Source organism: Hippoglossus stenolepis, chromosome 4 (assembly GCF_022539355.2).
Source record: "Hippoglossus stenolepis isolate QCI-W04-F060 chromosome 4, HSTE1.2, whole genome shotgun sequence".
Lineage (NCBI taxonomy): Eukaryota > Metazoa > Chordata > Actinopteri > Pleuronectiformes > Pleuronectidae > Hippoglossus > Hippoglossus stenolepis.
In genome coordinates, this window is record NC_061486.1 from 9,624,875 (window position 1) to 9,745,105 (window position 120,231).

At 42.7% G+C, this 120,231-nt stretch overlaps 4 protein-coding genes and 1 long non-coding RNA gene across 6 annotated transcripts; 2 read left to right on the forward strand and 3 right to left on the reverse strand.

Annotated features, from left to right (window-relative positions):
- The first annotated feature begins 12,974 nt into the window (after positions 1-12,974).
- On the forward strand, positions 12,975-24,410 carry LOC118105935 (probable G-protein coupled receptor 149). Its single transcript, XM_035153990.2, has 5 exons — positions 12,975-14,258; positions 15,708-15,888; positions 16,034-16,536; positions 22,376-22,519; positions 22,651-24,410. The coding sequence occupies exons 1-5, from the start codon at positions 13,290-13,292 to the stop codon at positions 23,161-23,163; spliced, it is 2,310 nt and encodes a 769-aa protein (XP_035009881.1). The 5' UTR covers positions 12,975-13,289; the 3' UTR covers positions 23,164-24,410.
- An 8,835-nt stretch (positions 24,411-33,245) lies between these two features.
- On the forward strand, positions 33,246-55,118 carry dhx36 (DEAH (Asp-Glu-Ala-His) box polypeptide 36). Its single transcript, XM_035153988.2, has 26 exons — positions 33,246-33,860; positions 35,067-35,224; positions 35,376-35,489; positions 35,608-35,824; positions 36,430-36,468; positions 36,591-36,761; positions 36,854-36,933; positions 39,454-39,528; positions 40,485-40,651; positions 40,739-40,820; positions 40,919-41,059; positions 42,013-42,118; positions 44,784-44,871; positions 45,525-45,580; positions 45,720-45,784; positions 46,407-46,550; positions 46,943-47,060; positions 48,116-48,214; positions 49,017-49,190; positions 50,146-50,232; positions 50,321-50,404; positions 50,542-50,641; positions 50,798-50,888; positions 52,309-52,429; positions 53,709-53,861; positions 54,517-55,118. Exons 1-26 carry the CDS (start codon positions 33,543-33,545, stop codon positions 54,748-54,750), a joined length of 3,282 nt encoding a protein of 1,093 aa, XP_035009879.1. The 5' UTR covers positions 33,246-33,542; the 3' UTR covers positions 54,751-55,118.
- Positions 55,119-55,433: 315 nt separating this feature from the next.
- LOC118105934 (rho guanine nucleotide exchange factor 26) lies at positions 55,434-84,439 on the reverse strand. The gene is made up of 15 exons (XM_035153989.2): positions 84,223-84,439; positions 82,214-83,764; positions 81,560-81,611; positions 81,296-81,438; positions 79,149-79,205; positions 78,686-78,846; positions 74,704-74,856; positions 74,441-74,570; positions 73,807-73,881; positions 73,166-73,255; positions 72,598-72,752; positions 66,375-66,584; positions 58,481-58,551; positions 58,149-58,253; positions 55,434-57,861 (listed from the first exon to the last, which is right to left on the reverse strand). Exons 2-15 carry the CDS (start codon positions 83,666-83,668, stop codon positions 57,719-57,721), a joined length of 3,000 nt encoding a protein of 999 aa, XP_035009880.2. The 5' UTR covers positions 83,669-83,764; positions 84,223-84,439; the 3' UTR covers positions 55,434-57,718.
- Positions 84,440-86,218: 1,779 nt separating this feature from the next.
- Positions 86,219-88,807, reverse strand: LOC118106321. 2 transcript variants are annotated; one of them, XR_004695194.2, is made up of 4 exons: positions 88,436-88,807; positions 88,273-88,342; positions 87,540-87,713; positions 86,219-87,421 (listed from the first exon to the last, which is right to left on the reverse strand). It is a non-coding gene; the product is annotated as an uncharacterized LOC118106321 (long non-coding RNA). The 2 variants fall into 2 exon arrangements; XR_007032619.1 differs by lacking the exon at positions 88,273-88,342.
- Positions 88,808-113,706: 24,899 nt separating this feature from the next.
- LOC118106178 (ras-related protein Rap-2b) lies at positions 113,707-116,360 on the reverse strand. Its single transcript, XM_035154512.2, has 2 exons — positions 115,433-116,360; positions 113,707-114,845 (listed from the first exon to the last, which is right to left on the reverse strand). The coding sequence occupies exon 1, from the start codon at positions 116,046-116,048 to the stop codon at positions 115,497-115,499; it is 552 nt and encodes a 183-aa protein (XP_035010403.1). The 5' UTR covers positions 116,049-116,360; the 3' UTR covers positions 113,707-114,845; positions 115,433-115,496.
- Positions 116,361-120,231: the final 3,871 nt, after the last annotated feature.

Here is a 120,231-nt window from a genome sequence, read left to right on the forward strand (position 1 = left end):
GTTCATCTGTGTGTATATCTTCAGAATCTCTGCAAAGATGAACCGACAGCAGTTTTCACAGTAGCTGCCCGTCGGTGCGTCCAAAAGATGTTCACATTCGCCGGCAGTGATCATATTTTCCATCATTTTGCTGCCGTGCTCTCGAAATAAAACCCCTCACCCCTTCTCCATTGGCCATTTGAGCTGTGTTCGCTGTCAGTAAACGCAGCGTGTTATAGACTCCTGGAGAGTATTGGATTTTAATTGCGCTGTGCCTGGGGTGACACAGGTATTAAACTGTCTTTTGCTGCAAAAAAAGGTGCACATTTAAACAAAGATACATAGACACATATTGCATTGCTCTAAAGGCCTTGTAGTACAACATTAAACATGCACACAAGCATGCATTGGTAGCATTTATTCGCAATCCATGTTTTTTCTGATTTGAAAGGTGTGGTCTTAATTGTACCTTAGTGGAATTTATTTCTTTGGAAAACCTTTGTGCCTTTGTATTCTCAGATCAGTTTGTTTCCGTGTAAGCTGTCCCTCTTCCAAGACATGAGTAATGTGTTCCTCAGAAGCAAACACCATGACTAAAACATTGTTCTGCATTTTATCCGCATATGATTGTGAATCACAGCGAGTCACTGCAGAACAACAAGATTGTTACCATTTCAAGAACCTGTGTTTTTTTCCCATCAGATGATAACAAATGTATTATTGTTTGCTTGGTGTCTTCGGACGAGGTGAGAAACTTTTGGTTTGGATCAAGGTCACTCAGGAGGGATGTTCTCCCAGCACCTCCCTTCACCAACTGTCAGGGGAGAAACTCTGCTATCAGCACCAGACCGGGTGCCAGTCCTCCTCCGCACAAAAACACGCACATTCACATACAATGCGGCACCAAAGTACAGAATTACACAAAGACTCACACATATGACACACAAAAATACCCCTGTTGCCCTCAGAGAGAGGTGCTTTCAGACTGATGCCGATCATGAGGCCTTAAGAAGAGGAACAGAAAAGTCATAAAAAGAAAAAAAATGGTTTAATGTGCAAACTTTCCAGACTGTCACAGACAGCTTGGGATTTTCTATATTTGCTTTTGTTATCTATGAGGAATGGGAAGGAGGGAAATAATATTTTGTGTGTGCCCCAAAAAACCCAAATTCCACTACGATAACAAAGGTATTTTGTTGTTTTTCACAACCCCATGGTACTGGTATAATTGCTATTTGCTGACGATTCATGTGACTCAGGATGAAAAAACACAAAGTGATAGAGGAAGGTAAGCGGTCGCAATATTGAGACTGGATGTTATTCACATAAAGTAAGTAAACTGCATTTGCTTACTTTAATGCTTTACCTTGTTGGGACCTACTTAATGTCTGAGTCCCCACATAGTGCCTGTGTCCCGTTTTGTCCTCACACTGGGATTCATTCAGTCCAAAACACAGACTCAGATTTTTCCAATCAAAATTTGTGCAGAAATGGGGTTTTTTTTATTATGCTCTCGAGAATTTTTTGATCTTTGAAATGCACGGTTATCATCCTCTTCATTTGCCCACTCGTTTTGCAGTAGTGGGCTTTTATCGATAGGAATCTGCTGATGTGAGATGGACTGACAAGTGACATAGATACTGCAGCCTCTTCAAAGGACTTTCCATGTGGATTAGATAAGATCCTGTTCTAATTTGAATGAAAGGGCTCCACTCCAATGAATGTGAGGGGTACGTTTTTTTATGCTAGCCTGGTTTGACTGTGGCCTAACAAGGTATTGTTCTATTGCCCCCAAGTGGTCAAAAAAACTATTAATGTAACTTTATAGCCAGAATTTCAAATTCTTTGTGTGGTGGCTTCCAATGGTAGCACCAAAATAAATGTTTTGGGGAACAGAAGCGTACGTCTCGATCCGTGAGGCCCAACATGGATCCAACCTGCTTTACTAGCACTTTTTCCAGTAGTGGAAACAAAAACTTATCCAACTACACTAAATGTAAAGATAAGGATGTAAAGAAATGACCTGTACATGTAGAGGCTAAACGTTTTGGTCTTTGTAAAATGAGAAACACCTTTTGGACATGACTTGTACAAACAAGGTGCAGATTCTCCACTAGGGGCGCTGTTTTGTCAGACCTGAGCTGATATTTTCAAACTGCTGCAGTTGTTACTTTTCTAACACAACTTTGACAGAAGGTCCAACGTTTACTCTCCTAAAATACTTCTGCCCCGTAATTGCATTATATTGAGCAGACAGGTGCTTCATCAACATCAGTCTGTGCACTTATTTTACTCCATCTCTCACTCTCACACACTTCCACAGACATGCACACACATTCTTACCCTCATACCCTTGTCCCTCCACAGACTCACATGCTGACAGCTGGAGGTCGAGAGGGTCAAGTTGAATGCTGCTACAAAACCTTTGATCTCAGGCTTAGTGTGATCGTTTGTCCTGGTTCAGACTGTACCAGGGAGCTGACTGCTCTGCTGTGAAGGATTTCCCCCGTCTCCAGTGCATTTATGCGTAATTGGTCCCGAAACTAACCCTGTCATACTTGTGGCGAAACCTTCCAAATAACTCTCTTTCTCTTAATTGTTTCCCACGGGACACTTTAATCAACTAAATATGAGTTATTTTCCAAATCAATGCTCATTTGCTGGAGTCTTCCTCAATGCATTTGCATCTCTTTGTGTCTGAATCGGTCTGAGCGAGACCCAGAAGAATTACCGCAGATGGAGCTCATCTGTCATGGCCACTTAGCGTGCCTTCTCCAGAGCCGGTTCCTTTACCCTGCGGCACCTCAGTGCCGGGCTCTCAGAGACTGATAAACTACTTTACTGTGTCCCACAACTGTACAATTTGTCTTAGTACACAAATGATCTGACAGAGGGACACTGGACCATGTGCTCGAGTGACTTTGCTCGCAGTGTGGGTGAAAATTCACCCCGAGCATTAGAGGATCGACGAGTAGATAATCAAGTGTAATTACTGTCTTCATTGACTTAATCAAAAGCAAGTTCGTTTGTGCAAAGTACTGCTCGAGGATATGTACTAAAGTCGCTGTAGCTCTTTTAATAAGTCACCATTTTTAAAGGGTTTTTACATTGTAACTAATGGTTTTTAATGGTGGCTAATAAGTAACTTACTCATCTTGTATAGAGATAAGTTAAATTAAGAACAAATGCTAAAAGTGTAAGTTTAAAAAAGCTGCGGAGAACCTGAAGTGTACGTCATGAATTAAAAACTTTGTTTATTATCCCCAACATTGATAATACTGCTCTTACCAAGCAGAACAGGGGGGAAACACAAGCCAAAGTTAATTATTAGCAACTTGGAAAACCAAAATGTAATATTGTATTAGTTTATGTCTTATTTTCTGTTAATGTTTGATGAATATTTAATAAGTTGCTAATTATAAAGTCTTTACAAAGGTTGCTTTAATAGAAAGTGTTTTCATTCCAGTCTTATATCCTGACTGTATTAATTAGGAATTCCCACCAGTGTCTTTACAATTCAGTGAAGCTGTCTAAACTGATAAATATGTTTTTCCTGTAAGATGCCTATTTGTCATTTTTGTATTGCAAGGAAAATGGGAGGGGTAAAGCTGACATGCATCAACTTCCCGTTCCAGCCACAAAAGCAGAATAGGTGGGTTGCACAACGATTCTCTTTCCTGGTATCACTGACGACTACGGTAATCTCAAAGTACTGAAAAACGTCACTGCGTTGAAGCAACCGCTGGTTTCAACACAGATTCTTGTCATCGCACGGCATGTTTCAGCAGGAATCTGGGCACGGCACAGTGTGGACAGAAAAACAATGCAGGTGCAACGGTGGGATTCATCCTAATCCGGATTCTGAGGATGGATTTGACTGAAAGCAGCCGTTGATCAAAATGTCAGGCATGTCTAGACCGATTCCTACAACAGCTCAGCTCAGTCCACGGTGAACCACCAGGATTCCTTGGGTTGGAGCTGTGGTGTGACAGTGGTTTAAACTGTGCTTTGTGACAAACATCCCCAGCCCTGGCGAATGTGGTCACCTCTGTGTGGCGCTCGGTTTTCTGCGAAACAGACATCTTACTGTTCGGAGCAGATATATACGTCCTAACACGCCGAGTTGATCTGTTAACCACAGCTGACATTCCTGCAATTCAATTAGGATTTATACTCCTCGCCTCCTCCCCCGTCTCTCCCATCCCATTCCCCTCTGCCCTAAATTCTCTGACAGGAAATGTTTCACTCTACTCGACTTTGAGCAGTCAGCAGACAAACTGTCCATCTCTTCTCTTGCTCTTTCACCCTCGACACACCAGAGGACCATTCCTTCCTTCTCGACTTTCCATCTTCCTCAAAGTTTCTGCAGCGAGTTAGCAGATGATGTGTGTGTGTGGGGGGGGGGGGACATTATGCAGCAATATGGTGAGCGCAGCGTGAGGGTGCAACACCCAGCAGGCTACAGAGAGAGACTTGGTAATACTAACCACTGCTGTCTGCCTCTCCCAAGTATTTCAAATGGCTCTGGCTCATCTGGAAGCTGCTTTCCGTAAAGCCACTGCCCTCTAATGTTCTGCAGCGACAGCACAGTGACATCCACATTTGGCTGTATAACCCCCCCCCGTGCTGAAACACGCTTGTTATTTTTAGTGATGTTCAAATGACAGATTTTTTTTTTCTTTCACGCCATGCGGCCAAAAATTTCCTGTCTCTGAGATGTGCGCTGGATTGGAAAGAGCGAGATTGAAAACACACTTCCCCAGATAAAAATCGGCTGCCAGTTGACTTGCTGGGGAGTTGCTGCGCTTCCGCAGTGTTTTGAAGAGCGCTCTAGTTTGATAGTACGCTTGTCTGAGAGGATTTGAAAAGTTTGCCCAGCCAGGCTTATCAGCGGCAGGGTGGATGATAGGCGAGCTGGTGCGCAGCTGTCAATCAAGGGGAGCTTTCTTACCAGAGGCTCAATCCCACATGATCTGTTTGTGTTGGGCTGACTCACTCATTTAGCTCCTTGTTTAAAAAGCCTAATGCAAACACATTTATTTAATATGAATTAAATTTCATAATTTGCCTCTCGCCGCTTTGCCTTTCTGCCAGAGCCCGGTTGACAGTCCAGCTCTAAAGAGCTGTTTTATTCTGAAGAATGGTGCCAGGTACCGTACAGTGCAGTTTACTGGATTCCCGTGACAGTGAGCCATGTCTGCTGCCGCTCTGCCTGCCTCTCTGTGGTTATTGCATCAGAGGAATGAACGAGAGCGCAACAGTGAGATGGGGCCCGGAGGGAAAGAGAGGTACTAATGGGCCCTTAATGAAAATCTCTAGTCTGCTCATTAATGTAGAAATATACACACATCATGCACATGGGCTGGGGACGGGGAGGCAACACACACATGTACACTCACACACACACACACACACAAACACAAACACACACACACACACACACACACACACACACACACACACACACACACACACACACACACACACACACACACACAAACACAAACACTCAGGTAAAAACAGATGGCTTTGTCACATCACTTACTTATAAAGCTCCACTTTCATCTCCTCTCCTCTCTGTCACGTAATGCTGTCTTTCACTCTAATAATAACGAAAAAGAAAAATGATGGATTCTCATTATTTTATCTGCATTAACGCTCAGACACTTTACATAGGTTTCCCTTTATGTTCTTCCCAGTGACCATCCAGTTAAATTACTGTGTGCTGGTTGTTTTCTTGACCTTTTGTTTCTTCTTCAAATAATTGATTCCATTAAAGCCGACATGCTGCAGGAATTCATTATGCTGATTAGTGTGGAGCAGGTTGTTGGGATGGAGGGTTGGAGATCACGGGGAAAGAAAGTGGCGGGGGGGGAACAAAAAAAACAGAGAACTAATTTGTCACATCTCTTCACAGTCAGACGCCTGGATGATTTGTGTCCCTGCAGGACTGTAACTGTGACCCACCTGAAGACACACGGGATCCTCTGCAGTCAGGACTTACAGATTCATAATGAGATGGGTTACAAACCTGCAGGATAATATACCATAATGCACTAGATAAAGATGTTGCCGTGTAATTGTGGTTGTGTTATTTTTACTAACTGGCTTTAGGGAATATGTTTGGACACCTGCTTCATCCTAAGTGACAAATAATGGTTGTGTTAGACTCACTCACACACAGATGCACACAGAGGTTTGCTTTCCCACAGTGCAATAGGTCCATCTGGTGGATAAATCAGAAACGCTGCTCTTAGTGATCCACAAAAAGATTCCCCTCCACATGTAAAGTCAGAAAGACAAACTCCATAGTCCTGATTCTGCGCAGAAATATGTTCCAAAATCTATCTAGAGTTAATCTGAGGCTTTAGAGTACAAAATTAATGATATATATAATTTACCCTGCACTGCAGTCCAGTGAGGAAACACAGACAGAATTATCAACCCATTTGATCAGATTAACTAATAAAAAGTTTATGAATATGTTTTAGTGGAATTTCTCCCCCAACATGAACAATTGAAATAGAGATGGATTTTTTCAAGGCAAGTCCGCACAAGAGGACTATAACGAGAAATAACTGTTGTTTCCCAGTTAGGAATAAGAAACACATTTCAAAAATAAATAGTCCTTTAATAATCAATACATTTAAATCAGGTGAACTATATGAACCCCATTAAATCCTCATTACAGTCTGTATTTTACATTTCTGTGTCATATTGTTTTATTAATTTGGCTGTAGGCCGAAGAACCCTTACCATTTTTGTTCCCCTCTGCTGGTGTGACCCTACATTACAAGTATACTATGGTTTTAATGGGAATGTACTTTTAGTTTAATAATGACACAAGACAACGAACGTTATTCCAAAAAAGTGATCATATTCCACACATTTTCACAGTGATATGCACCATGTCATGTGCATTTTTATCTAACAGCCATTAGCTCCTAGCTAACATATGATGCATATCCTAAATCATATTTTATTAATATGTATATATATTATTGTATATGTTAAATATACCAATAATTTATTTATTTAAAGTACATTTGTATAGGGCTATAAGAATTCAGCATGGACCAGTGCAACATACAATAGCATTTACAGCCTATTAGTGTGCACTGCCTGTTCCTAGATGAGCCTTTATACAAACACACAAAACACATTAAAAATATATAAAACAACACAATGATACAATCGAAATCCCTCTGAAAAAAGAACATGTTTGCCCAGAATAGAATTGTTAGAAAAAGAAAGATCTTAATTGTGTCTCTAAGGAGGGGCTATTTCAGTTTCTTTTTCAGGTCTTTTACATTATTCAACACATATATCAAGCTCACTTCTCCCTGAACAGGAACTGATGATGATGATGATGATGATGATGATGATGATGATGCTGCTGATGATGATGATGATGATGATGATGATGATGATGATGATGATGATGATGATGTAATACTCACGGCTTGTTTTGGGCAAAACTACTTTCCAAAACAAATCCTTATCTCTAGCAGTCCATTTATGGCTTAAAGGGAAAATAAAGATCTTTATCTACTCATCACTCGTCCACAAAGCACCTTTGGAGTTTACGCCATGTTTTTAGTCACCATGTTCGCTGTAATCCACGCGTGAACATGGCTCCAGAGGAGAATATCAGAGGACATTTAGGACACTTTGAAGACACCACAGGAGCAGTAAGGAGGCATTTTATGTTTGAAGAAGTGATTCCATTTACTTCAATTGTATTGGACTTGGCTGCAACGCTGTTTACCCCCGAAATTCAAAAAGTGTTCTGTGGACTCAAACACTTCACTCCATTGGCATAGTGATGAGCAGATAATGAGTGAATTTCCATTTTCCGGTGAACCAACCCTTTAAAGTGTCCATTTCTCCACACTACACCAAATTTACATTAACCACTGCCATCATGCTTGTCAGTGATGACAGCTACCCTGACCGTGACCTGACAGCCTTACTGACACTCGTGACCATCCTGGAGAACATGTAAGTCCATTATTTTGTTTCTTCAAACGCAAAAAAAAAATTTATTGCTCCCATGTTTATTTTTCCATATTTTTGAGATGCAATCATTTGTTCACGAATTGTCTGGCGGGCTGTAAACTTATACCTCAAACATTCTCAGAGAAAACCATTAGTCACCTTTTTCTGAGAAATATAAAATAAATGCTGTGTTTGACAGAAACAAGAGAGAGAGAGAGAGAGAGAGAGAGAAGAGACAGCGGAAGGCAAAAAGGTGTTTGTGTATGACCATACACTCCTGTCAGTGTTGCCATGGAAACAGGGGCTGTGAATTAAATGTGTTCTGTCAGGACTTTCTGACCATCAACTCGGGCGGACTTGAAATGGCGCACACACGCAAGCAAACAAAAAGAAACTAATTCTCCCACTCTGCACTTTCATCATCAATAAGAGATGGAAATACGCCTCATGTGTTATGGACGACTGCCCTTCACACATTCACACGCACACTTTCACAAACATCATCAGTTACTGAGCCTACAGGTGCGCACACACCCAAATTCAAATGTGCAGTGAAAGAGTTCCCAAACAAATCTAGTTCATGCTCTGAATTTGAATGATGCTTTATGAATATTTGTACACCTTTGCAAAATTGAATGTTTTGATATTTTTCTTTTGTATGAATTTTATCATGGATTTTATTTGATGCACGTCGACAGTCTTTCCCTCCCCCTGCCTTTCCTGCCTTTATCTCTTCTGCCTCTCCCAAATAAAGTACTCTAAAATACTAAGTAATAATCTTTAAAAAAGACGTTTCAATTTAACTACAAATAATTTAGACTTGTTCTAAGCATCAAGGTCGACATCCAAATATACAATTAATTTTTCATTGACATTTCAATCTTGAGCTGCCAGTTTGATGAAATAACTTTTTATTCATCATTTACACACACTGAAAAAAACGTCAACAGTTCATACCCTGATTTTTTCAAGGAATGATAAAATAATGAACTCGATCTATTTATTAATTATTATATTTCCCAGAGTAAAACACAATATGCTGGAAAGCCCAACATTGACAAGACAGACACACATGGTAGCAGCTTGATAATGCATGGAATCAATGTTTGGCCACTAGGGGGCAGGAAACAACAAAACAAGCTGCTAGACACCATATATGTGGTTTAAAGACTAAATATTTACTTAATTGATTTTAAATAGAATATATTTACATGGTTTTTGATCTGTTTTAGTCTCTACAACACTCTGGTGTTGAGCTGTTACTCAATGGATTTATTTGTGTTTATTATGAGGAGGAGTGATGAGACTCAACAATAGTAGTAATTAGAGTAGAAATAATAGATTCACGCAGGCTTCATATATCTGTTGCATGTGCTGGAATACATGTGTGTTGACTTGTATCTCCAGGAACTAACTTGCTCTTTGTGTCTGCTCACACATCAAGTGCATTTCGGCCCTCAAAGTAAATCAAACTGTTAACATCAGCAGTTAAACAACCCTAACATGTCTTTATTTTAAACGCTGGACCCCGCAGAGCGGCTCAGCACAGCTTTAAAGATGGAGTCATTATGGATTCATGACACGGTCTATTCATCCTCCTCTCCTCATTCAATTTCACTGCTCGCTTTTATGCAAACATAATCTTCCATTCTGTTTCCGTCTCTGTATCTCTGTGTCAAGTGCTGCTTCATTAATATTTTATTGACATAGCATAATCACGCACTTAGGGCTGTGTGTGTGTGTGTGTGTGTGTGTGTGTGTGTGTGTGTGTGTGTGTGTGTGTGTGTGTGTGTGTGTGTGTGTGTGTGTGTGTGCGTGTGTGTGTTTGTGTGCAGCAGGATTTGTGTTTGATGGGAGACACCAGCAGTTTTGACAATTTGTAGTTACAAACGTTGCTGTGCTGAATTAAGGACGCACCACCAGAGGCCAGTGAGCAACGTTACAGTGAGTAATGTTGCTTTCTGGTTGCTTTGGAACTATCTGCGTTTTTTTCTCTCTATATCTTTTAAAAAAAGCCTTTATTGCTTGATATCTATGACTTTTATGATCTGTATCTTTATTATTTACTTGTTTTACTCTGTGAATTTCACATCGTTTGTTGTAAAGCACTTTGTTACTTGTGTTGAAAAGTGCCGTACAGATAAAGTTATTATCATCATTATGATAATATAATGTGAGCTGTGTGATTTGTGCGAACATGAATCATGTATATGAGCCTGTATGCAACACAGTGCATTATTAATGAACGTGAAGGGTATATACACAACATGTTAGAGCCATCCATCATTGATTAGCTGCTTTCATTTCATGGTCCAGATGAATCTCAACAGAGACACAATGAGGTTTCACTCCTCAGCGTTCACATGGTTTTATTCTCATTTCCAAGCCGATATTGTGGATGAATGATTTATTAGACATTGTAAGATGGGTGTAATTCCCAAATCAAACCGTCGCTTCATTAGTTTAAATGTAATTTCATTTGACTTCATGAGAGTCCATTAAACGTTTATTGAGGCAGACACGTTGATGGAAGTGTAATGAAAATGTCAGGGTTTAGCCTGACACCTTTTTTTTTAGGTGTTAACACAAGAACAGTATCAGACGTAATAAGCCTCATTTCACAGATTCGCTATCAAAACTCTCGACAAACAGGAGGCAGCGGTGCAAAAAGACAGATAATTTCTGTTTGCACAGGGTAAACTCTGTTCAGGCAGGAAGATCCAGCTGTATAATCAGCCTGCAGACGGAAAGGTTTCTTTGATCGAATGTTATTCAGTAAAACAGGGATATTACAGCCGGGAAATAAGGTGCTGCAGTATTTCAGCTTGTGATTCGGCTGGTTTTTAAATAAGCATGTAACTGCGCTGAGGAGAGAAAAGGAATAGAACAAAACAAAATTCACAGTTTAGTCATTCATAATAGGTTCAGAATATGCTTTGTGTTTATACTGTAGCAGATACTGTATATTATTCAGTGGCCGTGGCACAGGAGCTGGAGCGGGTCGTCCACGAACAAGAGGGCCGGTGGATCGATCCCTGCATGGCTCCTCCATTCCATGTGACAAACTGTCCTTGGGGAAGATACTGGCCCTGATGCATGAGCCAGCAATATGTGAGTGATGTGTATTAGAGGAAGTACTGGACTTAGATGCACCATGTGAATGGGTGAAAGGCAAAAATGTCCAGTAAACCATTCTGACTGGTCATCAAGACTAAAATCATGCTATATAAATGTATATATGGAGATATTCTTGCATTGTATTTAGAGTTACAGGAGCTCCTTATGCATTCCTAATCTACGTATGTGCGTATCTGTATGGGCTTTATTTTAAAATGTTTAATAGGTGAAATGTTTGGTTTTGACAGTTTACATCTAAACTGACACTGCAGCATGCAACATCATTTTAATCACTTATTTACAACAACACATGCCTCATTTCCCATATTCTCGTATGGGGAATATCCTCAGTTAATATATGTCTCTTCTTCTTCTCCATCTCTAACAACCATGACGTGATATTTAGTTTCAGTCGTCCCTCTGTGACAGGATGACGAGATGTGTTTTGACAGAATGTTAGCGTTTCATATTTTCGAACGGATCCCGTTTCATTACACTTGCTCTGTTCCTCGCCGGTGCATTTGTCTCGCTGCACTTTCACCTTGTGCTTTTTCACATGAACAAACTATTGCATGCACCACGCAGCAACACACACACACACACACACACACACACACACACACACACACACACGCACACACAAAGTAGGTCACCTTGATGTGTGATGCTGAGCTCAGCTGGTGTATCTGTATGTGTGTGTGTGTGTGTGTGTGTTTGTGTTTATGCTCCCTGGTGGATTGGGTTTTGTCCTCTCATGTTCCTCTCTGTGTCCTCATGTCCCCAGAGAGAGTCTGGTCATAGGACTGGGCTGTGAGTCACTTAGCCCAAACCTCAATTCAATTACACGACCTGGAGTTAAATGCACTTAGAGTCATGTTTGCGTTCACGTCGATATCCGTGCTGCACAGGGCGAAAAGAACTCAGCATCCATAGAGTCGTAATGGTGGTATCATGATGAAGGAGTGTAAATACATAAACAAGCATGGGCTGTCATCGTTTAGATCCGTGTGTGCATTTGCAAAACTGGCTTGGGTCCAAAAATCTATCAGCAGTGATAAACCTAGCTCCACACAAGGAGTATTATTTCTATCTACAGCAAACCACTGGGATCCATCAACACCCATGAACAAACACACACACACAGAGGCCAAGCTTTCACACAAGCTGGTCGCACACACTCCCATCGCCAACATACATCTAATGAAACTATTTTAATTACAATCTATTCATTCCTTGAGTCATCATTTGAAACACGTCTCTGGTGACAAAGCAGATGAATATGTTGTCCGACATTTAAATGAGTCAGACGAGGATTCAAATCCCACGAATGAATCCTCTGCCCTCTTATCTCATGAGAACTGCTCCAGACTGGGATAAATAACACATGTGTTTAAACTTACACTGTTCTCAGTCATGGCTCAGAGAACATGAGGCCCACACGTGGTCACAAGATACCACTAAAATCTTATCTAATTTAGGTCCCCCCCCCGTTATTTTAACCCCTGGCATTTACTGTCCTGATTCCATTAAGGAAGGTTTTGAAATTCAAAAGGATAAAAGGTAATCTGTTGAAACTGGCTTCCAGGGACACAGGCTGTCTATGTAGATGGGCGTTCTTCTTAAATGGAATTAAGCACACGATGATGGGGCCCTTGCACACAAACACAAATCTGCATTGGCAGTGAAAACACGTGAGCTTATGTTTTTAAATCAGTATTTAAATGGCGGGGAAGGAAAGTGGGAGAAACAGTAAGGGATTTTTGCCAAGCCACAAATGAAAAGGCAGCCTGGTGTATCGGACCAGTTGCACACGGACACCCATAGTAGTAGTACGCTGCGTTTGGCCCAACCCCAGATAACATGCGTGAGGGGGAGCGGGGATGACGACAGCGCGTAAATCTGCAGCTGGAGACGAGAGGTGCTCCAGAGTTGCGCGCTTTGAACGGTGAGTCTTCCTGGCCCCGCACCCCGAGGCTCCACATCCAAGGGACCGTGGGACGCCTCCATTACGCGTGAGTTGTCATTTGGATGGAAGAGGAATGTTGTCTGATCATCTCCCTCTATCTGGTTTTCGTAAGGAGCGTGGCGCGTGTTGTGCCATCCTACGCGCATCTCAACTTTACGAGGTACTGAGGCAGATTTAGCCAATTAAAAAAAGTGCCAAAAGAGACGGAGAAGTTCATCCTCTGAAAAAAATGTCCACGACGCACCTGAGCTCCCCGGCGCCCAACCGGAGCAACCCCCCCACCGCCGGCTACGAGAGGACTGACGCCTCGGAGGTGGACAGGCAAATCCGCCTGCTGCTTTTCGGCTTGTGCGTAACCATCGCCGCCGCCACCTTCACCGGAGGCGCGTACTCGCTGCTGTCGCTCCTGCGGATGCGGAGGAAAACGTCCCTGTGTCTCATCGTGGCTTCCATGTCTGTGGACGACCTGCTCAGCGTGGTCCCCCTCTCCCTGTTCATCCTCCTCCAGTGGGAGACGGATGGAAGTAGAGGGTCGAGCAGCCTGTGCACTTTGTCCGGACTTCTGTACGTGTTCCAGGGTGTTTCTAGCAATATGAAGGCTTGCCTGATAGCAGCCTACACTTTTTATGTCACCAAGAGGTTCGGGGTGCTCCAGTCTGTGCGCCGGCCTGTGAGAGTGATGTGGGCTATCGCCGGCGTCTGGGCTGTCAGCCTGGCCGTCAGTGTGTTGCCTCTGTGCGGATGGGGCAGCTTTACTCCGGCTTCTCTTGGTTGCTTCCCTGAGAGCGACAGTTTTTACATCCTGCTCCTGTTCTCTTTATATTCCCTGTGTTTCTGCGGCTTGTTGTTCTTCTTCATCCCCCTCACCTACCAGCTGCTGTGCTCCAGAGAGCCCCAGAGGACTTTGCTGTACCCGAGCTATTTGGAGATGTCGAGGGGACTGAGTGGTTCTGTTCCCCTCTGTGACCTCCAGTCTTTTTCCCGGGAAAGCCTGGACAAAAGTTTCGGTGCCTACAACGAGCTGAGCCCCAGTTCGTGCGTAACAGAACTCAGGGAGAGGGAGGACAGCCTCATGTCCCCGGTGTCCCAAAACGGACAGAGGACACCAGCTGTCGGGGACACACCGGTGGTGTTCGCGCAAAAGCGCTTCTCCATGATCCTGGCGGTGGTCCGAGTTGTTTTGTGGATGCCAATGATGGTAAGCCAAAAGCAACAGTGGGCATATGTTAACGTTTAGCCATTACAAACAGTTTACTGTATCCAGAGGGTTTAATGTGTATCTGGAAACACTTGACATCTAATGTTTGCACTTATTTGCCAGACAAAGCATCTGGTGTAATTAACAATTGAATTCAGTAACAATTGAATGTCCCTTTTTGCACTAAGATTCTTCAGTAGAAATAACCTGAAAATTAACCACCTGTTTCCTCCTGTCAAACTCATAGTGTTTCTGTTATTTGAAACGTAACTGTTATACGTCAGCTTACTGTATAGGCCTCTATTCAAACCCAATGAGTCATATAGGTCAGACATATGGGCCCTTATACAGCACAAGATTACAAGACATTTTAATATCATATAACCCCAAATCAAAAGACCATTTTTGTTGTGAGCTGTCAGAGGTAATAATGTAGACAAATGTGACATTAGGTGGGATTTAAAGTCAGAATAGAAGTGTAATATTCTATTCAAATCTTTTCCTGTGATTAAAAAAAGAATATTAAATAATTTTCAACTTTTGGAGATCAACAAAACCCTGAATGTCCCTTGAGTCCACAATGGGAAACAAGACCCATTTTGGAAACCATTTAACATCACATGATTTGTGAAACACTGATTTAAAATGAAAACAATATTTGTTTTCAGCCCTGCCACTGTCCAATTAAATTCACATTCCTTGTAGCTGGCAGCAGTAGTTGGCAGGTTTTAGTCAACACCTAAAGGAAAGCTTTCATTATGTTGCCTTGTGAAGTACTTTGCAAGATTGCTACACAGTGAAAAACAAAAGCTAAAAAAAAAAGGAACTGAGGTGATGAAATTCATCATTGACAGACAAGCACAGGCAAACATAACTGGCATTCCAATGTTGTGACCCTGAGAATATGCAAAACCACTGGAGATGATTAATGCAGGAAAATGTCACACTGTTACTGATCAGAAATTCAATGAGCTCACAATGAGTTTTCTTTCTGTGGATGTGAATATTTTTAAGCAACATACTAAACAATTATGTCTTGAGAGAAAAACATTTTTAGATCTTCGTATCTGTTTATGCAATGACAAGTATTTCCTAGAAAGCTGTAGAGGTTAATGTCCACACTGTATATGCTGCACCTGTTGCTGGGCCTCAAAATGATATTCATAAAGGAGCCCATTTATTTTCTACTAAGAAAAACTATTTATGCATTCATTAATTTTCTATTTAGTAAAGCTATACACAGCACAACAGTCCAACAGTCTCGTCGTGTTGCATATCCACCCAAATGATATCGGCATATTTGAATACGAAACAAAAGAAAACGAAAAGCAAAAAAGGATCAGTGTGATTTCATTTTCATTCACGTGCCTCCCTTCCCCCAGTTTCCTAATGCATATTGAACCACGGACTCCCAGGTGAATTAATGTCCCCATTCCCTTTCATTCACAGACCTTGGTCCTGGTGCGCCACGCGCTGAATGCACACAACTCGTCCCTGGAGACTCTGAGCTTCTTTCTCACTCTGCTCGCCCCTGCGGTCACTCCGTTATTCATGCTGTCTGAGCGCTGGATCCACATGCCATGCGGTTGCTTCATTAACTGCCAGCGAGATCCAACACAGGAGGCCTCAGGTAGACCATGATGTAACAAATTCATCAGCATTGCGCCATGAAGTGTGTCTCTACATAAAAAGTTTTATACTACGATATAAAGAGCAAAGGCTCTTTTCGTGGCGTCAGGTTGCAATGAATGTGTCCTCTGTTTCTTTTATTTTAGTGATGAAAAGAAGATTTGAGTTCAATCTTTCCCTGCAGCAAGGCTACGGCGTGTACAAGTTGTCCCACGCCACCATGTCTCCTAACAGTCTTCCCATTGAGACGCCTGCCTATCACAGCCTCTTCAACTGTGACTTCCCCAGTACCCGCCTCGATGCACTCGAATGTGGCGGGCTCTCCAGCCTGGCGCCTGACTTTGATTTCAGCACCACATGCCCGGTGGACAGCTCCTCCAACACAGACCTTCTGTTGGAGGCGGTAGCTGGAGGAGGGGAGGCGCTGGCTGATTGTCCTCCACTTCCCTACCAGAGCCACGGGGATGACGAGGACTTCTGCTGCGTCCCTCTGGTGCCCTCTCATCACCGGGAGCAGGAGCGCAATCTCCCTGACACGTCGTCCGTGTTCGAGGGGACGGAGAGGAGGCTGTCGCACGAGGACTGTCGCAAAATCGAGCTGACAGACTGGGAGTGGTGCAGGAGTAAATCAGAGAGAACGCCCAGACAGGTAGACCACTTACCAGAGGAGTCGGTTTATTAGTCTCTTGTTGAACCATTACATTGTGTAGTTTATACTTGTCATTGTGGTATTTATGGCTGGAATTAATGGATTTTCTACCCAGTCTATTACTTTCTCGGTAAAACAACTGCTGCGTTATGGTGATTTACTTTCGAGGTGATCTTTTAGGAGTGATTAGTATCTTGGGAGCATTAAATAGTTGGATTTTCAGTCGCCATTTTTGGGTTTCCATTCAGCTCAAAAGGAAAGTGCATGTTTTCCCACTGCAGTGCATCTGCACAGAGATACAGAGACACACACCTGGTGGACTCAGATGCAGTCTCTGTATAGCCAGGCTTTAAAGATGTGTGTGTGTGTGTATTTGTGCTGTTTTGTCTGTCTCAATCCCTGTCTGGCTCTCTGCTTTTATGGTCTGGGTCTCTGTTGGTTGTTGTTATTTTACACATTTGTGAATATTCTTCTTTATCGTCAAGCTGACAGACTGGGAGCCGAGCATGTGATTTAGATAAAATGGTTAAAATCTCCTCTCTGGGTATCGTTGTCTGTGCCAAGCCTTAATTGATTCTGACTAATAGAGCAATTGATCAAGATACTATCAGCAACGTACCATTTTAGTATCAACTACCAGGCTGTCTTTCAAAGCCAAATATTCATTCATTACTGCTCCACAGATAAAATCAGACGCGCTCTCAAGGCTCGGCTCTATTTGTTAATTCTTTCTTACAGGTTCAAGATCAATGAGATTTATCCACTGAAGGTTAGCTCCCTTTTGAGGCTTGTGAAAGCATTCCTGCAGTTTGGTATACACATGGAATGAATGGACTCCATGAATGAGGAATGTAGCACAGTTTAGTCTGTTAAGCTCATGAAGTAATTATTTGCCCAGTCACTCACTAGTTGCTGCATCCAGTAGAAGCAAAGTCAGAGACTAAACACACTAAATAAGCAATGAAGCTCACGACAGTTTGCAACAGGAACATGCAACATTCTTTGTTTGTTGTTGACATCATGAGCTCTTGTAAAACCAGAAGCTTCATTCTCTCTGTGTTTTGTTGGCCTTTAACTGATAGTTAAACAAGGACATAACAGTAAAGGCTTGATGATTAATGTGTCCTGACAGTCGAGATGCCAGCCACTGATGAGAGAACGGCCTCATATTCCATCACTTCATTCTGCCCTCATATGAAAGACCTACAGTGATTAGTACCAACAGTGAAAGTAGCTTCGAAAATGGAAAATGGAATAAAAAGCTGTTTGTTGTTTACAACACCTCAGAAAAAAATACAAACTGTCAAATTTCAACTAAATATACTGACAAAAATAAATGAATTTTTTCCTCTGACAGCAGAGATATAAAAACTGTGAACAAAATAATAAATCAAGCACATTTCTACAAATCAACTTCAATGCATCAAAGACAAATAATCATAACAACAAGAAATTCTGCAGGGAATTATACACAGGCACCTGAAATCATAAAATGAAACTCACTTGCACAAATGTTTTATAGCCATCGATATTCCACTGAAAAATAAACCCAACCTAACAACTTTTTACTGATCTGACCAAGATCAAGCAGACTCTGAATTACACAATAGCTCTACGATGGACACTGGCCAAAATGAAAACAAAGCTCTCTCTTATGCTTTCCCATTTTCATTGAACCTCTTAATTTGCCATCCGACAAATAAAAGTAAGTTACACCGAAAGTAATCAAGAAAAATGTATTCATATGCCGACGATATCTTACTCTATCTTCAGGATTCACAAAACTCGCTGCAGGAAGTCTGTCTCAAAAACACCAAACTATTCAAAATATTCTTCCTATCTCTGTGAAGTCCTCTTATTCATTCACCTTTGGTAACATTAGATACCCTGGTACCTCACCTCCTAGCTGTCAGAGCTCTAATATCTAATATCTATCAAATATCTAATAACCTAATATCCGGCCACTATTCAAAATATCTGACAATAATCTAAAGTGATGGTCTAACCTTCCCATCTATTTAAGCTGACAATTAGCAACCATCTAGTTTTAAATTCAGCTACAGCGAAATGGTTCCAATCACTGAATTCTGTGATGACACACTTCTGCTGTAAAAAATGAAAGACCCAAAATCAATGTATCTAATTTGCAGAAAAAATAATTTAGAGGTGGCCTACCCTTACTATCTGGCAAATCCATATGGATATCTCTATTAAAAGCTCCACTCTACTCTGGTTCATATATGTTAAAGTAAATTATAACAAGCAGAGTGGATTGACAGAAAAATCAATGGTTTACCCTTCGCTGGATGAAACCTCATAATTGCACAAGTGCATTCATTTTCTCACCTCTGACAGGCTGCTGGAAAACACTGTCTGTCACTATGTATTTTTCCATTGCTCCCCCTCATATGCTGTATTACTTACTACACACACCACGTGTCTAGGTTCACTAAATCACTACCTCAGATACAAACACATCTATTATCCACATAACCCGTATTTAATCTAACCTAATCTGTATTGCGTGGCTCCCATCATATCACCTCGTACATAACTGCTTTATGTTATTGTCTTTTCACTAATGTATCTTCTATGGCATCAATTATCTTCAATTTCATCGACTATGTTTTTGCTTTATGTGTTCTGCCACACATTTCACCGATTTACAGCAGAGCAGCAGTGAATCGTGAGCTTTAACAAAATGGGTTTGTAGCTTAATTCATAAACACCAACAAGCTGATCAAAGTCATAAAACTAACGAGGACATGAACAGATGTGCAAACATGGACGTGTACATGGGCACACACACACACACACACACACACACACACACACACACACACACACACACACACACACACACACACACACACACACTATCTCTGGCTCTCTCCCACACTGTATCTGCTCTACTTATAAGTCTGAAACGTTTCGGTTTGGAAATCACCAGAGGATGAAAATCCATGGAGCATGCATCTACTGCCCGGCTTTGCCACTCACTTTGCATCATGTATAAGTCTGTGACTGCTGCCGGTGTGTGTGTGTGTGTGTGTGTGTGTGTGTGTGTGTGTGTGTGTGTGTGTGTGTGTGTGTGTGTGTGTGTGTGTGTGTGTGTGTGTGTGTGTGTGTGTGTGTGTGTGTGTGTGTGTGTGTGTGTGTGTGTGTGTGTGTGTGTGTGTGTGTGTGTACCATTTTGAGCCTAGACATCACAGGGTAAAGACATTTTGGGAAAGTGAGGATTTTTTTGCCCAGTTCTCGGATCCTGACCCACTTTCAAAGGGCTGTGTGAGGGTTGAGACTTGGTTTTACGGTTAGGGGAAGTATAAGGGCATTTAGGGAATGCATTATGCCAAACAGTGACCTCACTAGGATAGAAGTACATGGAGGGTGTGTGTGTGTGTGCATGCACAGCCAAACACCAAAGACAAAAGACAGACTGAAGCTGCACAGATCCAGCAACCCACTGTCTACAGTCACAAACGACATAAAGATCAAAATTAGCTCACACACACACACAGCGGTATTATTATACTGTGTATACACACAGAGGCAAACAAACGATGAACATCAGGCCTAAATACTCTGTGATCTATGGTGGTTCCTGGCTGTGTTTTGTTCCTCGTTAGCAGGCGAGATGTCATTACCCAGCTTCTCCCCTCCTTACTGCTAGCCCTCCTGGCCTTCAGCATCCACAGGGAGAGGTGGAATTAGAGCTTAAAGACATCTTTACCCTCCCTGTGACTTTATACTCTCTGTTAGCAAGAACAGAGCTGGGGGCGCGTTCACAAGTCGTCTCCCTCAGGGGTAAATGATGTGCATTCAGATGCGGGGAACTGGAACCTGTTTACCCTTCTGAGAACACATCAGAAACTGTAAATGAATGTTGTTCTCACCAACCAGGCTCTAAGGTGGAAATGAGAGGAAGTATTGATCGTCAGACAGAGAAATAACACAACCACAATCAATATACAGCAAACGTCAATATCAGATATTTTACAGTATTGTTGCTTATGTAGTCGCTTGAATTCATCTGATAAAAATAGGAACACATAGAGTCGACAGCCACAGCAGCTCTGTGAGAATCTTCTTATCCACAGCAGTACTTGGAGCTTAACGCTAAATTTAGCATGCTAGTAAGGTCATGACAACAATTTTAATATGCTGATGTTTTGTAGTTGGAGGTTATGTTTTCACCCCTGTCCGTTTTTTGGTGGTTTGCTGGTTTGTAGGCAAAATTCTAAAAGAAGGATTACCATAAATCTTGGTGGAAGGATTTGGTGTGAATCAAGGAAAAACCCATTCAATTTCAGTGTGGATCCAGATTAGGTTTAGGATTTTTTGGTTTCTCAGAAAGATTTTAATCAAGCAGGTTTTTATTTTCATTTTATGAATGTGTACAACGTTGTGTAGATCCAAATAAAAATCTTATCGAGTGGAATTAAATGTGGTTTCATGAGGGGACTGTTGGACCTTGGCGGAGGTATGCACTCTACTGAGTGTCACTCTAGTTTTCATCATTAAACAACAAGAATGGCACCGAGTACAGCACATCCCTCTCAACAAGTCCCAACAGTCCCCTCAAATTAAATCAAGCCACACCAAATTGCCCACACTGGTAGATTTTTGCTCTTTTTCCTGGATCCACACCAATTTGTAATAGGTTCTTTCTTCGCCCAGTTTCCAAATTTTTACATATTCCTGCTGACAAAAAAATGAACCAACCAACAGACAGACGGACGGGGGAGTAGAAAACAGGGCAGAGGTAATGGGCATCTCAGAAAGTGCAGGTGAGGGTGATGTGAATGTCATTAGCGTTGCTGATAGAATGAACGCTTGAACCAAATTCAATGTCAGTGCTCTTCAAAGTTGTTCAGACATTTCAGAGTTAACTTAAAATGTAAACTCATCTCATAGAAGTTGAGGTATTTGACTAAATAAGTGGCAACCTTTCTAACTGCCGAATGTGCTGGGTAGTAAATTTGACAACGTGTTTTCAGCTCAACATCGCGGACTCTGTCTCTCTCTCCCCCGCTCGTCTCTCGCTCATTTCACAATGATGCAAAGACAATGACAAGGAAAACAGATAGTCATAGAGAACAAGATAATGACATTCTCTTTGTTTCTGCTGTGCGTCATAGCCACAATCTAGTCATTACATCAAACTTAATGAGACCCTCCCCAGTCTCCCTGCTGTCGCACCACAAGACTCTTCTCCTTTCCCCTGCCGTCAATATGCATTTTCTCAAACACATCACGCTGACTGAGGCTCACTTTAATGCACAGTGTGGTGAAGTGATCTCCATGAAAGCAATACAAAAACATGACAAAACATGAAATTTGATAATGCCAGTGATAATAAATGAGCCATGTAATTGAAAAAAATATGGCAAGCTGAAACCCAGAGGAAATTAGTTGCATTATACAAAGCCTCTGGTTGCCTTTATATGCACAGAGACCAGACATCTCACTTTAGCTGCTGTTGACAGGACTCAGTACATATAAGCCTCAGTAACTCTTGGGATAGAAGTGATCAGTCATTCATCTCCCTGCTATTGACATGGACGCAATCTGTGCTCGCTTAGTCTGAACAAAGTGAATGAGACGCACCGAGACCTTGTAGGTGATGTTAAGATGGAATTGAATGGTATTGGAAAGTATTAAGACCTTGACATGAGCACTTTATGCCAAATTAAGCCATACAGCAAGTTTTCATCCGCAGTCCTAGGCAAGTGGTTGGCATCTTAAAAAAAACATTAGAAGAAAATACACAGTGAATAAATCTATTTTGGTCGATGTTAACTCAACATCTTCTGCCCTTTTCTTTGGTTTTTCTATGCAGCGGTCATCGGGTGGTCTGTCAGTCCCCTTGTGCGCCTTCCAGGGCACCGTCTCTCTGCAAGCACCCACGGGAAAGACCCTCTCTCTCTCCACCTATGAGGTCAGCAGTGATGGACTCAGAATATCCCCACACAACGCCAAGAAGGTAAAAGCTTCAAGTCTTGATTAGACTTGTAATATCATTAAAAAATATATAGATATCTTTTGATTGTTGAATTACATTGTGCTCCGTACTGTTTGTGTATAACTTGTACTGTAAATCTTTCTGCCTTGAAGGTGGAGGTGTATCGCTCCAAATCAGTTGGCCACGAGCCCAGTGCAGATGACCCAGCCGCAGGAAGCCAGACCAGGGACGTGAATGTCAGCAACGTGGAGATGGGCATGGAGATAGGAATGGGGATGGGGATCGGGGCAATGGTGGGGGACACAAATGTCAAGATCCACCTCGAGGTCCTGGAGATCTGTGACAACGAGGAGGCCATGGACAGTGTCTCCATCATCTCCAACATCAGCCAGTCCTCCACGCACGCTCGCTCGCCCTCGTTGCGCTACTCGCGACGGGAGAACCGCTTCGTCTCCTGCGACCTGGGCGAGACGGCTTCCTACTCGCTGCTCATCCCCAACAGCGGCAACCCCGAGACAGAGACCATCAACATCTCTATACCTGACACTGTAGAGGCGCACCGGCAGAACAGTCGGCGACAGACGCAGGAGAACTCTGGGTATCAAGAGGAGATTCAGCTGCTCAACGAGGGCTACAGAAAGCAATCTGGGGAGGAGGGCGAGTGACACACTATCAGGATAACAAGAGGGTGGCTCTCAGGAGGAGGTTGAAAGAGAAACACTGCCACCAAAGATCAGAGACAAATTTCCTAATCATTCCACGTTTACTTCCTTCTGATCACTCGATCCAATCTGACAGACGACCAAAATAGAGACTTAGATAAACACTGATGTAATCGTCTTCTCATGTACTTCCTCTTGAGATAGCAGCATGAGAGCACATGCATCACCTGTGTGTGGAGTGCATAGAGATAGATTAGCTTGTGAAAGAGCAGATAGTAGTGAGTAGGTGGGAGCGGGAGAGAAAGAGATAGAACCAAAGGAAGCGGCGGACAGGAGAGAGAAACAGTTTTCCAGCAGAACATCTGTATTCATGCCCAGACCTTCACCGTGTGGCCGCCTGTTGTCATAAAACAGATACATTAACAGAGAAACTCCCTTAGACGTGGAAGAGGAGGGGCCGCGGTCTGGTCACGTGTCTGATTTGAAGGTGACTCAGCTGTGAGGGGAGGGTCACCTGACCCATGAGTCTGACTCATCCCAGTGTGTGTTGTTGTGCATTTTGTGTGTGGGAAGTAGCCTTACCCATAAGGATGAGGGTTACCTCATGACAGTAATGGTTTGTGATGTCAACCACCAAACGTATTCCATGGTTCCTCTTATAAGAACGTGTTAATTCTGTGTATTTCTTTAACTTATTGCGTGTTTAACTTAATTGCACCCTAGCTCCTATACGTCCATCATGTGTAACACAATTAATGTTGCCACTATCAAATTCGAGAGACCACTATCCATGCTGAAAATCTGAAATAGGAGGAGAGGAAAAAGGAAAGGAGAGGAGTCAAGCTTTTAGAGGAGAGTACAAGTGATCATTGGAGAAGGGGTTGAGGGGATACTTATGCAGAGCTGTTTTCTGCCTCCTGCACATTCGGTGCAATTTACATGAGTGACAGTGTGCATATTTTTACTACAGTAGGCAGCATATGAATGTACATCCCCAGACCACTTTGCGGGGAATCGTCTCTCTGCCAGCTCAGTTCACTGCGCATCCAATCAGTGAGCCAAAGAGGCCTCTCACTTTCGGTTTTTAAATTCAGGACTGGAATAATTTGAGCATCCCGGTAAACAGAAGCATACAAATCTTTACTCTCTTTCACTGACAGTATCAGTATCATGACTTATATCTACATTTAAATGCACATGTGTGTGTACAATCAGCAGTAACGTAGGTATTAAAGACTTATTTAAGAATAGATGTGTATTCTAGTTTCTTTTTTGATGGTGTCTCTTATATATCAGCTGTTTGTTCGCTTGATCTTCAATACAGCGTCGGCACTTTGTGGACTTCATCTGCAGCCTTTTAAATTGTCCTCTTGTGAGCCCACTTCATCAGCGGCAATGTGTCACATGCTCCTGAAGAATGTGGTCATTAAAGATTCATACGGGAAAATTGCCTCCAACAAAGTTGCCATGCATTTCACTGTGTCGAGGGCTCCAGGGTGAAAAGAAAAAGGTAAAAGAAAAATAACGCACGGCCGTGTATGAATCATAATTAATGTGAAGTTTTGTATTCTATGTCGACGGCTGTTAATGGTGCCAAAGGTTTTCAGCTCAGCGGGGCTTCATCTCTGCAGCCTAACGTGGTGGAAGTAATTCGATCATCTGCTTATTCTCTCGTTTAAACAGGACTATGGTTCAGCTTCTGGTCGAATATTCGCAAAAAATAGGTTCACAAGTAAAACTGTCATTTGTCCCGTTGGTAAGAGGTTGAAACTGCACCTCAGCTGCACCAGTTTCGGTCTGTTCGCTCATTCCTGTCATCTGGACCGATAAGGTCATGCACAAGCTACTGAAACGGCATCCTTTATTACGCAATAAAAGCAAATAAAGCGTGATAAGTAACTACTTAAGAGACTGACCTACATAGAGTGGAACCATCATGGGTTGTTGTGCCCTGGGGATGAAATTAATGTGACTAATCCACAACAGCTGTATACAGATGTGGTATTATTTATTGTGCGCTTATCAGTGTTGAAATGAAAAACACAATTATTGCTAATTATTCATTATATTTTTGCATATCCGTGTGTATATGCAGACATTTTGGAGGAAAATGGTAGGAAAGGCACATGCAGGCAGCAAAAACAACAAGTAAGATAACATGAAAAGTAATTATCAAAGACCAGCAGCTATTCTTAATGTTTTCTCTCTGATCTCACAACCTCTCATTTTTATGCTGCAACAATAAGGTGCAGGTAAGTCTTCATCAATTGGAGCGGCTTGAAACCTCCATGTACCTTCAGTGAGCGCATGCATTATTTAGAATATAAGCCACAGCCAGAAGAGGAGAAGAAACCAACAATGTTAAATCCTGATGTGTTTCATCTGAGGGTTTTTTGATCTTGGTTAAATGATTCATTAGGGTCAGGGGTCATTTGTATTCATCACAGGCCGTCCACAGGGTGTGAAAACAAGGTGTGCAGAAGGGCGGTGCATCCACGACAGTGCCGACTGGATTAAAGTGGGAGGGGGCTACGAAACAGAGCTTTCTCCTTTAATATCCATTTGTTTTCACGTCCCCTCACTCAAAAGGTTCCATCACATGTCTCCCGCTCCATCTCGGCTTCATTCTCAGCAAAATGTTATACTCTTCTCCACTATTTCCCTTCATTGCTCCCTCTGACTCCTGCTCATTTTGAATCCCTCACCTGTTCCCCTTAGAGCAGCCAGCTGTGCACAGTATCTGTTTCACACTAATAACAAATACAAGTATTAGAAGCTGAGGCGAAAAACAATATGAGTCACTCCTAATTCAAATAAGCAAAGTTTAGCATATTGCAGTTGGTTTGTTTTTGTCTTTTTGGAGTCGTGCTCACAGAGAGGACTGAATATATTTCTGTCAAAGTCAAAAACAGAGACAGATACAGTGGAGATTTAATTAGAGAGAGAGCTGATGAAAACACAGTCTTCAACAAATAACTGAGAAATTCCCATAAATTTAGTTTATCTTTGTGACAAAAAATTATTTTCTAAGGACCGGAAATTATTTTCTTCTGCTGCTTCTGTCAGTGTGAGTGTGTGTGTGTGTGTGTGTGTGGGCAGCTGAATTTTCCTTAATGTGGACAAGCTGCATAAATTTTCATTTCACAGCTCACGAAATGAAAAGTATCATATCCTCGCCTGTATCTGTGCCACGGTGACAAGAGAACATGAGAGTGCAAAAGGAGGACGTTCATTTAGAAGTGGTGATGTGTGATATTTCGTGACAGCGACACAGAGCTTAAGGGTAGAATCTTCTCTGCTGCCTCCCATGAACATGATCCCGCAAAAATGATCGTGCACAAACCCCATGAATGACTCGCTCACGCCTCTCATCCCTCTCTTTCTATTCACATATATTGCTTCACGGATATAGCTGGGTGTATATTGCTTTGGCATTGTGTGAGTGAAAGATAGAAGGAGAGAGCAGGAGAAAGAATGAGAGGGAATAGGAAATAGAACATCTCTTCCATTTGAAACTCCAGCTAATTTAAAACAAGACAGTGTTGAATACAATGTATATAGATATTTGCTGAGAGGGTGTCGTTTCCAATCTCCCCAAAATGTCGAAATAAGAACAAACTTGAATCACAACAAACCTGCTGATCATATCTTGAATTGAAGGCAAACAATTAGAAACAATTTAAAACCAATAAAAGAAGATCACACAGCGAAACAGCATAGATAAAGATGAGAAATGAACTAAACTAGGAGAAAGCACAGCTATAAAAATGAGGATTTGGCCGACGAGGCTCCTCAGGGAAAAGCTGCAGACTTTCTTTTAAATCTGGGGTAAATGTTTTGAATCTGTTGATGGACAATATTCACCAACAATGTACAAACTCCAGCAGAGCCGGAGCCCTTAAGGTGATACTGTCCACAGCAGTCATGGTGGATCTGCTTCACTTGGCTGTAACCTTTACAGCCCAGACAACAGGTCATTACCTGACGTTCTGCTGAGCTGGGAGCAGAATCAGTCGGGTACAGGCGGTTACACTTACAGCACAAACTGTCTCTCTCAAATCCTAACAGTTAGAAATTGGCATAAGGAGGATTAGGTTCCAGGTCAGGATGATAAATAGCCTGGGGGTGGAGGTCCCTGAAGGAGAAAATTAAATATTTTGTACTGCATGCACAGGTTGGGATTTCAGTGTGTAGTTTACATGTTCTCCCAGTGTCTGCATGGGTTTTCTCCAGATACCCCAGCTTCCTCCCTGTCGGTCAAATATGCAGATATACATGCACATTGAGGTAAATTGACTGTAGGTGTGAACGTGAACATTAATGTTTTTTTTGGCACCGTGATACTGTCCAGGCTGTACCCAGTCGCCCAATTTCTACTGGGATGGACTTCAGCCCCCAGCGACCCTTAAAGAATAAGACGTACAGATAATAGATGGATGGATGGATGGATGGATGGATGGATAGATGGATACACAGGGAATGATACAATAGGCCTATAAAATGTTTTACAGTAATTCAATTCAACTGTTGGGGCTATTTGTATAAACATATTTTCGAATATAATACTGTAACACTCAGAAGATATTGAATCACAGCCCTGGACATAGAATACAGATGACGGCATGTGTTTGACAATAATAATGACAATCATCTTCTCAATGGAGTTGATTCATTTTGTGGGGAAAAAAAGAAATAACATATGATCAATGTGTAGTATAAAAGTTTAGTAGTAAAACAAATATACAAAAGTTTAGGGTTGGACAAGTATTGATTAGAGTTGGGAATGTAGGTGTTTGTGTGTGTGTATGTGTGTGTATGTGTGTGAGTCATAAACTGTATATATATAGGGATGAACCCGCTTCTTCTAACAGAGTGGGTTCATGTCAAAGATCGTCTATTGAGGATGAACCATAGACTGGATGAAGACGTAAAGAGAGTTTGTTGTGAGGATAGCCGACACCGGTGTCGATGGGGTGTCAACAAAACCATGTGATCGCTGCAGCGGAGTTATTACGTGATGTACAGCCTCTGTATATTTTGATGCAGAATAATAAGCAGAAAAACTAAGTAAACATACCTTAGTTAAGTAGATACATAGTCTGTCAGTGTCTTTCAAAATAATATAATTAAATCTAATAAAAGGATAGTGCTGCGGAGAATGTGTGTTTTCCAGCTAAAATACAAAGGAATCAAATCTCAATAGATATTTAGTTTTTTTTACATATAAATGTTTGTTTTTCATCATTTTGATTGTGGACCAAACATCAGCCACAGCGCTGGTTGTCTGTTTATTCAAAGTTTATTAAAAAAGAAATCACAACAGTCACAAAAACTGCTCTTCGATCGGCCTTTGAATAAACATGTGTGTAGCTGATAAGAAGAACAGTTCTTGAGATATACAAGTCGCATACTGACAGAGCTTTCTGGAATCACTAGACAGAGGAAAGGTCACTGTTATTGATAGATCGTTTTTATTTATTTTCTAACACATACAGGTAGATGGAGGGTGAGGAGGGGAGGGGGTTAAGGTGTAAGGTAGTGGGGGAGCTGGGATGAGGGGATGATTGACAGGGCAGAGGGAGAGAAAGGATGGGAGAGGAGATTAGGAGGGTTTGAAGTTGAAGGGAAAACAGGGGAACCTCCTCCTCGTCGTCCCCTCATTCTCCTCATTCTCCTCCTTCTCTCTCTTCTTCCTTTCTTTCTTTTTCATCTCCTCCTCCTTCTTCCTTTCTTTCTTTTTCATCTCCTCCTCCTTCTTCCTTTCTTTCTTTTTCATCTTCTCCTCCTTCTCGCTCTTCTTCCTTTCTTTCTTCTCCTCTTTCTCCTTCTTGACCCTCTCCTTGTAGCTGTCGGTCCTCAAGGCCTGTTCCTGAAAAGACAGAGACAACATAAGTTTCACTCTTTTCTTTTTCAAAGTCTGAATCGGAAACAAATCAACAATCCAATATTATTCAATCAGAATGAGTTGGTGTAACGTACCTGAAGCACAATGTTCTGCTGGATCAGGAGTTTGATGTCGTCCTCCAGCTTGATTTCCCTTTCTAGGGACTCCTTGTGCTCGGTGGACCACCTTTCATCCAAGGCTCTATTTTTTTTTTGCAGCTCCTCTATTTCCTCAGACCTGCCCTCATTTTTGAGGATGTATTGCTGCAGCTTGTCCTCCTGGAGCTTCAGGTCTGCATTTAGGGAGACGACCTCGACCTCTTTTACTTTAAACCTCAGGTTCATGTTCCTGAGCTCCTTCTCCAGCTCCTTCTCTTTGGCTTTTTCAGACTCCACGAGCTGAATCAAGCTGGTCACGTCGTCTTTGGACTTCAACAGAAGTGAGGCAGAAGACTCCAACTTCTCGACCATCTTCTTCCTCTCTTCTCCCCACCTTTCATCTAAGTCTCTATTTTTTTTTTGCAGCTCCTCTATTTCCTCGGACCTGCCCTCATTTTTGAGGATGTGTTGCTGCAGCTTGTCCTCCTGGAGCTTCAGGTCTGCATTCAGGGAGACGACCTCAACCTCTTTTACTTTAAACCTCAGGTTCATGTTCCTGAGCTCCTTCTCCAGCTCCTTCTCTTTGGCTTTTTCAGACTCCACGAGCTGAATCAAGCTGGTCACGTCGTCTTTGGACTTAAACAGAAGTGAGGCAGAAGACTCCAACTTCTCGACCATCTTCTTCCTCTCTTCTCCCCTGGAAATATCTTTCACGGTGATCTGCTTTTTGAGAGCAGCGTTTTCAGCCCTCAGCCTCTCCAGCCGTTTGTTTTGAGCCTCCAAGTCTTTCACCCGGGCATTTTCAGCCTTCAGCAAGGCATTTTCAGCCTTCAGCAAGGCATTTTCAGCCTCCAGTCGGCCGTTTACTACCTCCAGCTCTTTCAGCCAGGCGTTTTCAGCCTCTAGCTCCTCCAGACGGGTGCTTTCAGCCTTCAGCTCCTTCAGACGGGCGTTTTCAGCCCCCAGCTCCTGTAATTCCCTATGCAAGTCCTTGAGTTCTCGGCAGAGTATTTTGCTCAAGTTGCACTTGTGTGGCTCATCTCCTGAGCTGTTGATCCCCGCCATGTCGATTAACAGGGGCTGCAGTGTAGCAAGGTCACAGTCGTCGTGTCTGGTTCCACTGACAAATGTTTCTCTTAAATAGGTGAGCTAATTTGCTATGATCTGTGTCATTCTACACTAGTATGACTTTGAAGTTGATCAAAGGAGGATTCCTATCAAATGAGGATTCCTTTAATCACAGATGAAGACCATAGACTGTATAGATGGACGTAGGGTCCGTGACGTCACCCGTTGGTTTCTGAAGAGTGAAAATCATAGACTGTATATATAATGGACGTAGGGTCCGTGACGTCACCCGTTGGTTTCTGAAGAGTGAAAATGAGGCTAGTAGTCGGCGTTCACCCGGCGCCATCTTGCCGGTGCTGACTCCTCCTAGTTCCTGGCTAACCAATAAATGGGCAAAGAGGAGGAGCGCGAGTGAAGACTGACAGCTGAGCCACGCCCGCAGAGCTCAACGTTACCTGGTTAGCTCAGGCTAAGGAGCTAGGCTACATGCTACCTGCGGCCGCTAACCGGCTAGCGCTGCGGTGTTGTTGCTTCAGGATGGTCGCGATGTTTACAACGAACTCACTAGAGGTAAGTAACCTTGAAACTACACAACAACAAAACCTATTGCTTTATCTATTATCATAATCATATGCTTACATGCCTCAAGTGGTTTTTAATATGTAATTGTTATAAAAGTTACCGTTTATTTAACACGTGTAATGAACAGATTGAAGCTAATTAACTACACTACTACAGAGTCGTGTGTTTGGTTGTGACTTGATTTTAATTTTAATAAGTTAATATCAATACGCTACATGTGTAAGTTGCATGTGATAGTAACTATGTTTCACAAATGTGCTGATACAGGCTGGTATAACCACCATTACTATTGCCACCTTGTTTATTTATAGTTATGGAATTTACAGTGAATTAGACACACACCACTGTTGGTTCTCATATTTATTATATATTTAGGTAGAAAGACATTTTATGTATTTGTACAATTTTGTACAACTTTCAGTACATTACATTTCATTTAGCTGATGCTTTTATCCAAAATGACTTACAATATGTGCATTTAACCATGAGGGTACAAACCCAGAGCCCAGTACATCGGTTCTGTCTGAAATCGGTGGTGCTTCCACCTGCTGAACACAGAATAAACTGTAAGAACCAGTCTTTGCTGGAACATACACAACATAAAACATCCTTTTATAGTGAGTTTCTTCTTTTCATTAGATGAAGCACTGCAGCACCTGATGTCCTCAGCATCCACTGTGGCAGCAGCAACATGGTGGAGATCGGCAGCTTCAGGCTGGTCAACATGAGGACGACCTGCACCAGCTTCATCTGCACAACACTTCATGTTTTCCTCCCTTAACTAAAGATGGCCTGCAACTGTTTAGAGTCATTGCTAAGTGTCATGGATAATATAGTTAATTTCTATATTCATTATGGTTGGTTAAAAAAATGAACACTTATCAGAACAATGTTTATCTTTTACTTTCTGATTTGATACACTTTAGATAAAAACCCAGTGTTTTATTTTTCTTCTTTGCCATAAGAGACAGAACACGGTCAGCACAGCTGTGTCCTTCAGGCTCGTCCGTCCCTAATAAAACGACAGGAAACATAAAAGTATGGCATTATTGTAGAGGAAGTGTTACTTATGAACAAAGTTTGTATCCTTATTTTCTGTGGATATTCAACTATGTATTTGAATATGGTTTTGGATTAAACAGTGCACTACCAAGACAATGAATGTACAGTATGGAGTTCTTCCACATTAATAGTATTGCATATATAATTTAATACATTATGTATTATGTGCAATACTTTGCTTTGATTGTTTGTAAGTTATGAAAACAGGTCTGTACCTGGAGTCAGTGTTGAAGTGATGACTCTCAGTGTTCAGTCTGGTTGGATTCCAGTTGTGTCTCATGTTGGACATCCACAGGTGCAGGCTGTCTGAGTCACCTAGAGGAACATTCAACACAAATACACAGATATGTAAAGTCATACATGTGCCAGGTTAACTCCTTAACAGACTTTTACATGGTAAAAATAAAAGTGTATTACTTCAAAGTTCATCAGATCATAATCATTTCAGCTTAGGAAATAGGTGGTGGACATCAGCCTCAGGTTCTCTATGTGAATGTCTATTCTAGTAAAGTTACACTTCCTAAAATTTATTTATGTGAAAAAAATACATTATTCTGCATGTCCACTTATTTAACACAATGATTCAGTAAAGTCTGCCTAAGATTAACGATGTAAAAACTGAATGTAGCCAACAGGTTTAGTTTTCACTAACACGTTACAACACCAATACTCTGAATAAAGAGCTTTAGGAGACGTAATGCTACTTTAAACAGCTGCTCTTAAAATGCAGATGTGACTTTAAATACTCACGTTTCAGTTGATCACAGTAAATCTGTTTCTGCAGAATATTAATCTGTGTAACGTGGTCAAGTCAAATGGGTTGGCGAGTGAAACAACTTCACATAACATTAGATATCTTACGTGGTGGAGCTTATTCTCTAAACACACACAGTCTCCTCTCCACAGACTCAGGTCGTGTTCGGTGACGGGGGTTAGCTTGTTAGCCTGTTAGCTTGTTAGCTCAGGTGAAGCCGAGCAGGCAACAGGCTAGGAGCTGGAGTCGCGAGCTAACGGTGACGTCACCTGTCCGTCAAGTGATAATTATTCATAATTTCAAACCTCTATATAATTTAAACGAGTGAGTTAGAAAAAAAATCACCCCCCTCAGAGTTGTCATGAAGGAAGAACTTAGTGATTGAGACTAAAACCGTTTTTTGAACCAGGCTGTAAACAGGTTTAATTCTGCTCTAAAGTCGGGCTTTTTAACATGGGAGTCAATGGGAATTGACTCCTTCTTGGAGCCAGCCTCAAGTGGCCACCCAGTGAACTGCAGCTTTTTGCACTCCCGTATTGGCCTCATCGCTCAGCCCGGGATGTTGCCCCTTCGGTGTGAGTGTGTGATTTGGGAGAGTGGAGCGACGAATCATAGAGCTCTACGTCATTATCAGCCTGCAGACAGCTCTTACGTCACTTCTGTGCGACATGCCGGATGGAAAGGAGCGAGCCAGTATTTTCATTTTGACAACAGCGTCTCAGTGTTGCTGTTTTACGAGTATTTGCTGTGCCATGAATTAAACTACACACATATATATTAAGAAACTAAATTCCGGTAGCTCATGACTGGAGCGTCATGATTTAAATCTGAGTTTAACGTCCACAAAATCATCCGGCGCGGCTCGTTGCTTCGTGTTAGCAGTTAGCATCGTAGGAGCAGGTTCACGGTTATCTGCTGCTGCTCCTGCGGCGGGATGAGTTATGGATACGGTGGTGGTGGAGGTGGTGGTGGTGGAAGGAGAGGCCGAAGAGGAGGCCGAGGGCACCGGGACGGGAGCAGAGAAAGGTGGGACAGAGATGGAGGAGGAGGAGGAGGTTTCAGAGGATCCAGATCCGACTGTGACCAGGGGCGAGGAAGAGGAGGAAGAGGAGGAGGAGGAGGAGAAGGAGAAGAAGGAGGAGAAGGAGGTGGACACCGGGACCGTCCTCCTCCACATCTGAAGGGCCGTGAGATCGGGATGTGGTACGCGAGATACGGAGCCGTGAGGAGGAAACAGGCCGACAGGAGATCGGTAGGCATAGTGCTCAGTAGAGCATCCTCTTGCACACTGTGGCGAGCAGGCTGTGTAGCAGTGGTGAAAAGTAACAGAGTACATTTGAAAAAGATACGGGGAACTTTATTGATCCCACAGCCCGGGAACTACAGCATCAAACAAGTCAGATTGAGGTCGACAAGAGAATACCAATATAAAAGAAGTCAACAGAATATGTACATGATAATACACCTTTCACTTACTTTACTCAAACATATTGAGGTACTTGCACTGTGAGTACTGAGTATTGTACTGTATAGTCCTGTTCCACTACATTTCAGAGTTAAACATTGCACATTTCACTCCTCGTTATTGTTTTTTGTGTAAAACCCAATAGGATGAGTTAGTAAAATACCGCACAGCTTTGAGCATCATAGCAGTAATTCAAAAACTTTCTGGGTTGTGATCTCATGTTTACAGTGTCTGTGAGACTGTAAACTCTCGCGTGGTTTCATGAAAGTTAGCGATTCTTCCATATTAACAATGTTGAACACAACTAGAAGGGTGCCCTATCTTGCCATATTAAAGAAAGTGGAAAAACAAATCCCTGGAACCTGCTCTCTGTTTGGATCTGCTTGTGGGTTCTTCCTTGGTTCATGCACCACCCCTCTGCAAAATTTCATTAAAATCAGTTCAGTAGTTTTTGAGTAACCCTGCTGACAAACGGACAAACACAAATACAAACAAATACAGTAAATAGCAATGAAAAGATCAAATCCTTAGCAGTGTAATAATTTTGCTGTTCACCACAGATATGAGAGAGACACAGAGGTTCCAAAGAAGGTGACAGTTATTTACTCACTGAGTTATTAATGTCTGCCAGGTTGGATAGAATAGGTCCAGAGGTTGGGGCAGATTTTTTTGTAAATCCACCACATCCTGACTCATCTTGTCCCATGACAATTTCAGTGGGTCTCCTACGGCCAAAACAATGGACACCTTTTCTGAATTGTGATTTATTGTATAAAAACATTTCAAAACAGAGGTCACAAAGTTTTGAAGGAGCTGCCTGTCACTAAAATGCAAACAGTCAAGTAAATAATATTGTGCTATATTGGGATTTTTCCGTGGGATCAAAATGATATCTGGACATCATATTGCTTCAAACCAAGCCCTGGTATTACATTCAGTTACTTTATCTGCAAGATTGTCGCTGAACCTTCCCCTTTTCCTGACTGTGTGCAGCGAGCGGTGGTCCAGATGGATGAGGCCAGAGAGGAGCACATTACCAAGCTGCTAAATTCTGTCCAGAATGACCACCCTGGTCAGGAGAGAGGCAGCAGGGGAGCAAGAGCCTCTACGTCTGATAATTGGCAAACAGATGCCGACAGAAGTAGTCACTGGTGAGAACAGCTTGCAGAGATTTTTCATTTACGATGTGCACAGTGTAGTTTCTGTCTTGTGATAAAGCAGGAAAGGAAAAATGCCTGAACTGTTATTTTTCTGGCTGAGATTGTGTAGGTCTCTCAACATGTGTATGACCTGTGTGTGCAGTTACTTTGATGGAGAATTGCCCAAAGAGGTAAAACAGGAGATAGATTCCACATCTGAGGAGGAGGAAGAAGAGGTCAGTTCGGGCCAGAAGAAAGCGGCTAACAAGAAACATCGGTAAACAATTTAGATGCATGCTTAGAAAGATATGACTCGACCGAATTGCAGAATTGCAGAATAACAAATATTGTCGGCTGACCCACTATATCCACTCGTTCCACATGTTTTTGTTTAGTAACTTAACTCCAGCAGTCGCCAAAGATGAAACTCCAGACACATGGGATGATGACGAGCCCCAGGAAGAGGAGAAGGAGGAGAAAGAGAAACTGAGACACAGAGACAAGGATGTAGAATTCTTATTCCAAGAAAAAGTCCGAGATAGTTCACTGGACGATTTCTTACAGAGAGATCTGCAGAGCAAGAAATCAGATCCAAAGTACAAAGAAATGCTGGTGAGTAGAACAACTACTATCAAGTGCCAAAAGACTTTGATGTTTGACTGGAATGTCGAAGTTAATTGATTTTCTTTCTCACGAAAATATGATATGATCAAAGTTGCACTGTGATTTGTGTGGGGTTACGAAAGCAATGGAAAGTGGAGTGTGCAGTGGAACATATTGGAGATGATGAAGAGCAGAGAGCAGCCGTGTCTAAATGATTGATAACACATGCCAGTTGGTTTTGCAATCATTTGTTGCTGTGCTACTTTGGCTACTCTGAGATCTACAGGACGACAGATGCTTGCAGATCTAAATAGTTTAGTACAAGACCCTAATTTAGAATAAGGCTCTGTCTCATGAAAAAATAGTATCTCAGTCTTCATAATGTTCTGTAAAACCATGTTATGTCTTAAAAGTCTGTCACAGTATCAAAATATTGTCACATCTGAGGAATTATAGAACTGCTACTAGATATAATCTGTTTCATCTGTGTTTATTAGAATAGTGCAGACGTTTGCATATGTCCCATACCTTAGTTATAAAAGTAGAACATTTGCTCTTGATTTTACGGTTTTCCATAACTATTATTAAATGTATGCTTATTTTTCTGTTTGCAGAAATTCAGGGAAAAACTACCTTCTTACCGGAAAAAAGAGGTAAATTTTGTATCACATATATGGTTAAGACACTTTTTTGTCAGCTACTATCACCCCTTTCCTCCTCCTCGTGCCATTATCCCTCCACTTTCTCACATCTGCCTCCTTCCTTCCATCCACAGGAGCTGGTGGAGCTGATCAACTCTAGCCGTGTCCTGGTTGTGAGTGGGGAGACGGGCTGTGGAAAGACCACGCAAGTCACCCAATTCATCCTGGATGACTACATCAACAGAGGCGTGGGATCGATGTGCCGGGTCGTGTGCACGCAGCCTCGTCGCATCAGTGCCATCTCTGTATGTACTCTGCACGATTTTCAAGTCTGACTCTGTGGGACTAAATGTTTTTGTTGCTCTTACATTATTTGTGTGTTTGTGCTTTATCTTAGGTAGCAGAGCGTGTATCAGCAGAGAGGGCTGAAAGTGTAGGGAATGGAAATTCTTCTGGTTACCAAATCCGCCTACAGAGGTAAGGAAGTCTTAACAGACATATGTTGATGCATACATTTTAAGTTCTGTAAAGTCACCATTGTTTGGGTTATTGGGAAGATTGTTCGAGCACAAAAACTTTCTCTATGTCTTTCCTGGTTTAGTTCCAAACTTTGAATTAGTACCAACTTCTCAGATGTTTGTTTCTGATTTAAAACAATTAAAAGTGTTGCTTTCCTCTATCACTAGACATTACAAAGCCATTAATGAATATCAACAAGGTTACATTGAAGTGATGGCCTCCAGAATGATGATCAGACTGTGTCTTATTTTGTTTTCAAAGGCAGTTCTTGATGGAAGGGCGAAACAAAGATGAAAATAGAAATATATAGGATGAATGAATACCACAGGAAATTATTTTTTTTGAAGGAGATATGAGAATTAGATGGGAACGATGATCGCGTAGGAAGAGATGCACAAAGCCGAGGAGAAAGGCCCTTCAATGGCAAATAGACCACGCAAGTGGAGAGTTACCGGGATCTATAGGGCCAGGGGGCTGCAATCTAAAGTGAATTATATGCAATGAATAGAAGGCATGAGAGAGGATGAAATAGATGCGGGAAGGAGAGAGAGAAAGAACACAACTCATATGAAAGGAGACTGATACAAGAGAAGTGAAAGGATTGACAGAAGAATGAGCGGAGGCGTACAGCCACTGGGCGGTAATTCTACTTTGGAGTCTTTACATGTTCTATTATCTCAGGTAATTCCATCAAGTTACAGCATTTGTGATTAATATGTCACCTAGCAACCTAATATATAAAAGTACACAATTCTACAGTCTTTACTGTTCAGGTGTTGGACTCTTGGTGAGTAATTAGAACACATTTGATTTAGTATTTTGCCAGCTTCAGTCACATTTGCAGGGAACTCAGTCAGTGCAGACGCTCATTGCATTAAATGTGTATTCGCTGCAAACGAGCAAACGATGGCGGGTTAAAAATAACGATAAAGTAGAGAGCTGTAGAGTAAATATCAGATTCATAATGTTTTATCTCAGACATGGGATTTGTTCACAGTCATTAACATTTATTATTTTGATGAAACATCTTCTTGCACTGAGTCTTACGGTTTGTGCCTGAGGACGTGTCTCATGGGTCTTTGTGATAAAACTGATTCAAGTTTGTACTTGCTTTTTACAACAAATTCAATTAGTTTGTGATTAATTAACTAATGACTCAGCAAACCTTCTGGTGGGTAATGTTGTATTATACAAAATCATAAATTGCACAGACAGTGGGAAGAATGAGAAGTTGATCTAGCAGCTCTTCTTTCAGCAGATCCAGGCAGCGTTTGGCCACTGGCAAGCTTTTCCTTCAGTTTCTTTTCATTTGAAAGTTATTAACCATCCTTCCACCCACCCATCCATACATAACTATAATGGAACCATCTATCATAAACATGCTTGTTATAACCCTTGTTAGGATGGAACGCTGCTTTCACTCAATTTTACTATTATTTATTGTGTTTGTGTTCTTTTTATTATCTCTATCATTGCAAATGTAACATAATATTTTTCTCAGGACTAATTTGTCATATTTTTTGTTTCTTAGCTTTTCTTTAACTCTTTATGTTGTGTGTTGATACAGTGGAAATATATAAGGAAACGTCTTGCTTCAGCCATGTATCTCAATAAGCTTTTGCACTTTGTCTGGCAAAGTTTACACTCTGGTTTTTAGGTTTAATGCCTGTTTTTGTTTTTCATCTTTTATGCGTTATATCCTTTTAGTGTTTTTAGGGCAGGTGCAATATTCAGCTCACTTTTATTCAGCATTATTATTCTGTGTCTTACACGATATGTCCTTGTGTACCAGTTTTTGTTGTTTGTTGTAAAATGTACTGTTCTGCAGCTGCTATAGCACTTTGGCCCAAGAAAGATTTCCCCACGATAAAGTATATTTGATTTGATATACTGAAAAACCCTGTTTCGGAGGAGTTGCCTCATAAAAAAAATATTGTTGCTATACTTATTTCTCCAAGTGAAATTATTCCAAGTTCTGTTAAAATGTTTATCACTTTCGTTAATTATTCAACAAACGTTAATGTGATTCAGTTGTCAGTGTAATTAATTTTTTAGATGTGTCATATTTGGTTGACATTGAAGTAAATGAGACGTTACTTTATGAGCACTGTTCACTGGATAAACTTTTTGTGACCGACTATTATGTTATAAAGTTGGTGTGAACACAAAGTGCCTTGCATTACACATTACAGTGCATTCTCCACATCATTGAGATTTTATAGCAACATCTTTGTGTGCAGATATTGCTGCGATTAGATAATGTGTATAACAAACCTAAAACAGGAAAAAAGTGTGTTTGTAATTCAACAATGGAAGTGGAGGGTGAACATGAATAAAGTCTTTCATATTAACACCCACAAATGAAGGAAAAACAACAAAGAAAAATCATCCTGGCAACATCTGTTGTGCTTTACTTATGTCAATTTGTAAATTGTAAGTATTTTTCTGAAACTTTTTCTTCCTTCTTCTGTTTCTCAGCCGGTTACCACGGAAACAAGGTTCGATCCTGTACTGTACAACTGGCATCATTCTTCAGTGGCTTCACTCAGACCCGTGAGTCTCCCCCCCCAGCTTCATAATCGTCGTCACATCTCGTCCACAGCATTTCTTCTTCTCTGCATTTCCTCTGTGTCTCTATTCGAGGTGTCCTTCGTCCACTCTCTTATTCTGTGTCTGTCACTCCGTTTTATCCCTATTGATTTGTTGTTGACTCTACTCACTGTAGAAGAAGCATTAGTATGGGACACACACACACACACACACACACACGCACACGCACTCGCTCCGTTGACTCATCCCTGCACACGCATCCTTGCATTCTGAGTGTCTTCAGAAAAACCACAGAGACTAAGTGAGGGAGCCAGCTTCTCTTGTTGTGTTGCTTCGTGCTCTTTCAGAATTGGCACGACTCCAGCGAGTCCTTTTTAGGTACACAGTTGTCAGACAAAAAACACTGCAACTTTTTGGCATTGAAGTATATTTACATTGCAGATGGCTTACAAGCTGACAGTCCATATAGGCTGCAGCTATGTCTACACTCATCTGTTTTGTTGTGACTATGATGCAGTAAATCTTTCACTCCCACGGACACTTTTTACTTATCGCTGCAGACTAATGCTTCACATATAAGCACAGAACACAAAATTGGTTTCTTCAACTTCTAGTTCAGTTCCCAAAGTTATGGGATTTTTCGAAAAGTGACGAAAAACTGTCATTGGCAATTCTCTTGTCTGAAATGGGTGTAGATTTTAATCCAAATTCCCTGGTTCCATTGCTCAAGATATGACTTCAACCAAATGATGTAAAAATACAAGAAATGCTCCATGTTCAAACATTATACAGCAAAATGTGAACAAAGACAAATATTTTGAAAAATACACACCCACACCCCGGACACAGAATTGCCATTTTCAGGCCTATTAAGGACAAACAGCCTCTACGCCAATCAGATTTCCCGTTGATCCATTAGACTTAAACCTTTTACCTCTTTATTTTTCCCCTACTGTCAGCTTGTTGTCCAGCATCAGTCACCTGGTGCTTGACGAGATCCACGAGAGGAACCTGCAGTCGGACGTTTTGCTCATCATCGTGAAGGACCTGCTCGCCCTCCGGGATGATCTCAACGTCATCCTCATGAGTGCCACGCTCAACGCAGAGAAGTTTTCCAAATACTTTGGTACGCAAAGTGACATTACTATCCTTTATTCAGCTGTTGCAGTTTAATTGGTTTAGACTGTGTCTGACTGTGTCTAACTCCCTTTAGACAACTGTCCAATGGTTCACATCCCCGGTTCAACTTTCCCAGTGGAAGAGTTCCTACTTGAGGACATTTTAGAGATGACCAGGTGGGACAACATTACTCCCAAACACACCCATACAAATACAAAAGCAGCCACTATGTCCCTTTAGTTTTAAATGAACTGTTTGGTGCCTCCCTGCTCAGGTACCGCCCCCAGAATCAGGACCGTCGGCCCTCATGGAAGAGAGGCTTTTGGCAGGGGCAGAACTCCCGACCTGAGAAGGAGGAGAAAGAGGCAGAATACAAGGACAGTTGGCCTTGCTATGAACGCACACTGCAGAACAGGTGAGCACAATGTCATGACCCTACAGTGCAACAGCAGTCAGTGGGCAGAGCTCTAGGCAGAACTATAGATCACGTCCGACATTGTGTGCACCCACACACTGTCTTCCTACGCTCTACGCAGGTACGGTAAGACCTTGATGCCAAACTATAATTCAGCGGCAGTGTTAGGAAGGAGCCATTTACCACGGCTGTGACTCAAAGCTTTTGTGAACCTATCGTTTACACTATTATTTGAAAACCTAAAGACATATATATCATATATATAAATTGAAATTTTAGATTTAACTTTAAATATTTTTTAAATTGTTGTAAATGCTATGTGCTGTGCTTTTTATCTTGATGCTACATTTTATTTTATTATGAAAATGTTAAATACATTTTACTACATTCAACCCAGTATTTAACCAAATAGAAGATATGTTTGTGCTGTACACTTAAAAAAGACTTAATATAAATACTTCACATGCACAAAATAACAGAAATACATTTTGTTCATACTTGCGGGAATGGCCTTTGAATACAAATATTTGTTTTTCTTTATTGCATGAAAAGTTTATGTTGAAGATTGCAAGGACCGTGATATTCCTACATAAGCGATGACAAGTGTCCATTCTCTCAACTCTGATGAGCTCATTAATGACCTGTCAATCTCACATTAAAGGCAATACCCAGGGAAGAGTTTCCATATTCATGTCTCTGACAAAACAATAGTTCAAATCCAAACACTAGAGCCAGAATATAAAGATAATACATTTTAAAGATGTCAAGATTTCCAATACGATTAGTATGAGTCACCCATTATTACCAGCATTATTATTTTGTGCTCAAACGTAATTGACATGATTCAGGGTTCACCATAGATCCATTACAGAGCTTCAGTGGAGAAAAAGAAGTCTGTCTGCAAATGTATGATTCTCATGTTACTTATTCTTTGATTGTCTATATTTTCCCAGATACTCTGAAAACACGATTTCTACAGTAGAGATGTTGGACGGTAATGACAAGATTGACCTGGAGCTTATCTTGACACTGATCCGTCACATTGTGCTCAACGATGAGGTGAGTTTAATCTCGGATGTCTTTTTTCAGAAATCAGATTTTTGATTTAAGTATACTCTCATCCAGGGAGACTACGTCTGTGTGTGTCCGAGTGGTGTCTCGCTGAAACCCTGCTTTTGGATTTCTAAGATTTGTGTTTCATCGGCTTATAAATCTCCCAAAGTTTCCATCCTAGACGAGGCAGACAGAGCAGTGGTCCCAGTGGAGGATGATTTCAGATCCAATAAAAGTAAATAACAAAAGGAGAGAAGTTCAGTTTTACTCCTGGCTGTAGCAAATGAAAGAAACAAGAGGGACTGGCTTCCAATCACAGAGCAGCTCCATGAAATAACAGGTCCTGGCAGCAGATCTGTGATAACGAGTGATCAAACAGAACGTGCTCTCCCAACGCGCTTCAAGTTAGTTCTCCCTTTTTCTTTTTCTCTTCCCAGTTCTTGTTAATTTGTCTCATCTTTTCGTTGCTCAATTCAGAATAATGTGGACTGTAATGTCAACCACGTCAGATGTGCCTCGTGCTCTTTTTATGTATGTTTTGGGTTGTTCGAGCAAACACTATTTGGGTAGAATCCATCGACACAAAAAATACATAGTTACAGTTTCAGTAAATTCAAATATGTTTTTGCAGCAGCATCTTTCTCGTGTTATCCTCTTGCTGTTTCTAGTCATTCACACCAGTGGCAAACATGTGTGAGAACAGACCTGAACAATGGAGCAGACAAACATTCAGTGCTGGAGAATAAATGGGACAACTTTCTCTCACTTTTTCTGCTGTTTCCCAAATGAAGCGTGTGTTTGTGTATACGAGAGACACATCGGAACAAAGAGACGGGGCCAGAATGAGGACTGACTAACACAGATAGACAGAATAATTATCCCCTCTCATATAAAGCTGTATCTCTATCAGTCACGGCCGCCCTGAGCCAGTCAACCAGCTGATTTGCCGTGGCGTTGTCAAATGGTTTGACAGGGAAGCGGCCGATCCGCCGTGACTGCTCCTCTGAGACGAGGATGGGGGAGGCGGTCTGCTGGGCTTTCGAGTGTGATGATTGGTTAATTATGTTGCAGGGGCCTGTGATTAGACACCTAGGGGGCTGACACCGAGGCAATAATGAGCACCTACTAGGTGCAACGGCGTGTGTGGGTGTTTTTTGGTGTGTGGATGTGCTAAATAGTGGGCCAACACAACAGAGCCAACTGTACTGTTACTTGATTTTTAGTTGGAATTAATCAGAGCCTCTGTCTGTGCTGCATGTGTGTCTCCGTCAGGTTGTAAATAGGCTCTTCTCTGCTTCTCTGCTCCTCTGCTGCTCCGCCTCCCTCATTCACACACACACGTACACATGCACAATCATTAACACGCGCACATACAGTAACACATGGGTACCAGTGTTTGAGCTCTGGTAATAATAATTAGCTTTAATTAAAAGGCAGCGGTGCTCAGGGCCCTGAAGCTGCTTTTAATGTGTTCTCTCATCTCCTCTCAGGAAATGAATAGAATAGTCCTTCTTTTAAAGACAAGGTTATTTTATACGAGCTTGATATCATCCTGAGAATTATCTTTGTTTAAATATAGGTCTTTGATGTGGTGAAACAGAATCCTCACAAAGTTTTCCCCATTGATGATGATAGATAAATTGTATTTTGGTCAAGTTTCAGAAGTTTAGAACTTCTTAATCAATTATTAGCCTTTAGTTCAATATCTGTGCTGTGAAAATATTGTTGAAGACAAATATGCTTCAATATTTAATGTCTGAGCAAATTTTGTATTCAGCAAAATGCACACTGAGTTGTTTGTAGCTGCTCTGCTGTGAACAATCTCATCTGTATGTGTCGGTCATAAACTGCAACCTACATTTACATTGTCTGATAGAAGGCCACAGGTTGATGTGGGTCATCAAAGGGTTCAGGTCACGTGCATCACAAACATCATCACAGAGGAGCAATGCATCTGGTAGCGATCTGAATACAGATCAGAATTATGTTGAATGCTTCCAGTGGTTCCATCTTATTCTGCATTGTAATGTTTCTGCTGAGATGTGTTTCCTATCAGAAAATGTCAGATGAGGAGTTTGACTATTTTAAAGAAATTGAAAATAGTAGAGGATGTTTACACGACTTTATTGTGTTGTTGAGCTGGTTATTCTAAGATTGCCAGCATCCTACATGATTTAGTCCAATTTAGAGCATTGTTAATCTGGATTTGGACATTTGAAAAGTATATATCTGTATCATGTTGATCCATTTCAATGTTGATTGAGTTTTTTCCGGATCATGGGTAGCAAAACAAAGTTTTACTATTAATATTACCTTCTATCCAACATTATTCTTTTTAAACAACATGTTTTTAGGTTTTTTATTTTGTTAATTTTTTGCTGTTTTGAGATAAAGCAAGTGTGTCCCAGTGTTAATGTGAAGCAGGGGATGCCCTGGAGGGGGAAGGAGGTGTTGTCATAATGATGTTGGCAGTGAGTGTCGGGGACCATTGTTTGGCTGCATGTGGAGGTCGTCTCCATCTGCCTCCGCTCAGCTCCTCTCAGGACACGGGCACCTTGTTCACTTGGCTCAGTTTTTGTTGTTGGTTTCTGTTGGTTTCCTTATCTTCTATTGAAACCCTGCTGGTTTTGTGTGTTTCAACTTCTATGTGTTGTCACGTCTTTTTCGACAGGAAGGAGCGATCCTGGTTTTCCTCCCAGGCTGGGACAACATCAGCACTCTCAATGACCTGCTCATGGCTCAGCAGATGTTCAGATCAGGTACACACACATAGTAACACACCTATGTGATGTGCATACAGGTTTTTGTAGTATGTGACAGTAAGTTGTCACATATCTTATCTTCAGGCCTGTCTAATCATTGACTTTCAAAATCATATTTGACAGACTTATCAATAATGAAAATAATCATTTGCAGACCAAGATTAATTGATTAGTTAATCAAAAGAAAATGTAATTTTTTATATTAATTTGATTTCAGAACTATATTTTGTATTTATTTAAATAACTAGACAATATTCATATGTCATAATTCTGTAGTATCTAAAACAAATAATTATTATAGGTAATTATTTTGAGGTGAGCTCTGGCCTTTTACCACCCACAGAAACTTCAAGGTCTGCAATTTAGCATTTAATTCTTTCAATTTAATACATATGATTTTATCATCCACAATTAATTATATTCAGTCACATGTGCTTTGCCTGGAGAGATTGCTCTGGTCTATCACATCGTAAACATGGCTGACACTCGCATATTCATTTCAACAGAATAATTAATGTTGGTAACTTGATTTATTATCAATATTTACCAGGTTGTTCATGGTTATTTTTAGACGCACACACTAGCACTTGTGTCTATGTTTGCACCCTTTGCTGACGGAACTCTTTCTTTTGTGTCCTGTTGTGTTTCAGACCGGTTCGTTATCATCCCCCTGCACTCCCTCATGCCCACCGTAAATCAGACGCAGGTCAGCATTCTCCTGTCTCCCTCCCCGTCTGTCTCTCTGTGACTGTGTCAATCTCGGCGTCTGCTCATCTTCCTCCTGTATTCACTTTTTGTCAGTATCTGAAAAGTCTGATCTCATCTGTCTCCCTCGCTCTTCTCAGGTGTTCAAAAGGCCTCCTCCTGGAGTTAGAAAGATAGTGATTGCCACCAACATAGCAGAGACCAGGTGTGTGTGTGTGTGTGTGTGTGTGTGTGTGTGTGTGTGTGTGTGTGTGTGTGTGTGTGTGTGTGTGTGTGTGTGTGTGTGTGTGTGTGTGTGTGTGTGTGTGTGTCCTTGCTTCCTCCCTTTGAAATGTATTTTTGGCTGTTACTTTCTGTTTAGACAAGAAATGGAAAAAATAAGCCGTGAAACTGTCACATTCCCTGTTTGTGTGTAGTTGGTGTGTATGAGTGTAATGCTGTAGGTCCCAGTCATTCATGGAAACAGCGGATTTGGGGCTAATTAGCATACGTTTCTTGCATCGATAATGAATACTGTCATATTGGCTTGGATGGAACACACTGACTCTGACAGGCAATTTGTTTATGCATTCACAGAGCTACACACACACACACACACACACACACCAACTGAGCAAATTAAGAAGCTGTCTGCACTTTCATCACATCCCTCCTCTAAATATAGACTCTAAACCTACCAAAGAGCAACATCTTATTTTTACTTCTGAATGTTTGTGTGTCTGTGTGTGAGACCTAAGTGTTCTTGACAAAGTCCTTTGAAGTTTATATCTTTTCTGATGTCTGATTTCCTCTTTAATTCATCCCATTTTTCGCTCTCTTCCTCTCAGCATCACCATAGAGGATGTTGTATATGTGATTGATGGAGGAAAGATCAAGGAGACCAACTTTGACACCAACAACAACATCAGCACCATGACGGCCGAGTGGGTCAGCCTGGCCAACGCCAAACAGAGGAAAGGACGCGCCGGCAGGTGTGTCTGGGGGTTTTGGTGTTTTTATAAAGAGGGCATATTAGTGCCTCTGGGTATGCAATGCGAAATCTGCGAGGATTATTTTTCCCTCTATTTGTCACTTCAGCTCTGCAGCAGTGTTTCCCATCTTCCCACTCCTTCCTGCCCTCCCATCTGTAAACACAGAGAGAGGCTGGGTGTAGTCACTCCCAGGTTGTTTCCAGTCTGTGACTCGAGACGTCTGTTCTGTTGGCGAAGCTCTGACATCAAAGTGGAGCGAGGCCCAATTAGCAGGAGCTGCTTACTGTGTGCAGTTCCATCCCATTGCTTTTAAATTAAGCCCTTGCCAAAGCTACTCTTGCAATAACCTCTTCCCCCCCCTCCCAACTCTCCTCTTCTCTACTCATGTCCAGAGTGCGCCCGGGGAAGTGCTATCATCTGTACAACGGTCTCAGGGCCAGCCTGCTGGACGCCTATCAATTACCCGAAATTATGAGGACACCGCTGGAGGAGCTGTGCCTGCAGATTAAGGTTGTGCATGTGGAGAGAAATAGCGAGGCGTAATAACACAGGGGAAGAAAAAGGTGTTGCTCGAGGAGTTGAGACGAGGACACCATTGCTGTGAATGGGTTTTGTGAGGACAGAGCTGCTGCTTTTGGTCTCCTCTTGAATTACACCCTCTGCTGCCTAATGAGAACTCGGGATGAACATCCTGGGCTGACTCATGCCCCTTGCTCTCCAGCTCTTTCTCGCTCTTTTTGCAGACAACATAATCGCCCCTCTTCGGAGCCTCGTTCTGCTACGTGAACAGTTGCTCTTCTTCTTTGCTCGCTACAATATTTTCCCTTGCTGGTTTTTGCTTTCTCTTTTTACATCCTCACGCTCCACTCAGACACGTTTCAACCCGTGCTAATGGAACATTAAGCCAAAGTTCACTCAGATCTAATGTTCGCAATGATTGCTCTCACCACCGGCTTTATTGGAAATGCGTTCGAGTGTGTATCTTCCACTGGCGCTGTCGGATGTTTTTGAGTGTGTGTACACTTGATGTGTGTGATGTGTGTGATGTGTTTTTTTTTAAGCAAGTGGGTGAGAGGTGGATTAATGCATCAGGCTGTCCTTAAAGTGGGAGAAAAACTGTCAACGTGCTCACCCTGAGCAGACTCTCGAATGCATTAACACTCCAACACCGTCCTGTTAGTCAGACACAGAAGTGCGGTGGCTTCCTTACTCTTGAGTTTGCTGCACGTAGATGATTGGTGTGTTTAAAAATCACTTTTTGATGTTAAAATGAATACACTTTTAGAGAATGTGGACAGTCGGGTGTTTTGTGCTCAGCCGAGCACTTAGAGGAGCATTTCAATGTGGTTAACGCTGTTTTAAACAGAAATATAATTTAATCGCAGTAGACTTTCCTTTATCCATGTATTGCTCACAATTAAGTGTCTTCCACCACTTTGTGCTTATTCCCTTTTCCTTAGGGACTACTACTCCCCTTAGAAAGGAATGTAATTTTAGAATTTAGATGTGATTTTCTTTTTTTTTATCTGTATATAAAGAAATTTGATGTTTTGTGTCCTACCTAGATATTGAAGCTCGGGTCTATAGCTCGATTCCTGGAGAAAGCCCCCGACCCACCCACTGAGAGGGCCATCAGTCTGGCCATCAAGAACCTCGTGGACTTGGTAAGAATGAGAGATTATTCAAAAAACATGTGTTGTATTTCACATCGTCTTCTTTCAGCCAAATTTGCTTTATAATATAAAAGGACAAACCAGGACCTATAATTACCAACATTTTCATGATCGAATAGTAGCAATTATACTTTCTCATATAGTCATTTACTCTATGAAATGTCAGAAAGTTGCCAAAAAAGAAAAAATTCTTACAATTTCACAAAATCCAAATCACACACAAACTGTGTTGTCCAGTTTATAGTCCAAAATCATGAATTTAACACCTAAGATTAAAAACCCATACATTGTTACTGTTTTACCAAAATCTACAAAGCTGGCAGCAGGAGAACAATAGCCTTCTGGAAACTGTAGCATTTTAGGAAGCTTAGTGGAGGAAAGAGATGGAAAATAGAAACATTTAATTCATCTGTACTTATTACAAAGGGTAAGAAGATAAAACGTTTAGCTTTAATTCACACTAATAAGGTCTAAACACAATGGAAATCAGTTGAGGAAGCAGCACTTGGATCTGACAATTTAGAAACTGAGCATTGGACATTTTCAGAAGACTTAATTAACATGGAAACTCATCCTTCTACTCTGGCCTTCTGGGAGAACCGTGACTTCTTGAACCTGTTGCTCTGTTAAAATGGTTTTGATGTTTTCCACTTTAACAAAGCGGTGTGTTTTGACTTTTGGGATACCCACTCCTTTTCCTGTGGTTATTTTAGAAACACCTTGTTTAGAGCTGAAGATGACTAAACGTTTTGTTCTCTTTGTTTTGTTTTTTGTTGATGACATCGTGTGTTAGAATGCCCTGGACCACTCGGAGAACCTGACAGCGCTGGGTTTCCACCTGGCTCGTCTGCCCGTGGAGCCTCACATCGGCAAACTGATCCTGTTCGGAGCTCTGTTGGGCTGCCTCGACCCCGTGCTCACCATCGCCGCCTCGCTCAGCTTCAAAGACCCTTTCTTCATACCCCTGGTAGGGCACCGAGTTCACAGGCTTGAAAGCAGCGACACACAGGCGCACTTCAACACATCACTGCACTCAAACTTCTGACTGTTTTAATTGTGCAATAGGCCTTAAATTTTGTCCGCTTTTGAAAAGTAAAAAAAGTTAGGAACAGATATTTCAGTGCGATGAATATCAGACTGCACTTGAACGAGGCTTTTTCTTAAAACCAACTTTATTCACATAATATGGAAGTTAAGTACAGTGACAAACTCTTTTTAATTACAACTGTAATGTGCACCTACATTTCAATTTAGGTTTTTCTGTCCAAAACAAAATCAGTTCATGCAGATTTAACATTTAACCAACAGTTACAGAAGTAACTACAAAATAAATGCTGTTGAAAACAAAATTTGAGCCAGTAACATTTAAATAATAATGATCAGCAGGGATATAGAATATAAATTTGTTATGTAGAGACATTTTTATTTTGGTGCATTCCCCAATAGAGGGGATTTGGTGAAATCACATTTGTGATCATTGCGATAATTGTATTGTAACAAGAGACTCAGTGGTTGATCTTAAAGATTTTTTCCTAACTGCAGAAATTTGAAGAGAAGAAATCTATATTTATGGATTTTGGAGCTCGGTCAATCATGCAGGGGTTTCCATACGCTTCAGATCTTATTACAAGAGTAAAGCAGATCCTCTGCTCTGTTTCTACATTTACATTGTTCTGCCCTGGTGCAGCCACCCTCTTGCAGCCGCAAGGCATTGTGGGACAGTATTACCTGCTTTTCTTTTGTAAGGGATGGTCCATTGTATCCTGTGTGAAAGGAGATACAATAGAAAGCTTCAAGAGAATTAAACCAGCTCTCACCATGAATGCCGATGAAATATGTCTCAGTCATCTAGCTCAGTTAGAAACCGTCCTAACCAAAAACTACTTTTCACAGCATCAGTGTTTATTACGTCCCTCTCTCAGGGTAAAGAGAAGATGGCAGACATGAGGAGAAGGACCCTGTCCAGAAACTCAAAGAGTGACCACCTCACCATTGTCAACGCCTTCCAGGTAAAACCACCCACATCTCTCAACTCTCTATAGCATGTCTGCTGTATAAAAGGACCATGTCTGAATCTGTCATCCACTGATTGTCCAGGGCTGGGAGGAAGCCAAACGCCGCGGTGTCAGGTATGAGAAGGAGTTCTGCTGGGAAAACTTCCTGTCAGCCAACACTCTTCAGGTGAGCCAGGCTGAGCTGAAAGGCTTTGAAAATAAAACCAGGGGTTGTCCATGACTATATTTTGATTTTGACCTCTATCTGGGCAGTGGACGATATGAAGCCTCTTTTGAAAGTAATTCATCCTTTTTATTATTCAGATGCTGCACAACATGAAGGGTCAGTTTGCTGAGCATCTGATGCATGCAGGCTTTGTCAGCAGCAAGGACCCCAGAGACCCCAAATCTAATGTCAACTCGGGTAACTAACACAAGTATTTTTGGGTGCGATCCAGCTGTCGGAACACATTCATCCTCATGAATCTTAAAATCAGCCGTGGAGCAGTAATGAAAAATGCGACATCTGAATGTACCAGCGCTCATTTGTTCTTTTTTCATCCCCTTCTTCGTTCCTCAGACAATGAGAAGTTAATCAAAGCGGTGATTGCCGCAGGTCTGTACCCGAAGGTGGCCATGATCAAACCATCGCACAGCAAAAAGAGGCCGGGGTGAGTCTGCCGATTGATCCAAGGGGGAGGGGGTAGCACTCACAGACAGGGATGGCTGCACAGTACATGACACAGAAATGCATTGTTATTGATCTGTAGGCAAAAAGAAATTGCAATATCAGAGCTCTCAGGTAAGAGTTGTGTAAAGGGTCCTGTGGCAATTACCTGTTAGGCTGTGCAGAGACCATGTTGGGAAACCTGTCAACAACACAAGCACGATTGCAGCTGAAGATCAATGCAGTCATAATAGAAACACCCTGAGGCGTCTGTCATCGACAGCGGCTGTGACCTGTGTGCAAAGACAGACGCGCGCGAGAGGGAGACGGTTTCTCGCACAGCGCTGCTGTCAGTTTTCTTCGTCTGTCTCTGTGGCAGCTTTAAATCCATTTGCACCGTAAAATAACCAGGGTCATTCTCTCTGCACAAGTAATCCATAGCAGCTGTGATGCCAAGTTAGTTGCAAGTTTATGCCGTGTCTGCGTCGCAGCTCTGCAGTATTTAATGAATTCATTGCTCGGTGAGGCACTTTTTGTTTGTGTTTTTTCAGTCGACTGTCTGGTACAAGCAGTTTGTTCCCTGCAGTCAAGTAATCAGCCCTGTCTGGTTGACACGCAGGAGTTTGTAACACAGCTTTCATGTTAAGAGATGATTTGCAGACGGTAGCACGGTTTTCTCTTTTGTACCGTTTGTGCCAAAATGGCAGGAGGCATTCTTTGGGCATTGTCTTAACAAGCTAAAAGCATCTGAAAGTTTGTTTCTGGAATTACTTTGTGACTGAAATCAACAAAACGTACTCTGTGATGATGCGTTTTCACAGAGTACTACTGCAATTAAACATTACTGGACTTAAAGTTAAAAGACAGTTTAAATATATCAAATTTGAAGCAGCAGAAATAGAATGGTTTTATTCAATACTTCCTGCTCTATGACAAACCTCATCGCCCACATTGACTTATTTTACTGTACAGACTGACTTTAGATTCAGGTGCTGATGAAACCTTGTTTTTATTATCTCCACCAAGGTTGTGTGTTTTCATCTGGGTTTGTTAGAATAACTACTGTTACAGAAATTACTCAAAATATATCTACTGTCGTGTAAAGTAAACAACAAATGACTTCAAGGTTGCACCACATTGAAACAGGAATCGTGCATCGGATTTAGAAGAAATCGTAGATCCGCCACACAGAAAAAATCTGGCATGTTCAGGGAATGTTTATTTATGAGTGTTTGTAATTTGGTGCAGATCCAAATGAAAATGGGGTTCTTGAATTTAAATGTGGTTTCATATGGGGACTGTTGGGCCTTGTTGCCAGGATGCCCTCTACCGTGCGCCATTATAGTATTAAATATTAATATTAAGACTTTTACCATTACACCTAATCCCACCGTGCAGACACAGTAACATTTCTCCTTTCTCAGGGTTAAGGTCTACACCCAGGCTGATGGAAAGGTGAATATCCACCCGAAGTCGGTCAACGCCGAAGAGACAGAGTTCAACTACAAGTGGCTCGTCTACCACCTCAAGATGAGAACGAGCAGCGTGAGTATGCCACTGGTCACAGGAGCGCTTTATGCTGTATCTCAACACTGTGAATCAATGTTGTGCGCTTTTACTTTTGAGTGTGTGTTTGCATGTCCTTTTGATTTTGTGTGTGTCCCCCTGAAGCCCTCATGTGAGTGGAAAGAAAGGCCCGTGGTTAAAGGTTAGCAGTGGAGCCACGCCAGCTTTATTCAGAATTAATATTTGATTAAAACGCTGCCTTTCAACTCCTGCTCAAAGGCTCTTGTGCTTCAAAGCGTCCAGACATAATGTAAGATGTGGTGGTGGCGGGCGAAAACGGTCAATGCAGCTCCCCGACTACCACCCTCACTTCTGTCCTTCACACTCCCCTTTCCCCTCCCTCCCATCTATCGGTCTTTTGTTCTTTCTGTGCCGTCTCTCTTTGTGAATGTTACTATTCGGCAAAACAACACCTTTCATGTCCTCTCCGATTGCTGCCTCCGCGCCTTTGTCTGCCTTCGCTGCCTTCGTCTCCATTAAGAACAATATATTCTTCTGGATTTTCATCATTATTGCCACCATTTTTCTTCTTATTGTCTGTTTGTGCTTTTAGGCACAAGACGCTGAATTTGTGTCTTATGTTAGATTGTCACGGTCAGTTGCTTCCTGAAAGAAAAGTAGAAGACCTAAGCTGTTAGAAAGAAGGAAAGAAAGTGAGGGATGACATTAAACTTTACCTCCAGTGACACACTCGCCCCTCATGGTCCATTACATTACGCATTCATGGGGCAAAAAAACATTTGTTCATCTTCACCTTTCTTCTCTGTGACACTTATTTTTTAACCTTCTCCTGTGACAGGTTTCGTTTGACTTGAGCCCTGCTGCTTTGTCTCTGTAGCTTTTACCTTAAAGCAGTTTTTGAGTGCTCACAGATCAGCATTACACAGACTATCAATTCTATTGTCTGCCTGAAGCATGACAATATTAATTTACCTCGGCATCTGTTTAGAAAAATCTGTTATTTTTCATTTTGGATTTCACTAGTCAAACTATTCTACATACGCAGCTGTCAGTTTCGCACCGGGAGGAAATGGATGTTGAAAAGTGAAACACGTTAGCGAGATTCACAGACGGGGGCAAGATGACATTTCTCCTAAACCCCGGAGGCAACGAAACACATTTCAGACTCGCACAGCCTCTCCTCACTAATGGGACACTTTCAGCCCACACCACAGAATAGCTGTCGGGCATGGTGTGTCATAATGATGCCGCTCCCTGTCGCCGAGCATGTTTGTTGTAATACTCTGTGCGTCCCCAGATCTTCCTGTACGACTGCACCGAAGTGTCCCCGTTCTCGCTGCTGTTTTTCGGAGGCGACATCACAATCCAGAAGGACGAGGGCCAGGAGACCATCGCTGTGGACAAGTGGATCGTCTTCAGTTCCCCGGCACGAATCGCTCACCTTGTCAAGGTAAGCCAAGTGCATTACTCACATGAACCCATCTCAGTTGTGAGATTAAAGCTGTTTACAGACATGCATTGAAGTCCAGATAACCTCTGTATGTGAGAAAACAAATGACCCAGTCAGACCCCCCCGGACTTTCTCCTGCCAGCCCCCAAGTAAAAACTAATTTCAGAATGAGCCCATGTGAAAATACAGCAGGAGATCCTCCGGAGGATTTTCCCTCGAGCGAGTGGGCATGTTGAAGGTGTTTTTAACACATGGACTCAAAAATGAATAAAGAAAAAGAATACAAATATCTCAGCATGAAAAAAGGTGTCATACATGTAGAGGACGCTGACAACTTGGAAAGACAAAGAGATTCAAGATTTTTTCGTGGTACGAGCCATTCTGGAGTCAATGCGCTATAAACAAAAAAGAATTATATCTGCAGCAGACTTAAACATCATGTCCTGCCTCTACCTGCTGCGCCACCCCTCGCCTCAACGCTCTGGAGATTTCTGTGCTGTTGTGAACGCGTCTAACCGGAGAATTTCCTGTTGCATTCATCATATGTTAAAGGCAAACTCTGGAGAAAGTCCGGACCCAATTGTGCAGATATCCTCCAGGGTTCATGTCTGAAAACAGCTTCATTTGACCAGCCTCTTCCCTCTCTTTTCCACAGAGTTTAAAGAAGGAGTTGGATTCTCTACTGGAGGAGAAGATCCGTAACCCTGCGCCTGTGGACTGGCAGAACCGTCAGTCCAAAGACTGCGCTGTCATCTCGGCCATCATAGATCTCATCACCACCCAAGAGAAGCCTATAGGCGGCACTAAGAGCTATAGCAGACCGTGGGCGTCGGCCCCTAGAGGGCCACATATTCACTTCAATGACGATGACGACGACGACGATGATTAGAAGTGGACAGCTTTCTGGCTGGCTTTAGAAAAGAGGAGGAATGACTGACTGCATCCTTGGACCCAGAGGTTAGTTGAGATATTTATGATAACCAGCTGGCCTCCTTGACGGCGCCGCTTGGTTGGAGTTAGTGCTCTCTGGACGCTGGAGCACTGGAAGGTGGCGTGCACTTGATTGACTCCCGTTTGCTGTCGTCGTCTACTTGGTCGTTATTCTGCAAGGACCAATCCATGTTCAAATACTCTACCATAGCTGTTTTGTTTATTGTGTCATTCGTACATTTTTTGTTTTGGATAAATCACACTCTTGTTTTTCAGCAAATGTCCCTTAACAGACTGAGCAATAAAAAGAGATTGTATGATAAAAAACTCCTTGCATCGTTTTACTTGCCTTACTCATCCGAAATTTAGGAATTCAACAACTGAGAGATCAGCATCACCCTGAAATACGCACTCGGTTGCTCACCCCTTGGTTTAACAGCCGATACCTCGTAAATATCCGTGAAAGTGCTGCCGGTGAGGATTTATGCACATTTCTGATTAATGTGCCGCTGAATGTCCAGAAAGCTTACGGCTGATTTATTGCTCCAAAAGTTACTGGAAGAAGAGAAGTTAAGTCATTTTCAAGCAGCAGTACTCGAGAAAAAAAAAATGTGTCACATTGATCAATGAGGAAACATGACAGGCAATTAAGCTTTTTTATTAATAAGGTCGACTAGGATAGTTTCTGCAATATAAATCTGTATTTTGGAAAACATGTTACAATTCAGGCTGTTTTACATATTTACATGTACACAGTTGATTTACAATAGTTACAAGAAGAGGAAAGTGATTGAAGCAAAGACGAATTCATGTTGAGACGTGTGGTATCACAGAGCTACATTTTCCCTGAGTGCAAATACAAAGCTTTGTCTGCTCTGCCCACTTCTGTCATACCTCGCTTCACGTAGCTCGACGGTCGTGGTCGCTGTCGTTTGGTGCCGGGGCCAGAGCGGTGGGCCTGATGGACGGCGTTATCATCAGACTGACCGAAGCCATTCATTTCCTTTAGGTGGACACTAAAAAGATGACTCACTGTGGACAATCAAATTAAAAGCCGGGCCGGGGCTGGGGGCTGCTCCGTCTCTTCCCATCAGCACACGCAAATTAATTTCAGTTTGCCTCTGTAGCATCACGCATATAAATCCTGAAGGGGGATATTTATTTATACACCTCTGGCTGGCATCAAGTGTGTGTGTGTGTGTGCAATAATTCAGGCCGTACAAATCAGAGTGGATGGAGAGAATAATGGCAGTTGTGACACAAATCTTTGGAGTGGGAGTCATGAGGGGGACATTAACCGGTGACAAACAGCAGGGTGGAAAACAGATACTTGGCCCCTCTGCTTAACATGTACAAATGAAATCATCCCTCCAAGATGACTGTAATTCTCAATTATATCCAATTAATGACTATTTACACAAAGTGCCTCTGCCTCTTTAGACAAACAGTCCATTCCTTTCTTTTGCATCTCGACACACACCAACATGTCTGTTGTAAAAATCCCTGGAATACTTTCACTTGCCGTCAGGTGCCACTGAAACACTCCAGTAGCTGCATCCATACGACCATGTTTTAGTTACCACCGCCAGGGAGGTTATGTTTTCATCCCTGTCCGCTTGTTGGTTGGTTTGTTTTTAAGGACCATTACCATGAAACTTGGTGGAAGGACGTTGTATGAGTCAGGTAAGAACTTGTGTGAGGATCCAGATCATTTTGCTGATCCAGGAATTTTTTTTGAAATTTTCACTAATTTCCCGGGGAATAAATAATGGATCACGATAAAAGAAATCAGGCTTGTTTAGAGAACTAATATTTTATACAATTTTGTGCATATTGATTGAATTTAAGGGATCGTTGGGACTTCTAGTTTTATGCGTTTTAGCTCTGTATCATTAATTATGCTCGTCCATAATAACATCGCTGAAACGCAAATCATGTGACCATTCACGTACACTGGGCATGCGAGTGCCGGTTTAAACAGGAAGCAGATAGTCTACTCTGCAGTCGGTTGCTTACTTATAGAAAAATACTATGAATGAGAAACGAGAATGGTGGAAAGAAATACATTCTGGCTTCACTGGTGGTAGTGGAGTCTTGACTAATGTGAACCAATCAGTGAGTTGACTTGGTCGTTGTTTCAAACTTCTCCGTTCTGACCCTACACAGCCCCAGAGGTTTTCAAACCAAAATGGGACCAGTAGTGTTTCCAAACAGGTGCTCGAAAAAACTCCAGTGTGGGGTTGTGTTGGGGGCGTAAACACAGCAACAGAGATGTGTTGTCAAACTGAATCGTAGCGGTGTGGATGAAACTTAATCCACACACTGTAAAGAAGCTGCCAATCTCACCCTCCTGCATCAATATCACTTTCGCATAGTTACATTGTTACTGGCAGAGCTCCTGATTACATGTCCCGAGCCTCATTCCCAGACATCAGGCTGCTGTCGTCTTCATTCTATTTCTTCCACCTTATGTCCGATAGCAGTGGTGCTGTTGTCTAAATTATTACTTCACACATCACTTAAAAATATGTTTGGGAAAAAAACAATAAGGTTTAGAACTTCAGGGACTTTGGCCGTGGGTGTGACGTTTCCCAAACAACCAGGTAATTAGAGAATGTGACAGATCCCACCGTCAAACCCACCAGCCCCCCCCCCACACGAGGACCGAGCACCAGTTAAGGAAATCAGTCCTCCTTCTGCATTTGCTCTGAACTCAGACTTTGCGTTGAACCTCTGAATTACGGCTTCATCTTTGTCCCAGCAGCCCCGCAGCTCGCACGCATTGGTCCCAGCGGGCGGGTCTCTCGTGTTGTCCCTGAACTCATTTGTCCGGGGTTCACCACTTCATAAGGCAGCTCACTGTTGTGTCAAAGGGTCACGAACAGCTGCGGAAAAAAAGCCCTCTGTGGTCGAGGCAGCCGGCTCGCTCACACGTTCGTCTCCAGCCCCTGCAGGCGATCCATCCTCTGCATGTTGCGCTCGATGGTGACCTGACACGTGATGGGCTCGGCACACTCGGCGAGGAACCACCCCCGTTCTCCGTCGCGCAGCCGCTCACCTTCGCACCAGCCTGGGAGGGGAAAAAAATGGACATGACGACTTAAGCAATTGTTTGTTTTTCGATGCACAATCTGTACTATAACATGAAAGGCAGTTGCTATGGTCACTAAGAGGGAAAGGACCTCTGGCCCCTGCGTGTTTGTGTAGATTTTAAACCACATCCAACATGTGGAAAACATGAATAGTGAAAAGGAGAGTGTATAGAAGTGCATGATGAAAAGATGCGACTGAAACAGGGAACATTTGAGAAATACTTCAGAGTGACAGCTACAGAAAGAGCGAGAGGGGGGCACCCACCGTCTTCTACAGTCTGTGAGAGCAGCACCACGTCGGCCACCTGCAGCGACAACTCATCCGGCTGCTTGGCTGTGTACGTCCTGATCACCTCCATCTGCATGGCGTCTGGAGGCGCACACACACAAACATTAATCAGCAACGAGAAGAGAGTGTTTTATTTTAGTCCTCTGGTCTTATTTGAATATATTTTATCTGAATTAACAAGCACCTAAAGCAGGAGGGGGGGGGGGGACATTTCATTTAGCAGCCACAAGGTGGTGCAATAGCCTTAGGAGAAGTTAAGAGGCTCAGTGGATGCAGCACGTTAAAGTGTGTGTGTGTGTGTAACTCACTGATTCGGTCTTCACTCTTCTTGTTGTTGATGCTCTGGCCCAGACCGCTGATCCATCGAGCGCGCTCATTTCTGTAAGAACACAAAACAACACAAACACTTCATGAAACTTATCCGAGTTCTACACTTTCATGAGTTAAACTGCACAACTCCTGAAACATGACAGTGCTGTGGTGTTGACGACCCAAATTGTGTTTGAAAGAGTTGCTTGTTGTGTATTACACATGCAAAAGGTTTTTGTTCAGAGCATATACATACACAAGTAAACAGGCTTTGGCAGCTAATTGAATTTCATTTTCAAGCCGGTTTCGTCTTCCCTCCCCTCTGTCCTCTGTCTCAGAGAACAGAGGTGTGTTTTCACTCAGAGGAAAACGAGGAGAACAAGCACAAAGGCTGATTCTCAGGAGCCGCTTGTGCTTTCGCTCTCTCTTGCGTTTCATTGAAAAAAGAAAAAAAACTAAAACACTGGGTGGAGTCACACAGGTTGGATTCCACGAATCTCTCATTTCACCTGTTCTCATCTAACTGCAGAACGGAGAGCAGAGGAGGGGATTTAGTGAAGAACGGCAGAGGGAGAGATAAAAGGGGGGGGGTGGACTCAGGAAATGAACCAGAGGGGTTTTTATTGAGGCCCTCTGTGACTCAGCGGCATATGGCCGTGTCGTGCAGGGATGGGTACATCGCAGACTGAGTGGTATCTGTGTGGAACTTCTTCACAAAGGCCTAAATTGGACCTCAAACAAGCAAGTCCCATGAGTCAGAGCTGATTATTGTGTTTCCATTGTCCACATGTCGTTCTGATCCTTCTCAGGACACATAAGCTGTAAATTACTGGGTCACGTCATCACTCAACAACTACAAAATCACCATAAACCTCTTCTGTGAATACAATAATGAACTTAGAGGCCATCACGTGTACACACAGTGTAATATAATGACCGGAATAAACCTTTGGAGCTTTACAATTAGGTTTACAGTCTACGTACGCTGGTTCTGATGGTAACTTAACACCATGGGCTCAAAGTCCAAGTATAAATAATCCCCTACCTGTCAAGTGATGAAAATATAACATAAAAAAGTGGTAATTGTTTCCAACAAGCAATCTTTGAGGCTCACACGGTTATAATGTTTGCAATATTCACCATCTTAGTTTAACGAGTTGGAGTGCTGACATTTGCAATTAGCTGTAAACACAAAGCAAAGATAGTGCTGATGAGAATGTTGTTAGCTTTTGCAGATACATTTATACTTTGATCTTCCAGAAAAGCAAACTTGAAATAGCTTATTCAAGAGACCAAAAACCTTGACCTCTGACCATCAAAATCTAAACAGTGAATCTGAGTCCAAAACATTTGTGCCAAATTTGAATGAGTTCTGTTGAGGTGTTCTTAAGATAATAAGTTCACTATGCTAAAAAAGGGTTTTGCGAGGCCAGCTGGACATTTGACCACCAAATTCTAATCTTCACTTGTTTTCAATTGTTTTCAGAGGATTGCGTTCACAAGGCAAAATATGTGGTTTATAATGTCAAAGCGACCTTGAACTAACCAGTCTAACCTTGACCAATCTAACCAGTTCATCTTTGAGTCCAAGTGAACGTTTTTTAACAAACTTAAAGAAATTCCCAAAAGGGGTTCTTAAGATATTGTGTTCACAACAATGGGACGGACAGACAGTCATCCCGAGAAAAAACAACGCCGAAAAGAAGAATCTTTATATTCACAAATAGGGGCAGCAAATCTTGTACGTAGCTAATTATTGTCCACACATCGCAAAACATGCAACAGATACATTTAGAAGATTAAGTGGAAGAGGTAAATATGCACAATTTTCTATTTTTGTCAAACAGAAAGTCACTGATCAGGCTGTGATTGCTAATCAATCAAAGCTGAATATAATATTTAGGTGAATCCATATGACACATGTAAGAGAAACGGGCTTCAGCAGAGAGCCCCGGCTTTGTCTCTGCGGTGAATGTGACAGTCCAAACATCCGAGCCGCTCTGTGGGAAAGACAGCTGTCGGTCGCCGCTCCTGACAGATGGACACACATGCCGCCAGTCTGTGCACATACAGGACACACCAGCATGGCAGGTCTCCTTCTCACACTCAAACAGCTGAACTACTTTGTTCAAACTGCGAGTGTACACTTACTCAACGTATACGTGCACAGGCGTGAACAGAACGCCATGTGTTTCAGAGGCATTTAATGGGTTATCTGAGGAATGTGAGGCATGTACCCAAAGAGGTTTCAGGTAAAATAGAGCAGCCCGTGTGTTTACATGGAGGCATGTGAACACTGCATGTGCACAAACAGGTGCTTGGGCTCTTCCTCTGTGCATGACTGCAGGCCATTGAAGGATCAGTGTAGTCATTGGAGTAAAGATCCCTATGACTTTAAGCATTTATCCACATGGCAACAACAGGAGTCATCACACCAATGCCAGAGGAGCTTGTTTCAACGGTGAAAGGCAGAGAGGCCTCGCTGCTGGAAAACTTCTTTCACACAAGCAGAATATTGACAGATTGATGACAGCCTCTTTCTAACATTCCTTCCTCTGCCAACTTCAAATCACCACCAGGCCACTGGTTCTCATCTCAGTGTTATCACTCCCCTCTCCTCGTAACGCTCTCTCTGCAAACTCTCTCCGATTTGTTTACTCTCAACAAAATTCCTCCCTTGTTTCCACTGAACCACATTGTCAGCATTTGGAAACAATTCCTACTCCTCCGAAAAAACAAAACATCTCCATCCCGGCAGATGGAACAATTCCCATAATAGATGTCCTGATACCAGTTTTCCCCTCACCAATACCAATACCTGGACTTTGCTTATTGGCCAATATAGAGTACCAGTCCAATACCAGTGTATTAAAACATAATAATAACTTCTATTACATATTTTAACAGCTGTCTGCTACTCACTCTGCATAGAAGTGATGATTGCTATTATTGTTTATGGCCTGGCTCAGGTTGAATGAATGCCATAGAACTTCTTTTATTATCTTTAGTTTAACTGAAAATAAACACACATAAATAAATCTAGGAATACACAACAATTACTTCCTTTAAATAGCTGGAAGCTGAAGTCTTGCACACACGTACACATGGACTTTGCAGAGTGAAATATTGCCAAACAGCTCATTTTTTCAGTTAGCTTTGGCAAACGCTACTCTAACAGAACTCACTTCTTCACTGCTCGAAAAATAGAACTTGCCAGTGGCAGAACAGCACAACTACTGTTCTGGAGCGGCGAAGAAGAGGGGATAATCTAATCTATTTATCTGGGTGAAAGTCGAATAAATTATATTTTTGAGACGTGGTATCTGATCGTGACATAGATTCATGTATTATGCCGCGTTCCATAGAACCAAGATGGCCCCTCCGTATATCAACAGCAGTGAAAGATGTAGTTTTTACTATTTATTAGCACTTCTGTCATTAAATGTGTCGTACAAATTGCTGTATATCGTTGGTTATTTCTGTGTGATAGTCAAAAGGGGTCTTTTCCTAAATTTATTCTCGTTAAATTATGACTTTTTTACAAAAAGGTCCTAATATTCCGTCGTACTGAACATCTCCCATCAGCAAATTTCTTGTTGTCATCTAAACAAAAATGAAAAACAAGCATAAAAACAAAAGCATAAAAACTATTTTTAAAATGCTGAAGCATGCAGCAGAGTCTCCTCCTCCTCCTCCTCCTCCTCCTCCTCCTCCTCCTCCTCCTCCTCCTCCGGCTGTTACATAAGCGCTGCTGCTTTGTGTTACATGTGTATCTGACTAACAGAACTGTTGCTGCAGACTTCTGTAGCTGCTCTCTTCCACTAATAGAGAAGCACCATTTACTGACTCTGCAGAGGACAGAACATTAGGGTCATGGGGACGGCGCACTGACACGCACACACGGAACAAAAGGATGCACAGACAGGGACGAGGACACAGACAGAAGAGAAGGGGATGCACAAACGATGGTGGGGAGCCACACAGGCGTCCTTGTGCCGTCTCTAATCCAGCTGCCAGTCTGAATTCCTGATGTATTACGTTACTGCCTGGGTCAGAGATCAGTCTGTTGTGTGCTTGATTCCAAGACCTCACAGACTGACACTTAGGCTTGAGTGGACACAGGTAAGGCACCGGCTGAAAGGGTTCACAGGTAGAGAGCAAATGGAGCTGAAAGCAGAAACGCCCGCGCTGACCAACACAGAAAGGTTCAATTCTACAGTTTCATTTCCACCAAAACCAAAACAGACCCGCCTTCAGTCAGAATGTGTGGAATTTTACAGTGCAACCCAACTGGAGCTGCCGGGAAGTAAACCAAAAATATCTGCAACACAGACACTTCCTTCGGAGTACAGAGAACGTTTGATTCCCGAGAACCACTTCTGCATATACCTGCCACCGAGAAATCACACACACTGGGTCTGCATAGTCTTAGTCCTCCGATATTGCCTAAATTTCCCCCCGGGATCAATAAAGTATCTATCTATCTATCTATCTATCTATCCATCCATCTGTCCATCAATTTATCTATCTACAGTATATATCTATCCTTCTATCTATGTGAACGCAAAACCCACATCAGCTGACCACACCTAAACCATCCGATCAGCAACTTCCTTCCGAAGGGTTTCTTTGGAAATCAATTACATTCATTATATTTCAGTTTTACTTTCGTGTGACCAACACATTCTGTCTAAACAAAGGCGGGTGTCCAGTGTACTGTACCTACGTCACCTCTTCACCCCGATGAACTGGCTGCTCGAGTAAAACAGGGTTTTCTTCAGGTTTCAACAAGTTGAATTTAAGCCTTTTTATGACCTTAATTAATCCTGCTTGTAATATGTCAGGATTTGGGGCTTTACTTTGACGGTTTTCAAACATTTTATTGACAATTAAGTTTTAAATCAATTATTCATTGCAACCCTACAAAACTGGTGCTCCATCAAAAAAGGCTGAAGTTGTCACCCGGGTCTCAGAACTCACTTTTCTTTTGTTGCCCCGATTCTGTCCATCCTTACTACAATTTCCAAGAAAGCCCTGATACTCTGTCCTGTCCACTTCACTGAACTCTGACAGAAGACTAAAATAGGCCGGCTAATATAACACCACTTATGTGTGTCATGTCGGGTTAGACCACTACACTGGAATGAATGTCCGCAGGAAGAGGAAGTTATTCTCTGCTCATCAGAAACAAAGTGGAGAGACCGGCCGCTGTCTAAAAGATCAGACACGGGACTGTGAGGCAGGGTCGGGGGCAATGTAAAGTAAAAAGGCGGGAGGAGGGACGCTCGTGGGAAACCGCCCGTTTCACAATGGGCCGCTGCTACGCAACAGCTTAAACAATGCCTAGCAACCACTGTAACAATGGACGGTTGCCAGGGTCCCCCTCTCCTCAGCTCATTCGGTATTACAGTGAGAGGAGTGCCCCCCCTCCCCCTCACACACACACACACACACACTCACACTCTCAACATTAAATCTCAACCCCTAGCTATGAAAAGAGGGAGCCGAGGGGCTTTCCACAAGAACACACACTCTACAGAGGGGGCAGTTCGACAAGGAGACCCCCGCATGTCTACATGGGCCGTGTCCAAAGGCTCAGTGGGCCGCAATGGAAGCAAAGTCACGTCACAGTCACACTTAACGTTATTACTGCAGATGCTTTGTGTGGTATTTACAGCACTGAAGTTAAGAGATGTCCACACCGGAAAATAACTTATAATTTTGAGGAGCTTAGGAGGAACAGAGAAAGTTGCAGAGTGTATGTATTTCAATTGATTAGTATAGAATAATCCATTATCAAAATGATTGCTGACTAATTATTTGTAGATGTGATTAATTAAAGCTGCTTTCAGACATTTTCCGGAGGGGTTGAGTTTGAGAACGCAAATGTCCGGAACTTTATAGGCACGCTCCCAAATAAAATTTCTATGAAAGCCCATGTGAGAATACAGCAGGAACATTCACAGCGAACGAGTGAGCGTGTTGATGGCGTTTCGAACACGCGTCAGAAACACGTCTGACCGGAACAATCTCCTGCTGCATTCTTCATATGTGGAAAGGACATGAAGACAGAAGACATGAACTCCGGGAAATAGTTTCTAGAGTTCATGTCTGAAAAACGGCTTCACTGTGGCAGGTGTCACTTTGGCGCCTGAACCTTGTGCTGAGCTGATGCATTAAAATAACCATTACTACCTGAACCACGCCTCTCAGTTACATTGGGAATGTAAATCATTAACTGAATTCCTTCCATTACATTCAACAATTCACATTCGCCTACAATCTTTGAAGTAACAATCCGAAACTCAACCGTAGTTACAAAACAAAACAATGTGCACTTAAGGAACATTTGGGTGATTTAAGAAAAACACTAATAAAAGCCATTAGCTGAGTTAAGAGCCATTTAAAGAAGGAGTGTTTTTGTACAGTGGAGCCGCCGAGATCAGAATAGAGAGGAAGATTCTGTAACTGCACAGGAATGAGGAGGAACAGGCCCCGTGCATATGAAAACACTCCATTACAAAGCATTGAACCATAGCAAATAATTACAGTGACTGCAAGTGTGTGTGTGGGCTGCGATTCTTAATTCTAACCAGAACAAATACACCCTGTATGAAGCCCAATATGACAGATCCCCTTTGTTTGTGTTGGTTATATAATCTATCTAAACAACGTCGCTATTTGCTGTACAAAGGGAGCTGGAGCTGGAAAGGGGCTGTGTGTGTGTCTGTCTGTGTGTGTGTCGGGGTTTTACCCAAACAGCTACAGGCATGAACTTCAATGAAACTCCGAACCAGCTGGTTGCATTTCTAGGTCAGATGTGTGAGTCATCACTGCACATGCAACACATTTCAGCCACATTCAGATTTTAAAGAAAGGTCGTTGTTTTCCTCGAATAGACGGTCGGGTTTTGTGAGACGCTTCGTCAACAAAACAATTATCTGGTCCAGCCGGTCCGGATTACAATGCGAGCGAAGACAGTAGGACTGTAAAGCAGAATAATAAACTTCATTTCCTGGGTCACGTAAACAAGAGGCTCTGGCTGTGTTTTTGTGAACAGATGTAACTAAATATCCCTGCGACTTGTAAAGGTCCAAAAAGAAATAAGAGCTAAGGAGAGAGGGATTTTCTTACTTCAAGTTTAAAAGCACATTAGAGAACATAAAAGGTAAAGCTGAAGGAATCTGGTTCAGGAACAAGAGAGGGTTCTGAGCTGTGTTCAGTACGGGAAGAACAATTGAGGCCATACTGAAGAAGAAAAGAAAAAGAGACTTATTACCAGATAAAAAAAGTTGTATATTTTGAGAACGGAGTTGTAATTTTGGGATACGTGTCATTTTAGAGGGGAGATATCAGAATATCAGTCTGTACCCTGCTTTGAAAAGTGGAACGTTGAGCATCTTGTCAAGTTAAACTTCAGTATAGGTCGTATTGAGAAGATGTAATATTACGAGAATGAAGTTGTAACATTACAAGAATCTTAGAGTCTCAATTTAATGAGAAAAACGCTTAATATTACATGAATTAAGTCATAATTCAATTAGCAAAAAGTCATACTTCCAGAAAAAGGGAAAAAATATTGTGACTTCATCTCGTAATATTCCGACTTATTCTCAAATTACTACAACTTTATTCTTGTGATATTACCACTTTGATATTGTAATCTTCCTGTTTTTTTTCTCACTTTTAGTGGCCCCAATACTCCGTCATACACTCTGCAGTCTCGAGTGGAGAAACACATACTGTATCAAACCTTCTGTATTTTATATTGTACCTGAAGTCATGTCAGACGTGAACATGATTCACCGGATCTCGTAAATCTGCAACCGAGCACCAGTGAAACGAAAACAGCGCAATCAGGGAGGAGCAAAGGTCAGAAAGAAAAGCACTCACAGCAACTCCGTGCCCAGGATCATGGGCACCTTTTCCCCGGAGTGGTTGCTGCGGAAACGCAGCCGGAAGAGATGATTGGCGCCGGCTTGCCGGGAGCTGAGCATGCTGGAGGTGCTTCTGACCGGGGACAGGTGGACATCCTCAGGCTGGCAGGACCCCACCCAGATCTGGTCCCTCAGAGCGTAGTCGATCACGGTGTAGCTCTCCTCACTGACGGGGAGATAGAGAGGGAAAGGTTGAATTAAGTTTTACAGTTTGAAACTGGGTGGTCTTCCCTTAATTGAGATTAAATCAGATTATTTTGAAGTGTGACAGAGGTTTTTAAATGTGTGGATCTTTACTCGAGGAGATTCAGTTTCCTGTCATGCAAATACCAACAAAAAGCATTTGAACTTTGAAACGTGCACTGTGCACAGTAGGGGTGTGACGATTCTACAAATCCATGCTTTGGACCTCGTGTTTTCTTTTTCTTGTGGTTTTTCGTTGGACGACCGCTGAGCTGAATGTGCCCAGTGGGTCTGCAATTTCAGGGTTATTATCCCTCTAGAAAAGCTACGGGAAATTGAATTTGACAGTAAAATGAACTCACTTGAAAACACTACTCCTTGAACTTTATACCACCGATCAAAGCGGTGTGAAGAAACAAGTTACACACACACACACACACACACACACACACACACACACACACACACACACACACACACACACACACACACACACACACACACACACACACACACACACACACACACACACACACACACACACACACACACCTTCTCCAACAAACATTTAGACAAACGTTAGGGTCGTTTAACGAAAGGTTGTTTTTCTTTCAGACTTTCTGGAACGACCTCTTTGTCCGTTTCTGTTTCCAGATGGTGGTCCTCTGAAAGCACCAATCCACAACTGGTGTAACATGCCCCCAGTCTGCATTCCTGGACACGCTGCACCAGCCACCAAGTGGAGCTTTAATGAAAACATACTTCATTTCTTTGTTTTTCCAGGATCAAATAAACTTTAGAATAAAAGAAACTAATGTGCCATGCCACCTTTTTTTTGGTACAAACTTGTTAACTAATTTAAAGCAAATGAAATAATATCATAAAAATCTGTGAAATATTTGCACCCTGGTGAATAGAAAACGAAATCATGTTGCTACAATAATAAGAACTGAGGAGAAATTGACCCATGAAAAACATATTTGCCGATTAGAGCCGCCGCCCCCCCTCACACGTCAGATTTGAGCTCAGTAGAGATTTAGTTTCTCAGCCATTCAGCCCCAGAGACTGTGTGGTTCATCAAATTCACCTGAATTAATAAATCAGATGTCACATTATGTCTCTGAGTCCGTGTCAGTCAAAAGCCAAAAATATTCAGCCGTGTACGTCTTTACACCAAATCAGCAACCGATTTCTTCAGGTTTCCAACAAGTTTATCCAGTGTTGGTCATGTTTGTAGTGGTAGTAAAGTAATTTAGTACAATGGAAGTTGTGTTAAATGGACGTCAACATAATTAAGACCCTCCTAAACATATTTAGGGCCCAGTGCGAAACGATTTAAGGCATAAAATGTAGATTATTGAATTTCAAGGCCTTAGTAAAACCGGATTTTAAACTGTGATGAAAGTAATGGTAAATTAACTTTAACATAAGTAAGACTCATCTAAATGTATTCAAGATGTAATATTCAAACATATTTTAGACTTATTAAGGGCCTGAAATTCAGATAATTGACTTTTGAGAAGTTATTCGACTTTTAAAGACCCTGCGGAGTCTTTGTCAGCAAACATGTTCCACCTTTACCTGAGCATGACCCCGTACTTAGCTGTACGCTCAGTTAGTTCCAAACATCTGGAGCTGATTATGAGACATGCTACGTCTAATGCAGCGCTGAACCTGGGGGAAATGTTTTCATAGTGCACTGAAGAACAGGAGCTTAACTCGCCCACATGTGTTTCATCAACCTGAAACTAGAACTGCACTCAGGCTGGGGAGCTACTGGACAGGAACCCCGCTCCTTGTAGGCCAGTGTATCCAGTAGTGTACACACGCATTCCCACAAACACACACGCTAAAATCAGAGGATAGAGGTGGAGATTACACAAACAGTGAATCTGTCCACGTGTCACCGACTCACTGTTTCCCTCTCACACACAAAACCCTGGACCCCCGGGGTCATGACTGGTTGGAGAATCCGGTCACGGCTGGGAGACTCTCAACAAGGTTTAACTGTTACCACTCAACCCCCATTGTTCAGCAATCAATCAAGTTAAAGCCCGCTGACCACAACCGAGTAGACTTCTAAGAGGAGGAGGAGGAAAGTACAGGGAGAGATGGGTCAGATAGAAGCAGAGGGAGGGAAACAAGAGAGACAGAAAAGTCAAGAGAAACTACTATTTGAAATAAAACTGTCTGTACACGAGGATTGAACTGAAACTTAGAGAATAAGATGATTTGCTGAGAGTTAGATGATTGATACGACTCATAAAAAAAACATTAAACCATTAAGATTGAGAGATAATTATAAAAATCGATAAAATGTATTTGTATGATGCCAAATCAGGGCCCTTTACATAGTAATTCAGTGCATTCGTACCTTAAAAGCACCTTAACTTTCCTATTAGGGTAAAAATTCAGTGGTATGATTTTTATTGGTTTCTTTTGAGGGCTAAAAATTCCTTAAAAACCCATTAAACATTGCATGTAATTCATTCAAACACTTTAATGTATGACAATCAATTGCTTTGCATGTTTTGGGTGAACCCCTTAATTTGTAGCTGAGCTGAAGGTAATTTTTTACCCTTTAAAAAACCCTTTATACTACACATATAACCCCTTTAACAAAATTATAATAATCCACAATTATATAATAAAGTAATAATTATATAATATATAATAATCATGATATATCTGTTCATCAAGCCAAATTTGAGCGTTCATTTTCTGATGAAAACATGACGGACTGTTACGTGCGTTGGATTTATTTTGGGTTCCTCCCTGTGTGAGACAATCGTTTTGTGTACTTTTGGTTTTCAGCTGGAGGAAGCTCGCCCTTAGTTGTTTTTAAATGTTGCTAATAAACACGGTAAAACTTCCATCGTTTACTTTCTTCTTTAAAATATCTCTTCATCTTTGCGTTACTCCCCTTTCATCAACTGGATTCCATTTTTTTGTGGGACATGTGATCTCAAATCCTCATGATCCCACATGATTTTCTAAAATAAAAAAACATATTGAAGAAACCCTTAATAGTCCTCGTGGTAAAATAAGAATCCTTTGCTGGCTGGATTTCAGGGATGTCAGCAGCATCAGCTCCTGACAGCCCTCGAGGTAGAATGCCTGGAATGCCATTTACATGACACTGGGGAATGGGACGGGTGATGGAATCTGCATGTTTGTGGGGTGAGGTTTCTCTCGGGTGTGGGTGGGTGGGTTTACAGTCAGATGTTTGCCAAATACAGGAATGAAGGTGGGGAAGAGAGTTGAGAAATCTCACGTTGAAATGTGGATCAGAGGCGTTAAAAAAAGTGAAATAACGTTTGGCCTTCACACAAGTTACTTTACACAGACGCCTACACAGAACATGGCTGGTATGTAAATGACTTGTCTGTCAGAGACAACGCAGGATCTCTACCGCACGTCATCACAAACTGTGCCAGCTCCACCGAACCGGTTCTTAAACACTCGAGCACGAGGAACACACATCCTCCCAGATGTGGAGATAGGACGAGTCAAGCCGGAGTGCGTGCACACAACCACACATGGTGAAAGCGTAATGTCCTGGTGCAGAGTGTTGAGACTACGGCACAGTCGAACAAACAGAGGGAGGAGGGGAAAAAAAGAAGGAGAACAGAGCAGAAACTGTTGCGATTATACACTTGCATGCACGCACACACAAAGATAGGCGAGACTGAAACGGCACGAGGTCACAGCTACCAGAGTGGAAAAGGAAAAGGACGGAGAGAGAAAAACAAAACAAAGACAGACTTGGAAACCTCAACTTTAACAGTACTGAGTGTTTAGATGAGGGCGAGCATCACACAGGAAAAAGGGGGGGGAAGTATGGATGAGAGAGGAGCCAGCTGGTGTGGACTCAGTGTTATGTAAGTGTTCCCATGCAGCGGATCAACACTTTCACCCGCTGCGTGACACGGCCCCCGTCTGATGCCGAGGAGCTTGCTAACACTTTTCTTCTCGGATCGAGTTTGAGGGCTGATCAAATACACAGATCTGTTCAGCGTGAAGTCAAATAAATCTCTCCTGTCTTTCATCGCAGCTCCTTCCTACAATAAGCAAAGGGGAAGGAACAAAATCTGTTTTTCAATTTTTATCTCCAACAAGGACGGAGGTTATGATCAGAGGGTGGATCCAAGTTTTTTTTATACATGACTTTCTTTAACATTGCGAATTTGAGTTTTTCGAATTTCCCAGAGAATTCATGGATCTTTATCTGAGAAAGTTAGACATATCTACGGGACTGATATCTATGATCTATGGGTCTTGGCAGAGGTATGCGCTCTGAGTTCCAGTTAAATATCAAAATGTTTTTAGTTCGTAAATGCTTATTATACGGCTGTAAATCAAAAATTTGCTATGATTATGAAACATAATTTGATCAAATGTCATCATATATTCTCTGAATCAAACGTAGACATTATCAAATATTTTGTTTTGAGCTGATCGACAGTCCAAACCCCAAAAATAGATTTAATTTAGACAAATAGATAACAAAAACAAACGGGAAAACATCATGTCAAATCATCTCTTTGGAGAAACTAGAACTAGAGTTTTGTTTGTCATTTGAGCTTAAAAAAAACTTCAGCAATTCATTGATTAACAAAGTGGTATTAGTTGCTATTGAATTACTGACACACACTAAGAAATATAGGTGTAAAACATTCTGAGGTCATCGTTGAGTTTTCTCTGTGTGTAAGTGATGTTTCCCTTTTCACTCCTTCCTCGTGGTTTTCTAAGAAATGTGGGCTAAATGATTAAAGGACATAACACGGCTGCATTTGGCAAAAAGTGCAGTAAGCAGCTTTTACGCCCCCTACACACACACTCCAGGTCGTAATGACACGCGAAGGGGCTATTACACCATTATGTCTGGAAGGGTTTGTGACCTGGACCTGGCTGCCCTTGCGTACCCCTGCTCTGTTTTTGTTTTGCTTGCTGCAGACGGAGTGCAGTAGAGTAGCGTGCCGCAGCAGGGCTCAGTACAAACCAATATTATAACAGCTTCTCCCATTCAAACCTGCACACACACACACACCGACACACACACACACACCCACACACTGGAGAACTCCCTTTCCCAAATCCTCAAACACAGGTCTGACACCACACACTGCTGGAGTCCGCCGTCCTGGATCAGATTCCCAGAAAAATTTCATATGGAATGTTTCTTTTCTTTTTTTCCATTTTTTATGATTCTTAGGAACCCTGAGTCTGAGAGAGGGGAGGGGGTGGGGGAATCAGTTCCAGACGCAGAGGGAAAGGGGGAAAGGATTTTCTTGGCACAAATACACGCAGTTGCGCATGCACACACAAACGCCCAAATGAAAACCGCATCATTTCATAGTAGTTCTCTTCATGGTGTTGAATGTCGTAGAAACTGGGGGCAGAGTGTCCTACAGGCTTGACGACGAGCGGCTCGACCAGCTCGACATGATTCTCGACACCAGGACGTGTTGAGACCTCGACAATATTCAATAGAAAAACAAGCTCAGATTCACGAAGCCATGTCGCAGCAGGTTCAGTTAACTGCACCTGTTCCACTGAATTCACACACCCATTAGAGAGGGGGGGGGCGGCATGGGAAAACAGTGTGATTATATGGTGCGTCTGCAGGTGCCAATCCCTGTGCTGAAGATAATGACTTCACACTGCGGCGGTGACACAACTGTTGTCATTAAGTGTATTTGCGCCGTTTGGTTCTTTTCTTTTCAGCGTGGGACCTCATTGTTTTTCATCTTAAAAACAGGCTCGATTCCCAGGACGAGTAAAAAGCAAGAGAACAATGTCGCACACACCCTCTACTCAAGGTCTTAGTCATGCTGCAGTTGGTTCGTACACACAGTGAAAACCAAGAGCTTATGGTTCCACTTTCCCCCTCAACATGCCAGAACAGGTGAGTAATGAGCGAAGGCGGCACACCAAAGCTCCCACTCAAACCACAGAGTCAACACAGTCCCCCCGACACTTCCCCCCCAGCTCACCTCTTCTTCCTGGTGACGATGAGGACGTCGTTGAAGAGGAAGAAATAGACCTGCTGCCGCTGCGTCCGCTTGAGGAAGATGCCGTTGTCCTCCACGAAGGCCGTCAGCAGTCCTCTCTTCACCATCCACCTGGAGGATGAGACCAGGGGGAACGGCTGCAGGAGGAGAGGAGAGAAACGTGATGGACAAATAAATATCAGTGGTGTCAGGGAAATGCCGACTACGTTTGTGTGACCATGTGTGAACAGCTGAGTATGCAGATCGAGAATATGTTCGCGAGACATCTGTGAATCCCAAATGTGCCAACAGCTACTTCCCACACTACTTAGACACACAGGGGTCTGCCAAGCGTTGTGTGCATTGTGCGTATACATCCTCGCCAAGTGTGTAACAGTGGCGTGTCCTCTTTGAATTATCTTATCTGCATGTGTGTATGAATAATTTTCTTACATACTTGGATAAAACTCTGAGCACTGAATTTGAGGTTGTTCATTACAGTTGTTCTCCTGAATTATGTGATTTCAAAATAAATACCGTCCCGAAGTTCAAATGTATTTTATGTACGTACCTTAATCTTGAACTCCAGCTGAGAGTTGATGGTGTACATCATCTCTGTTCTTTCCATTGTGCGAGCTCCTTCATTACACTTTCTTACCACCTGCTCACACACACACAGACACACACACACAGACACACAGCATCTGTTAATAAAAATGACAGATGTGCTAAAAATGATAAAGTACAGGAGAGGCTGGAAAAAGGCTGTTTAATTTGGTTTCCGCAAAAATATAAAAAAAGAAAGTGACTTCATCCCAGCCTAATCCTAGTTTAATACGGCTACCGCAAGTCTCCTATAGCGCAACATCCCTACAGCACCTTGATGAGGCTTTAGAGAAATATTATGTAGACCAGAAGTACAGGAGTTCAATCCCTGGCACCGGAGTGCCCTTGGGCAAGATACTCAGGATACTGAACCCCCTGACAGCTGTGCCAACTGTGCAAGAATGGTGCGTGATAGAAAAAGCCCTGTGTATTGAAGCGCTGTTTGAATGTGTGTGAGAATAGATGAATGCTATTTGTACTGCAAAGTGCTTTGAGTGGTTAATAAGATGGAGAAGTGCAATTTAATTACAATCCATTAACAGCTCAGAGTGAAGGTGACAATTTGTGAAACTGTAAGAACACAAAACACTCCTCAAACCCACTGACCTTGCTGACTCCTTGTAACGCCTTCTTACAGTCTTCATACAGCGCACAGTCTTTAGGCGTCTTCTGACAAATTGTCTGCAACACAAGGGTTCAAGTCAGTCATTGTAATTAACACCATAAAAACACACACATTTAACACATTCATGCACAAATTCCCCCCCACAGCATTAAACTGCATGCATGGCACACTATAGTAGCAGAATCCTGATAAAAAACATCGATGCCTCAACACACTGTGGGAAGAGATGAATTCAAAACAAACTTTCTCAGGATCCAAAAGACTCTGAGTTTACAAGCATGAAACCCAGAGTCTCTTGGGAGACAGTGACGGAAGACTGGAGAGAGGAGGATGAAAGTCGAGCATGGGAGAGGAAGAGAGGGGGAAGCACTGGGGACAGAATAATGGCGGCATGAAAGTGAAGAAGAAGAAAAAACATTAAAAAGGAAGAGGAGGAGGATAAGTTGGATCAGTTTAGATTATAAGGAATGATATGAGGTCGCACTCTCATCTGGGAGGACAGCACACACCCTGTGTCGAATTAGCCGGGGCAGCATGAATAAACAAACTGTTGCGCAAGAGTCAGAGGCTTGTAATTCCAGAGCTTGTGCTACTGTACGTCTGCAGCCCACTCACATCCATGAGCAGGGGCAGGCGGGTGATCCTCTGCATGGGCAGGATGAGGAAGGAGATCATGGGGAGGTTCCTGCAGTCCGGGTGGCTCTCGATCCTGGTCAGCACCTCCTTAAAGCCCGGACTCTTGGACCTGCAAGAGGGACACAGGGTGTTCAGAAAGATTTTTTTTTTTTTAAAGAATGGGAGGAAGAATAAATTCCCGCTCATGCTGGATGGAATCCATGCGAGATAAGGTGAGAACATCTGTTCCCTCGGTCACTCACACCAGCCTCTGCAGGGTTCTCTGCTGGTAGACCTCATTGGAGCAGTATGTGATGTAGGGGTCAAAGTTGGACTGAGCGTGCCTGCAGACAATGTCGCTGATGTCGTCGATGACTATGTTCTGCTGGTGTCTTTCCTCCAATTCCTTAAAGAATCTGAGCACAGGATGGGGGGGAAAAAAGCATTAGTATGTCAGGGATTCAAACCGTACATGGCAACAGCTTCAGTTAGCAGTATCCCATCATGAGATCACATCCCACACCAGGGGACATATAGGATACAGAGGTGGATACAAAGTCAGGAAGGCAGGAAGCGGTGACAGCATCGTTCTCCTTAACCTGCTGGAAGATCACAAAAGAGGAAGTCCCCGCCTCTTAAAATAGACATAGCCAACCAATTAGCCATAACACAGAGGCTTTTCCTCTTCCTGAGCACCACCAGATGGCCGTTTTAACGACACGCCACATGTCCAGCTTCAACAGAACGAGTATTTTTAAGTGCGCCATCCATGGTGACAAACAGGAAACTCCTGCACGGACACAGGACGTTGACCTTGACTGGTTGGACCGAGTTTGAGCTCTTCTGCAAAAGCACCTCTTAAGTCCCTATGGTCCCAGTCGCCACCTGCTCCGCATACATTGGGCTTTTGCCATCTATGGGAAACAATGCATCTCGTGACCGTGTGGCCTCGTGTCCATGCTGGACGCTGCACCCTTTGAACTACGACCTCTCTAATACAGGATCACAGAAAACATGCACTGCCCTGTCCCCCTGCATGGTCCGTGTCCTGGAGGTGTATTGACAGCTTTTGCAGGTCAAGGCTGCCCAAGTTCAGGCTGGGCTCCCTCCTGGGGCTGAACCCACTCACCCTAATGACAGCATGTTGTCACGAGGGCAGAGGTCAAGGGATTGGGATTCAATCGGGGTGTTGAAAAAAGGAAAAATCCAAAATTAGACTGCTGACCAAGAACTATAAATACATATATACTAATGAATAAAAGAAAGAAATAATAAGAGCTCTTAGGAACATGTTCTCCGTCACAGTTTGTCTTTGTGTTAAAATTTCAGGAATGTTATGGTAACGTGTGAGGTGTGAGGTGTGTCATAACCTGTGAGTCAGTAACACACCTGCATGACAGCGCTCCCACACTCCATCACACACGGACTGCACACGAGTCTGCAGGTGGAGTTATAAGACTGCCATCTTCTTCGAGAGGCTCTAAACTCAAAGCCCGACTTTCTGCTCCCACCAAAACATCTTGTTTAACCAGTGCTACAGAGCATTTACCTCTTTGAATGTCTGCTGTCCCTACGTCTCTCTGCCCTCCACCCTCCGCCCTGGAGCTACACAGGTCCCAAGTATGTAGTTGGGGAGGATAAAGTATCACATTTAAGCATGTGGCCTGTGTATAGGAATGAGATGGGCTGAAGCACGTCTGAATGCTGGGAGGAATTTACAGCCCCCCTATTCATGCAAATTGGGAATGAGGTGTAAATAATAGAGATGCTCTGATACGATACCAGGATCTGAAATGCATTAGACACAGCCGAAAACGCCGGGTTGGGAATCGGCTAGCAAATCTATGTACCAGTCCAGTGCCATGTCTTTGAACTGTATTCATTTCACCCAGATACAACTGCAATATTCTTTTGCCAGATATCAATACTCTTTTGCTGGTCCAAAACAGCAACTAAGCTGTACTGCCTCTGGCAAGTAATGTTGTTGCTGAAGTGCTGAAGAAGTTGTGTGTAACATAAGCCAGAGTTAAAATGTCAGCAATGTGGTAATATTTCCCGCTGGAAAGTTGTGTAACGTATGTACGACTTCAGTTTTGAGCTACTCTAGATTTAAGCTCTTTTCACATGTTATTTTTTTTAAATACACTGATAATGGATCAATATTGGGAAGGGAAAAATGATTTTGAAAAATAGTAAATAAATGTACAAATAGTGTCCATATCAATATAATTAACTTGCAGAATGTGAGGGATGTTATTTGTAATAGTTTATTTTCCTGATAATGGGGATAAGTCAAATGTACATGGACTATGTGATAGGGAAGGAGTCTTTCCATCTGAGGTGGGGGCTGCAAACCGGACCTGGAATCCTTGAGCAAATGTAGGGAGACACACACACACACACACACACACACTGAGACAACCATGACAACCTCAATCCCAGTAAACGGTCTTAAACAGCCTTTTCACACTTACATTTTTCAGGCCTGGGTGAATTTACACCCGTGGCAACAGAGAAAAAAGGCGAGCACATTTCACGCTTGGATTTATAAGCCCAGAAATTCCAGCAGCACCTGGTAGGAGGTCGCACTGTAAAATTTGCATTTAACTTTGCTTCTCTGTAGCAGGTTTCAATAATCTGACCAGGTTGATGACATGTTCAGCTATTCTGGTTTTTGCTGTGTAGGTTTTATGGAGTAACCTTAAACCTGCTGTTGCAAAGAGGGGTTTTGTCAGCTCAAAATTACCAAAACTCTGAGCCTTGGAGTAAATCTGGTCTCAACCGAGGCCAAAGTGTAGTCAACAGTCCTGAAACCAGGTTTGTAGATTCAAACCAGTTTAAACTATGATATAAAGAACACGTGAGAGCCTCAACATTCACTTCCACGCAAGAGCTGACGTTATCATAGTTGATACTGACCTGATAACCTTCACCAAGATTATAGTCCAATTTAGGCCACTGCCATAATAAAGAAGGACAACACAGGTGAAGTGACACATTAAAATAAACATTGAAAATGACCTCGCAGAACAACCTGAGAACATACTGGGCCAGCAACACCTCTGTCAATCATTAGTAGAGATAATGGTGCCTGGTGGAGCGGAGTAATGCTGAGTCAGCGCAGTCCATGGGTTCATGGCCTCTTTTAATTACGTGCAAAATAAATAAGAGCTGTGCCCGAATAAGGATTTTATCAGTCTAATCAGATTTGGTTTCAGATTCAGTTTGTTTCTTCAATTTCACTGCCTCTGCCTCACTCACACTCACTGCCACAGTCTTCACCCATCTGTTTCATAAGTAATCACCATCCGTAACCACACACATAGCACATGATCATTCACCTACACTCGGCATGTTGGTTTTAACAGGAAGCAGATTGTCGATTTGCATGTCGGTTACTTAGTTGCAGAGACCACTTATGAACAAGGAGCAACAATAACAAAAAATAAAAGCTAAAATTTCTTTTAAAAAATGAAAAGGAGGTAGAACTGTCCCCTGAAAGTGTTGGCAACGTTTTGCATTCACTGCCACCAGTCAAGTCACAACTTATAACAACCGATCAGGAAACAAATGCAGCGTCATCGTTTGCAAACATCTCTAAAATCTAAATTTTCAAAATAGTGCTTGACAATCTGTACCATTGTGCAACATCCTGTCCTAAACCATCGACTCGGGTGAGGGAAAAACTCACCAAACTTCTCAGTTTCAAGCCCTCGTAAACAGCAGAGTTCTGTGGACAGCAGCCTAAAATTGAGGTTGAAACAGTGATGCCTTTTTAAAACTAAAACATGTGGCAGAGGCCTTGGTTTGCTCCTCACGTCCAGGCTCTCTCTCCTGTCATCATGTGATCTACACAGACAACAGCTCATTGCTACCGACCCACAGTTCTTCAAATACTGAAAACAACCCTGACTTAAGGTAGAAAGAATTGTATGAACGAGTAGTAAGTAGTGTTTACAGAAACACCTCACATGGAATAAATGTGGTCTACCAACTGTTAAGTGCGTTTAAATAAGGAAATGATCCAGCTCATTACAGCCAAAACCAAAAACCACAGACACAGACACACTGACATAGTAAGTCAAGCCTAGAAATACCAACCAGCAGCAGAAAAACAACATTTACTCTGCGTCCACAATAGCAAAAAGTTCTATAAACACACACACAGAAAATAACACATGGAGATGCATAACAATGTACATCTGATAGTAATTCTGCCTGCAAAAGCTACAACCCTGCACTTACTTCTTGCTAGCCTCACAGACGTCGCTGATGTTGGAGAAGAGGTGGTGGCGCTCGGTCTTGGTCATGGCCTCGCTGAGCTCCACAGAGTTCTTGAACATGCGGATCAGGATCTCCAGACTGTGGAGGTAGGAGTGCTCCGACGAGATCACCTCGAAAATGGCCTAAGAAGGAGCAAGGGAGAGGAACAGGGAGGAGAAGGTGACTGTTTAGTTGACCGCGTGCACTTTTTGCTTCAGTTACCCCTCGAGGTCCTGACTAGAAAACATTGGAGACACCTGTATCGTGTTTGTAACGTTAACAGCAATCCGTAAATAAATTAATCAGTCTCACCCTTTTTAACAATCATCAGAATATGTTTCTGAATGACCAGCGATACTCTGCCAGTGCATGGCTAGTCTCAAATGTGTTGCTGCACGTGAAGCCCAAACTTTGACCACAATGAAGTGTAAAATATGACTCCTACCTCTTGTATTTTGCGTTCCTCCAGACTCATCCGGTCGGACAAACCATTTTTCTTTACCTAAACAGAAAATATACACAGATTTTAAAAGTCAAATACAAAGTCACACATGTGTGATTAATCTTTTCAGGTCAACTTGGGCCTTTTCAAGTGTGTGTGCCACTGTTGTGTCCACGCACAAAGGAAGGAACACTTTGCATACCGCACTGAATAGGGAGTCAATGAAGTGGTTGTAGGAAATAAATGGAAAACAAATCATTGAATTAAGACTCACAGGAATGCAGGAATTTGTTGTATCCACAAAACACTAAAAGGTAACATGGGGGCGGGTCATGTGATCATTTTAAAAGTGAAATTTGGCCGAAAGCCAGACAGTTTGAGGTGAAGTCTGTGTGCGTGTTAATATGTTGATGGTAAGATTACAAGCAATCTTTTGGAGTGGATAGGGTGGAGAGAGCTATTGAATTAATCAGCCTGTGGTTTTTAAGACTGAAAGTGCAGCTGAATGAGAAAACAAGCCTCCGTCTAATGTTTCACCGAATAGAACCTATAATCTGACCTGGGGCACATTTACATTATATTTGACCAGATCACAGATGCAGCCAGAAAACCAGAGAGGCCGCCTTCCCTTACTTCCATTACCTTCTCATGCTGTTTTGGTATAAAAGGCCCGAGGAAGTGATACTGCGTCCTGGAGGAGCTAGTATCTGCCCCGATGCCCTCGGCCAACACTGAGAACAAGCAAACCTCCACTGTGCCTCTTCCTTTCTATTCCTCTCACAAATACATCTGTTTCATTATTTATCATTCTTCCTTTCTCTTTTGCTAAAACTCCAATGCCCAAAAACAGCAAAGACAACTATCACCTCATAGTTCAAAGTTTTCGATGCACCCTTGAACCAACTGAACTTTATCCTGCTCGGCAGTTTCACTGGGTGTGGCTGGAACACCATCAATTAGGTGTCATTATTCAGGCAAATTCATTATTCATTTGAAGCTTGAATGTAGGTTTCCTTGTTTGATGTTAAGTAGTAGCTCCGAGACGGCTCCACCTCCTGAAACTCCTGCAGCTAATTCCTGGATACATGACATTTCTGGGATGTGACATTTCATCATATGCTTAATGACAAGAGGGATTCCAGGGTCAGTTGAAGGAAGGAGGAGCAGGGTGAGAGGAGACATGCTGCAGAGGCAAACCACACAGGATGACAACTTGAATATCTGGTTGTCGGCATCCCTGACACTAAGCTTATTTCCTGTCACACTACGACAATGACTGCGTCATGACAGCATTTCCTGCAGAATTTGGAAGCTGAGGAAGAATCCCTCAGAATTACGAAAGGCAAAACTATTTCACACGAACTGATCCCCAGCTGTAAAGCAGCCACAGCTGTAAAGCAGCTGTGCTGGAGAAGAAAGCTTACTTTAGGAGAATCTGTGTAATTCGGACTGGGCTCAATTCATCTTATCTCGCTGACGGACATCTTGTGAACATTCTCTAGCTTCAATCCAATTTAACATTACTTTGTGTCAGTTTGTGTATTTTTCTCCGCCTGGCAATTTAAGAACTAGTCCTAAATGTCCCCATCTCACCGATCGCCTCTTTTCGCTCCCACACTTTCCCTTTTCAACAAGTAAACAAACAGATGGGAATGCCTAAGTCGAGCACTAAATTATCTCAATCGCTTCCTCTTGATTCCTCTATCATTCCATTCCCTGACTATATTATGTAATGCAGAGCCACCACACTTCTCTCCAGAGGCCACATCTTGAGCATATTTGCAGCCTGACAAATGTGAAGAGTTTGCCAACACATTGGCATAAGGCCAATCAGTGCTTCCGAGACTTCCTGTGGGTCTGCCTCCCGTCTGCCTCCCTGATCCTCCAACTCCTCAAAGAAACGCTCCTGTACTCCTTGATAAACAGAATCGGGGGAAGAGGGAGGCACAGAACGGTGGGAGGATGGGTATGGACTGTGGCTAAACTGGATCCGGCGGCATTCTTCGGAGCTCTAGAATTCCATAACTCCCCAGCCACAGCACCGAGTGTTCGTACCACTGTATGGTTTTCTGTTAACTGGATGTAGAGATAGAGAAGAAGCGGGAGAAGAGGAATGGAAGCTGTGTTTGTGTTTGTGTGTAATGTCTGACCACACTGAGCTGGCTCCAGGAGGTGCGTATGGGTCTGTACTGCACCACGATGCCACTATCAGAGCTGGGCTCCCTGGAATCAGCATCCTCATCTGAATCATTGTGCAAGGCCTTCTCCTGGTAGTTCTGATACAGCTCCTCTTCTGAAACAGGGGATTATTTTGACAGAGAGACCCATCAAGATATTGTTGTTTAAGAGAAGGAAAGGGAAACAGTAAAACAGAAGGAAACAGTGGGTGATGAAAACAGATGGCCATTTCTCACCCTCGCTGTCAAATGTCCGCTGATGGGTCAAAACTTTCTTCTTATTTGGATTCTAGAAGAGAAACAAAGCCCAAAAAAATTGTGATTTGAGCAAACCAGCCAGATTCACACACACTTAAAATGGAACAGGAGTGTGTACCTATGTCACCTGTCCATGACCTGTTCATGCCCTTTCTGGTGACATCCTTTGCTGACCCCCGTCTAATTACAGAGCCATTGTGCGTACGAGTGTGCATGTGCACGCATGGTGTCACATTACGTCATGTCTCCCAACAACCACATCAATTGTTTCCTTGTAAGGGCCTTGTCCCAACCTCTGCTGCTGCTGCTAAGTTTGCTGTACAATACTTAGTCTGTGTCGTAGTTTTACAATTTTGGACTTTATCACCCCCCCCCCCCAAATTTGAAAGTGTGTGTCGAAGCTATCTTTGAGCACATTCAAATATAAACCAATCAGATGCATTCTGATTGACTGAGTCAAGGAATCATAATCTGCTGCAGCCAAGGAAAAACATAAAAAATGCAATAAAAAGCAATGCAAAAACACCGGCTATTAAGAGGCTGCCTGTGTTCTTATATAGGGTCAGTTGGGATGTTAGTACACATTAAGGCCCACTACCCACAACCGTGTTTCAGGACAAACACCTTACCCACCTTATTTTTCCCAGCACTGGAAGACTTTTCTGTCCCAGGACTAGAAAGCTTTAAAAACCTGGGGCTGGGTAGTTTGGGTGTCCTAGGACTGGCAAGCTTGGTTGTCCTAGGGCTCCCAGGTTTGGCTGCTCCAGGGCTGGAGAGGCTTAAAGTGCCAGGACTTACTGGGCTGCTTGGTGACGCTGGATTATCCCCATCTAGCACTTGGAAAACAGGATGGGACAACCAGGGCACCTTAGGATCTACCCCAGGGTCTACTCCAGTCACAACAGCCTTCCTATAGGAGGTACTCCTCAAGCCTCTCCTGAGTGACCCCGGGCTGTCACTTTCTCCCTCTGCCGCTTCACCGTGGTTGCCTCCGGTGGAAAAGTAGGGTCCGATCTCCACCATACTGAGGGATTTCAGGGCTCTCTTGGAATGATCCAACCCCAGCAGACCTGCCAAACCTTGGCCTTGCTGCCCAGAGGGAGGCACCTTGCTCTGGCGACTATCAGATGCTAAGCCCTTGGGAATGAGCTGCTGGGTGCCCATCTTCAGGGCAGCTGGACTGTGGGTGCTGAGGATGATGGAGGGAGAGGGAGAGATAGACGGAGAGAGGGAGGGTGAGGTGGATAAGATGGACGAGGAGGAAGAGGCATGCCTGCTGTCCTGTGACGGGGCAGGCGAGGCGGAAGACTGTTTGAGGATCGGATGTCCTCTGTCTGCCGGTGATGGGGAGCGTGGGGTCGGGGGGTCTGAGGAGGTGAGGGAAGAGAGGGAGGGGATGCTGGAGGTGGAGCTGTGGGAGGGGGTAGGGGTGCGGCAGACAGGGGGAGAGGAGCTGGACGTGGATGAAAGAGAGCACAGTTCATGGTGGTTGTAGTTGTTGTTGGGAGTGTGTTGGGATAGGACAGGAGAGGAACAGTTGAGAGGGTCACTTTCGGGTGAGGATGAATTTGTCCCAAATGCTATCTGGTCCTTCTGTGAATTCAGAGTGAAAGGACTGGAGATGCATATCTGGGAGTCCGAGAGATGCTTTTCGGACCACACTGCCTTTTCATTACTGCTTTTCCCCTTGTCACAGTCTCCATTACGCTTTCTATTGTCCAATGAAGCGGATTTGCTGTCATCAGACCTAAATCTGGACAGTGAGAAGCGTCCGTTGGAGAGGTGCCCAATGCTGATGCTTCGAATGACCCGGGATTTCCTGGAGGGCTTGTTAAGAATGTGCTTCAACACCGCAGTGCTACTGCCCGAACACGGCGGGGCGGCCACCAACCTCTCGGCAGGTTGGCCCAAGGTCAGGGAATACCTGTTGTCCTCCAAGGGGAAGTCCGTCGTCATGACCCCGTTGATGTGGTAACTGAGGGGTCGCGCTTTGTGTTTGCCCGAGTCCTGGGGTTTCTTGTCCGTGCGTCGTTTCCACAGAGGGGTGATGTTATTGTTGGACAGGTCCACATCATTGCCCAAATCCATGGTCGTGTAACGTCCCCGTGTCCTCTGCGCCGTCTTTTGCTCGAACCCACAGGTCACAGTGCAAACACTGCAGCCCTGTAGTGAACTGTTCTCACCCTGAAGGATAAACAAAAGAGGGCCACACCAATCAGTATCAAAGAGCACAGAGCAGTGTCCAAATTCCCAGAGTTTACTCATTAACAGGGGTTGAGTGAAGACACTGGTAGCTACACTAGCGGAGACATGCGCAAAATAAAAGAAATCCAAGCAGTGAAGACAACTTCTAATCGTTTTGTGTGTGTTCAGTGTTGTGAAATGCCCCAATTACAAGATGACAACGTGTAGCTGTGAGCAATCACTGCAATATTCCAACGGGAAAATAACTTTTTTTTATCTCTTTGGTCACTGAATATCCAAACAATTTGTTTTTAAGTGGATCAGTGCAAAAAAAAAAACTAATACACCGCAACATAAGCAGCAACATTTACTGACAACAGCAGAGAGAGAAGTTGTGATTCAGCGCTAAAGCCGAGTAGTTACTCAGTGGTTTGATTCAAGTGTCGGCTCCAACTTACCTCTAATCGCACGATGTGCAGCAGCTCATTGTACCTGCAGGAAAAACGACCGGGTAACACAAGTTAACGGAGCTTAATCCAACATGGCACCGAAACCCGGTGAAAGTGCGTGAGAGCAGAGTTGTAGCCGCAGACTGAAGTTTCTGTTGCGAGTTACTGAAAACACCGCTGAGGAGTTTCTGAGAGGAGGAGGAGGAGGAGGAGGAAGAGGAGGAGTAGGAGGGACTGGATCTGAAACAGAAGTGAGAACCACCTCTGCCCTCATTTATCTGTACTGTGTGTGTGTGTGGTTAACACAGCGGAGAAAAAAGTATAGAGATAAAGTTGCTATTTTCTTCACGAGATTTAATCAGCAAATTCTATTAAAGTATTGATAAAAAAAAGCCACAGTTTACCTATTTTATTATGTTTACATGATTTATGGATTGTTTTTCACTATTTCATACAAACGAAGCTCTTTAAGGTTTCTTGTTTATTATTATTACACATTTTATAGTGATTTCTCTTAGTTCTGATCTTACCCTCTATTTGATCATTTCATAATGTTTTATTTTATCTATTTTTTTACTCTTTTCTCAACTGTAATTTTGTACTTATTTCTGTATCTGTGCTCTAGTGTTGTGTGGTCTTCAAATTGCTTTTAACTGTGTCTTTTCTTTTCTTTTTTTCATTTTTTAACTATCTTTATCCATGTGTCTGTTATCTACCTGTATCCTGAACTAAACTTTAATGATGCAAAAATAACTTTCTACATTGACAAATAAGAATAATGTGTTCCTGACTTATTATCACATGTTTTAAAGTAGCTGGTCCATGTTATCTGCCTGTATGCTGAAGTTTAAATTTGCCTGCATTCTCATATTTAGCTTTTACGGGTAGAAAAGTCAATTTTAAAAATTCTTCAAACTTTTGTAAACACCTGCACAAATACAGTTCAAATTGGGCCCCTAATGCTTGCTGAGGTGCGCCATCGTGTGTTTTGTGGCGCAATTGCAACATGATTTCTTTTTTTCTCATTTTGGATAAATCACAACATTGTATTCCCAAGACATTAAAGTCATGTTGCGATCACCCATGTGTTTTCAATAACCTTATTCTGTCTGATACTTTGAGTTCCTCCCATGATTCCACACAATTACCCCTTTGTTTGTTCTGCTGTGACATTTGCAGATGACTCTCAAATGAATTGAGTGAACAGCAGATCTTGGAGGATTTATAGCTTCTGATTACCGCTCTAATAAAAAATGTGTTGTGCAACTTGGGGCTGTGGTTAGTTCCTTCATCACTGGGGGGGGGGAAATAGGGATTGCGAAATTCTGTGTGTGACAAACAAGTTTACATCCGAACACACCAAACATGGATAATGTTGGTGAAACGTTAAAGTACAGGACAGCTTTCCCAGTGATCTTCGCATGTACATTATACTGCAGGTTAAATAACTGACCACACTGAGCTGTTTGACATATGTCATTGATTGTGCATACAGGTGATTTACCTATCTACCACTAAGGGGCGCAATTGTGTTGTTTACCAATCACTATGAGGCTCCTCATATGAGAGTGAGGTGATGTAGAAAAATGTTTTCCCTGATCACAAAAATGTGTGCTTCTCTGTGATGTCGCTCCATTGACAGAGCAAGAAAGATGCACCATTTCCATAATGATCAAAATATCCCCAAATGCAAACATCAGTGATGAAATGATAATAAAAAGGGAGTCAGAGTTTCAGTTCTACATGGAAATAATTGCATGCACAGAGCAACATGGAGAACACACAAACTTCTGCACAGCTTGTTCTTGCTGTCAAAATACCACTTTGCTTCTTTTTTAAATGTAGAAGAAGCGAGAACTTAAACTGAGTAAAACACAGAACAGATTATTCAATGTCTGTCATCAATGTTTTATTCTGTGAATTTAGAAAAATCATAATCTTTAATCATTATACAACCTTTTCCCTGTTGATATTTGTCACATGTGCAACACTTACTTTCCCCACATAAACCCACAGCAACATTACTTTAGAATCATCACATTATCATCACCGCATTAATCAGTAAAATTCAAATTAACACCATCATCATAATTATGTGGATTTATTGCTACAGCAAAATGTTCATGCTATAGCAGCCAATATTCACCATATAGACGCTATATGCCTCATGTTGTGTGACAATCCTCATTATCTTCTATAGAGGAAGTGCAGCAGCCTTTCCTGTTGTATTGTTTAGAGAAGCTATATGTTTCCTCCAAAAAGAAAAGAAAAAAAATAGATGCTTCCTCTGTCTTCGGACACGACGCTCACCTCCGACTGGAAGGCCCCCGAATGCAAGTCCCCCGAGCCGGTGAACATCCGCCCCGATGAGGAGCTCTTGAGCAAGACAGAGAATCTACACACGTTTTCTGTAAACAAGCCCCGACTCGGATTTTTTGGTGCCGATGCCTCTTTGTTCTTTCACACATCAAGGACTGATAAGGGACAAGCATTAGCTTTGTGAGTCTGAGTAGACTTTTGTTTTTTTCTGATCAAAGTCGTGATTTATAACAAATCCGGAGTGACAGGAACAGCCTGACATGAAAAACAAAACAAAACTAATGTGATTAATATGAATGAAAGGAGAATGATCTCATTAATCTCATCGGGGGATCTCTGTCTGCTGTGAAAGGAGGACTGAATTATTTGGTTTGCTGGAGTGTGTAGCTCATTAACAAGGACTGTACAGAATTATCTTTTTTATTTTATTTATCCTTTATTTAACCAGGGAGGATCCATAGAGATATCACGCTGGAGCCAAACACTGCTAACAATTGGCGAGAGGTGGGGTTCACCCTGGACAGGTCTCATGTTGAACAGATGACGTAAAAAGCATAATAAAACAAGGCAAATAATCTGAGAGTAGATGTAGGAACATGTGGGAGTCAATGGGCAAACAAATAATCATGGAAAATAGAAACTACATGGTACAAGCAATGACTATTAAAACAGATTTTAAAGGTTTTTTAAACATGACTAGACAGAGTAAGAATTTCAGTATCAATGTCGTCTTGAAACAAGCAAGGTGGGGTTATTTGCGAAGTGCAACTCCGTAAAATTGCCACAGGATTCGATTTGGAGTTGGAGCAAACATTTGCTGGAGGGATGAAATTAGTTGAACCTCGGTGGTCAGGGCAGATCAACCAGTTTTTCCGGCCAGGTTGCATCTCTGGAGAAGATTTCGAAAAAGGGAAGAGAGAGGAAAATGTTACAGCTGCGAACCCTGCAACCCTCGAAATTCCTTTCAGTCATATAAATGTATCCAGTTATCTAAGTGGTCTACTTACCATTAAATGAGTCACCTGTTCTGTCTACTGCAGGTATTAACCAGCCGACCCTGCTGACCTTCTATGAATAGACCGTGAATGAGAATACAGCCCAGCGTTCCCTGCAGGTTGGTTTCCTCTCAGCTCAGCTCAAAGCGGCCACTAAGTTCATCAGGTGTATCCTTTAGAGATCACCTAAAAAAAGAACAAGATATAAACTGTCTCGCAATGTGTTTCTTAAGCTCTGAAAACATCCAAGTCCGAAAGCAGCAGATCCTTGTTAAAAGACAAAGAGACGAATACAAAAATTGAACTAAAAGAAATACTTACACTGAATGCTTTAATGAGGCTTACAGCCCTAAATGTAGTGTGCATTACAGGGGAAGAAAAGAATATCTAGATATACCAAATGCCAAGGATTACTGTCGCAGCCTCCATTCTTTTGTATTTAAGCTGCTTAACCTGCAGGGTTTAAACTACAGTGTTTTCGCGACTGTTGTGTGCATTTGCAGTAAACTGTGCTTGAGGGACGTGTCTGCAGCAATTTGCTGCGAGCGTAACGTGTGGAAATCCAGGTAATTCAGACAATGAGGATAACAAGAGCGTGTGCAGCGCTGGGAGGATGCAGGGGGTCGATGATTCCGCATCATGATGTTGGAATGGCTGAACAATTCATGACTAAGGAGGCAAGAGACAGTGATTTCCATACATTTCAAAGAACTCCGGGAATATGTCTTTTAAAGCAGTTTCATACTGAGCCTCGGTTGAGTTTAGCGCCCCCACCCTCTCTCCTCTGTGTCGTGACGCTCCCTCTCAAGTCCTACCTGTAACACAGAGATATAGCCTGAGCCCAACATCCCTGAGTTTCCTCATTCTTCTGGCATTTAAAAGAAAAGGCCCTCCATACACTCACTGACCTTTTCTCAGCATACCTCTCTCTTTTTCTCTCGCTGCTCGCTCCTCGTTTCCCTCTGACTCACAGCCCATTGTACTTCTCCTACTCAGCAGTGCTGTTTGCTGCTCGCTGTCCTTGCCTCCCCTCCCATCACCCTCCACTGCCACCCACACGTCTCCTCATCCATCCTGTCGGAGAACAATACCGGGGGGGGGGGCTAACGACTGTAATTACCCCAGCTATAAGTTGCAGCAGCTGAAGAAGGTGCATAAGTAAAGGAAGTACAAGGCCATTTAGAAGAAGAACTGCTGGATATGCACCGGCCGTATGTGTTACAAAACCAGGACAACAGCTCATTATAGCACGTGTGGTGGTGTGAGTGAGTTCACCTCAGCTGATAACAGCCCCGTGCCCCTTTGTGCATATCTCCACCCACAGTATGGTGGCGATGCAGCAGGCCAGTCTATGTGCTTACGGAACCGACGCAGGGGGCATCTGCCACACATGCACGCATTTTGAACCCGGGCTAATCACTATGGTTACGGGCCTTTTTGGCGCGTCCTGATTGGCTGACTCTGTTGCAGTGACCCGTTACTGACTCCCCCCTGTGGGTTCTCATTGGCTGTCTGCCCCAGGATGGTGATGTCATCACGTGTGGCATGTTGCAGTAGATGTGGCATTGAGACATGCACTGCTGGGCACGGATGAAGAAAGCAGAGAGAGATCAAAGGCTGGAGGTGACGGCGGGGTTCGTGTAATTTACAGTTTTAGCTTCCTGAGAGTGCACAAATGTGAAAATTGTGCCAATTAGAACCAGTAGAGGGCATATTTACAGAACAAGAAAGCCTTTTGGCTTTTTGATTTCAGAATATATTCCTGTCACTGCATACGTTTGAATAAAATCACAGGTACATTTTCAACAATCATAAAAACTTCTCATCTTGTGTTTTGAAATTGACTGAATAAGACAAACAGTGTCGTGCATGTGTACACACAGTGCTCTGTTCCGGGCCTTCGCTTCTTATAGCATATTTAGCTGCTTCATGTGTCAATAAACTATTCATTCAACCATAAAAGTATTTGCTCTAAAGCTGCACAAGGCAGAGATCTGAATAAAGTACAGCCCACTGATTGCATTGTAATTTATGAATGACACTCTGGAGGTGGCATTATTATAAGCTCCCATGGAACTAATTGCGTTGCCATGGATTTCGCAATTTGAAGCACAGTAAGTTTGGACCATAAAAGAAAAAAGGGATTCTGTCAAAAGACTAGATGTCATCAACTGAAGAGGCACGCACATATAATAAGAGAATATATACATATCTATAGATGTATATATGTTGTGCTATTAAATGTAAAATCTTTGAGAAAAAATATTTGACGTGTACTTTAACTTGTAGTTTGTCTCATGTCCCATCCACTAACATGGAGAAGACAGGATTAACGAACCATTCTGTAGCCGGCCACTAGGTGGCAATCGAGACGATTTGGCTTCACTTTTGAGCTGCCATGTCATCCATCTTTAGTCTATAGATAAAATATACACTAAATCTAAAATCTTTATCGTCCAGTTGACAAATAATATAAATAAGACCCTACTTCCTTGAACACAAATTGCTCCTATGTGATTCCTGTGTGAGTTTCAATACAATCTGGCCTCTTGTCAACCATCCCGCAGCTTCTTCATTAGCAGGCCTTCTGTCTTCGTCCCCCCATCACTGTCACTCCTCCTCCCTCTGCTGCAGCTACTGACTCATCCTGAACCCCCCCATCCAGTCCGCTACCCATGACCCCCTACCTCCGCTCCAATGAACCCATCAAGTCAACTAATTACTCTTCTCAAAGCTGCCTAACGAACCCTTTAATTAAATAAAGCTGAAATCTCTCTTCTCGTGGTGCAGTGACCCACTCCCTCTCCAGACCTGCGGTGGAGGGAGCCACGCCGCCCGGGGGCCAGTCTGGATAAAGTTTAGAGGCATTAGGGAGAATAAGCAGGTGTAAGAAAGAGAAGAGCAGTTTACTCAGGGACAATTTTCCACCCATCCCCATCGACTGGGGTTTTCATGGGCTTATAGAACATTTTCAATATGCTTCCTTGGTATTGTGTTTTTGTTTTTTCTAACCATGCCAGAGGTGTTTCCACATGAATGACAATCTTGATTTGGTCCAAACTGAGGTCTCCCAACACTGATGAGATTCCATACATTTTCAATTAAGCACAGAAATTGTATTTTTTAAGGTTCCCAAATGACAAATCCTCACAGATGAACCTGACCTGTTAATCTCAAACTAACATGCTACTGAAATCAGGTACTTTTTAGGAAATCATTTTGAATTTTGAGTAACTTCTATCCAGCAGTTGTTTCCTCTGTGACTGTAGCACAGCACAGCTCATCATCAACAACAAAGTCCCTTCAGGAAATCTAACAGCAACACTGTCTGAGGAAGGATCACAACATCATCAAGGAGTGCGGCCACCCAGCACACGACCTGTTGATCCGAGTGTAATCTGGTACTGCAGCTTCACATCCACAACAAAAAGGTTGAAGAACAGTTTCTATCAGCAGGCCTTCAGAATGCTGAATAACCACATGTAACACTCTCTCTCATCTCATCCACTGCTTTGGGAAATGCACTCACTGTTAAAGACTCAAGGCCTGTGCAGTTGCACTATATAGAAATTATTTTATCCTCTTTGTATATCTACCTCTTGTATATATCTCTTAGATTACATATCTCAAGTTATGTGCACATGTAATATTTGAGACTCACTACAGTCAGTTGTTCTTGATATATTTGTGCTTATGACACCAGATTTTTTCCTCTTGTGCCACCATGCGGTTGCCATTTGTAGATTTGAGTAAAATGTTGAGAAAAATAGTATCATACAGATATATACAGTGACATCCATGCACCCCCTCAGGATGCAATGTTCTCTAGTGATCCCTTAACTTTTCTTCTTCTTTTATATTTTATCCAATTCTTTATAAATCTGTTGTATAAATGTGTTTTATGTGTTTTCTTGGCAATGACACCCCTGTAAAAGACATTTACATTATTTAACCATAGCTTTGTTTACAAGACAAGAGATCATTATTTTTTTAGCACTACTTTTTCACAGAAGACTGGACGCGGGTAGTAAAGCATAGACGTAACAAAACAAGAAACAAGAGTTCAAATTGCTCTCGACGACACATTTCTGCCAGTTTGGTTAGTGAACGGCCGATTATGCATAAATGCAAATTAGGGAGGGAAGTTACCATTCATCCATTTGTCAGTCAGGATTCCTCTCTGTTTACAAAGAGGAACATGTCAGTATACAACATAGAAATATGTCAAATGTCATATACTGGGAAACACCCATGTGTACATACAGTATGTGCAGAGACTGTATAGTCTACAGGAGGAGCAGACAACCCAACACTCAAACACAAAGAGGTAATATCACTTTTTAAAATTGAACTCATTCACTGTAGTTTCTTAACACTGCTGGAGGCTTCTGAGGTGATGGAACTTCAGCAAAACTGCAAAATGAATATTCTCTTATTGGTTCAGTGTGAGAACGGATTAACTGATGAATCTTGATATCCCTGCATTACTCCCCCAGTCGAGCTTTCCCTGCAGCCGCTGATTCATTATTGTATTTTAGGTAAAATAGCTGCAACAGCCGAGACACATCAGCAATATGTTGGTGGCTGTAATTAGAGATAATTGCTTTCCTTTGGGTTTTTCCATAGCCAAGACACAAGTCCCAAGGTTTGCACCTACAGTGTCGCTGCCCTCGCAAACACACACACACACACACACACACACACACACACACACACACACACACACACACACACACACACACACACACACACACACACACACACACACACACACACACACACACACACACACAATGCAACAACAGATTGCCATTTCCCCTGCAGCTTCTGTCTGAGTCATCTGGCGACAGAAAACCTTGTACAAAGAGGACAGATGCTGAGAAAGAAAGACAGAACGACAGACAGAGGGAGCACGATGAAGATGCTCTGGTGGCATTAATCACATCAGCAAAATGTTATTTGTGGAAGAGCGAGTGTGAAAGAGGAAGCAGGAATGTAGGTCTGTTGTACAGCGGCTGTTTGTTTGTGCGTTGTTTGATGAGAGGTTGACAAACAGCAACTGCAATTTACCTTTGGAGGATACAATAGAAAACAAAATCCTTGTTTAGTTTTCTCACAGAGAACAAACAGGTATCACACACACACACACACACACACACACACACACACAGACGTTGACATGTAAAAACACAGTCATTAAACAGATCCAAACTGCATGATAAGCGATATCTTTGCAATGGAGAAAAAAATAGGAAACAGCTTCATGTTGCAGACAAGCTAACACACACACTCTCTCTCTCTCTCTCTCTCTCTCTCTCTCTCTCTCTCTCTCTCTCTCTCTCTCTCTCTCTCTCACAACACACACACACACAATAGAGGGTAACATCTCTGTCCCACTGCAATTAAAGTCTTAGTCATCGTGCACCAAAGGCTATTTCAGTCCTCTACCAGCACAGACATCTTTATAGCATGTTTTTTTCCCTCTTCCATTTCCCCTCTCTCTCTTTCTTGGTGACAAGCTTGTTGATTATTATTATTGATACATGCAGCTAGGCCCAATCTGAGCACACAAAGCAGTTGAAGAAGTCTTGGAACGTGTGTATTTCTGAGGGACGGGTTAAATTGCTCTTTTCATCCCTGCCACACGTTCCCATTGAAAATCATCCGGTGTGACGACTCTTCTCGGCCTGACATGACGAGCTCAACACTAAATCACTTACAATATATCCTTCTGACACACCTGCCACTCAGTCAGGCTTAGGCCGTAGATCCACCAGAGTATATACAGCTGAATGACAGCTCTGCTCAGCGTGCCACGTCTGCCGCTGACAAATATGGCAGCATTCCTTCCTCTCTCATCTGCGCACATCTCGGGCTGCATTCCTGTCCATGTGTCTCGTCTGGTTTTCAAACCCTGGACTTATACAACACACCATAATAAATAAAAGTGCTAAGTAGAACCATGAAGGGTTTTTTGGGCTGGTCCCCGTGGGAGAACGCTTTTCGGTTACTGGTCAAACCTTTTTTTTTAAAAGTTCGATCTGGTACTTTTTCAAAGAGTTCTACCATGAACCCATCATAACGGGGCAACACCTATAGCCATCTGTGAAAGGTTCCACCCAGAACCCTATGTGAGGTTCTACAGACACTTCTATGGTGTAATGGTTCTACCAAAGAAACCAGCCTGGAGGTTCTATCAGGAACCTTTCCACCTTATAGGGGTTTGATGTAGCACCCAACCAAGAGGTTCTACCAAGTAAAATTATTTGATCAAGGGGATTGCAGATACATATGAATTTATAACCACTGAAACATGGGTAAATCTTGGATATTCAAGGTTGAGGACGTTACAACACCTGTTTTTATAACAATTCTTGAAGAACTCTTGCTTCCAAAACAGGGATCTTTGAATAAAAATGGTTCTTAAGGAAACCCTTAGTCTTACATTGAACCCTATAAAAGGGTTCTATAAAAGCAACCCTTGTGGAACCCTTATTTCTACGTGTGTTGCATTGTTTTTCATGTCATCATCTTCTTGTACTGTGAGGGTCTTCAAAGTTGTGAAAGCGCACAGATATGTTTTTGTCACATAAAGCTTGTGACAAAAACAAACTGAGTCCAAACAACCGCTGGACGACAGACATGACACTCATCCCCCCCCCGTGTCAATGCTTCCCAGCACTTGTGACACACCATGAAAACAGCGCAGATGTGATTTTGTGGAAATACCCTGTGGGATGTTTTGACATCGGTGCACAGTCTGAGGCTGAGACAGTGGTGTGAAGTCACGTAATCTAAAAATCTGCAGGGTGCCGAAGACATGTGCGATAAATGATTAAAGATGACCCGCCTCTGCAAAAACAATGATATCATCAGGGCACACGGAATGACATCACCAACAGATTTACTCTCTCCACTGCAGTGTGACTAAAACGATGGAGGGATTTCTGGTGGGATGTTGGAGTTTTAAGGTAGAGCGCAGGTTTTAAGGGACACGTGTGGCTCTCTGCTGCAGCATGAGCTCATCAATGAAAGAAGTGAGCTCATGTCTTCACCGTTAAAGCTGTAGTCCGCGAAATTCTGATTTATCTTGGTTTTTTGGAGCTTCTTTGTGAAAACTACAGCTCGGCTCACATTCATTTCCTCGCGTGCAATCTGTGGGTGATTAATAAGAGATTGTAGACATAGATTGTATTGTTTTTGCAGCAACGCCAAGAAATCACTTTGTGGACATCTTACTTCAATGCTGTGAATTTCTATAGTATTATCTCTGTAGTATTATTTCTGTACTTTTATCTCTGTGGTATTATTGTTTTTCAGCAGCTACCATATGACCCTAAATCTTTCCACTACCGCCATGAAACATGATATAAAAAAAACTACAAGATGTGGGGTAGATTTCCCTGATATGTGCTTTTAAATGTTTACAACAACACATTAATATTGCATAACACTTGGCGACTTGCAAGAGACGTATTAAAGGGATGAACATAAATTATAAATATTTAACAATCTGTTTACTTGATCATGGAGAGCGCTGGTGCGTGTGAGAAAGATTTCCACTCGAAAATAATCCTGGTGATGTCATCAGGGTCATTTTGAATTAAGCTTAAGACTTGATTTAATTCACAAAATCTATACTTGAGTGAAGGTTGAAAATGACGGTATTAAAGTACCAATGAATTCAGAAGCATTATTGCATAGCATTTTGGGAAATCTTGGATATTAGGTGACCCGACCCAGGGTTTAAAAGTCAGGATCTATGCAGCGTTTTACTGCAGAGGCCAAATGATGAAGTGCTGTCACTTATATGGGTCAAACTTCAAAAAACATTCTAAAATGCTAATATCTTCAAAACCTCCACTTTGCATCAGTCCATTTGATAAAAAATATTTAAATCTCTAAGCCTTAATCCGACAATACCTTGGTGATCTCAATAGGTTTTTTTTGATAAAAGAACCTTCACTTCACTGCTTCTTCAAAGGGCAAATAAACTTCATTTGAAAAGTTGAGAGCAAAAGTTTAAAGTTAAAAGTTTAAACCCAGCAGGTTATACTATGTTCGCAGCTGTGATATATTATGTGTTTATGTATTTTTTAAACTTCAACAAATGCAAGTATCTGCATGTTCTTCTTTTTGTTTGAGTTGGGCAATGATGCAGATTCATGCAATTCATGATGCAGATTCATGCAATGCCCCCTGGGGCACACACACACACACACACACACACACACACACACACACACACACACACACACACAAACACACATAAGACAAGAGAGATGAAAACAGATATTATTTATCATAGACAGACAGACAGGCAGATAGATAGATAGATAGTAGATAGTAGATAGATGGATAGATGGATAGATGGATAGATGGATAGATGGATAGATAGATAGATAGATAGATGGATGTGTTTTGAATGTTTCAGTTGCTCTTTTTCAACATGAGATAAATAGAAAGCCTGAGGGTCCACAGAAGTCTAATCTATTTTCCCTGCTCCTACACACTGACTCATCCATCCACACTCAGCTCACCCTCCTTTATCTTTCTCTCACTCTCTCTCTGTGGATGGTGGCACAGTGGAAGACGGTGACCCCCACAGTCTAACAGAACCACTCCACCAGGAGATCGTATCTAATCCCAGCATTTGGGTTTGTTATAATACTGTAATATGGGGGCATTTTTCACCCGCCTGCTCAATAAATAAAAAAACAGGATTCAAATCCAGTCTCCTGAGTGAGAGTCTAGAGTTTCAGCCCTTTGTCCATCACAAACTGCTTTAAATGAAAACGTTGCTGCCCTTTAAACATCCTCACCTGATCCGTAAAACCTCTGACAGAGAACCATTGCAGAGATCGAAAAGAACAAATAGAAAATCACCTATAATAAAACATTAGTGCATTCGGCTCTATGGGGGTAGTGGACTTCAGCCTCTTGTGGCTAAGTATTACAAAAGCATCTTGCACCAAATCGCACACATTCATAAAAACCAATCCCCTAAACATGCCTAATTCTTACATTAAGGTTCATGAATAATTGGTACGTTTTCATGGTTGAAAACGTAACCTTCTTGGGGAAGGTGATACATTTCCTACTTGTTTTCATAGATTAAAAACAGAAGCCTGTAGATAATAATAAAAAAAACTCACATGGTTTTATATATTTAAAATAATAATACACGCCACGGCACTAGAACTCAATGACTCGGATAGAAAACAGCACGGTGTCATTGTGTTTGTGAGTCAATGACAGGGCCTTCATTCAACAAAATACAATAGTTCCTGTTAGTACAGTAGCCCTACTGTCCTGTCTGGTGGCCAAATGGCAGAGTGCAGACTGACCTACAGTATGGCTCCTCTCTCTCTCTCTTTTTTGGTGGGGGGCTGACACACTTATTCACACAGAGCACAAGAGTGTGCTCAGTCCACGAGTGAGGAGAAGTATTCATCGAGGGAAAACACTGAATTTGGGAAACCACTTGGCCAAAGTTTGACAGGAGAGGAGAGGGAAAAACATTCAAACAAGCACCCCCCACACACACACACAAACACACAGAGATTTGAGGATGCACCATCCCACCCCATGTCAGTTTCCTGTTAACGGCTACAACAGTACTGCCTGCGAGCTGTGCAACCCAACCCTATCTTGTGAACTGCAGGCTCAGACACGGCAAAACTCTGCAGTGCGTGTGTGTGTGTGTGTGTGTGTGTGTGTGTGTGTGTGTGTGTGTGTGTGTGTGTGTGTGTGTGTGTGTGTGTGTGTGTGGTCTCTAGGGGCATGAGGAATGAATTCACTTCGCAGGAATGTACAGCTGAGTCTTGGTGTTGTTACATGAAGACACCTACTCTGTCTGTTTTTTTTTAATATAGCAATATTTCTCGCTTTTTCCTATAACCTCAAATTCAGCTCGATGCCCGTCTTCCAGCATATTTGAAAAATAGTAAAGGCGGCACTGGCTGCAGGAGGTGTAGCCTTGCAGCTACTGTCTGATGTAATAGGCAAGACACGACAAAAAACAGGTTGACCACTGCTGACAGGAGTGGAGCTAATATCTGGACCAATCAGCAAGTAAATCCAGACCCAGTCAATATCTCATGCTATGAATAAAAGACTCAATTAAGTTTCTATTCATCTAAAAATGTTTAGTGATGCTGAATATACGTTGCAGCAGCACCGAGCAATCGCATAACGATCATTTCCCTTAATTAATGTGGATTAACGGCTTATTCCTCAATCACTGACGAGTTTGCACATGAATGTTACACCAGAGACTTTGCTATAAATCACAGATGCAGAATGTGTCTTGTTTTACATAGAAAACTAAATCTATGACTCAGCAATTACTAAGGACTAATGGGACATTTGTACAGTCTGTGCAGAACATTCTGTTGGCAGTGAGGTGAAGAGGCTATTATCAAAATCTACTAAGAGAAGTTAACCAGGGAATCTGAGTATTCACAACGGAGTGGACTCCAATCTCGGAGCCCATCGGCTATTGACGTCTTCCATTTGCTGTACACTGTTCACAGTCTGACTAGTTCCTTGTATCACACAAGTCGAATGTCGAAGACAAAACAAACAGCAACATTTTAGCTCATCTCTAGTAACAGCTATCTGCTTGTGAATGAAGATTAATTAAAGATCCATGTTGTGTTCTGTCTCTTTTGCTCTCCAGAGACATGCAGGCGACCAAAGGCTGCTCTGACTTGATTGGTCAAACTAGAAACTGAAACCAGAAGACTTCCACACCCCAAATACTGTCCCTCATGTACAGATTCTGCGTATTCACATGTTGAATCTGTTTATCAAGATTCGGCTCAATCCAGCAGAGCCCTTGTTGAAACAGTTGTGGTTGTAAAGAACAGTGAGGAGACCAGGCCCCTTTATCTTGAACGGCAGTATCCACAGAACCCAGATGTGACGATAACAGAAGTTTGACGGATGAATTCTTCCTGAGAATCAACAAACGACATGAGAACGCAACCAAACCTTTGGTGCTGGGCAGGTAAAAAACCCTCCTCTGATGCAGATCTAGGTTCAAGCAACCGATTCCAGGTAAACAATTATGTTTCTCCCACTAGAATCAAATGTATTGATATGTTGAATGTCTAGAACTTTAGTGTATGTTGCTACAAAAGGAAATTCTGACCTTGAATACAAACCTGACAAACCCCTGATATTTATTCACTAAAACTGTGATTTGTATCTGCTGTCCTCTCCTCATGCATGTACTCTGCTGTCTCTGCAGCTGTTGCATTCTTCAGAGAACATATCCATCCTGTCCTGGCTTGAATACTGGCTCTATACCGCCTACACTTCTCTGAAAATAGACAAATAACCCGTGGGGAGCTTGACACATTTGGAGCTGTGCACCTTGAGAAACAGAAGAAGAATTGCCTTTATTACGCCAAATACTGACACCGAAACCCGAAGAAAGGATGATTAGACGAAGGCTGAGCTGATGAGACACACTTGAAGTGAAATGTAAAAACCAAAAACAATCCTGTTTTTAAGCACGCAGGACTTGGATTTGTGCGTGCGAGCCTCGAGGCCAGACGCGTGAATCACAAAACCTGCTCCAAAAGTCCTGATTGGAAAAAACCATGACAAAACCTTCTCTGATCTCGTGAATTTGAATTGATTGTTAGTCTTGTATATGCACATTTTATATGTGTGACAGAGAGTTGTCTTTACGCCAAACTTTCAAACGAGGAAGTCACATTTCACATGAGCAGAGAGCTTTTCTTAAATCCAGTAACACCAGATTCCAGGGGTTGTAAATTAAATAAACATTTCTCTCACGTTGAAATTCCCAATCCTTCACGGCCTGTCCACACTCATGAATATTTTGCAAAAGGAACATTTTCGGTCCAAACAGCTATAACAGCTATTTTTTATAAACATCTTCAATAGTGCAGATTTTCAGAAACTCTGTTTTCTGTGTACCTGTGTGGCGTTGACCACTGTTGGTTTGGTATTTAGCAACAACAATGGCGGCTTTATACCGGTTTCTCTACGTTTGGTTAGCACTGCCAGGTCCAATTACACGTTTGCAGCTCAACTCTGCATCACTGCACCACATTTACCAGCATTCACAGGCGTGAATGCTGGTAAATGTGGCCCAATAACTGCCTCGCCCAATAATATTTGGAATTTTGCTTTGTTCTCTGGTATTTAACGGATGTACACTTCATCGCCACCTACTGGCCCGGCATGCTTGTTTGAGCGTTTGGAGTCGCTTTTGTGTTCTCGTCTGTATGGAGATATTTTGTAAAATGAACGTTGTGTGGATGAAGATTTCTTCTTATTGAGGCACCATATTTCTGACCTTTGCACTTTTAGTGATCTTACAATTCGAGCCCAATGTGATGTGGCAGTAAAAGAAAGCTGATCCGTATTAAAGTATTATGTTACAAACCGAACACAATATTATATAAGATACCATGGGGCAGGTTAGTGCTGGTACATGATACCCACAAATCACAGTGTAATTACATACTGTACAGAGGGAGAGATACGACAGACAAGTGCAGACAGCACCATTTAAATGCTGGTTTAAGTGTGTTGTTGTCATGGTGACTAAGCTGGTAGGCTACCTCTGAAATTCAGTTTCATGTAAAATGCCGTTGCTTTTGTTCCTGTGCCCGTCTCTTTATCCTTAACCTCCCCTCATCAGCGTGTCGGTCTCTCACTTCATCCTCCGCCTTGTATCACCCTCTCACCGGCTCAAAAAAAAACAGTGAAAAGCAGCAGCTAACCAGCTTCCTCCTCTTTGTGTGTCTCTTTTCATTTCTCTCCCAGCTGTTCCCTCATCCATGTTACCACGTTAGACAGTTCGACAGCAGACATTGTGCCACAAGATGTAGTGGGGGTGGAGGACTTTGTGCCACGGGGGGGTTTACAATCTGTCTTTCCCCACATTTCTGAGGAAAATGTTTCTTTGTTTACCCGGGTGTTGGGAGACGCTGAGGTAAATGGTTTTATGTGATCTGTCTAATCTGAGAGAGAAAGCCTCGGTGGAGGAGAAGCGTGGGAGCTTTGGAGTACTTTGATTTCAGTGACCTTCCCTTATAATGCAGTCTGGCTCTGCTGCAAGTCTACACAGGTATAAAGCACACACAGACAGACAGGAACACACAAACACTGAGTAGGTGAAAGGATCAGGACAATGTTCTAACGACGTTGAGCTTCGTTATCTACAATTATTTGCTTGTTATTTCAAATGTATGCTGTATTTTTGCCAAAGAAAATCTTTCATCTATCCATCCATTATCTATACCTATTATTTGTTTTTGGAGGGTTGAGGGGAGGGCTGACATGGGGTGAGAGGTGGTGTACACCCTGGACAGGTCATCAGTGTATCGCAGGGCCACTGACAACCCCACACAGATAGACCCTGGCCAATCTGGGATTTAAACCAGGAACCCTCTTGCTGTGAGGCGTCAGTGCTTTTCAGTTGTTTTTTTGTGTTTTATTTGGGGCATATTTTTGGCCATAATTTCTGGTTTCATAATGTATCATAGAATTCAAAAAAGTTTCTTGAGCCTCCAAATTGATTTTCAAACTAAACAGAAAGGACGGACACCAACGATTGCCAGGGAACAGTCGGCAGAACGAAACAATAGCATGTATTTAAATATAAATAGTGAGTTGTAAAGAGACAGAGTGAGAATGTGCCAACATAACAGATAGACTAACCTTTCATAAGAGTTGTTGGATGTGTGGGCAGACGGTATGAGTTGACTTCTGTGTTATGGCTCAGGAAAGGTCTGATGACTCAGGTAAGCTGGAGGAGGGGGCATACTGCTTCAGAGACCGATGGAAAACATGAGATAAATTTAAGTATACGAAGCAAATCAGCCAGAGAGGAGGGTGAGGAGGAGGGTGAGGAGGGGGAGGAGGAGGGGGAGGAGGACAGCGAGGGGAGCAGAGAGACTGACGGATGAACACAAGACGAGCCCGTTGGTTTTTGCTGTTATACAACAACGGACGTGAAGGTGCAGACTGATTACAATGCGCTATACAAGCCACTGAGGTTGGGCTAATTGTGTAGAGCGTGTGTGTGCATGTGTGCGTGTTTGTTAGTGTACTGGTGTCTCTGCAGCCTTTGCATGTGGGATTTATCTTTGCCCAGCAGGCAGTGTGGTACCATATGGTCCACAGAGCAGATATTCCTAAAACAACACACACACACACACACGCAGACACGACCAGACACAAAGACATGTAGGCTCACACGTTAAGACGGACGTGATGGAAGAGGAAGACGAGGACGAGAGAGACAGACATTAGTGAGCAAGACAAACATCCTGGATAGCTGCGATCCACAGATCACACGGCAGATAATAATTATACAACACTGCGCATGTGATGAATTATATTAGCTTACAAATATGCTAAACGTCTTAAAGGGCTTAAATAACCAGATAGGGGGGAAAAGAAAACAAAAGAGGGGACGAGGGAGGTGAGGTGAGAAAACGGTGACAACGCTTCAGCCTTTCTTTCCATTCTCCAGACAGGAAGTTCCGAAAGATGACAAGACGCCCCTTAACTCCCCCATTAAGCAGCAGGCCCTCGGAGGAGGAGGCGGGGGGTCCTGATGGCTGGAGGTCCACTAAGCCCCTCAGAGCCCATATGGTCTGGAGGCTTACACACACGCAGAAGACATGAGAAGGCGAGCCCAGAGGCGGGATGCACGGACAGGAAGAAGAAACAGGGACGAGGAGAGGGGGCTGGCGGCACGTTGTGAGCATTCAGAGATGAGCGCTCATGTGTGCCACGCTCGAGGAAAGACGTAATTTCCATGAGTTTGGATAACCGTTTGTCTGGCTCCAAGGCTACAGGGGGTTTTTTTGGTGAGGAAACTTTACAGAATGTGTGACAGGGTGGAATTTGGGTTGGTGTGTGTGTGTGTGTGTGTGTGTGTGTGTGTGTGTGTGTGTGTGTGTGTGTGTGTGTGTGCGTGTGTGACAGGGTAAATAAATTAAGAGCAGTAATGACTGTGTGTCATATGATCCGCCTGCACGGTGACACTAATGGCATTAGCCTGAATGAGAGACCTGCAGCGTGGCCTCCTCTCGTCCCTCATGACCCAGTGTTGCCTCCCCTCCCTCCCTCCCTCTCTCCCCCTCTTCTCTTCTCCTTCCTCTCATCCGTCAGCTCCACCTCGTCTCCAACACTTTCACCTCTCAAATACGACTGCGTTCATCTGTCCCCTCTTGTTTATTGATTGGTTCAAGATTGTTTTGGACAGACTGTTGCTGCAGTTATTAGACCTATACCCACCTTCGTAATCGGATGACATCTCATTACGGACGACAAGTCGAGTCACTCAGTGATAAACAACCCAGATATCAATAAGTATTACCGCGATTGGAGGCAACTAACAGGTCCAAAATGAAAGAGGATCAAGGGAGGTGTAATATATTAATGATGACATGTGTTGCTATTTTTGTCAAATTTGCCATTTCCCCCTGCCAAGGAGGTTATGTTTTCATTGTGGTTTGTTTGTCTGACTGTAAGCAGTGGAGGGGTGGGGCATGACCCAAGGAAGAACCCATTACATTTTGGAACAGATTCAGATGATCATGCAGATCCAGGAATTATTTTCACTTTCTTTAACATGCGAGATGGGGGGTTAGCAGTGGGGCTATTTCTTTGCACGACAAAGTCACTTTCTGGAGTGTTGTCAACAAGAGCCCGTCTAAGAAGTAATAGATGTATTTATACCTTTTGTGCACAGCTGTTTATGTTTCTAGTCTTTCTGTCACGTTAAGCTAATCGGCTTTTGGAAATAGCGTCATTGTAAATTGCACAATCTGGACAGGTCCAACGAAAGTCCATGGAAATCTTCTAAAGTAAATGAATTGAGAGATGTAAATAAAGAGAGGTATGGATGTGCCCTGGAGGAGAGAGCGTCAAGGAGAAGTGTGAAGGGGAAAAGGAAAAGAGAAGCACAAGGACCGACACTGAGTCACACAGCAGGACAGGAAGTCTTATATGGAGACACCCTTCCTTCCTGTCAGCACACTGATCACAAACACTAGACACCATTCAGTCGCACATCACATGACACATGTGACATGTATTACGGCAGACAGTACCGTTCGTTGTACTTTCTGCAGTTCATCTGGAGTGGTGCTCCAGTCTGAGTGTTGCCTGTAGTAACTTATTTTAGTAAGTGTTGAAGACTCCTGCATTTAGCCAAGTGTGCAGTCTTTCTAAGACAACTGGGAGTTTTTCCCTCCTCCTGCTTTTGATATCAGTCCCTGTGATGATAAAGAAAAATTATGGGTATATATTTTTATCTACCCAAGTGGAGTTTTTCTTTTGGTAAGAGCCTACGGGCAGCAGGGTTATAGGAGAAACACTGAAAACTACACTACACTGAAAACGCAGCAGGCAGACAGTGAATTCAAGAACACCCATTTATCAGCAAATTACTTTGTAGCCGAGCACGGGTCGCCGACGGCAGAAAGGAGCAGTGAGCTCCAGATTTATATGCGGCTCCCACCTGTTAACATGCTTTTCGATGATATTATTGTGCCCGTAGCCCCGGCAAGCTATTTGCACATGAGCACAAACAGACCGCAGATATCATTTTAACACCTTTCAGAGAAGTGAGCAGGACTGGATGCAATCTGCAGGCAGATACTGGCTGGGGTAGATCACACCACTGAGCGTGTGATCTGTTCATAATGGAGGAAAACACACACACACACACACACACACACACACACACACGCCTTCCATTACTCCAATACTGTATCCAATCTAGCTTGAGACTTCTGCACTGAGTGACTTGAATTGACCTTGAGACTTATGCCACATTCACATCATATCTCTCATTTCACGCCACTATCACTCCATCTAAACCTCAGACTTCTTATTATTCCAGTGATCAAAAGATGGCGGCAATGCAATGGTGGGAAACGTAGGAACGCAGAAGCAAAAGGCCGGGAAGAAAAGGACTGCTGGACTAACAACGCAGGTTTGAAAACCTTTCAGAAAAGAAATCGTACAAATGTTTCAGGAGAAAAGAAACATATTTATCCTATTTGATAGGCTTCAAGAATCCAAATACATGTTAGTGTGTCAGCATAGCACATCCTCCCACAAAATGTCATAGTAATCCATCCAGTAGTTATAATAATCCTGCTACTTAACAAACAAATGCCGGGGAAAAGATAACCTCCTTGCCAGATGTAATAAAACGAAAACATAACATCAATGAAAATAACAGGTGGCACAATTTCCACATCATGATGCAATGTGAAAATGTTCTCCAAGCTCCAAGGAAAACAATGTGCAGCAAAGTTTGCAAGGTCATTGGTTAAACAGCTCATTTTCATACAATAATACATTCATGTAGTTGTTATTAACGAGAAACGTTTTTTTTGTTCACTGCTTTTGCGTTTCTGAACACCACATCGCACCACCTAGGTTTTTTTGGTGAGTACCACCGGGCCTGAAAACATATAAAGGGGAAACACTGCTTGTTTTTTCCTACAAGCAAAATTCACAGGACATCTTCATGTATATATTTCACCAACATAACAATACCGAGGGGTCTCTCGGTGCAAATGTTCATCAATCCAAATAATTTGTTCCTGCACAGCAAAGCAACAGCGCTGGTAACCGTTGTGTAGCAGGATCCAGAGTGCAGCAATGTGGGTCAGTAGGCTGGAGATTCCCAGTGTCACAGGAGACTTCCTCTTCCAAAGCTCCACACAGGATATGAGCAATTTCCTCAGAGCACAGCGACTCCAAAATTCACAGAAATCAATTCAGTGCGGAGGGTCATATCTAGGGCATCTTTAAGATAAGACATGCACTATAATGACGCTTTCTTCTCTCTTGCATGTGGCAACAATGATCGAGTGTATGAACAGGTGAGATTGCGCACATACGTCCAATCAGCACCAAAATATGATCATGGTTCCAGCGAAAACGAAAGAGACGTGAGGGTGAATCATGTAGTAATAACCTGGAATTCTGTGCTAACAAAGATTCAGCAGAGGAGGTATGACTGTTTTGTTCTGACTGCTGCACTGTCACGCTCACTTCCTGCCGCAGCGTGTTGTTGTGTGAGACAGATACTGTGGCTTTCTGGGTGGAGCCGGTGTGATTTCACACTGTGAACGTTTATGTCAACTCACTTCTTGTCACAACCATATTTGGGAAATGTTGAAAGCAAATTAAAAGTCATTGAATGGAAACACTGAAAAGCTTCTGATTTAAAAAAAGAAATATTTTACACAGTATCAATAGTTCACATTTTCACAGATTTTTAGGGCTTCTGAAAGATGACTTTTAAATTACTTTTAGGGAAAAGTTTGTGCTCAGTATGCTGAGGTTGTCCGATATTGTTATTTGCAGGACTCAAAATGAGAGAAAAAAGTAGGTCACAAATTCTGGTGAAATAAAATATAATCATCCTTTTCTTCAGACTGTAAAGTAGTTTGTTTCCTGAAAGGTTAAAAGTCAAAACCATAGACTGCAGTTTAATCACTTGGATAAACTAATTCTGCGAGGTGAGTTAAATGTCAAATATCATTAAAATACAACCCGCTGGGTCTGAGCTCATTTGTTGTTTTTGGCAATGTAATGATTCTGAGATATTTATGAACATGACATTTTGGCACCATCGGGACAATTGTTATTATATGTTTAAGTGAAAATGTGGGAGATGTCCTCATTAAAGCTGTTTTCAGACATGAACTGAGAGGCAGCAGGCAGGACGTGACGTACTCTGCTGCAGAAATCACATGTTTTTGTTTATAACACCAGCGTTTGCTCTTCTTGCCAAAAGCTCTCAAATCTTCCCAAGTTATATTCTTTTTTATTTATTTCACTTTTACGTCCAATGGGTGTTAGAAAATTCATCAACACACCCACTTCCTCGCTGTGAATTCTCCGGACATTTTCCAACTGTTTTCTCACATTGGCTAACTGGGACGTTTTCTGGACATTTTATGGGACATGGGAATGGTCGGGGGAAAAGCAACTAGATGAGGATAAGCTGAGAAACACAGTATATCCTCAGAATTCATATAAATAAGGCCGTATGAGGCCTTACACGCGTATGTCTTGGTTTGCATCTAAACTTGTTCAGCTCTTCTTTTTGTAGTCGCTCTCTCCCACATGCTTCTGTTTCTACTCCCTGGTTGCTCAGGTTATAAAAGATGTTGTGTAAACCTGCCTCCGAGGAGAGTTTTGATGCTGAATCTGGACCCATAACTGGGGAAAGGGAGGAGGTGGATGGAGAGATGAGGAGGAAGAGGAGTTAATAAATAAATAAATAAACCCACATATAGATAGTAACATGATGGATATCTAAAAAGCACTGCTCATGCTACCAAGGACAACAAACACTGTCCACTGAAAAGTCTCACAAAAGACCCAACAATCTAAATAGGCAGGAAGAGGTGGCAGGAATCCCAGAATACAGAGCAATGATGAGAACAGGCAACAACTGAACTGAGAAGATGAGAGGCAAAAGATGATGGAATGAGGGGGGAAAAAAAGAAATTGCAGATGGGGGAGGAAGGTCACAGATGTCACGGCATGTTAGTCAGAATACCGAAGTTGCCGTGGTGACAAGAGGGCTACGCCAGGGTGGTGGGAAGCAGTCACATGACCCAGTAATCAAGCCCTGGAGGAGGATGCCACGAACCCTGTTCGCTCAACCACAGATGCATATAATGGGGGGATGGAGAAGGAAAGGAGGGCAGGAGGATGAAACTGGAAGTTGTGATTATGATAAAGTTGGATTCTGATCCAACGGCTACCAGAAAATGCGTTAGTAGGTTTTACAGCATAAAAAGACTGGGAAAGAAAGTTAATATGGTGAGCGAAGGCAGATTTCTTTCACCAGAAGTTATAGGTTCAAGCCCTGATGACGTAAAAACTTCCTGTGCAGCTGAAGTCTCACAAATTCCTGCCAGGAGCCACTTAAACTGGCCTTAAACTTAGCCTACTTTGAATTTAAAGTGCACAACTAAATCAAAGTAAGAATATGCAAATCATTTCCAATATTTGTGGGTTAAAATCTACGCAAGAATAATTCTGCATATGGATAGGTTCTGTGTCACTTAGTATGATATACAAGCTAGAACACAAAATACCTCTATGTCAATTTTGGCAATTGACATTGTCTAGAATAATCAGATACTTCCCACTGAGTCTAAAATTATAAATGTACTAGTGAAAACACTTTTCTGAATGTGTGCATGTGTGAACAAAAATGAAAACGTGAAAACTATACAAAACGGGATACAAAGAATTGGCAGTGAGGTTTGTTCCTCTTAGTGCCTCGAAAGTAGCTATTCTGAGAGGTGATGTTACAGCTAGTGATACTACACCGACCTCACTGGGTGGTGCTGCTTTCTTGGAACCAGTTCCCACATTTTACTTGCAAGACATTTCTTGAGTTTTTGTGGCATCCATCTCTACCTTTTGAGAGTCGCAGGGGGGGGGGACTGGAGCCGAGCTGACAAGAGGAGGGGCGCATCCAAGTTGCCAGCGTATCACAGGGAGAGAGAAACAACATTACAAACAACACTATGGACACCTACGGACAATCCCTCACATCCCCTGGTGGTTGGCATCATAAATAGTGCCGTACACCTTCAAACATAGAGATATTCTTCATCTTGTCCGATGTTCTAAAAAAACTAGTACCAGTATTAGTAAGTCAAAGCAGACATCTAAAAATGAGCAAGAGCTCCGTTCCAGTGCTGACTGAGCCCTGAGACGTCCCTGTGGTGTATTTAGTAGCTGTGGTTAAAGGGTGTGGGTATTATTACATTGTAAAAGAAAATCTCTTCGAATTATCACAACCAACCGTTTCAAACTTCTGCGGTTTCACCCAAAGATAAAAAAAAACAAAACAAATAAATCACACAAATAGCACAGTCAGGTCCAAATGATGCTGTTTCCACTTTAAATACGACCCAATGCTTCCCTTCTAAACATCTGATCCAGGGCCTGTGATCAAACAGCAACACAAGCAAACTATGAGGAAATATTCGAGGCCTTTCATTTCTTAAAAGTCCTCGGGCAGAGAAGCCGGCTTGTCATTCAAGTGAGAAGCCACACCCAAGCCTCAGGAGTCTGCAGCGACAGTAGCCAAGTGACTGACACATTGCCTGACTCACTCAGGCCAAAGGTAACACAGGGCTATCAGAGAAGTTACTGATAACAACCTATAAACCAAGGAATCTATCCATACTGCTCAATTATATATTTAATCATAACGGACAGAAAGATCAGATTTCAATCCTTTTCAGGGCTACACACACATCGTGACCTGATTTTTCGGCCCCATCATAATTAAAACACTGATTGTAACTTGGCTCAATTACAAATCAGGTCCTTAAGCACTACTTGTCCTCGGTGACACAAGTGAACAAAAGCTATTAATCCACACAGGGGACGCTATGAGTAACTGGTCCTGTCTGACTGGCTTCTTTGGCCTAGTTTCCCTTTCAGATCGAGCTCTTGTGCGAACTGAGGCAACTGTGCTATGATTATCTAAAGATGGGTATAAAGAGCTGTTTGACTGTGTGCCCAGTGGGATCCATCTTGTGACACAGTGGGGCGGTGTCTGGAGGCCTGTTTAGACAAACCCTGCACTCTGTCTTTTATCTCTCACTCTTCTTCAACCTGTGTGTCTGCTGCAGCATTTTCCTCTATCGGAGTTGTGATCGGCAAAGACAAAATAAGGAAAGCATATGGAGGCACATCGGGAAAAGTAATTTCCAATCGGGCAGAAAGGGTAATATTTGCAAAGGCAGAACCGTGAGAGTGATCATATCGAACCGTCCTTATCATACCCCCACTGTCTCCTCTCTCCTCCAATTCGGGCTAAAGACATGTCCAGACATTACAGTTGAAGGAATGACAGGAATGACAGGAATTCTGGGGCTTTCCCATCCAGGCTCAGTGAGCTCCGAGCGAAGAGGCCACTCCCTGATCTACTCCGAGAGCTGAATGAAGGAGCTAATGGATGATCAGGCATGACGCCTCTCACTCTCATCTGGCCTTTGTTGTGTTTACTCAGGCTAAATCCAACTTCTGTGCTTTGGTTGAAGTTTTGCATCAATTGCTATGGATTCGCCTGCTGTCCACACTCCTCAAAACATTACTGGCCCTGTTTTAGTTTGAAAACCGCGGGTCAGCGTTTTTAGTCTGGAAGGGCAGAAACTGAGATGTTTTTAAACGATGAAGTAGAAACTCACAACTGCTTGCTGATCAGGGATTCGGTCACGGCGTGGCCTTCACTGATTCGTCAGGCTCCTATCACATGACCCCTTCCAAGGAGAAAACAACCGGCATTAGCCTCGGCTACCAGTGCAGAACGCAACATGATTAATCAATTACAAGCGTTGCTGACCCCGTTGTCTTTGCTAACAGCTGATGTGCACTTACATTCGACATTTTACAATGATTAACTTCTTACATGTGTAAAAGACTTGCTACTTTTCAAGCGATCACGTTAGTAGCCTCGCTCTTTCCGCAACTCACAACTAAATGCTTCCTGTGTCCACTGGCCCACGCATGCCCAGAGTGTGGTCATGTGATATGCATTTTCAGCAATCTACTGGATAGCACAGCTAAAGGTGCAGTAGGGTCAAAGAATATGAGTTGATATCTGGGTCATGAGGAAAAAGTGACAGTTCTAATCGAGCTCAGTGCCTCTGTGGAGCGACAGAGGAGGTGAGTGACGCCTCCGCTGCTTGTGTCTGGACAAAGTCTCTGTGTTGGAATGCTGCAGGAATCTCAACTCCAGTGTGTTTAAATATGCACAGTGTACATTCGCAGTGTGTGTGTCTGTGTGTGTGTTCATGTGTGAGTGAAAGAGAGAAAAAACAAAGCTCATTCAGCCTTTGAGGGGAAAGCAAACAAGGAGCGAACGGGTACTCCTGTGTTGTTATGGTAATTCTGGGCACAAAAGGAAATAACAGTGACACTCAGTGATTAACAATGCTGCTGCATGTAAACCGAACAAAAGGACAGTCCCATGCATTCCTGGTTAGATGAAGAGTGACAAGTGGCGTAAGATGTCAAAAATAAACACGTGGAGAATTGCTGAATTGACTCCGGAGAGGGATCCTGCCTTCGACAGATACAGTACATAACAAGCACATCTGCCAAGAAAGAAAAGAGGCAAAACCACACTTTTGAACAGAACAGAGACTCAAAAATAGCACGATGACGTTGGGAGAGAAGAGAAGCCTGTAATTCAGCGAGGAGCCTATATAGTGATTAAGTCCCATGTAAAAAAAAAAAATGCAAACACACACCACCCACTCTGACTGGCTGTCGCAACACTTCCTGCCAGAGAAACTGACTCCAGTAGCGAAAGAACACACAGATCTTGCATCTGTGCAGTGAGCAGCACATTTAACCCCAATCTTAAATCATAAAGAAACCGATGTCTAGTTTACTGTCACCAAAGAAATTCAATTATTCATGTAAACTGTCAAATCTGCCTCGACAATTCTTGGATCATCTCTGGAAGTAAAAATCTCACTTCCTGTCATGAGCAAATAAAATGTACGTTTTGTGGCGACTGAGAGGAAGATCATCAAACAGACTGACACCCTCCTCTCTTACAGTCACTATTCCAGCAGTGTCTGAACTCACATAGGTCACGAGGCCACCCTGAGCAGCCATACCACATCCCAACCCCCCTTAACCATGGCAACCACATCACATGACCATCTCCCATGACCAGCAACCACGGACAGGCTGGGCCATCTGCAAAACCTGAGCAACGCTGATTCCCTCTTGACTGCATCTAAAACAAAGAGCTTTTAAACAGCTTGATTGCTTAAGAAAATAATAATAATAATAATGAAAACAAAACATATTGACACTTAATAAATGAAAGACTGCTACCAATTAGACTGACAACCACCCGCAGTCAACACCGGTGCTGAGCTGTGCACAAAAAAGGCAGGAAGTGAAACTTTCACCTTCTCACTTTTCGAAAGATAAAAAGAAACAGGAACTCGACGGGCCCCTTTCCCTCCAAAGGGCAAATTCTTCTGCTATCAGATGTTTATACCACAGCAAGAGATTGAAGCCGCGCAGCAACAGAAGATGGGGGGTGTACATTTACAGTATCTGGGGCATAGCTGTAATAAATTCTCCCTCTCATCCACTACCACTTTAACGCTATTATGTTCAGGCAGAGTTCAACTCCAGTTCTGTTCGCGTCTAATCGGACAATCTGAGTTAAGGCTGTCTGTATTAGAGGAGGCACGTTATTAGCTATGACTTCATGTAGATGGTATAGATTTGAACCAGCCACAGCTTGTGGTGGATGTAAAGGAGATCTGAGCGCTGCTATCAACAGTCACACAAACACAACGAACTTCTCAGAGGAACACTGAAACCCAATATTAAGCTGTAAACCTGTCACTTCTGCTTTTAGGGAGGTAGATAAATACAAAGTATGCACGTGTACTTGGATTTCTACTCACACACACACACACACACACACACCACACACACACACACACACACACACACAGAGAAACTGATGTTAAGCAACACCAGGGCTGGGCAAAATTCAATATTATGTTTTATCATATATAACTGCTCACTTGGAACAGTATTGTTATTATTTTGCAAAAGATATATGTATCTAAATGAATGATTTTAATTGTAAAACACAGCTCATCGCAATATATATTAATCTGATTTTGCATTAGCATTACATTCGCTTTATTGTTATGTTTATTAATATCACAATATTGATTTCAACTATTTTGCCCAGCTCTGACATGCACACCTGTTTGATCGCACCTGTTGGATGTAACATTCACCCTGCATTGCCCCCCTTCAACCATGTACCCTGGCCTCCCCATGCCCCACAGTCACATGCTGCACGCAAAGCCAAAGAATACATACGATACCGATGCTTACACTGGCAAACAGGCTCAGATACCGGGGGCCAACACAGTCCGACGTAAGGGTTCGACCCTGCACTGGACAGTGACAGGAAGACACACAAAGCCCAGACTCGGTAACACAACACACAAACGGTGCAGCTTGAAGACCAGCACACACCTACTCTAAAAAATTTAACTGGGCTCTTATGTGAAGCTTGTCTTGTGTTTGTTTACTCCCTTCTCCCCCCTGAAGCCATTCCGTGGTCGTCCAGCCAGCCGGGGGCAAGGTAATCCCCCTAGGTAAACACAGGCAGAAGCAGGGGCCTGCTCAGTCATACCAGCCTCTCCACATCACACTGCTACACCCACGTACACACTCACTGCACCCAGGCTGAAGCCCGGGGCTGAAACATTGCTACACCCACACAGTTAAAAAGAGATGTTTCTCCGGAGCAGCACTACATGGCCTTGTCTATTAATGCATGTGAGGACGAGTAAGTGAAGGCGCTTTCATCGCGATCCCATTTGCGCTGATGGATACCGTTAAGGTTCATCAAAAGGAGATGACAAATCTCATCAGGTAAGATACAATTATCTTAACACGGATTCCTGCTGTTGCATAGAGCCCGAAGATAGCCATGCTTATAGTATCAGTGTCACATTGACTGACAGTTCCTTATCTTTTTTTTGGTTTTCAAACTAGATATAACCATAAATACACTTTGGTCTGTTTTATTTTGAGTTTGTGATTTTGCACATACACAGCAGCGGTCTCAGCGCTAACCAGATGGAAAGTTTTGTGTTTGAGAAAATAAACTCTGACCAGGCAGCAGTAGAAAATATGATTGTTTTGGGGAACTGGCAAAATTGCTTTCATGATTTATGCAATAAAGCTTCCCTGAGGGTGCCCAAGGTAAAGCTCAACACACGCATTGCATTTCCCTATTGTACTCATATTTCCCACTGACCTGCGGGCTACTACACATCCTCAACAGCTCGTGTATAATTTTAGGGGTAAGACTGGTTGCAGCAAATTCCGCACACAAAAAAAACATTTGCTTTTTTAACTACTGCATTGTTTTGGGGCATTTAAAGTAATCCCGCTATTTTTGTGTATCCAAAGATACAAAGCTGGTGTTTTAACAAATGACACACTCCTGTCCAAATTGCCCACGACAACATTGTGTAGGCTCAGCAAACTGGCAATTAACCATTGTGATAAAAAGCTGAAAACAAGTGGATGTTGACAAAAGAGAGAAAAGACAGCCTGGTTTCTTTTTAAAAAAATGCAATTTGTATTAAAAGTCTTGTTTTCAAAACAGACCGCCCACTGTTAAAAGGCTGGTCTGAAATTAAACTTACAATCAGGTTAGATTTGTCAACGGTACATCATCACATTTCCTGTTAAAAACAACAAAATAAAGAGAACAAACAGATTTCCTTTGATTGAAGTGGTCTGGCAGCGTCTGATGTTGTCACCACCTCTAGGGGGTTCCAGTACCTGTTCGTTTCAAGATATAGGTTTGGCCAGACCAAGCAGACATTGCAAAATGAACACTGTAGACTTCAAAAAGGCAAACGTAAAACATACAGAAAACCGCCATTCCATTAACAAAAAGCCTATTGTGTTTTTTTTTTTCAGCCTCCACCCTTACGAGATTATCCAGAACAGTTCACTAGTTTGTGGGTTGCCACGTTGAACAGTTCTTTTGGTGATACATGTAGGTTGGCACTAAATCTGAACAGCTGATTTGTTTTGGAAAGGCACTTGACACGAGGGCGAGCGGGTCGCCATCCCTGTGTCACTTCAGTTAAAAAGGTCCTCTCGCAGACTTGAAGAGGAGAGGAAGGGAAAAAAAAGAAGATAAGTGGCACGCATCACGTTTACTCCACCAGCAGATAAATTCGTCCATTTCTTTTGACGTTGGAGAAAAATAGGATTTTAAGCGTTGTGGAGCGTTGCTCCAAAGTGGGTTAGGCAGAGACGTCACCTTAATCTTTAGCATCCCCCGGACTGTGCAGTCTTTTTAACAAAATATACTCTCTCTCTCTTTCTCTCTGTGTCTTCGTCTTATACAGAAATATCCATTTATGAGTCTCTAAGTGTTGCCCTCCATTTCTTTTCCATTGGGGTTTAGTTCCAGTCGGGAGTACAGTTGGGAGCTGGTGAGGGAGGAGGGTGTCACGCTGAAACTCTGGGTCTGACACTGTGTTGACATCGACGGTGGACACTGATCGTGCAGCAAAAGATACTCCAACCCAGCAGAATTCCTGAAGAGTGGACCCCTCCCTCCGTCTCAGTTGCTCCCCCTCCCTCCTCGTCCCCCTGCAGCATTCCTGCCTTCATTCTCCTCCAAGGCCGGGGTGAGACACGAAGAAGAGCTCAACAGTACACACTTGCTGCAACACACTGCCACAAAGAAGAGAGAGGGAGAGAGAGAAACACAAAAATCATGAATGAGCTACAGCGACCTCTGAGTAAACATGGAGAAAAAACATTGGCTTAATTCTGGGCTTGGCTCAACCAAAAAAAAAAATACAAAGTTGCTGATCTGTGAATGTAGGCCATACAAAGAAACACTGGAATCTCCACAACTCCTGTCATCCCCATTTCAGTGAGCAGCTGTTCGATGGTGCACAAACTCAACCAGTAAACTTGGTAAACCCAATAAAGTCAAGTCATAGCTTGTCCATCCAGTTCTGCTAATGACACTTCCCACTCAGGTCTGCTCTGCAAAACAATAGACTGCAAGTGTCCTGGCTTTGGGTAGTGAACAGTGAGAACTACAGCTGATCAGCCAAAAGTGACCATAGACTAAAAGACCAAAGGGGAAGCATCACCATTGACCCAGTTGAGCATACATCCGGTGTGGTGCTGTGGACTTCTCTAGACTTAATATGGACATGTGCTAATAAAGGAGTTCAATAATAACAAGTGTTTATGTGGTGTCACCTAGTAAATCTATCGCCGTGCACGTGCGGGGTGTCTCCACTTACCATTGCAAACTGAAAACCGAGCAAAGAATAAAACTAAAAGCCGTCCTCGTTGTTTTTTTTTTTCTTAAAGAATGACACAAGACGAGCAGCACTGGTCGTCGCCATTCGGTGTGGAGGCATAGTTCATCTGTCGGACAATCTCCGCGAACAGTTCGTCCACGGAGCTTTTGTTTTTGGCTGAAGTTTCTATGAACGGGCAGTTCCATTCGTCCGCCAGCGCCTTCCCCTCGCCGGACGACACCTCCCTCTCCCCCTCCAGGTCCACTTTGTTCCCCACCAGGATCATCGGCACCCGCTCGTACCGCTTCACCCGGATGATCTGGTCCCTCATCGGCTTGATGTCCTGGAAGCTCTGCTGGTTCACCAGGCTGTAGACCAGGATGAAGCCCTGGCCGTTCTTGATGTACAGGTCCCGCATGGAGGCGAACTGCTCGGTCCCCGCCGTGTCCAGGATCTCCAGCACGGACGGGGACGAGTCCACCTCGATCTCCTTCCTGTAGAAGTCCTCTATCGTGGGGTCGTACTTCTCGATGAAGGACCCCGTCACGAACTGGACGGTCAGCGCGGATTTGCCGACCCCACCGGATCCGAGCACCACTACTTTGTACTCTCTCATGGTTCCCCCCCCGACCCCAGAGAGCCGCCGACACTCCTGCTTCCTCTCCGCTAGCCGCCCTGCTGGCTTCTCCGCCCGCTCACCGTCGCGTCTCCGCCGGCAGTTTTCTCCGGGCTCCCGGTCGGTGGGTGCGGGGCGTGGCCGTCAACTATTGCCGCTCGGTGGGTAGATACGGTCTCGGACCCGCGCTCAGCATCTGTATTGTGACATGTTGGGCTCCGGACGTCGGACCCAGCCGGTTCTTCAACAAGCTTCCCCCGTTTTCGTTCAAGTAGCCACCGAGAGCCCGTTGCTCTCTTTGACGGAGTCAAGCCGGGCGGAGCCAAGACGCACCTTTTCCTGTGTGCGCTTTCAAAATAAAACTTAAATAGCGTCATACACTATGAACAGTAAACCCAACTGCGCTTTTTACACGTTTTGAATCAAACACTTAGAAAAGTATTCCTTTAATTGCTGAAATTCTGTATAAATCTAACATTAATGATACTTTTTAATGTAGCATATGTTTTATTTTGAAAGCAAGCTATTCATATCCGGTGTAGTTCCTGGTAACTACGGACAACTTGACGCTGAGCTCTTCCTGCCCACAGCACGCAGTCTACGTCCCACGTCACGGACTCGGTCTCCGGAGTTAAAGGTGCAGTGCGGCTGTTATCGCACAGTCAGCTCCTCAGCTGCCCTCAGAACCCACGCAGACCCGCCACACCTTAGTTTCGACATCGATGATCCTCGGGCTTACTACTGCTTGACTCACTCTCACACACAATTTACTGGAAAGGCCTCAGTCTACTGCGGCCTGTGCCGTCATCTCATTGCCCAACTCCCCTCAATGCAACCTGGGTCTTCCTTCAAGTCCCGTAAACTTTTATCGGCTTCCTCACATAAGTTTCCAGTGTTTCTAAAGGATTTTAAACAAGTCGAGGTGAATTCAAAGTGATAAACTTGTGGATTTCCACTGCTGGGATTCGAAAAACGATGAGTAATCCTCTGTAATTATGATGACACAGCACTTTTCAAAACAAAGTTGCATAGTGCGTCACAGATAAAAGAAACACAAGTGGAAATGAGAAAAACAAGTATAAAAGAATGAATCAAAGAATAAAAACACCATAATCTAAGCTTGACCATCCATTAGAGCAATAAAAACTAGAATTAGGTCAAATCTTGGAATGCAAAACAATACGTTTTGAGCTTTAATTCAAAGGAAGCTACAGACTTTAGCGTAACGTATTTCCTCCAGCATTGTGTTCCACAGCCTCGATTTGGACAATTTGGCCAGAACGTCACACCAAACACTTGCTGTTTGTAGGAAACGATTTCACAGTGGCGATTCCAGAGACTTTCAAAATATCACAGAAAGTCGTGATACCTACTTCTTCTTCTTCAGTTTTTTTTTATGCCGGTTGGCTAACAACCTTTAGGTGCATTACCGCGTTACCCTGAACTGGAGGGTGGAACCCTTGTGTGATTAAAAGTGACTTCAGAAGAAAAACAAACATGGAGGAGGACCGATGTCATGCGTCTGTTTTGCAGCGAGAAAAACAAAACCTATCGATGAAATCATGGTGTTTTTTAGTCACAGCTGTACAAGTACGCAACATCCGGTGGGTGACGCTTCCCGTCAGCTCGTTCTCACGCTCACTCTCTCTTGCTTTTGCGGGTTTCTGTCGGAGCTCAGGGATCTGGGAGGCTCCGACTTAATCGTAAAACCCCAACACTTGTTTTATATTTATTTGGCCATATAATCGACACGGAATGACCTCCAGTCCGAAGCGCTCCCGCCATTCTTGGAAGGGGCAAATTGGGTCTAAAATCGCCCCAATTATCCTCTAGTGTGCAGCAGCCTTTAGTGTTCAGCCGAGAATCTGGAACAGTTAAATGGTCAGAGGATCTCAAAGTGCAAGCAGGGTTGTATGGGGATAAAAGATCTGTGATTTAATGAGGAGTCAATTCTAAAACGTACTGGAAGCCAGTGTAAAGAGGCTGAAAGAGGGGTGATATGTTCCAACTTGTTCACTCTGGTTAAAAACCTGGCAGCTTCTGTGCCGTCTGAAGCCGCTCTACAGATTTTCTATTGAGGCAAGTCAAAAGGCTGTCGCAGTAATCCAGACGTGATGAAATAAAAGTATGAAATATAATTTATAATAAATAGTAATAATAAACATAATCAATAATGACACTTATAACTTAAATTATAAAGCAGGTACAAAGCGTTTCACAAAAAGGACAAATAACAGGAATACAAGACATGAACAACAAGAAGTGAATGTCATTTAAAATCAAATAAGACAAAAAATTATATAATTCAAATTCGAAAATCAAACATCTTTTAAAAGTAATGTCAAAACAAAAGGATAAAATAAACATAAGTAACAGCATAAAACAATCAAGAAAAAGCCATTCAGTAAAAGTATGTTTTGAGAGAAACAATATGACACAATATTAGACAACAAAGAGGAAGTGACTCACTTCACTGTTCCTGTGAAGCCTGACCCCACATGTGACACATTATTCACCTTTTGTCTAAACGCTCTGAGTGCTTATTTTATTTTCACGATGCGACTCAGTATCAGATAAATCTTCATTTCCTTCTTCGCTGACTTGTGCCACTGAGCCACGTTCCACCGATACCTGAACCACACTCACCAGGAAGGAAAGCTATTTGTTCTCTCAGCTGTTTCTCAGACTTCCTCAGAATCTGGAAGTTAACCATGACTCATGACTTGTGTCGAAATCTTTAATCCGTGTGGTAACAGCATGTGATAAGCCTGTAATAAAATTGATTACTGAAGTCATCACATTTCTTTGTTTGTGTGGGTGTGCATGGGTTCATCATTTTTGTCCTATTGTGAGCTGTGAAATAACCACTGTTTCCAATCAATGCCCATGAGCAGAGCGCGGTGATGACTAAACCACGGTCGTGACCTCGTCACCTCGAGGGACGGCTGGGGAAACTCTGCCAGATCAATACGGTTTTAATTCATCTACAAATCACCACCAGCGATTCAGCTGATACACTCATGCAGTGCAATGAATGAAAAAGCAGATTTGTGAGTCAGTATCACTTTGATGGTTGAAGATGAAAGAAGATGTAATAGTGATGATCCACAAAGACAAGATGTTCATACACCGACACAGAGATGGAGGCACATGCAGATGCAAAACACTGTCAAAGGACCACCACCTTGTGAGAACTATTCATTATAGAGCCAGAAGGGCCCTCAGTACAGAGCAAACCTCCACCGAGGCCCAACAGTCCCCTTATGAGACAATATGATTCCCTGGGAAATCTGTAAAAATGTCCAAAAGCATCATTGTTAAAGAAAAGAAGAAAAAACAATCCTGTTTGTGGCCCTTTTTCTGGATCCGCTCCAACATTCAATGGGTTCTTTCCTGGCCCATGTCCCATCGTTTCACCGTGTTTAGTGGAAATCTGTTCAGTAGTTTTTGCACAATCCTGCTGACAAACAAACAAACACATTCAACACACTTATTGACAACAGTTCTCTCAACATGCCTGATTTTTATCATCAAGATCTATGGATTTTTACCCGGGAAATCAGTGAAAATGCAAAAAACAAACAAAAAAAACCACCCTATCTTGAAATGTTAAAGAAAAATATAAACCATTCCTGGATCCACCTCAAAATGTAATTAAACAAATAAACAGACAGGGATGAAATCATAACCTCCTTGGCGGAGGTAATAAAGCAATAGATACAACATCATAGTAAACACATTACTTCAAAGTAACACTAACTTTCTTTTTAAAAGGTACAAAGCATTTGAGCTCTAGTTTCAGAATAAATTCAGTTATTGATATTGGGTTAGAGTTAGTTCATACTCATATTACTTTGTGGCCTAAGGCAGATATCAGATATCATGGCAGTATTATCCCTCTAGCTCCAGAGTGGGTTCATCCTGCATTAATCTACCTTCAATATATCCATCAACTTCATCACTTTTATCCCATATTTTGCTGTAAATGTAAAAACATGATTGTGTTTTGTTGGGTTAAAGGTACCTGAAAAACAAACCAACCCGCAACACACACACACACACACACACACACACACACACACACACACACACACACACACACACACACACACACACCTTTGACATCTAAATTCCAGCCCTGGGTGACATTCAGTGAAATATGTGGATTGGCTCATCATGTGGT

Excerpts from the sequence above, each read along its gene's own strand:
- dhx36 (XM_035153988.2), top strand. The coding sequence starts at position 33,543 with ATGAGTTATGGATACGGTGGTGGTGGAGGTGGTGGTGGTGGAAGGAGA. Across the intron at positions 36,934-39,453 it reads TACCAAATCCGCCTACAGAG|CCGGTTACCACGGAAACAAG; the intron begins GTAAGGAAGTCT and ends TCTGTTTCTCAG. Across the intron at positions 50,889-52,308 it reads CACAGCAAAAAGAGGCCGGG|GGTTAAGGTCTACACCCAGG; the intron begins GTGAGTCTGCCG and ends CTCCTTTCTCAG.
- LOC118105935 (XM_035153990.2), top strand. The coding sequence starts at position 13,290 with ATGTCCACGACGCACCTGAGCTCCCCGGCGCCCAACCGGAGCAACCCC. Across the intron at positions 15,889-16,033 it reads TCCAACACAGGAGGCCTCAG|TGATGAAAAGAAGATTTGAG; the intron begins GTAGACCATGAT and ends CTTTTATTTTAG. Across the intron at positions 16,537-22,375 it reads CAGAGAGAACGCCCAGACAG|CGGTCATCGGGTGGTCTGTC; the intron begins GTAGACCACTTA and ends TTTTCTATGCAG.
- LOC118105934 (XM_035153989.2), bottom strand. The coding sequence starts at position 83,668 with ATGGATTTGGGCAATGATGTGGACCTGTCCAACAATAACATCACCCCT. Across the intron at positions 79,206-81,295 it reads CCTGGAGCCAGCTCAGTGTG|GTAAAGAAAAATGGTTTGTC; the intron begins GTCAGACATTAC and ends TTTTCTGTTTAG. Across the intron at positions 66,585-72,597 it reads ATCGTCACCAGGAAGAAGAG|TGAGGAGAGCTACACCGTGA; the intron begins GTGAGCTGGGGG and ends TCTCCCCGTCAG.
- LOC118106178 (XM_035154512.2), bottom strand. The coding sequence starts at position 116,048 with ATGAGAGAGTACAAAGTAGTGGTGCTCGGATCCGGTGGGGTCGGCAAA.